We start from the raw sequence: 123,160 nt of genomic DNA, 5'->3' as shown, positions 1-123,160 counted from the left end.
AGAGTCTTCAGACCGGGAGGGTCTGGGGTCCTGGGGGACAGAGGCCTGGGTCTTGCTCCAGCCTCCGGGGTTGTCTTGGGTAGCACCTTCTTGCTTCTTGGGGCTGCCCTGCTCCCTCAGGGCCTGGGAAAAGCAAGTACTGTTCTGGGCACGGAAGACAAGGGACAGGAGCCATACCTCCCACTCCAGGGAGCCTAGGCGCTCTCTGGGTATGGCCCCGATGTTCCCCACTTCTGGAACTCCAGAAGTGTTGATGTTCAGCTCTAGGGGAGGGAACACAGACACCCCGTGACAGATGGATCACGGACATCCTGCGCCCTGAGAACTTGGGGCCTCTGGAGCAGGGTTGTGGGGCTAGTCTTAAGGGAGGGCAGGCTGTAACGGGAGACAAGAGGGTCATCTCTGGCAGCCAGAAGAGACAGGGCCTGCAGATGGGATAGAGGGGAGGGGCTAGGCCAGCTGAGCTAGAGGGGCTGGGGCTGGGGCGTGGGGCGGCTGGCGGAGGGCCTGGTGGAGGGCCTTAACTCCAGGGTGTTGGGCAGTTCTCTCCTGAGTCCTGAAGCTTCTAAGCTGCCAGAGAAAGATGAAGGGTGAGCAGAGAGCTCCAGGAAGGGCAGGGAGTCCAAGACCCTGAGAAGTAAGACTGGAGGGGAACTGCTTAGGAAAAGGGGCAGAGGCCCTGAGACCCCAACTTTAACCCCCTGCTGACAACCTGCTCAGCTAGCCCTGCTTGGTGGCATGCCTCTGTAAGCCCAGTACTTAGGAGACAGGAAAGGAGGATCAGATGTTCAAGGCCAGCCTCAGTAACTTGGCAAGGCCCTCTGCAATTTAATGAGATCCTATTTTAAAATAAAAACTAAAAAGGGCTAGGAGGTTAGCTCAAAGGTGGAATGCCCCTGGGTTCAATCTCAAGTCTCACACACACACACACACACACACACACACACACACACACACACCTGCTCACCTAGCTGTCCACACCCCTCCTGTGACCAGCAGGGAAACTGAGGCGTGAAGGGGGGTGGCACCCACATCTGACTCTCCTTGCCACCTCCTAAGTTACTCCCTTTCTCCCTGGCCCCACAGGCTTCGGGAGCCCAAATGGCTACAGATCAGGTAAAGGTGGCTGGGCAGGGCCCGAGGGCACAGCAACCAACTCCTGCCCACCCAGCCCAGACTCAGCTTCTCATTCCCCGCAGGCTATGGTGCCCCCGGCGGCCTGGGAGCAGGTAAGGACTGGCCAGTGTTCAGGAGGAGCATGACGTGGGGACAGATGCTTCTAGACTCTCCCCAACAAGGGGGCAGCCGCAGAGAATATGGGGGCCTGCAAGGAGTCACCCCCAAAACCCCTGTGGGTCAGGCACAGTGACCTGAGATCCTAGTGCTTGGGAGGCTGAGACAGGAGGACGGCCAGTTGGAGCAACCTCACCTTAGCAGTTTAGCAAGACCCTTGGCAAAACAAATTTTAAAAATGCCAAGTAAGCCGGGCGTGGTGGCGCACGTGTGGAATCCCCGCATTCCAAAGGGCGAGACCAGAGGTTCTCGGACAGCCTCAGCTACTTAGTGAGGCCCTCTGCAACTTAGTGAGGCCCTGTTTCAAACTAAAGAATAAAAAATAGGGCAGGGGGTGTAGCTTGGAGGTCAAATGCCCCCGGATTCCAACCCCAGACACGCAAAAAAAAAAAAAAAAAAAAAAAAAATTTTTTAAATGCCAAGCATGTTAGAGCCTACCTTAAAATCCCAATAGTTGGGAGGCTGAAACAGGAGGATCGAAGGTTCACGGCCAGCCTCAGCTACTTAGTGAGGTCCCCCTCAACCTAGTGAGAACTTGTTTCAAAGATAAAGAATAAGCCGGGCGTGGTGGCACACGCTTGTAATCCCAGCAGTTGGGAGGCTGAAACAGGAGGATCGTACAGGTTCGAAGCCAGCCTCAGCTACTTAGTGAGGCTCTCAGCAACTTTGTAAGCCCCTCTTTCAAAATAAAGAATAAAAAATGGGCTGGGAATGTAGCTCGGAGGTAGAATGCCCCTGGGTTCCATCTCCAGTACCTCAAAAAATGGAAGAGAGAGAGAGAGAAAGAAAGAAAGAAAGAAAGAAAGAAAGAAAGAAAGAAAGAAAGAAAGAAAGAATAAAGCTGGGTGTGGCAGCACATGTTTATAATCCCAGCATTTGGGAGGCTGAGACAGGAGGATCGCAGTTCATTACCAGCCTCAGCTACTTAGTAAGGCTCTCTGCAACTCAGTGAGACCCTGTTTCAAAATAATGAATAAAAACTAGGGCTGAGGGTGTAGCTCAGAGGTAGAATCTCCCTGGGTTCCATCCCCAGTACTAAGAAAGAAGAAGTAACGTGGAGACAGCTGAGCAGGTGCCCTGGGCTCACGGGTACCACTGGGAGAGGGAAGGGAGGCGGGAGGGAAGTGTGGCTCTAAGGCCTCTCCTGCACCCACGTCCTCCACCTTTCTCTGTGCCTGCTCAGCATGGCTGTGGGCCCAGTGTGCAGTCCTGGGGGGCTCCTGGGTCTGTCCCTCAGGATTTGGGTGGGGTGCTAAACCTCAGGAGCTAGGTGAGCACTGCCCCACCCAGCCCTCTCTGACCCCTGCCTTTCTCTCCCACCCCTCACTGAAATCTGTCTCCCCAGGATTCAGGAATGGGGACGGGCTGGGAGCCCAGCCAGGTGAGAGTGGGAGTCCAGGGCTTGCCATCGGGTGTCCTCTCCCACGTCCCCCCCCGGGCCTGGCCAGTGTGGGGGCGCAGGGAGCCTTCCACCTTTGCTGGTGTCTGGCTTGGCCCACGGGAGGGATCTGAAGGTCCTGGACCCCCACCTTGGCTGGACCCCCACACCTGCCTCCCCGGCTCACCTCGCCCACTCCCACAGGCCTGCCAGCCCAGAATGGCTACGGAGCAGCCAGCCGTGTGGGGGCGCGGAGCTGGGGTCCCGGGGTGTCCCTGGGATGGGGCCTCCTGAGACCCTCAGCTGGTCTTCCTCTCTCAGGCATTGGAGGGGGGGTGATGCCTCAGAAGCCAGGTGAATTCACTGGGACCCCACGGGTCCACCCACCTCTGTACCCCCTCATTCTTTCCCTTCTCCCCGGGGCGTGGGAGTAGAAACAGGCTGGGCACGGGGACCTGGGCCTGCAGCCCAGCCAGGGGAGAGGCCCGAGCCTGGCCTGGGGGATGCCACTGGGTCAACATTAGCAGGGTCCTGCCTTGGCTCCCCGGGCCCCAGGGAGGGTAGGACCAGCAGCTAGTGCAGGTGGGCAGGGGGAAGCTGATATCTCTAATATCTGGTAGGGGAAAATGAGGGTGCCCTGCCTCCCCCGACCTGTCTGGGCACCATACATCCCACCCTTGATTCAGAACGTGCTAGAGCAGGAGCCCAGGGGCCCCTCTGCCTGCCCATCTCGCCCTCCCCAGGCTTTGGTGGGGTTGAAGCCCCAGAAGCCAGGTGACAGCCATCTGCCCCTGTCTCCCCAAGAATCACGGGCTCCTCCTTATTCTTCCCTTTGCCCCTGTCTCCCCAGGACATGGAACAGGACTCGGGGGCCAGCCGGGTGAGGACCCCTGGGACCAGGGGGAGAGAGTCAGGCTTGAGGGAGTGGGGCTCAGCCTCTCTCCTGGGCCTGGGGGAGCCCGGTGCATGGAGACCCCTGCCCCCCAGATCTGCTCCCCAAGGCTCACTGTCCTCCCGGCTCCCCAGGTTTCGAGGTCGGGAACGGCTTGGGCCTTGGTGCTTTTCCGGTGGCTGGAGTCCTGCCAGGTAAGTGTGGCCGGCCAGGGGCTCAGGAGGAGGCCGGTGAGGCAGCGGCTCAGGGTCCACCCTCAGTCTTAGGGGACAGGTGCGGGGCCAGAGGCAACTTCCTCCTGGCTCTCCCGGGCTCCTGAAGGCAGGAGAGGGGGCTGCCCTTGCTCTGCTCTCATTTCTAGGTACTGTCTCTGCTACTGGTTTTCTTTCCTTTTGTTTTTTGGTACTGGGGATAGAACCTCTGCAGAGGCATTCTACTTCCAAGCTACACCCCCAGCCTGGTTTATATCTTATTTATATTTTATTTGGAAACAGGGTCTCACTAAGTTGCAGAGAGCCTCACTAAGTAGCTGAGGCTGGCCGCGAACTGCGATCCTCTGGTCTCAGCCTCCTCTGGTCTCAGCCTCACATCCAGCTTTCTGTCACTGTTAATGTTACCCGTTGCTTCAGACGTGGCCTGGGGCCTAGGGCGGGTCTCCAGGCTGGTCTCTGGGCATGCTCCCTGAGAGAGGGATGCTGGAGGCAGGGGTACAGCTGGAGGCAGTCCTGCCCACCCCTGGCCCACAGGGGCCTGGCTCCAGCCTCCACCTCTCTCCCCATAGCCTCTGGGCCTCAGAATGGCCATGGACCAGGTAAGATGGGTGGGAGTTGGGAGCATTTGGGGTACCGGGAGCTCTAGACTCTTTCATCTGCTCCCCCTCTCTTTCTCAGGCCTCGGAGGAGCCTCAAAGCCTCAAAAGCCAGGTGAGCCTTGCGCTGCGGCAGTGCAGTGGGCCTGCTCACTGTCCACACGCCTGGCCTGGCTCCTGCTCACTGTCCACACGCCTGGCCTGGCTCCTGCTCTGTCTCCAGGGTTTGGCAGTGGCAATGGGGTCGGAGCCCGGCCAGTGAGGCCACCTGGGCCAAGCTGGGGCCCTAGGAGGGAGGATCAGGGGCTGCCCAGGACTGCACAGGCAGGCGGTTGGTTTCTGGGGGAGGATAGTGAGTGGGTGGGTCTGTTCTGCCTGTCTGGTTCTTCTCCCAGACTTGGGAGGAGGCTTGAAGCCTCAGAAACCAGGTGAGTAGAGAGAGACCTGCTCTCCCTGTCCCCACCCCCGCCGTGGCCCTGGCCCACCCAGGTCCTCCCCAAGTTCACACCTTACATTCTGGGTTTTTTTCCTCTAGGATTTACCAATGGAAATGGCCTGGCGGCACAACCAGGTAAGAGCCCAGAGGGAGGCAGGACCCAGCCCTCACCCCAGGCCCAGCAGTTGGGCTCCCCCAGGTTCACCTGTTCAACAGTCCCGCCAAGCACACTCCTGAGCCAGGCCAGGCTGAGCCCTGTGGACACCACGCACGTCAAGCCAGGCAGGGCGGCCCAGGCCTGTAACCCCAGTTCTTGGGAGGCTGAGATAGGAGGATCGCAGGTTCAAAGCTAACCTCAGCAATGTGGCAAGATCCTTAGTGGCTGTTTAAAACTGGACCCTGTTTAAAATTAAAAAATAACCAGGCGTGGTGGCGCACCCTTGTAACCCCAGCATTCGGGAGGCTGAGACCTGAGGATCACGGTTCGCGGACAGCCTCAGCTACTTAGTGAAGCCCTCTGCAACTCAGTGAGACCCTGTTTCAAAATAAAGAATAAAGAATAAAGAACCCAGGTGTGGTGGCGCACACTTGTAATCCCAGCGCTTGGGAGGCTGAGACAGGAGGATCGCACAGGTTCGAAGCCAGCCTCAGCTACTTAGTGAGACCCTGTTTGCAAATAAAGTATAAAACAGGTCTGGGAGTATAGCCCGGAGGTAAAAGGCCCCCGGGTTCCACCCCTAGTACCACCAAAAAAAAAAAAAAAAAAAAAAAAATAGGGCTGGAGGTGTAGCTCAGAAGTAGAATGCCCCTAGGTTCCATCCCTAGTATTGCAAAAATAAATAAATAAATAAAATAAATAAATAAATAATAAAGTTGGGGCTGGGAGTATAACTTGGGGGTAGAATGTCTCTGGTTTCAACCTCCAGTACAAAAAAATAAAGAAAAGTAGAAAGAAAAAAAAAAGGGAGGAGGTGCTAGGGTTGGGATGTAGCTCAGAAAGGTAGAATGTCCCTGGGTTCAGCCCCAAAACCAGAAAAAAAAAGGTGTAGGGGATAGCCTCAAGCCGCAGTGCCACCCGCGCTCCCACTTTCTCAGCACCCTGCTGCCCCCTGGACCACAGCTGGCCTGGCGGGTGGGGGCCGGACGGCGGAGGTTGAGCGGCATCCTGTCGCTGGGGTTCTCGGAGCCTTTCTCTCTTTGACCAGGGCCTGTAGCTCAGAGTGGCTCTGGAGCAGGTGGGGGCCGGGCTGGGTTCTGGGGAGGGGAGAGATGGGGACCCGGAGGACTTTCACTGCTCCTGTCTCTCCTTCAGGCTTTGGAGGGAGTGTGAAGCCCCAGAAACCAGGTGAAGTCCACCCTAGCCTGTCTCTCCGCCTCCCTCAAGCCCTGAGCCCCCTCCTCATTCACACCCACCTCCACCTGTGACCCCAGTACTTGGAAACAGGAATGGGCTGAGAGCCCAGCCAGGTGCCAGCAAGGGGCCTGGGGGTGGGGTCTGCATGTACACAGCACGCCCCCCAGGCCTTGGAGCGCAAGGCTGCTAGGGTCTCCAGGATGCCTGGTTTCCGGCCAGGCTTTGAAGGGAGTGCCGTGGGCAGGCTGTCCTCCACACAGGCCTCCTGGCTCAGAATGGCCACAGAAAGCCAGGTGTGGTGGCACACACTTGTAATTCGAGTACTTGGGAGGCTGAGACAGGATCACAGGTTTGAGGACAGCCTCAGAAAGTAGTGAGACTCTCATCAATCTCGTGAGACCCTGTTTCCAAATAAATAAAATCAGGCTGGGGTGTAGCTCGAAGGTAGAATGCCTCTGGATTCAATCCCCAGCACCACCACCCCCTACACACAGCAGGGACTGAGGTGTTGGGAGAAGCTGGAACCCAGGTGCGCATCCCCCTAGGCCTCCACAGGGGCCTGAAATCTCTGAAGCCAGATGAGCCTTAGTCAAGCCTGTGTTTTTTGTTTGTTTGTTTTTTGTTTTTTGTACAGGTCTGAGGATGGAACCCAGGGGCATTCAACCTCTGAGCTACATCCCCTGCCCTATTTTTTATTCTTTTATTATTTTTTTTAATTTTTTTTTTTATTTTTTTGGTGGTACTGGGGTTCCTGGAAGCCCTTCTACCTCTGGGCTACACTCCCAGACCTACTTTTACATTTTTATTTGGAAACAGGGTCTCCTAAGCCAGCGCGCGCGGCTGGCTTCGAACCTGCGCGATCCTCCTGTCTCTGCCTCCCAAGCGCGGGGATTACAAGCGTGCGCCACCACGCCCGGCTATTCTTTTATTTTGAAACAGGATCTCACTGAGTTGCAGAGGGCCTCACTAGGTAGCTGAGGCTGTCTGCGAACCGCGATCCTCCAGGTCTCAGCCTCCCGAATGCTGGGATTATGAGCATGCACCACCATACCTGGCTGGGCCTGTTTTTTTTTTTTTCTTTTTTTTTTTCTTCTTTTTTTGTTTTTGTTTGTTTGTTTTGTTATTTTTATTTTTTGTTGTTTTTCAGCACTGGGGTTGGAACCCAGGGGCGTTCTACCTCCAAGCTACACCCCAAGGCCTATTTTTTTATTCTGTATTTTGAAACAAGTTCTCACTGAGTTGCAGAGGGCCTCACTAAGAACGGCGATCCTCCTGTATTAGCCTCCCAAATGCTGGGATTACAAGCGTGGGCCACCACGCCCAGCTCAGGCCTTAGTTTCTGTCTCCCCCAAAGTTCTGGGTCCCCTTCCCCCCCTCATCTCACCTCTATCCATCTGTCTCCAGGGTTCAGGAATGGGAAGATGCTGGGCGTCCAGCCAGGTGAGTGGTGGGCCACTCCTGGGGCTCCTTAGCCCCACCCCCAGGCCTTTGAAGGTCAGATCAATGGAAACTGAGGGGCTCTGGGAGGAAACCTCCAGGATTTCAGGCTCCTGGGTCTGTCCAAGGGGGGACCTTCACCTCCATTCCAGTGAATGAACCCCAGATCCCCCTTCCTCCCTGTACAGGCCTGGCAGCCCTGAATGCACTGGGAGCAGGTAGGGCCAGGGGCTGTGAGGGCCTGGGGAGCTCTGCGATGCAGCCAGAACCCTCACCTGCTGCCCCTGTCCCCACAGGCTTTGGAGGGGATGTGAAGCCCCACAAACCAGGTGAGGTTGGCCTTATTCTTCCTGCTGTCCATGTGCCCCGAAGCCATAAGCACCCTTTCAGGCCTCCTTCCCTCTCTCTGCAGGGCAAGGAGCCACCGGGCCAGCAGCCCCTGAGACAGGGGCGCAGCCAGGTGAGGCCCCTGGGCAGGGCCTCGTGGGCCAGTGCAGGCAGCAGGAGGGCAGAGGCCGCCTGAGTTAGGCAGGTGGGTGGCAGGCGTGTGTCCAGCCTGGTTCAGCTTCTCTGTCCTCCTTCAGGATACAGTCAAGGAAATGGCCTAGGAGCCGGGCCAGGTGAGGGCTGCGGGGCCTGGGGCCTGGGGTGGTATGGGGCAGGTGGGGTGAAGAGCTGAGAATAATGGGGACGCGAGGACGGAGGCTGGGGCCTGGGGGCCTGCGAGGACTGGCTGGAGTCACAGTAGCCTCCTGTGTCTCGCCAGGCCTCCAAGTGGGCTTGAGACCTCCGCAGCCAGGTGAGACGACAGCCACGTCCCTTGTCTCCAGCCCCACTGCCCCGGATTCGAGTGTACCGAGCTGGGTCTGCGCCTGTCTCTGGGGAGAGGCCAGTCCCTGCTTCCTGAGTGGGAGGAAGTTGGGGACCAAGAGTCCCCGGCCCAGCCATAGCACCGTCCTTCTCCACAGGCCCCGCAGTTCAGAATGGCTACAGACCAGGTAGGGGCAGCTGGGAAGGTCCTGGGGAGGCCAGAGATGGGACCCGGGGTCCCTCGCTGCTCCTGTCTCTCCTGCAGGCTTTGGAGGGGGTGTGAAGCCCCAGAAATCAGGTGAGCCCCACCTAGCCTGTCTCTCTGCTTTCCCCAAGCCCTGAGCCCCTCTATCACACATCCACTATGCGCTGCCGGGATTCAGGACTGGGCGGGGCTGGGTCAGCAGGTGAGGGGCTTGTGGCCGGGTGTCCTGCACAGTCCCTTCCCAGAGGTAGCTCAGGGGGTCACCAGGATCCCTGGTTTCTGGCTTGGCTCTGAAGGAGAGAACAGAAGCCCTCCTGCCCCCTCTTCAGCCAGGGGTATCCCAGCCCCCCCCCCGCGCTTATCCCCCCTCCCCCACAGGCCCCCCAGCTCAGAATGGCTACGGAGCAGGTACTGAGGGGCTGAGGGAGCTGGTCTGAGGGTCCTCCCTGGCTCCTCCAGATCTGGAGGGAGCCCAGCTGCACTCAGCCCGTCCCCCTCTTCACAGGACCAGTGGTGCCTGTCAGCTATGGACCAGGTAGGGGGTGCTGGGCCCCGGGGATGGGAGAATAGGCCCATAGTGGGCGTCTTGGGTCCTTCATCTCTATCTCTTTCTAGGCATTGGGGAGGGCATGATGCCCCAGAAGCCAAGTAAGCACCCGGTGGGGTCTCTGGACACCCCACTCTCTCTACTCCCAGCAAGGGCCTCCTGCCCCTCCCACCCCTTCCCCAAGGGGCACAGGAATGGGCCCAGAGCAGAAGTCTCTGGGGAAGGGGTCTGTCCACCCAGGGAGAGTGAAGGGATTCTAGGGGAGAGGGAAGGAGGAACAGGGTACTCTGGGGCAGAGGGGGTGCTGGGAAGGGGCGGGATCCACCTGTCAGTCATCCTCTGTCCCTCCCCAGGCCTCGGTGGGGGCATAAAACCTCCAAAACTCGGTGAGTCCTTGTCTGTCCCTCTTCCTCTCTCACCTGCTGTCTCCCCCAAGCCAGCCCCCACCCTCATGGCCAGCTCTCCCTGCAGGGCACCCACCTGGGGACGGGCTGGGGCCCCCGACCAGGTAAACACAGGGAAACACGGGGCGTGCTCCTAGCAAGGGGCCGCTGGGTCTGCTTCTCCTCAGCTCTCTCTCTCTCCAGGCCAGAGCGGGGTCACCACCTCCAGGCCAGGGGGGTGAGAGCCCCAGCCCTTTCCTGCCTCCTGCCCCACCCTGCCCTCACTCCTGGCTTTTCCTCCCCAGGATACAGCACTGGAAATGGGCTGCTGGCCCAGCCAGGTGAGGCCCCTGGGCTGGCGGCTTCCTCCCACCTGGCAGGCGGTCCCTGGGATCTGTGTCCCCCAGAGCCCCTCAGGCCAGTTTCCCCAGGGTGGAGCTGCCTGGAACTTACTCCCCTCCCCCTTTCTCTCCTATCTAGGACCCTGCAATGGGGGCATCTTCCCTTTGCTGCTCCCCAGACCTCCCGCTACAGGGGGCCCTTCAGATAAAGGGGACAGCTGGGGCCTGAAGGCCCCACCTGCTTCGCCAGTGCAGGACAGCAAGTTCCCAGGTCAGTGTGGAGGGGTCTGGGGCGTGGGGAAGGCACCCTGTCCTGGGAGGGGCCCAGCTTGGCCCCGTGGCCTGCTCTGTCCTGTGACGCCTTACACAGCCACTCAGCAGGGGCCCCAGGACCCCGGTGCCCGTGTGGCAGCCCCTCTCTCTTGCTGTGCCACAGGAGGCTACAGCCTTCCTGGCCAGAGCTAGGCTCACTCCTGCCCCAGCTTCCTTCCTAGCTCCCACCCCAGCCATCCAGTGGGGACTGAGACCCCAGAAAACAGGTACGAGCCCCAGATGTCAGAGGGACGAGCCCTCAGCTAGGTCTATGCCTGTCTGGAAGCCAAATCAGGGACCCTCTTCCATCACCCTGTTGGGCTGCTGCTCAGCTGTTCAGGCCACGGCTTCCCTCCCAGAGCCGCCCGCCTGCCGGCCTTTCTCCCTCCCTCCCTCCCTTCCTTTCTTCATTATTTTGTGGTACTTGGGATTAATTTTCTTTTTTTTTTTTCTTTTTATAAAATATGGAATGCTGCCGGGCGTGGTGGCGCACGCTTGTAATCCCCGCGCTTGGGAGGCAGAGACAGGAGGATCGCGCAGGTTCGAAGCCAGCCGCGCGCGCTGGCTTAGGAGACCCTGTTTCCAAATAAAAAAGTATAAAAAATAGGTCTGGGAGTGTAGCCCGGAGGTAGAAGGGCTTCCAGGAACCCCAGTACCACCAAAAAAAAAAAAAAAAATGGAATGCTTCACGAATTTGCGTGTCATCCTTGCGCAGGGGCCATGCTAATCTTCTCTGTATCGTTCCAGTTTTAGTACATGTGCTGCTGAAGCGAGCACGGTACTTGGGATTAATTCATGAGAATTCTACCTCTGCAGTACACCCCCGGCCCTTTTTTTTTTTTTTTTTTTTGTGGGTCTGGGGATGGAACCCAGGGGCATTTGACCTCCGAGCTACACCCCCTGCCCTATTTTTTACTCTTTGAGACAGGGTCTCACTGAGTTGCGGAGGTCCTCACTAAGTAGCTGAGGCTGTCCGCAAACCGCGATCCTCCGGTCTCAGCCTCCCGGATGCTTTATTCTTCATTTTGAAACACGGTTGTGCTAAGTTGCTGATGGGCTCGAGCCTGTGCTCCTCCTGTCTCGGCCTCCTGAGCACTGGGATGGCAGATGTGCTCCCCGACACCCTTAAACTCTCCCCTTTCCCTCTTGGGGTGGCGGTGCCCTCTTCCTCCCCGAGCCCTAGGTCCATACTCCTCTCCTGAGGAGTTAGGGAAAGTCTCAGCCCTGCTTCGCTGACCTCCATCCTCTTCACAGGCTACCAGCTTCCTGCAGGCTACAGAGCAGGAGCCGGGCTAGGTGAGGGGCCCTCCTGCCAGCCCTCTCTGCCAGCCCTCCCCTCCTCTCCTGCCTTCGCTTTGCCCAGGGAGAGGGTCCTCGCTGACCCACAGTTTCCTCCTCACAGGCTTTGGCGGGGGCCTCAAGCCGCAGGAAGTGGGTGAGCCCCCAGGCCCCGCCTCTCTCCCATGGAGTCCCTCTCTGGCCTCCTCCCTCTCCTTGTCCACCCTGCACACTTGCTGCCCACCTCGCCATAATGGTAGCTGGAACCAGTGCCATCCTGCCTCGGGGGGGGGGCAGTCTGAAGCCAGGTGGGGGGAGCAGGTTTGGGCGTTGCCGGGGAGGGAGGTCACGGAGGGCGCTGGGGTGCGCGGAGGGAGAGAGCCCGGCAGATGGAGCAGCAGGGGCGCCCTGGAGTCACCTCTGGGTTCTGAGCTGGTGACCGGGCCTTCCTGTGACAGGGTCCCCTCCCTTACCACTGCCTCCCCCCACCTCTCTCTGCAGGCCTTGGTTCCAGGAATGGAGCTCTGGGAGCTGGGGTGTTCCCGGGGGCCCTCCGGCAGCCAGGTGCCTGGACGACAGGGTGGGGGTGCAGGGGAGGTCGGGGTACCCCACCCCCTGACACTTCCTTTTCTCCCTCAGGGTTCCCTGGGGCCAATGACTTCAGGAGTGGTGAGTCCAACCTGGGGACCAGTTGCAGGGACTGAGGAAGGGCCATGCCCAGGGGCTGGGCTGGAGGAACGGGGTCATCGGCCAGGGCATGAGGGCAGGCTCTCCTGTACCCCAAAGCAGCAGCTGCAGCCCCTGAAGATGCAGTGAGAAACACCCAGCAAATGGTTGGGGCTCTGAGGCCCTGGGGGGCCGGGGACGCACAGGTGCCAGCTTAGAGGGGCAGGGTGCCCATGTCATCTCTCCTCCTGCAGGTCAGGCCAGGGCCCTGCAGGGGTCCCCCTGGTCTGCTCTCCAGCCCTGGGGAGCCGGCGTGAAGCCAGGATACAGATATGCCGGGGGAGATGCGGGGCTCTTGAGCCAGCCAGGTAACGGGGTGTGTGATGAAAGTGGGGGGTGGTTGGTGACCGTGGCCCTGCAGAGACAGAGATGGTGAGACGGGGGTGAAGCTAGAGGAGGGTGCTGGGGCTGGGATGGAGAGCAGGGCGGCCTCAGCTCTCCTCCTCTCCCTCTTCCCAGGGCCCTATGGGCTGCTCAGGCCAGAGCGGGGCCCAGGGCCCTTGGGTGAGTGGGGGTCTCCTCGAGCCTGGGGCGAAGCTGGGTGGGCAGAAGTACTCTGGTGACCCCAAGTGTCTGGGTCTGTCTGTCTGTCTCAGGGAGCCCTGAGGGGAAGCCAGGAAGCAGTGGCCGGCTGGGAAACCGTTACCCAGGTGAGGGGTGCCATGGTGACCCCCACGCCCTTCACTGCCTGGTCATCTCCCTGGGGGGCACCGCGGCCCTCCAAAGGAACGGCAGGGGGTGCTGAGTGATGACTTCAGAGCCCAGAGGCCCAGAGAGCCCTGCCCCTGCTTAGTCTCCATCCTGCCTCTTCCAGACCGCTGTCCTCTTGGGAAGTGCTGAGCGCCTGTCCCCAGGCTGTCCTCCGCACCACCGGAGCCCCACCCCAACCAGGAAGGCAGGACCCTGGGGCTTGGACTCCAGCGCTGCCTGGCTGGGTCGCGGGGCTGAGCGGTTAATAAACTCAACTTGGTGCGCTTCTTAGTTTGCCTGTGTGCCGCGGGGGTGCCGGGGCTGGCAGCCACTGCCCAGCACCGCAGTCATCCCGTCAGCAATGCCAGTGTGGAGGACGCGTGCAGACGCACTCCCACTTGTCCTTGGGGAGGGCGTGCCTGGGTCCCCGCCCAGTGAGGGGCCGTGGCCGAGTGGGGGATCGGGCCAGACAAGCTCTGCATCCCTATGTCTTACTTATTATCACTTTATTAAAGGTATTAGACAGTAAACAAAATATCATTTTTAAGCCTTACACTTGCTATTAGATGCCATTATAAGTGACTAATAAGCAGGGCATGGTGGATTTGGGAGGCTTGCAGGTTTGTGGCCACCCTCCACAACTCAGTGAGACCCTGTTTCAAAATAAAGAATAAAAAAATAGGGCTAGGGGTATAGCTCGGAGAAAGTATGCCCCTGGGCTTAATCCCCAGCACAGGGGGGAAAAAAAAAGAACTCATCAGACATTTATCCTATCAGATTGAACTCAAGGACGTTCTACCTCTGAGGTATACCCCCAGTCTAATTTTTATTTATTTATATATTTATTTATTTATTTATTTATTTATTTATTTTTGCGGTACTGGGGATGGAACTCGGGCATTGTACCTCTGAGCTACACTCCCAGCCCTAGTTTATATTACTATTTATTTATTTATTTATTTATTTATTTTGGTGGTACTGGAGGTGGAACCCAGAGGCTTTCTACCTCCGGGCTATACTCCCAGACCCATTTTATTATTTTATTTGGAAACAGGGTCTCACTAAGTTTCTGAGAGCCTCACTAAGTAGCTGAGGCTGGCTTCAAACCTGCGTGATCCTCCTGTCTCAGCCTCCCAAGCACAGGGATTACAAGCATGCGTCACCACACCCGGCTATATTCTTTATTTTTGAAATGGGTCTCATTGCATTGCAGAGGGCCTCACTAAGTAGCTGAGGCTGTCTGCTAACCACTATCCTCCGTCTCAGCCTCCCAAATGCTGGATTACAAGTGTGCACCACTACACCCAGCTCCTACTTTTCTTACTCTTTCTTCCTTCCTTCCTTTCTTTTCTTTTCTTTTCTTTTTTCTTTTTTTTTTTTGTGGTACTGAGGGTGGAACCCAGAGGCTTTCTATCTCTGGGATATACTCCTAGACCTATTTTATACTTTATTTGGAAACAGGGTCTCACTAAGTTGCTGAGAGCCTCACCAAGTAGCTGAGGCTGGCTTCGAACCTGTGCGATCCTCCTGTCTCAGCCTCCCAAGCGCGGGGATTACAAGCGTGCGCCACACGCCCAGCTTTCTTAATCTTTCTTAACATTCATGATTGCAAATGAGAAAGCATGTCCCTTTCCCAGGAAGGGTCTGGAATGGAGGTTGTGTTACTGGGAATTGGACCAAAATTCTAAACTGTGACTCAGAGCCCATACTGAGAGGTGTCCCCAACTCCTGGAAGACCAGATTTTAGCCACCGGGTTCTGAGCTGAGCCTTTCCAAACCCAGATCTTACCTTGCAGCTTCGGGGGTTTTGTTGTGTGTGTGTGTGTGTGTGTGTGTGTGTGTGTGTGTGTGTGTGTGTGTACGGGGGGTGAAACCCAGGGGCTACCCTCCAGGCTATACTCCCAGACCTATTTTCTATTTTATTTGGAAACAAGGTCTCACTCAGTGGCTGAGAGCCTCACCAAGTAGCTGAGGCTGGCTTCGAACCTCCTTGGGAGGTTTTTGTTTGCTTGCTTTTGTGGGGCTGATGACTGAACCTAGGACCGCCGGCATTCTGGGCATGCCTCTATCACTGAGCTATGCATAACCAGGGAGGTTTTAACTGCTAACCTCAAGCAAATGGAGCTGACGGGCTTTGGCATGTGTGAGGAACTCAGCTAGTCTTTTAATCGCCTAATTTACGATACTGGGGTTTGGTTAGAAACTGCAACTTTACCAAGGTTTTGGGCTAATGAACAGTTAGGAGATTCTGTGAACACTGTTGAGATTCCAGCCTGATTTCTCGAAGCCCACCTCTTGTCATTTACTCTATTTGAGAATCCTAGACTTACTTTGCATAGAATACATTTTGTAAAAATATTGAAATGCTGTCTTTGGCCCAAGGCATGGAAAAACCCACATTCCAAGGCTGCTTACTGAAGACTAGGATATTGGCCACCACCACCTGCCCAGTGGCCACCGAGCAGACTGTCTAGGTGAGGGCAGTGAGTGACCGCCAGCCCCCTGCTGGGATCCAGCCCCGGCCAGGCAAGGCGTCTGCCACCGAGCTACAGCCCAGCCCAGAGTGCCAATGCCACGTTCACTGAGTCTCTTAACATGTCAATCTACCCAAAACCTTGGGCATGCTGTGGTAAGGTTCTGTCTACACCCAAATGCCAGCATCCCAAATCAGAGCTGGGCTTGGTGGCACAAGCCTGTACTCCTAGCACTTGGGAGGCTGAGACAGGAGTATCACAGGTTCGAAGCCAGCCTCAGAAATATATAGAGATCCTGGGCGTGGTGACGCACACTTGTAACCCCGCGCTTGGGAGGCTGAGACAGGAGGATCCCGCAGGTTCGAAGCCAGCCTCAGCTACTTAGTGAGGCTCTCAGCAACTTAGTGAGACCCTGTTTCCAAATAAAATATAAAAAAAATAGGTCTGAGAATATAGTCCGGAGGTAGAAAGCCCCTGGGTCCACTCCCAATACCACACACACACACACAAAAAAAAAAAAAAAAAAAAAAAATAGGGCAGGGGATGTAGCTTGGAGGTCAAATGCCCCTGGGTTCCATCCCTAGACCCACCAAAAAAAAAAAAAAAAAAAAAAAAGAACAAATAAAGAAGCCGGGTGTCGTGGTGCACACTTGTAATCCCAGCATTTGGGAATAGGACAAGAGGCGAGCTGCAGGGCTCCCTCCAAATTGCTGTAGCCTACAAGTAGGCCGGACCCAGAAAGGCAGCCCAGAGATTGCAGTGGTTTAGCGGATCCTCGGGCCAGGTGGGGGCGCCCACTGCGCGTGTGCAGCGCCTGGGTCAGGAACGAGGGGCGGTGGCATCGCAGATAACGGTGATTGGCTGGGACCGAGGGTGGGCGGGCAGAAGAACTTGACTGCGTGCGCTAAGGTCTATTATTGGCTTCCAGGGATAGCTAGTGACTGGCGAAGGGAGAGTCCCGGAGGCTGCGAGCGCACCGGCCCCTGACTGGCTGGAGCGCGGCGGCAGGCGCCTCCGATTGGCTGCCGGGACTCCGCGCGGCCCCGGCGCGGGGACTAGGCTGAGGCGGGCGGCGCGCGCGGCGCTCTGGGTGGCCGCGGCGGCCAAGCTGGCGGCGCGACTGCCCCGCTCCCGCTCGCACCCGCGGCTCGCCCGCGCCCGCGTCCACCCGCGGCTGGGCCGGGCCCGCGCGTCGCTGCCGCCGACCCTGCCGCACCCGCCGCTGCCCGGCCTGCCGCCCGGCCTGAGCTGCGGGCCCGCGCCGCCCGCGGCGCTCGCGCTGGCCGAGCTGCCGCCGCTGCCCGCGCTGCCGCGGCGGCCCGAGCCGCTGGCGCCCTGGGGCCCCGGCGCCCACCTGGCGCTGCCCGCGCTGCCGCCCGAGGCCCGCGCCGCGCCGCCGCCCGCCGCCGCGCTCGCCCTGCAGCGCCTGCCGCGCCTGCCCGCGCCCGCGCCGCCGCCCGCGCACCTGCCGCTGCCGCCGCTGCCCGAGGCCGCCGCCGCCGCCGCGCCCCGGCCCGTGGGCCCGCGCGGCCGCCCGCCGCTGCCCGCCCAGCCGCCGCCGCCGCCGCTGCCGCCGCTGCCCGCGCGGCCCGCGCCCTGCGGCCTGCTGCCGCCGCCCGCGCCCCGCGCCGCCTGGCCGCTGCCCGCCTTCGCGCCGCCGCCGCCGCCGCTCCTCCTCCCGCCGCCCTGCTGACCCCAAGGTGCGGCCGGACCCCGGCCTGGGGGAGGTTCGGGCCGCCCGGCCGGGGCAGGCGTCGGCGCTCCGTGAAGCCCCAGGAGCCGCCGGGCGCGGGGCGCCGGCCCGGATCCCGTCCTCGGGAGGCTGAGGCTGGAGGATCGCGGCTTCCAGGACAGTCTCGGTAACTTAGTGCGACTCAGCAACCCAGGGAGACCCTGTTTCAAAGCCTTTCAGAGACCATCTCTCAGCCTCCATGATGTGAGAGCGCAGCCTCGTGCTCGCGTGCGCGCTCTTTACCACTACCACCTCACAGGGACTGAACCCCAAGGCATGAGCAAATAAATCTTCCTTCCCTTAAAAAAAAAAAAAAGAGCGGGGGTATAGCTTGAAGGTAGAATGCCCCTGGGTTCCATCTCCAGTATGACACACACCCGGGAGGGGGGAAAAAAGAGTAAGTCTATCTTCCACTGTCTCTCCTCTGCCGCCTCTTGCTAGGTTATTTGAGAATGTAACGCACCCCAGTGCAGATAAAATAGCTGGTGCTCAGGAGGCAGGCAGGTCCGCAGGACATGGAGAGGGAAACGGGGATTAAGTGTCCCAATCCGGGGTCAATATATCTCATTTCCCCATATTTATTATTGTTATTTGGGGAGTACTGGGGGTGGAACCCAGGGGCCTTCTACCTCCTGGCTACATTCCTAGACCTATTTTATATTTGATTTGGAAACAGGGTCTCACTAAGTTGCTGAGAGCCTCACTCAGTAGCTGAGGCTGGCTTCGAACCTGCGCGATCCTCCTGTCTCAGCCTCCCAAGTACTGGGATGTATACCACCACACCCAGCCTCGTTTCCCCTTATAAAGGGTCTGGATGTCATGGTACGGCCCTCTGTGGAAACTCAGGTCCTTCCTCCCGTCTCACCTGAGTCATACTTTGAACTGAAATAGACTCAGGGGTCCAGCTGGCCCATAGTGGTGTTGAGGAATCGATACTGGGCATGAGAGTCACATGCAAGGACTGTGAAGTCATCCCTTTGAGGCAGGAGAGGTCCGGGCTGATGCTGATGGGAAACTCCTGTTCCCTCCCCAGCCTTCCTGGCTTCCCGCCCCCTCCCTGCCAGTTTCTGTGGGGCAGCACAAGTCAATAGAGTTCTTTGTTCCACAGGTGGCCTGAGCTTGGATATCCATCCCGGCAGACAGCCCATCTCCACGGCTCTTCTACCGCAGCAGCTCAGGAGTGGTATCTGGAAACCAACCTTGACTGTGGGGAGCCCACCAGCAAGAAGGGCAGCTGCAGAACTGGATGTCCTAAGATTACAGAAATTTGCTCAGACTGAGTGTGGTGGTACACCTCTTGGGAGTACTTGGGAGGATGAGATAGAATGGCAGGTTCCAGGCCAGCCTCAGCAACTGAACAAGATCCTGTTTCAAAATTCAAAAGAGGAGCCAGGCATGGTGGCACATGATTGTAATCCCAGTACTTGGAAAGCTGAGACAGGAGGATCCAGGTTTGCAGCCAGCCTCAGCAATTTAGTGAGGCACTCTGCAATTTACTGAGACCCTGTTTCAAAATAAAGAAAAAAATAGGGCAGAGGGTGTAGCTCGGAATTCAAATGCCCCTGGGTTCCATCCCCAGACCCACAAAAATAAATAATTTTTTAAAAAAGAATAAAAAAAAATTGGGTTGAGGGTATAGCTTGCAGGTCGAATGTCCCGGGTTCGAACCACCCCCCACCCCCCAAAAAAAAGGAAGAAAAAGAAAAATGTGCTGGGGATGTAGCTCAGAGGTAGAATACTCCCAGATTCCATCTCCAGTACCAAAAAGAAAGAAATTTATTCTGAGCTCAGGCTCTAGGGAAGGCCCCTCCCAGCTTCAGCTGGCCCTGGGTCCTCCTTGGCTGTGCTGGTGGCACCCCAGCCTAGTCTCCTCTGTGCCCTGGCTCTCTCTCATAGGACGTCTGTCACCCTCACTCCTGGTTAATCTCATCTTGAGATCCTTCATCTAATTGCATCCCCAAAGACCCTTTTGTCAGATAAGGTGACATTCCCAGGTTCCACATGTCATTTGGATGTCACCAGTCAGTCACACTGCAGTGTCCTCTCCCCTGTGGGGCTAGCCTGCCTCCTGGCCTGCCTTCCTAGCCGCCCTCCACCTCCTTCGGTGCTGAGGATTGAGCCCTGAGGCATTCTACCTCCAAGCTACACAAAATTAAATCTTTAGTTTAAATTTTTTTTTAATAAAAAGATTTTAAAATAAAATCTTTTGTTTTAAAACAGGGTCTCCTTAGGTTGCTGAGTCTTGTCAAGTGGCTGAGGTTATCCTTAAGCCTGAGATCATCCTGTCTCAGCCTCCCAAGTACTGGGATTACAGGCATGCACCACCATTCCCAGGTTCTTCCCAGAACTTTTAGGTCTGGGCTTTCATTGACTCAGGGTGCTGGGTGCCCCTGAAGCCCTTGGGCAGAAACCAACGATACTAGGATCTTAATACAGTTCTTACTGACACAAGAAGAAAATAAAGGGACGGCCCCTTTCTCTGAATTATGGCCTAGTTCCACTCTGCTGGCTTGCTGCTCTCAACCTGCTTTTTTTTTTAAAGTAGCATTGATGATTGAACCTAAGGGCATTCATTCTACCTCTGAACTACACCCCCAGCCCTATTTTTTTTTAAATATTTATTTATTTACTTACTTATTACTTACTTTTGGCCTCACTAAGTTGCAGAGGGCCTCCCTAAATTCCTGGAACATGAAATTCTCCTGTCTTAGCCTCCCAAGTACTGGGATTATGAGTTTGCACCAACATGCCCAGCTCTGAATGCCTTTGTGTGTGTGTGGCCCCTGGGATGGACGGCAGGGGCATTCAACCACTACATTCCCAGCCCTATTTTATTCATTTATTTTGAAACAGGGTACCACTAAGTTGTGGAGGGCCTTATAAGTAGCTGAGGCTGGCCGAAAACTTGCAATTTTCGTGTCTCAGCCTCCCAAGTACTGGGATTACAAGTGTACTACCACGCCTGGTTTGAAAGCCTCTCTCTCTCTCTCTCTCTCTCTCTCTCTCTCTCTCTCTCTCTCTCTCTCTCTCTCTGGCAGCAATGGGGATGGAACCCAGGGGCTTTTACTTCCGAGCTGCACCCCTAGTCCTATTTTTTTATTCTTTATTTTGAAACAGGGTCTCACTGAGTTGCAAAGGGCCTCACTAAATAGCTGAGGCTGGCCATGAACCACGATCCTTGTTTTATCCTCCCAAATGCTGGGATTACAAAAGTGGGCCATCATGCCCGGCTGAAAGCCTCTTTTTAAAGATAGCGCCAGGTGGATGTGGTAGCTCATGCTTGTAATCATAGTATTTGGGAAGCTGAGACAGGAAGATGGAAGGTTCGAAGACTGGCTCAGCAATTTAGTGGGCCCTATTAATTAGTTATTTAAATAAAAAGGGCTGGGCATGGTAGTGCATGCCTGTAATCCCAGTACTTGGGAGCCTGAGACAGAGTCACAAGTTTCAGGCCAGCCTCAGCAATTTAGGGAGGCCCTCTACAATTTAGTGAGAGAGAAAGAGAGAGAGGGAGAGAGAGAGAGTGAGTGTGTGTGTGTGTGTGTGTGTGTGTGTGTGTGTATTTGAACCCAGAGGCATTCTATCTCTGAGCTACACCTCCACCCATTGTTTATTTTTTGTTTTGAAATAGGGTCTCACTAAGTTGTTCCAATACCAACACACACACACACACACACATCAAAATAGAATAGAATAGGGCTGGGGGTGAGTATAGCTCAGAGATAGAACACTCCTGGGTTCAATCTCTAATTAAATAAAAATTAGGAAGTGTTACCTACAATTGTTTGAATGCTGACAATCACAACTGATAATAAACGTTTCCTGTACAGTGTCTGTGTTTACTAATGAAACTGCCCTTGTGCTCTTAGCAAAATGCTCTTGTCTGAGTCCATCTCTACAGTGACCCCCAAAGTATGGAGCGTCATCTAGGAAAGTGCACGAGGCCCCCCGGCGCGGGCAGGCTCCCCTCTGCTCTGAGCTCCACAGTTGGGACTTGCCCCGGGGGCCTGGGTGGGGTGGGGCTGCCCCTCCTGGAGAGCGGAGGGCTCCTCCTGCACCAGAGGGGGGGGAGAGAGAGGGAACAGGGCCCGGCTGCTTTCCTGAACAACTGATACTGGTAAAGACCAATCTGAGTCAGGTGAGCTTGAATAGACAGGAAAAGCTTTGACCCGTAAAAGAAGGATGAAAGAAGTCCATCTCCAGGTGAAGGAGGCAGTCGGAACTGCCCCAGGACCAAAGAATGGCCCTCTATTGTGGAGTGGCTGGGGCAGGAAGGGCTGGTGTTTTTATAATTTCTTTAAACAGTGTCTTGAGGAAGGGACCTTTTTTCTCTTTTAAAGGTACTGAGGATTCTACCCAGGACCTCCCATATGTTAGGGAAGCCCTCTACCTCTGAGTGACACTAGCCCTTTTTATTTTTTATTTTTAAATAAGGTCTTGATAAATTTACCGCACACTGGCAAGTAAGTTAAACAGGGTCTCACTAAATTGTCCCTGGGATCAATTTTCAGTACCAACTACACACACACACACACACCAAGATAGGGTAGGATAAACCAGGCGTGGTGGTGCACGCTTGTAATCCCAGCATTCTGGCTGGGATGACCACCACGCTCGGCTCCAATTTTTTGTTTTGTTTTGTTTTGTTTCAAGCTCCCTACAGAGCATGGTGGCACAAGCTTGTAATCCCAGCATTTGGGAGGCTGAGATTGAAGGATCACAGGTTCGCGGCCAGCTTCAGCTACTTAGCCAGACCCTTTGCAACTCACTGAGACCATTTCAAAATAAAGAATAAAAAGCTAGGTGTGGTGGCGCATGCTTGTAATCCCAGCATTTGGGAAGCTGAGACCTGAGGATTGCGGTTTGCGCACAGCCTCAGCTACTTAGTGATGCTCTCTGCAACTCAGCGAGACCCTGTTTCAAAAAATAAAGAATAAAAAATTGGGCACGGGGTGTAGCTCGGAGGTCAAATGCCTCTGGGTTCCATTCCCAGATCTGCAAAAAAAAAAAAAAGAATAAAAAATAGGACTGGGGGTATAGCTTAGAAGTAAAAAGCCTCTGGGTTCCATCCCCAGTACCACAAATTAAATAAATAAATAAATAAATAAATAAATAAATAAATAAATGGAGCAGGCTAGCCTCAACCTCCCTCCCTCTCTCCCACCCAAGCTGAGCTCGGGTTCCTCTACTCCCCATCCCCCCCAACCTCCCAGAGTGAACAAAGTCCTCTGGTCATTCCAGGATGGGGTTGGGCTGCTGAGGGGAGGCTTCCTCCCAGGTGGTGCTCCTGCGGCGCTGCCCTCCCCCTCCCAGCCTGGGGGAGGGGTGGGGATCCCAGGGGACCAGTTAAAGTGCTATTGAGATGGTATCCACCTCTCCATATCAATGGCATTCCAGCCCCCGCCAGGCCCGGGCTGGGATCCCAACTTTAACCCTTCGGTTCCCAGAGTGCCGGGGGACCCATGGGAGGCCCTGAGGAATCTCGCCACCTCGACTCTCCCCAAACTTAGAGGAATGGCACTTTGTCTTATAGGGAGAGTGGGAGATGGGGAGGGAGGCAGCAAGGATTGATCCCTGCGAGGCCACACTCCTCGGCTTGCTTCAGTATAGTGCGTTTAGGGCTGCCTGCAACCAGGGGGCCACTGAGGCCGGCCCGAGTGTAAGGTGATCAGCTGTCCCGGGTATCCTAGAACGCAGGCTCAGTGTTCAAGCCTGGAGCCCACAGGCTCAGCTAGGATGGCATGGCACCTGCGACCTTAGGCCAGAGAAAAGCCCTGGGCTGGGGTGCCTAGGGTGACGTTGGTGGGCCCTTCCAAAGACCCAGCTTGTCGCTGCTGCCTGACACCTGCCCAAACCTGTGTGGCTGGATTCCTGGCAGCCCCTGGAAGGCCAGGACTGAGCCCAGACTAGCTCCTTTGTATAAATTCACCCACCCCGCCCTGTACTGGGGATTGAACCCAGGGAATCTGCCTCTGAGTTGTACCCCCAGCCTCATTTTATTTGGAAACAGGGTCTCCCTAAGTTGCTGAGTCTCCCTAAGTTGCCCTGGCGGCCTCCCACCTGTGATCCTCGTGTAAGTCTCCAACACTCTTCGGCTCTGGCTGGTTCTCCACACTCGGACCCCCAGAGATCAAGCCCCAAGGCCCGAAGAGCTGGACAAACCGGACCCACCTGGGGAAGGGGTTTGGACCCCATCTAAACAATGCTTCCCACCCCTCCTCGCCTGCCTGGGAGGATGAAAGGCATCTCCCCCCTCCAGTGGGGTCAGGGCCCTCCCCTCGGGCAGGAGGAGCCTCTCACTGAGGGGGACCCCACCTCCCAGACCAGCCGACTGGCTGGCCTAGTCTCCATTTTTTTTATGGAAGGAGGAAGTGTTTAACCTTTTGGGGGTCAAAGACCCCTTAGCCCAATCTGGCTTCCTCTTTCTTTCTTCTTTTTCTTTTGGTACTAGAGATGGATCCCAGGGGCATTCTACCTCCGAGCTACATCACCAGCTTTATTTTATTTATTATTTATTTATTTATTTGTGGTAACGGGGTTCCGGGAAAACCTTCTACATTTATTTACTTATTTTTTTGGTAGTAACGGGGTTCCGGGAAACCCTTCTCCGGGCTACACTCCCAGACCTATTTTTATATTTTTATTTGTAAACAGGGTCTCTTAACCCAGCAAGGTTGGCTTCAAACCTGCTGATCCTCCTGTCTCCATGGGGATTACAAGCGTACATGCCCTATCATTCCTGGCCCAGCTTTATTTTTTATTCTTTATTTTGAAAGTTTCTCACTAAGTTACAGAGGGCCTCAATAAGTAGCTGAGGCTGTCTGTGAACCGCAATCCTCCTGTCTCAGCCTCCCCAGTGCTGGGATTTCAAGTGTTTGCCACCACCCTCCCTCCCTCCTGCACTGGGGTGGAACCTAGGGCCCCTTTGGCCCTTGGCCTCACTCTGGCTCCCCCTGTTGGGTCACGATGGACTCCAGGACTCCCTCAGGGCCCCCCTGGAGAGCTGGCTGCCCTGGACGCCATGGGCCCTGTGGCTTTCCTGAGGGCCCGGGTGGGCGGCCAGGAGCCTCACACCACCGCACCAGAACTTTCCTCACTCTTCTGCTCTTGTGGGCTGAGTGGCCAGACATTTGCCTCCCACCCCAAGGCTCCCTCACAGGGCCCCTCAGCCATGGGCCTTCCCACCCACCCCTGAAGCGCTGGGGAGTGGCTCCTGTGCAGTGAGGACCCGCCTTGCTTCTTCTGTTTCTTGGCATCTCCTTCAAATGGGGCGAGGTCTCCCTCCCTGCACCCCTCTGGCCGGGGCTGTCTGCACCACCACCTCCTGGCCCACACTCCACAAGCCGAGCTCCGGCTGCCTGGCTCGGAAAGCTGGTGGTAATGACTTGACTCCAGGGATCCTCACGCTGGCTAAAGTCTTCCAGGGATATAGAGCACTGTCAGGTGCTGTGGTCAGCCATTCTCTTAGCTGTACTTAAACCTGCTCCACCATCCCTCACTGGGCGCTCTCGCTCGCCCGTGTGCGCGCTCGCTCTCTCTCTCTCTCTGTCTGTCTTTTGCGGTACTGGGGGTGCGCCACCACGCCCAACACTGGTCTCTCTTTTCTTTTCTTTCTTTCTTTTTTTTTTTGCCATAATGGGAATGGAACCCAGGGGCATTCTCCCTCCAAGCTACACCCAGCCCTATTTTTTTCTTTTTTTTGGTACTGGGGGTGGAACCCAGGGGCTTTCTACCTCCGGGCTATACTCCCAGACCTATTTTATACTTTTATTTGGAAGCAGGGTCTCACTAAGTTGCTGAGAGCCTCACTCAGCTGAGGCTGGCTTTGAACCTGTGTGATCCACCTGTCTCAGCCTCCCAAGTGCGGGGATTACAGGCGTGCGCCACCACACCCGGCTCTGGTCTCTTTTGTATGGCAGCTTCCTGCAGAGTTTTCCTTCCTTTTCCAGAGTGTTCTCCTAGGTTTTGCTTACAACCTTTTGTCTTCTTCAGAAAAGTTGGTTGTACACTGGATTTCTGTAAAGTTAATCACATTTTCCACATTGACTTTTTTTTTTTTTTTTTTTTTTTTGGTACTTGGGATTGGACCCAGAGGCATTCTGTGTTTTACCTCCAGCCCTATTTTGCTTTTTTAAAATTAATTATTTTATTTTATTTTATGCAGTACTGAAGATTGAACCCAGGGACATATTACCTCTGAGCTATATCTCTAGCCCTATTTTATCCTTTCTTTTGAAACAGGGTCTCACTAAGCTGTGGAGGGCCTCACTAAGTAGCTGAGGCTGTTCACAAACCTGCGATCCTCCTGTCTCCGCCTCCCAAGCACTGGGATTACAAGCATGCGCCACCACACCCGGCTAGCTAATTCATTTTAAAACAGGGTCTCACTAAGTTGCAGAGGACCTAAGTAGCTGAGGCTCTCTGCGAACCTGCCATCCTCTTGTCTCAGTCTTTCAGCCTTTCAAGTACTAGGATTACAAACTGTGCTACCACTACACCTGGCTTCAGATTGACTTTTTTTTTTTTTTTTTTTTTTAGTACTGGGGATGGAAACAGGGTCTCACTAAGTTGCTGAGAGCCTCACTAAGGAGCTGAGGCTGGCTTTGAACCTGTGTGATCCTCCTGTTTCAGCTTCCCAAGCGCGGGGATTACAAGTGTGCGCCACCACACCCGGCTCCAGCCCTATTTTTTATTCTTTATTTTGAAACAGGGTCTCACTGAGTTGCAAAGGGCCTCACTAAGAAGTAGCTGAGGCTGGCCCCAAACTGCGATCCTCCTGTCTCTCGGCCCCCAAAGTACTGGGATTAAACGCGTGTGTCACCACGCCCAGCTTCAGATTGTTTTTTTGTTGTTGTTGGTTTTTTTTTTTTTTTTTTTTCAGTACTAGGGCTAGAACTCAGGGGCATTCTACCTACGAGGGACACTCCCTGCCCTATTTTTTATTCTTTATTTTGAAACAGGGTCTCACTGAGTTGCAAAGGGCCTAAGTAGTAACTGAAGCTGCCCGCAAACTGCAATCCTCCTGTCTCAGCCTCCCAAATGCTGGGATAACAAGTGTGTGCCACCACGCCCAGTAACTGTTTTCTTCTTGATGATAAAAATATCTAAGAATTTCCCCATAAGAATTTTTTTTTGTATTGTTCTGCTCTGTGAACTCAGACAGTACCACGCTGATGTGACACCGAGGGTTGGCTGGAAAGTATGGCGCACACATGATGTAGTCCGGGGTCCGATGGGTCAGGCCTCAGAAGAGATGAATTTTGCTGTTTGCCGGCAGAGTCTGAAAATGAGCTTTACATCTGAATTTTGAACCCCGGCCACCTGTGTTCCTCCTGCCTCCTCTCTGCCTCCCCCCATGTCTTCTGTCCTACCTCAGGCGGGCACACCTGAGCCTAGGTAGAAGGGGGAGTAGTTTTCTAGGCCGTTGCCATAGTGATGCCACCTGAGCTGGGCGCCAGGCACCTGTTGCCGGGGGAACCGTGCAGGCGGGGCCCCTCCCTCGGGAGCCACTGGGGCCACTGGGCTGAGACAGATTAGATTCCGGACTCTCGGGAGGGGTGTGGGGGTGGGGGGACGGGGAGGGGTTTCGATACTGGGGGCCAGGAACACATTTGTGTTATGCAATGGGGCAGGGAGATGACAAAGGTGGCGAGGAGGGGGCCGGCTGGGGAGGGCAGGCTGGGACCCTCTCTGCTGGTTTCTCTGTCCCAAGCAGTTATGGTTTCCCCATTCTTTAGCTTGTCTGGGTTCCCCGGTTCCTGCCTGGTCCCCGTACAGGCCCCTCCTATTGACCCTGAGGCCTCCCCATCTCACCCCATCCCGCAGGCCAAGCTCCAGCTCCCCTCCTCCTCCATCCCTGTCGATGCTCCTCCCCTGCCTGGCTGGCTCTTAAACCCCGCCTGCCCAGGAGCAGGCAGATGCCCCGTGGCACCTCCCCGGGAAGCTGCACCAGCGGCACTTGGCACTTGGTGCTCCCCAGCCCCACCACAGCGCCTTTGATGGGTACAGGCCCCTAAGGAGACACAAGCCACTCAGCTGGACAGGACAGAGGTCGGTTTGTGCTCCGGAGGATCAGACGCCTGTACGAGGCCCACAGATGTGAGGAAAGTCCTGCGGTAAAGAAGACAGGCATCCCCCCCCCTTCCGCTGGGCAGCGAGACCGCCACTGGACTCTTCGACCTCCGCTCCACCAGGCTGCCAGGGACAAGGAGACCCGAGCAAGGGACAGATGGCTTCGACAGGCCTTGAGCTCCTGGGCATGACGCTGGCTGTGTTGGGGTGGCTGGGCACCCTGGTGTCCTGCGCCCTTCCCCTGTGGAAGGTGACCGCTTTCATCGGCAACAGCATTGTGGTGGCCCAGGTGGTGTGGGAGGGGCTGTGGATGTCGTGCGTGGTGCAGAGCACCGGCCAGATGCAGTGCAAGGTGTACGACTCGCTGCTGGCGCTGCCGCAGGACCTGCAGGCCGCGCGCGCCCTCTGCATCGTGGCCCTGCTGCTGGCCCTGCTCGGCCTGCTGGTGGCCATCACGGGCGCCCAGTGCACCACCTGTGTGGAGGACGAGGGTGCCAAGGCCCGCATCGTGCTCACCGCCGGGGTCCTCCTCCTCCTCGCCGGCATCCTGGTGCTCATCCCCGTCTGCTGGACGGCCCACGCCATCATCCAGGACTTCTACAACCCGCTGGTGGCCGAGGCGCTCAAGCGGGAGCTGGGGGCCTCCCTCTACCTGGGCTGGGCGGCCGCTGCGCTGCTCATGCTGGGCGGGGGGCTCCTCTGCTGCACCTGCCCCCCGCCCCAGTTTGAGAGGCCCCGAGGACCTAGGCTGGGCTACTCCATCCCCTCCCGCTCCGGAGCGTCGGGGCTGGACAAGAGGGACTACGTGTGAACGCAGAGGCTCCTGGGGTGCGGCGCCCTCAGCCTCTAGCCCTCCCCAGGGAGCCTACTGACAAACCCAACTCTGGGGATGGACTCCTCGGCTGGCCTCAACTGTCTTCAGTGGGACTGACTGGGACCGAGCTGTTGGGCCCCTGCTGTTCAGGACAGATCGGCCCTCCTCCTGTGAGCCTCCCTCCCCCAGGAAACTGGGCTTCACCCAAGAGGTAGTAGCCCCTTGCTCCTGGAACAAGGAGAGGCAGCTAAACAGATTTCCTCGGGCCCAGCCACCCCCACATCAGACTTCAACCTTCGGGTCCCCAAATCCCGCCTCAAATAAAAAGCGCACGTGCAGCTGGGCTTCCTTTGATCTCAGGGTGGCTGTGGGACCCAGGCCTGCTTCAGGTCCTGCCCAAAGGCCAACCTCGCTTGGGCCACGGGGCCAGTGGTCATCCACTTGCGCCCAAATCCTCCTCCAGCGCCGGGTTGGGCACTTAGTCCCAGCAACAGATCAAAGACATATTAACAAAACAGACTTTATTTGGTAAAAACCTCCCTTGTGAGTGTGCAGGGCAGATAATGGGCAGAATGTGCAGGGCTGGGGTGTGGCTGCGGGTCTGCAGCAGCGTGGTGGGCGGGGGAGGGGGCGGCATTGAGCGGGCTTGGTTGGAAGGTGTGGCGGGCAGTTCTTTGGTGACATATCAGGAACCCTCCCAGTGCTGAGAAGGTGCCTGACCAGGAAGGGGTGAGGCTGTCCCCGCACAGCTAGGGCACCTCACTAGCAGCAGGAACACTCCTCAAGACGCTGTCTTGGGGTCACGAAGGCCAGAGCAGCAAGCAGCCTTCACAGGAGACCTACAGCTCCAGCCTGGTTTCCAAGATGGGGATGATCGGCGTGAAGAAGGATCCAGAAACTGGAAGCATCTCTTTGGCTTCGTCATTCAAAGGTGAGAAACACATGCAGAGCCAGGTGGGAGTCTGGGACATCTTGGTTCACTTCTCAGATTTTTTTTTAATTGTGAAGGCTGGCCCAGAACTTGAAATCCTCCTGCCTTAGCCAGCCTCCCAAGTTGCTAGGATTACAACAGGTATGCGCCCCTGCGCCCAACTTATCAAATGAATCTAAAAGATACCTTCCGGTCCCCCATAAAAACAGCAAAAAGCAGAAAGACAAGACCTAATCCCAAAGCTGTCAGGCATCACCATTTCCTGACAAGTTCCCACTGGGGGACCACGGCTCCCTGGCGGGTGCAGCCCTCACACCACCAGCATCAGACATAATTCTTGGTGGGATACTCGGAGGGTCCCCGAGAGGGGGAATGTGGGGCAGACATCGAATAGCGGGCCAGGTAATGGGTAGAGCCCTGGGACTCTCCCGAGGGGCAGGTGCAGCACAGGAGCCCCCCGCCCAGAAGCAGAAGGCCTGATGCTGTCCAGCCCAGGTACAGGGAGGACCCCAGCTCTCGCTTTTGGGCATCGGCCACCAGTGGGTTGTAGAAGTCCTGGATGATGGCGTTGGCCGTCCAGCAGACCGGAATCAGGGTCAGGATCCCCGAGAGGAGGGTGATGGTCCCGGAGATGAGCACCAGGCGGGCCTTGGCATCTTTGTCTTCCACGCAGGTGGTGCACTTGGCCCCGGCCAGGTAGACCAGCAGGCCGAGCAGGGCCAGCAGCAGGGCGATGACGCAGAGGGCACGCGCGGCCTGCAGGTCCTGCGGCAGCGCCAGCATCGAGTCGTACACCTTGCACTGCATCTGGCCGGTGCTCTGCACCACGCACGACATCCACAGCCCCTCCCAAGTTATCTGGGCCACCACGATGCTGTTGCCTATGAAAGCGGACACCTTCCACATGGGCAGGGCGCAGCAAATCAAGGCTTTCACCCAGCCCATGAGCGCCAGGACAATCCCCAGGATCTGCAGAGCAGCGGAGGCCATGGTGAAGTTGAAGGCACTGTGCTGTGAGGACAGGAGCAGAGGAGTGTTAGGGTCCAGACCCCCTCACACCCCTACAGGTGGGCCACACCTGGGAGGTGGTCACCATGTCCTGCAAGGCGGGCAAGCTTCACTCCTTGAGCCTCAGCGACTCACAGGCAAAAAGAGCATCTAAGGCCCCCTGGTATGTGCCAGGCGCTGGCTTAGGGCAAGCAGTCCGTAGGCTGCGCGGTCACTGACAGGCCTTCTTCACACGCTGGGCGTGAGCGCCTGAGTGCATTCCCTGATAGCAAAAGCAGGATGAAAAGACCAGCGCGGGTTCCAAGTGGCCGGGCCCTAGTTTCAGGCTCAAAACTATTTCCAACCTTTAGAACTGAGATCCAGAGTCTCCTCCCACCAGCTCAGCTCAGTTGGGGGGGGCGGCGAGGATCCTGTGGTCCCAGCCCCCCCCCCCCCCGCCCACCATAAGCCGCCTCCCCCTCAGCAGGCTGGCCGCACACAGGCCCGCCCCTCCCCCAGCCCACCTCGGAGTGGGGAGGAAGCACCTGCTGACCCGCCCTCGCTAGGAGCGGGAGCCGGCCCCAAGGTTGGGGCAATTCTTGGGGTATCTGAGCCCAAAAGGCCACGCAGCCCGGGCCCTAAAGACCCAGCATCCCTAACAGGAGCGGAGGCGCCGGGCGTCTGTGCACGGAACTGGTTCTGCACCACCGACCAGCACCGCGGCCCTCCGGCCCCACTTGGTGTTGGAGGCGGTGCTGGAGGCCGTCGGGGGCCCCCGGAGGGGAGGCTCCACTCCTCGCTCGCCGTCGGGGCAGTAGAAACCCGGCTCTCGACCTCCTGGGAGGGGATCCCAGCCGCAGCCATCCAGGCCTCGCCCCCGCCCTCCACACCCCGAGGGCTCGGCTCAGTCCCAGGGCGCAATTGGCCACCCCCGAGGGGCTTAATGGCGGCGGCTCCGCAGGTGAGGGGGAGGGGAGCCCCGCCCCAGAGAGGCCGGCAGGTGGGGGAAGGGCGCCGGGGGTTTCGGCGCCTTTGTCCCCGCCGAGGGGGAGGGGCGTTTAACCCTTCAGGAGCTGAAGGACCCAGGCGGCCCCCAGCGCGGGCACTGGCCGACCCAGGGGGCCGCGGTCGGCGGCGCAGGCCGGCCCTCCACGCGCGCCCCCCCACGCCGCCGCGACCCCCGCGCGGGCTTCTCCCCCTCCCGACACACCGCCCAGCTCACCTGCGCCAAGGACCGCGAGGACGCGAGGCCGAGTGTGGAGACGGGGGCGGAGGCGGGGGTCTTAAAGAGGCGATGACGTCACTGGGCCACCTCCCCGGGGAGGGGCAGAGACCCCGACCCAGTCGGCCGCGGGGGCGCGCTTCCCAGCCTGGCCGGCGGGGGGCGCGCGACACCCGGGTGGCTGCACCTGCAGCGCGCTGGCCCGAGGGGCCCCGGGGTGACATCTCCGCTGCCACTCAGCGCCCGGCCCTGGGAGCTCACCCAGCTTTCCCGAGCCTCGGCTTCCTATGGAGACAAAAACCTGAATTGTATGCCGGGCGTGGTGGCCACGCTTGTAATCCCAGCACTTGGGAGGCTGAGACAGGAGGATCGCACAGGTTCAAAGCCAGCCTCAGCTACTTAGTGAGGCTCTCAGCAACTTAGTGAGACCCTGTTTCCAAATAAAGTATAAAATAGGTCTGGAGTATAGCCCCGAGGTAGAAAGGCCCTGGGTTCCATCCCCAGTAACACACACACACACACACACACACACACACACACACACACACACACAGAATAAAAGCTAAGGTTGAAAGTGTAGCTTGGAGTGTTTCCCCTGAGTTCAATCCCCAGCACTACAAAAATAAAATAAAATAAAAAATAGACCAGAAGCTGGGCTTGATGGCGCAGGCTTGTAATCCCAGCATTAGGGAGGCTGAGACAGGAGGATCACCGTTAGTGGACAGCCTCAGCTACTTAGTGAGGCTCTCCACAATTTAGTGAGACCCTGTTTCAAAATAAAGAATAAAAATAGGGCAGAGGATGTAGCTTGGAGGTCAAATGCTCGTTCCATCCTCAGACCCGCAAAAAAATAATAAAAAAAAATAAACCTGAATTTTAGTTTATAAGATCTAAACCGGGAGCACTTGCCTTATATTGTGACACTTGAGAGGCTGAGAAAGGAAGGTTGCAGGTTCAAGGCCAGCGTGCAGTAATTTACTTAGACCGTGGTGGCACTTGCCTATAATCCCATTATTTGGGAAGCTGAGATAGGAGGTTGGCAGGGCCGAGGCCAGCCTCAGCAATTTAGTGAGGCTCTCAGCAACCTAGGGAGACTCTATTTCCAAATGAAAGGAGATTGGAGCTGAGAGTGGTGGCGCACGCTTGTAAGCGCAGCATTCGGGAGGCTGAGTCAGGAGGATCGCAGTTCACCGACAGCCTCAGCTACTTAGTGAGGCCCTCTGAAACTCAGTGAGACCCTGTTTCAAAATAAAGAATAAAAAATAGGACTGGGGGTGTCGCTCAGAGGTAGAATGCCCTTGAGTTCCACCCCCAGTACTGCAAAAAATAAAAAATAAAAAAGAGAGAGAAAAGAAATAAAAGTGGTCTGGAGGTGTAGGTTGGAGGTAGAATGCCTCTGAGTTAAATTCTCAGCAACGCTAAATAAATAAATAAATAAATAAATAAATAAATAAATAAATAAATAAGCTGGGTTGTAGCTCAGGGGCAGAACACCCGGATCCAATCCTCAGTACCACCACTACCACCACCATAAAGAGGGAGAGGGAGAGAGAAGGAATGATGCAGAAAAGGCTGGGGGTGTAGTCAGTGACAGAGCGCCCTGGGGTATCCATCAGTCCCCAGTCACACACACTCACACACTCACACTCACACACACAGTCACACACACAATCACACTCAGACAAGTCACTCTCACTCACACACGGTCACTCTCACTCACTCACACACCCGGCACATTACTTTTGTGTCGGTTACTCCCCCTCCTCCCCACCTTAGCAGAGCAGCAGTTATTCGGTTTATTCTGTGTGGCTCTGATCTAATCCTCGGCCCCCGGGCAGGGCGGAGTCGGGGTCGGGCGGGTCCGGGAGGCCCGGGCTGTTTGTTGAGCGAATGCGGGACCGCGCTGGGCGGGGCGTCCCGAGCCCGCGGGGCGGGGGGCGGGGCGGGGGGCGGAGTCGAGGCCCGCCCCGGAAGGCGGGGGCGCTCGGGTGTCTGGCCGGCCGGCCGCGGGCGCAGACGGCGCTGGCCGCGGACGCGCGATGGCCCCCGGCTGCCCGCGCCCCGCGCCGCGGCTCCTGCTGCTGGGGCTCGGGCTGGCGCTGCTGCGCGCCGCGCGCGGGGAGCCGGCTGCAGGTAGGGGGGCTCGGCGGGGCGGGCGGGGGGCGCGGGGCCGGCGGACGCGGGGCCTGGAGCCAGGTGGTCCCCAGACACCGTGCTCCGCCGCTCCAGGCCCGCTCCAGGCGCCGTCTACAGCCCCAGCCTCAGTTTCCCCGCCTGTTCAGCTAGGGTGTGGGGCCTTTATCCCAGAGTCCGTGCCCAAAGTGGAGAAAGTAAGTTTAAGGCAGGATGTTTCGTTTGGTGCGGGGTCACGCCCCCAGGCGGGTCTCCACGGGGTCTGTCCAACCCCAGTGGTCAGGGAGCGGGGGTCGAGGGGTCGGGGGTCCGTGCCCTCTATACCATGTGGGTGCCCCCTTCCATCCGGTGACTTCAGTGCCCAGCTATGCGGGGGGAGGGGCCGGGGTCGGGCCGGGTGCCCAGGAGTGAGTCACCGCGGGCGGCGGGGGGTGTGGAGATCTGACCCCCGGGCCCGCGCCCCCCCCCCCGCACCGCCGCGTCCCGGGCCGGCCGTGCGGTCACCTGCGAGGAATGCGGGGGAGGGCGCCAGTGACTCACGTTATTCGAGCCGGCCGACCCTGACCTCAGCCCCCAGAATAGCCGCCCGCCCCGCCTCTGACCCGCGGCCCCCTCCCCAGGCGCCGCCCCCTGCTCGCGCGGCAGCGCCTGGAGCGCCGACCTGGACAAGTGCATGGACTGCGCGTCGTGCCCGGCAAGACCGCACAGCGACTTCTGCCCGGGCTGTGAGTGGGCGGGGCGGGGCGACCCCGTGGGGAGGGGCTCGGGCCGGGGGTTCGGGGGGGGGAGGCGGGCGTGGGGCTGCCGAGCGGGCGAAGTCTGACTCCCGGCCCCCCCAGGCGCCGCGGCGCCCCCCGCCCCCTTCCGGCTGCTCTGGCCCATCCTTGGGGGCGCCCTGAGCCTGGCCGCGGTGCTGGCGCTGCTTTCTGGCTTCCTGGTGTGGAGACGGTGCCGCCGGAGAGAGAAGTTTACCAGTGAGTGTGCCCTCCCGCCCGCCGCCCCCTCCCTCCCCACCCGCTCGGCTCCGGCTCACGGGGACCCCGCTTCTTGTCTTGCAGCCCCCATAGAGGAGACCGGCGGAGAGGGCTGTCCAGGGGTGGCGCTGATCCAGTGACTGCCCAGCCGGCGCCGCTCGTCATTCATTCATTCATTTTGGCACCAGCCCCGGCCTCCCAGACACCCCCAGCCGGGCTCTTCCAGCCACAGGGGCGGGGCGGTGAATCACCTCCGAGGCCGCGGGGTTCAGGGGCTGCCCTGTGGCTCCAGGACAGAGCCCCCGCCAGCTCACTCTAGGAAACTGCGGCACTTGCACAGGGGGTCTCCCCTTCTCCTGACACCCTGGGGGTCGGCTGACTTCAGGAGCCCACACTACACTAGGCCCCACCCAGGCGGCAGGACTGAAGTCCCACCGCTGGGGTCCTCCCCCGGGGGGCTAGGGACCTGTTCTTAACACTAGGGGGCTGGCCCTCTGGTTGGGCTGGCCCTAAGATGCAGCCCCCACAGGGGATAGGAGGTATTTATTTTGGGGATCGAGTTTGGAGGGGAGGGAAAATTTATTAATAAAAGAATCTTTAACTTTAAATGGTTTGGAGAGTGGCATGATCCCCAGCCCGACTCCCCAGGGCGGGAGGGAGGGAGTGAGTCAGTCGGCGGGGGCGGGGGCGAGGCTCTGACTCACGCATTCTCAATGCCTGGAGCCCAGCTTGCCAGGACCTGGCCAACCCTGACCGTTTTCCAGGGAAGATCTTGAGAAAACCCAGGACCCAGCACCCCACCCTCCCCGAAGGCCCCAGGTTCCAGACCAAAGCCTTCAATTGCTCAGCCATCTTTATTCACTTCTGGGGGGGGGGGGGCTCCCTTCTGTGGCTGCCCTTCCCATCCCTAGGCTCCACTGGGCTGGTGCCCTCTGCTGGGGAAGGTCCTGGTGCCTGTACACCTGGTCTGGAGGAACACAGACGGCCGTCATCCCTTCTGGGGGTTGGTGGTCTCTAATGGGGAAGGAGGTGGGGAGCCCTGGCCACTATGGCTCAGAGCTCCATTATATCCCCAGCTGGGGTTGCGGGGTACTCGGGGCCAGGTGTATCCCCCAGCCTCAGCAGCCGGAGGGCCTCGGGGATCAGACTTCCAGGGTAGCGCCAGAGAAGCAGCTCTGAGCAAGGGCTCCTGGAAGAGGAAATGACAGTCAAGGCTTGGCAATGAGACTGGCCTGGCAGAGCCACCTCCCACCAGACCCGGGTCCCCAGGAGCCAAGATGGGACACAGCTCATAAGTTGGTTACAAGCTAAAAATAGCACGATGAGGCAGAAGCAGTGGTGGAGGGGCTCTGAGGACTCGGGTGCAGTCCCCGAGGAGACCTAGTCCGCGGAGGGGCCTACCTGAGTGGGGGCAGGGCGGGGGGGAAAGCCACAGGGGGCGTGCAGTAGGGGTGGTCATTGTGTAGGCTGAGTCGGGAGAAGTGGGTGGCCATGTTCTCCTCAGACGGGAACTGCTTGCGCAAGGACTCCCTGGGGAGAGACGGGAAGAAGGCAGGCCAGGCTGAGAGGGGAGGCAGCCTAGTGGAGGCCAGAGGTGACATCTCGTTGGGGCCTCCCGCCCCCAAGCTCGCACTCCTGCAGGCTCCGCGTGGTGCTCAGGGGCACGGCTCCTCGGAGAGCTGAGCTGGGGACGAGAGGTGCAGGTGCCCCCCACCCCGGCCCTTTCCGAGGTCCTGCCCCCTGAGCCTGCAACAGCAGCCAGGACCCCGGGTCTCTGGATGACGCCTCAGCCGCTCCCGCTCCCGACCCCCGAGCAGCCACCTCGGGAGTCTGGGCCCCGAGCGCCCGGCCCCATCGCACCTCGCGTCAAGCTCGCCCCCCACCCCGTGCCGTCCCGTAAGCCAGCGTGGGCCCCCAAGGCCCCGGCGCCCGTCCGCAGGGCCGACCCAGCGCCCGCACACACCTGGCGTCCAGGCCCCGCGTCGCCCCCGGCGCGAGGCGCGGGTCGCGCAGGGCCCGGCCCGGGGGGCCTCGCTCCAGGGGCTGATGCAGGATCATGGGGCTCGGGTCCTGCGGCCGGAGGGGTGGGATCCGGCGCGGGGCGGGGCCTCCGGGGGCGTGACCCGGCGCGGGGCGGGGCCTGCGCGCGCCCAGGCCTTCTGCGCAGGCGCGGCGGGCGGCGGGCGGCGGCGTGGCCGGGGCGGCGGGCGGCTGGCGGGCGGGCCCGGGGCGGCGGGGGTCGGCGCGGCTCGGGGTCGGGGCTCCGCGGCGCTCTCCTCGGCTCTGGGGGCGCGGGGCGGCCGCCTCGGCGCCGGGCCGACCGGCAGCGCGAGGCCTGCGCCGCGGAGGGCGGGGAGGGCCGCGGCCCGGGCGCGTCCAGGGCGGGCGCCGCGCGGGGCACGCTGGGACCTGTGGTCCTGCGCATGGAGCGCGCCGCGCCGCCCGCGGGGCCGCTGGGCCAGGTGAGCGGGGCGCGGGCGCGGGAGGGCGCCCGGGGAGTGCGGGCCTTGTGGATCTCGGAGTCCAGGTGGGAGAGGGAGGAGAGGAACTCAGAGTAGGGAGTGGCTATCAGCGCCTTTTACTGTGCTGGAGTCATTAAGCTACTTATGTATTTATTTGTTATTTATTTATCATGGTGCTGGGGATTGAATCCAGGGGCATTCTACCTCCGAGCTACATCCTAAACTCTTTTTCCCTTTTTTATTTTTTTGTATTGGGGATTGAAGCCAGGGGCATTCTACCTCTGAGCTACACCCCCAGTCCTATTTTATTTTGAAACAGAGTCTCATTAGATTGCTGAGTCTTAAGTTGCTGAGGCTGTTCTAGAACCTGTGATCCTCATCCTCTTGTCTCAGCCTCCCAAGTGCCGGGATTACAGGTATGGGCCACCAAGCCTAGTGAGCCACATATTTTTAAAAGTCGAGACAATAACTAGAAGAAGAAAAATAGTAACTAAAAAAAAGTTTGCAGTGCTGAGGATTGAACCTAGGGCTTGTGCGTGCCAGGTATGCACTCTACTTCTGAGCCATACCTCCAGGCCCAAGAATCACATTTAACTTTATTTATTTTGGTGCGTGACACTGGGGATTGAACCCAGGAGAATTCTACCTCCAAGCCACATCTCAATCCTTTTTTATTTATTTATTTATTTATTTATTTATTTTTGCGGGTCTGGGGATGGAACCCAGGAGCATTCGACCTCCAAGCTACACCCCCTGCCCTATTTTTTATTCTTTATTTTGAAACCAGGTCTCACTGAGTTGCAGATGGCCTCACTAAGTAGCTGAGGCTGTCCGCGAACCGCGATCCTCCGGTTTCAGCCTCCCGAATGCTGGGATTACAAGCGTGTGCCACCACGCCTGGCTTATTTTTTGTTTTGAAATAGGGTCTCATAGCTGTGTGTGATGGTGCACACTTGTAATCAGTACTTCGGAGGCTGAGTTTTAGTTTGCCGGCTAACTTCAGCTACTTAGTGAGACCTGATTTCAAGGTAAATAATAGGGCTGGGAGTGTATCTCAGAGGTAGAATGCCCCTGAGTTCAATCCCCAGTACTTAAAAGAGAGAGAGGGAGAGAGAGAAATAGGGTCTCACTAGGTTGCTGAGAGCCTTGCTAAATTGCTGAGGCTGGTATAAGCCTTTGATCTTCCTGGCTCAGCTTCCCAAGTACTGGAATTGCAGGTATATGCCAGCACACCCAGGTAGAGCCATATTTTAAGCATTGCTATGTGACAGCATTTTTTTTTTTTTTTTTTTTTTTTTTTTTTTTTTTGGTATTGGGAATGAAACTCGGGCATTGCACCTCCAAGCTACAACCCCAGCCCTATTTTTTAACTTTATTTTGAAACAGAGTCTCACTAAGTAGCAGAGGTTGGCTGGGAACTGCAAGCCTTCTGCCTCAGCCTCCTGAATGCTGGGATTATGCCTGGCATTATGCCTGGTTGTTTATTTTGAAACAGTTGCAGAGGGCCTCACTAAGTAGCTGAGGCTGGCTGCCAACCCACTATCCTCCATCCCAGCCTCCCAAGTACTAGGATTAAAAGCCTGCGCCACCACTCGCAGCCTGTAAAGCTCTTTATACACATAGTTCATCTCACTGCAACAGAATGTCCTGTGAGTCCATCTGGCCATTGAGGAAACTGATAGGAGATGCTTGGGGGCTTGCCAGAGAGCCACTGGGCATCACGTCTCAGCTCTCCTCACCCTGTGCGTGGAGCCACCCCTGGGTCTGCGTGGGCAGGTGCCTTTCTAGTGGGCCACTCAGAAGAGAGCTGAGAAGTCTGTGGGGCTAGGCCCAGCAGGGGTGGCAGGAAGGGATCCACGGCTTGGGGACAGACCCCTCGGGCTGGCCTCATCCAGCTTCTCCCCTCAGGCAGAGGTGTTTCAGGCCCTGCAGCGTCTGCACATGACCATCTTCTCCCAGAGTGTCTCACCCTGTGGGAAGTTCCTGGCGGCTGGCAATAACTACGGGCAGATCGCCATCTTCAGGTACTCGGCCCCACCCCTACCATCTGTGAGCCCTGGCGTGTGCCCCTCCTGGGGCGGCTGATGGCCCCTGCTCTAACCCTGCCCCCACCTTCCTCGCTTCTCCCCATCAGCCTATCTGCTGCTTTGAGCTCAGAGGCCAAAGAGGAGAGCAGGAAGCCTGTGGTGACCTTCCAAGGTGGGTATGGCCACCAAGCCTGGCCCAGGACCCCGGGGGGCGGGGGGGGGGCGACGGTGCTGCTCACTGGTCTCTGCCTTTTCCTTTAGCCCACGATGGACCCGTCTACAGCATGCTCTCCACCGACAGACAGCTGCTCAGTGCCGGGGACGGGGAGGTGAAGGCCTGGCTCTGGGCAGAGATCGTCAAGAAGGTAAGGCGTCCATCTTGGGGAAGGGCTGGCCGCCCCACTGCGTGAGCCTTTGACATCACCTGGCATCTCCCCCTCAAAGGGCTGCAAGGAACTGTGGCGGCGGCAGCCCCCATACAGGTGAGCCAGGCCAGCAGGTAGAGGGCAGGTGGGGTGAGGGTACCTGCCGCCTCGCTAACCCCCCCTCCTCCCCAGGACCAGCCTGGAGGTGCCCGAGATCAACGCCCTGCTGCTGGTCCCCAAGGTCTGAACCCTTCACCACGGTTCTGCGGCCCTTCGGCTTCAGCCCCCGTCCTGCCTCCACACTGACTTCGGACGCCCTGCCTTCCTTTGCAGGAGAACTCCCTCATTCTGGCAGGGGGAGACTGCCAGCTACACACCATGGACCTGGAAACCGGGGCATTCACGGTGAGCGGGCCCTGGAGTTGGTCGGCCCGGAGGGCGGCACGATTCCACATGTCCTTCTGACGCCGCCCTGTCCCTGCAGCAGGCCTTCCGGGGCCACACAGACTACATCCATTGTCTGGCACTGAGGGAACGGAGCCCCGAGGTGCTCTCAGGCAGCGAGGACGGGTCTGTGCGCCTCTGGGGTAAGTGTGGCCGGTTGGAGGCGGGTAGCGGTGAGGGAGTTGGGAGCCAGTAGGCGAGTCGGGCTCCCGCTGGCTTTCTCCACAGACCTCCGAACCGCCAAAGAGGCCCAGACGATTGAGGTGTACAAACACGAGGTGAGAATGGAGCACGCCCCCGTCCTCCCGGCCCGGGCCCCGTCTTCATGTTTCCTTCTCCCTCCAGGAGTGCTCCAGGCCCCACAATGGGCGCTGGATTGGATGCCTGGCAACTGACTCAGACTGGATGGTGAGCTCCGCAGAGGGGGCACTGTGGGTGGGCCCAGCTCTGGCCCAGCTCACTGTGGCTGGCCCCTGCCTCTCCCCCAGGTCTGTGGAGGGGGCCCAGCCCTCACGCTCTGGCACCTCCGCTCCTCCACGCCCACCACCGTCTTCCCCATGCGGGCACCGCAGAAGCACGTCACCTTCTACCAGGATCTGGTGAGGCGCTGGCTCGCCCCTGCCCCACTCCCCGGCCCCTCCAGTCCTGACCCTGAGCCCGTCCCGTCCTCTGCAGATTCTGTCGGCTGGCCAGGGCCGCTGTGTCAACCAGTGGCAGCTGAGTGGGGAGCTCAAGGCCCAGGTGCCGGGCTCCTCCCCGGGGCTGCTCAGCCTCAGCCTCAACCAGCAGCCCGCAGCACCCGAGTGCAAGGTGAGTCTGGCAGGGGGCGGGGCGGGGCGGGGCGGGTGGCGGGCAGCTCGGTCACACACTCTCGCCCCCAGGTCCTGACAGCCGCAGGCAACAGCTGCCGGGTGGACGTCTTCACCAACTTGGGCTACCGGGCCTTTTCCCTGTCCTTCTGACAGGAAGAGGACACCACCCTCCATCACAAGGACCTAGAGTGTTTTTTTCTTTCTTTTTTATAATAAAGTTTCTGGCTTCTTTTTCTTTTTCCATGAACTTCCATCTCAAGAACAGAGGCCAAGTCCTTGTATTGGTTTATATATTACTCTGTCGGATCTTGATACATAAATACCCACCCTCTCCCCTGCCCAGGAGCTCCCAGAGCAGGAGCCTACTACTTAGAAATGATAGGCCTATACAGCCCAGAAAAATAGACGGCTCCGCCCCACCTGCCCCGCCACCCACCGGGGGCCCCCAGCCCCAAAGCTGGCCCTGCTCCCCAAGAGCCCCTGTCCAGCCCCTGGGGTGGGCGCACCAGCCCACTTGGAAGACATCCAGGCCGTCTCTCCCTCGGGGTTAGAGGAAAGTGCACCCCAGAACGGCCAAGGGTGATTCTCGCCACCTGCTCTCAGGTCCTTCGAAAGAGACTGCTGAGGAAGCCGCCCGCTGGCCCGGGCAGCGGGAAGCGGGGCGGGGCGCGGCGTGGGGCCGCGGCGGCGGCGCTCAGCTCCCTCTGGCGCTGGGCACGCAGCTGCTCCCGGATCACCACCTGCATGTCGTCCTGCGGGAGCCCGGCAGGTCAGCCCGCCGGCTTCGCCAGGCCCCGCCCCTCAGCCGGGCCCCGCCCCTCACCTGCCAGGCCCCGCCCCTCACCTGCCAGGCCTCCAGCTCCTGCGTCAGCGCCACCTTCTGGCGGATGGTGCGCAGCAGCTCCCGAGACAGGGAGTCCCGCTCCAGAGTGACGCGGCTGAGCTCCTGGGACAGCTCCAGGGCCCTACGGGCAGAAAGCGTGTCCGACGTCGCTGAAGGCTCAGAGCCTGGCTGGCGTCCGGCTCCTGGGCCTCGACCGGAGGATCCAAGGCCAGATTGGGGGATCAGGAGCCCAGAGACGGGGGGAGGAGAGTGGCTCACGTGTTCACGGCTCTGTCCCGGTCTGAGAGCGCGCCGCTCAGGGCCTCTTCGGGGTCGGCCTGCGCCCGAAGCTCCTTCTGCCTTTGAAGCTCCTCCCTCAGGGCCTGCAGCTCCGCCTGCTGCAGCAAGACCTGTGACAAGGGGCAGGGGGGCGGTGGGCCCAGGGCCTTCGAGGCAGCCCGGCGCTGGTCCCCCCTGCCTGCCGGGGGCCGCAGGTGAGGCCCGCGGGCTGGTGAGGGCGGCGGCATGGGACAGGACAGGGCTCTGCGTGCAGCACTGTGCCCCCTCCGCACCGCACCTCGTCCTGCAGCCTGGCCACTGCCGCCTCCTTCTCCAGTGTCTCTGCTGGGCTCGGAGGCGCTCGCTTCTTAGGGGGCTCCAAGCTCTCGTCTTGGGGCGAAGGCTGGGGGCTGGCCGCTTCCTGCGTGTCGGGGTACCGAGTAGTCTGTGGGCAAAGGAATCGGCAGAGGGAGGAGGAGGAGGATGGCGTGGCACCGGTGGGGGCTGGAGGGCCGCCGGGCTGAGGCTGGCCTCAAACCTGTGTCTGGAGTGTCTGGCTGTCTCCACATGCATCGGCATCCTGGGTCTTGTCGCCGTTGAGGCTGTGGGCCAGCTCTGACTGCAGCGAGGCGCTGGACACGTCGGCGTCCTGGAGGCGCGACTCTTCCTCCAGCTCTGAGACCCTGCGCTGCAGCCGCCGCAAAGCGCTCAGCGCCTCCCTGGCCTCGAAGCGGGCGCGCTCCAGCTGCGAGGGGCCAACAGGCAGTGTGGGCGGTCAGCCCCCAGGGGGCGCCAGAGGCCCGCACCCGCGCGGCCGCACCCTGGCTCCCTTCCCTGGATCCAGAGCAGCCTTAGGCCGTGCACTTCGTGCGCGGACAGCAATTTCCTCGCCTATAAAGCGGGGCGTGCCAGGAGTCATCCTCGCTGGCCCCTCCCAGCAAGTCACCCACAGAGCGTCCTCTGCCCTGCTGGGCCACCTTCTAACTCTCACTAATAGCTTTGATCAGCGTTTACTGATCCTTCTGAGCCTTCTACCCACACCACAGTCCTGTGAGATGGCCTCACAGATGGGGCCTCTGAGGCTGTGCACCTAGAATAGTCAGAAAGGGGCATTAGGGTGAGAAGTCAGGTGCTTTAACCCCAGAGCACAAACTCCTGAGCTGGCAAAACATCAGATCTCCACTGCCCCTAACAGGGCTCAGCCTCCGCCTCCTCCCTGGCTCCATTTAAAAAATGTACTTCCCCTGCTCAACAGCCCACTGTGGCTCCCACTTGCCCTTAGGCTAATGCCCATGGTTTTGTGGCTCAGCTGTTGAGCTCCCAGGGATCCATCTTTGGGCACATCTTCCAGAAAGCCTCGAGGCTGTTGCGGAGGCCCAGCTGCTTGCCCCACACACCCCAGCCCCAGGCAGTCACCTCCAGACCGTGCTCCCTCCGCTCCCTTCGCAGCAGCAGCAGCTCCTCATGGGTGGCCTGCAGCCTGCCCTGGCCCTTGTCCACCTCCTCGCGCAGGCCGCGGATCTGGGCCTCCAGGTCCTGCCGGCGGCTCTGCAGCATCTGGTTCTAGGGAGAGGCCTCAGGTGCTGGGCCAGCCCCAGGGCCCCCTGCCCGCCTGCCCGCCTGCCCGCACCTACCTCCCCCTGCAGGCTCTCCAGCCTGGCCCTCAGCTCCACTCCTGCCAGGGCCTGGGCCTGGCTCTGCTCCCGGAGGTCATCCAGTTCTCTCTGCAGCTCCTGCTCCGTGTGGGAGGCCTGGAGCAGGGAGTGTGTGAGCCCTGAGCTGGGCCACCCCGGACCCACCCGCCCAGGGGCCAGGGACCCGCCGTCCCACCTGGGCCAGCTGCTGGCTCAGCCGGAGGTTCTGCTCGCTGAGCTCTCCCAGGGCCCGCGCCCGCTCGCGCCCGCTGTCCCGGTGTTCTGAGCGCTGCTCGCCCAGCTGGGCCCGCAGGGCCTCCACGTCCCCCTCCAGCTCCACGGCCCGGGCCTCCCACTCGGCGCCGCGGGCAGCCAGGCCCCGGCGGAGTTCATGGTTCTCCTGCTGGAGACGCTGTGGTTCCAGGCAGAGGGTCAGAGACAGAGAGAAAAGATTAGGACAACTGGGGGGGGGGCAGGGGGATAGACGGACAGACAGGAAAGCAAGAGAGAGGAGAGAGAATCAAGCCAGACGTGGTGGCGCACACTAAAGTCGCAGCACTTGGGAGGCTGAGACCGGAGGATCGCAGTTTGCAGACAGCCTCAGCTACTTAGTGAGGCCCTCTGCAACTCAGTGAGACCCGGTTTCAAATAAAAAATAGGGCAGGAGGTATAGCTCGGAGGTCGAATGCCCCTGGGTTCCATCCCCAGACCCGCAAAAAAGAAACAGGCCTGGGGACATAGTTTGGAGGTAGAATGCCCTTGGGTTCCATCCTCAGTACCAAGAGAGAGAGAGAGCGAGGAGCCAATGAGAAGCCAAGATGGCCACAGAGGACAGGCAGGAGAGAAGCATCGGGGCCAGGCAGGAGGCTGGCCATGGGTGGGGCCCCCTGACACCCGCTCACCTCCGGCTGCCGCCTGAGTTTCTCGACACGAGGTCGCAAGCGCCGTCTTTGGCGCCTGAGCCTGGTGGAATCTAAGCCCCGGCCCATGGCCTCGCACACACGCCGAGGTGTCCCGGGGGCTCTGCAAGCCCAGGCCCTGTCCAGCCCCTCTCCCCCAGCTCTGGCTCCCTCTAATTAACCCTGCTCAGCCCCACCCCGGCCCCACGCCTCTGCCTGCCTCCCCAAAACCTGTCTGACCAGCGGGGGGACGCGCTTGGCACACTCAGGTGCCCAGCTCCGGGAGGCGGACACTGACACATCGGGGGGCCACTCTCTCTAGGTTCTCAATGTATGGAGGCCTGGAGCCGGGCAGGTGGTGCATGCTTATAATCCCTGGGTTAGGGAGGCTGAGACAGAAGGGTCACAGGTTCAAGGACAGCCTGAGCAACATGGTGAGACTCTGAGCAACCCAGAGAGACCCTATTTCAAACAAAATTTAAAAATAATAAAAGAGGTGGGCGTGGGGACACGTGCCTGTAGTTTCAGTACTTGGGAGGTTTCAGGCAGGAGGACCGCAGGTTAGAGGACAGCCTCAACAAAAGGGATGGAGGCCCGGAAGGGGAGGTGGTAACCGCTGCTGCTGTGATTATTAGCAGGTGTTTCTGCCAGAGGCTCTTGGAGCATTGTACCTTCATTTCATTTACTCCACTAGAGGGAGAAATGTCAATGCCCTCAGATGAGGAAGCCGACTCAGAGAGGCCAAACGCCTTGCCTGAGGACACACAGTGAGTTAGTGGGGCAAGGATGTTACCCAGACAGCCAAACTCTCCACCGAATACTGTGGGGACGGCCAGGTGTGGTGCACGCATGTAACTCTGGTACTTGGGAGGCTAAGCCAGAAGGGTCACAGGTTCAAAGACAGCCTCAGCAACATAGCAAGAATCTGAGTGACCCAGTGAGACCCTGTTTCAAACAAAATTAAAAATTTAAAAAAGGGCCAGGCATGGTGGCGCATACTTGTAATCCCAGCATTTGAGAGGCTGAGACAGGAGGATCATAGTTTGAGGACAGCCTCAGCTACTACTTAGTGAGACCCTGTTTCAAAATAAAGAATAAAAAATAGGGCTGGGGCCAGGCATGGTGGCACATACATGTAATCCCAGCATTTGGGAGGCTGAGACAGGAGGATCGCAGTTCAAGGACAGCCTCAGCTACTTAGTGAGGCCCTTTGAGGTTGTTACTTTAGAGGTAGAATGCCCTTGAAGTTCATCTCCAGTACCAAACAAGAAACAAAAACAACCCAGGAGCTGATGGAGAGTGAGGAGTGGGGCGACTTTGCGGCTTGGATTCACTCCTGCGGCCAATCAGAGGGTTGTGCTAGGGAAGATCAAGTGTGAAGGCTGGACAGCCGGCTTGAGTCATTCTGGGAACCGAAAGCCCCGCAGAGGAGGGGAGGGAAGCGGCGCAGGGAAGCGCTCGGGCCCGGCTCCCCCGGGGGCTCCTAGGCTCTGGCCATGAGGAGTGTCAGTTCCACCCTGTGTGATGGGAGCTGTGGGGAGACTCTGGCCAGGAGTGATCTGCTTTACAGTGCTTGAAATCCACGGCCGAACCCTGAGGCTCCAGGAGGCGCAGGGGGCCTGGGCAGAGGGACGCCCAGGGCTGCCACCAGCGTGGAGCTGGCCGACTCGGAGCTCGGCGCAGAAGGTGCGCACCGGGAACCAAGTGTCACGTCACCGGGGCTGAGCCCTTGGGTGGCGGCCGACAGTGCAGCTAAGGAGGGTGTCTGGGGTCCAGGTGTGAGCTCCGGGGTGAGGGTGGGCCGCAGCATCCGGGCACAGGGAAACGCCGTTCCTAATTCGCAGGGCAGGGTAAAAGTGAACTGTGCGCCTAGCCGGGGCGGCCAGGGGTGGGTCTCAGTGCCTCCTGGCTGGAGCACGACCGCTCGGAAGGCAGCCTCAGATCTGGGGGGCGGCGGCTTGCCCAGAGCTGAAGAGCAGGAGTCTGAACCTAGTCAGTCCTCAGAATTCTCGCTCCCTCTCTTCTACTTTTTTTTTTTTCAGTACTGAGGATGGAAGCCAGGGGCAGTCTACCTCTGAGCTAAACCCCCAGCCCTATTTTTTATTCTTTGAAACAGGGTCTCACTGAGTTGCAAAGGGCCTAAGTACTGGCTGAGACTGTCTGCAAACCGTGATCCTCCTGCCTCAGCGTCCCATATGCTAGGATTACAAATGTGCGCCACCACGCCGGCTTCTCTTACCTTTATTTCTTTCAATGCTGGGGATGGAATCCAAGATCTCACACAAACTAGGCAAGCGCTTTGCCACTGAACTATAACCCCAGCTCAGAAGTCTTATTTGTGTGTGTGTGTGTGTGTGTGTGTGTTACTGGGGATTGAGCCCAGGGGCGTTCTACCTTTCCTTTGAGCTACACTCCCAGCTCTTTTTATTTTTTCTTTTGAAACTGGGTCTCACTAGGTTGCTGAGTGTCTCTTACTTGCTGAGGCTGGCCTCAAACCTGTGATCCTCTTCCCAAGTATTCAGCCTCCAAAGTACTAGTATTATAGGTATGTGCCACCATGCCTAGTTTTTTTTTTTTTTTTTTTTTTGTATTGGGGATTGAATTCAGGGGCATTCTACCTCTAAGCGATACCCCCATCACTATTTTTTATTCTTTATCTTGAAACAGGGTCTCACTGAGTTGCAAAGGGCCTCAGTGAGGTTGGAAGCTGGCTGCGAAGCCGGATCCTCCTGCCTCAACCTCCCAAATGCTGGGATTTTTTTTTTCCCCCGGTACTGGGGTTCCTGGAAGTCCTTCTACCTCCGGGCTACACTCCCAGACCTATTTTATATTATATTTTTGTTTGGAAACAGGGCCTCTTAAGCCAGCAGGGCTGGCTCCGAACCAGAGCGATCCTCCCGTCTCCGCCTCCCAAGCGCAGGGATTACAAGCGTGCCCGGCGCAAATGCTGGGATTATAAACCTGTGCCACCAGCCCCGCTCCAGCTAGAATCCTTGTTCTTAACCACTGGGCCACACTGCCGGGCAACTGGACAGATCCCTGCCCTGCTCCCGAGGCATCTCCTCTCTCCTCTCCCGGCCTGAGCCCCCCTGGTGGCCAGGCCCTGCGCCCACCTCCTCGCGCTCTGCGTGCTGGGCGCTCAGCGTCTCCAGCTGCCTCCGCAGCTCCTCGTTGCGCTCCAGAAGCATCTTGCCGAGCTCTGCGGCCAGGAGCAGGTCTTTCTCCTTCTGCTGCAGCTGCAGTGCCAGGTCCTCCGGCTCCTCGGGCCCCGGGCCCCCTCCCAGGAAGGAGTCCCGGCGCTCCAGGACGAACGGGAAGAAGCCCTCATCGCCGCTGGGGGAGGTGCCCCCGGAGAGCAGCCCCGCGGGAAAGCTCGGGCCTTCTGGGGAGCTCATGGCATCCACGGCAGCATCTGCGGGGACAGGTCACTGCAGCCAACACCTGGCCGGCCCAGTCCTGCAGCCGCCGTCCTGGGGCAACCAGGGGTTAATAATGTGTTCCGGCCACCCCGGCTCCGTTAGTGTCCCCAGGGTGGACTGAAGCAGGGAAGAGAAAGGAGTGAGCTGCCTGGCCTTTGCTTCTGTCCCAAGAAACCTCATTCTAGTGCTCTAGGACCGCCGGCCACCCTACACACACACACACACACACACACACACACACACACACACACACACTCACACACTCCTGTCCCCTTCCACAACACAGCTGTTTGACTCCCAGGCTCTGGCCATGTGATTCCCAGACACCGGGTTGATGTGGACTCAGCACCCAGGACGAATCCAGCTCCTTCTCCAGGGACGTGGGACCGGCACCCTCGGGACTTAGGTGCCCTGACCACTCTGCCCCAGGAATCCAGCCCTGCCCCTCCAGAAGCCCAGGTCCCCTGCCTAGGGCCTCCCACTGCCCGGCCGGTTTCTCCTGTCTTCTCAGGACCCAGGTGTTTGGACTCGGGTGTTCTGGACTTGAAGATCTCCACCTCCCGGGATTCCTCCCCCGGGCTTCCAGGGTTTGCAAGACCTTGGCATCACCCCTGCCCCTAGCCCCCGGACTCGGGGACCCTCACCCCGGACCCTCAGCTTCCCAGGGCCCTGGCGTCGGGCCCAGGCCAGGGCGAGGTAACAGGTTGTGCCGGCGCCGCCGCTCCGGTTTCTGTTTACCTCCCCGCCCGCCCCTGGGGAGGGGAGCCGGGCTCCCTTAGGCGCCCAGGCCCGGGGTCCGGGGCTCAGGGGAGCGCGGGCGCCGCCGGCTCCGAGGGTCTCCGCCCCCTACACACACCTGTGCGCCCCTCGGTCCGGCGTCCGGGCGCACCGGCGGCGCGGAGAACCGGCCCCGCCGCCGCGGCCGCGTCGGGGTCCCCGGGACCCCAGCCCAGGCGCCCGCAGCCCGGTCACCGCCCCCTTCCCGCTGGGCCCCGGCGCCCCGGCCCCCCGCCCCCCGCCCGGCCGCAGCCCGAAGCCGCCTGCGCGGGTCTCACCGGCGCCGCTGCCTCCGAGGTCCCGCGCCCGCGCCTCTTCCGGAGGCGGCGCCAGGTGCGGCCGCACAGGTGAGGGCGGGGCCCGGGGCGCCCCCCGGCGGCCGCTCGGATCCTGGCCCTTGAGGACCACGGGAGCGTCAGCTGAGCACCTACTGTGTGCAGAGCCTGGCTGGGCGTAGAGGTCACGACGGCGCGGGACAGGGACCACCTCTCTAATTCAACCAGCAGTCTAGCATGTGAAGCCCCGCTAAGCAGGCTCCTTGGCCGGTAGCTCTTGTTCAGCGCCCTGGTTAGTTTCCACGAACCCGATGGAGCAGTAATGACGACTATCTCCGTGTCACAGATGAGCAGGCTGAGAGCCAGGGGGGTCACCTACCCGGCCTGGGGTCCGGTGGACAGAGCGTGGCCGTGGGCAGCAGCAGGGGGCCCTGGGCCGATGCTCTTTGCTGATTCCCACGCTGTACACGGGGCCTGCAGCCACACGGCTAAGGAAACTTGCCTGTGGACACACCCAAGGCCTCTGGCTCCGAACTTGGGGTCTCGGTTCCTGCGCTGTGCACAGCGGGCCCCCCGGCTTTGGTGGAGGACAGAGACCTTGGAGTGGAGGGGAAGGGTTTTCCACAGGAGACTGGGGTCCAGCCTGGGTGCGTCTTGGGTATGCCACAGTGCCCAGCGAGGGACTGGAGCCAGAGCATCCATGTACGCCGTGTAAGTGACCTACCGCTGAGCTGCCTCTCCAGCCCCTGGTCAGCTTTGGCCAGTATCCTCTCGGCCCGCACCCCTGGCTGGACCTGGGACTTCTTTGTGTGTGTGTGTGTGTGTGTGTGTGTGTGTGTGTGTGGTACTGGGGTTCCTGGAAGCCCTTCTACCTCCGGGCTACACTCCCAGACCTGTTTTTTTTATATTTTTATTTGGAAACAGGGTCTCTTAAACCAGTGCGGCTGGCTTCGAACCTGCACGATCCCCGTCTCCACCTCCCAAGTGCGGGGATTACAAGTGTGCCCACCACGCCCTGCTTGGGCCTGGGACTTCTGAGTTCTGAGGAACTAGAAAAATAGAAGACAGCGGGCGTGGTGGCTCACGCTTGTAATCCCAGTACTTGGGAGGCTGAGACAGGAGGACCCAGGTTTGCGGCCAGCCTCAGCTACTTAGTGAGGCCCTCCACAACTCAGTGAGACCTTGTTTCAAAAATAAAGAATAAAAGCCTGGCGTGGTGGTGCCCTCTTGTAATCCCAGCATTCGGGAGGCCGAGACAGGAGGGTCGCAGTTCGCAGACAGCCTCAGCTACTTAGTGAGGCCCTCTGCAACTCAGTGAGGCCCTGTTTCAAAATAAAGAATAAAAAGTAGGGCAGGGGGCCAGATGTGGTGGCACACGCTTTTAATTCCAGCATTCGGGAGGCTGAAACCGGAAGATTGCGGTTCGGACAGCCTCAGCTACTTAGTGAGGCCCTCTGTAACTTAGTAAGACCCTGTTTCAAAATAAAGAATAAAAATAGGGCAGGGGGTGTAGTTCGGAGGTCAAATGCCTCTGGGTTCCATTCTTAGACCCGCAAAAAAAAATAAGGTTGGACATGGTGGGCGCCCCTACCAGGCCGGGACTGAGCTCACCTGGAGATGAGTGGCCCAGCCCTCCCCAGGTGGCTCACAGTTCTCCCAGGATGTGGGAAGGGGCGTAGACCTGCAAACCAGAAAGGGACCAATAAAACCATAGAGCAAAGGAGCCTGACTTACAGCGGTGACATCATTCGGCTTCAGTCCAGGGCCCTGCCTGGCTGCTTGCCAGAGGTGTGAGCCTGTGCCCAGCTGGCCCATCTCTTTTGCCTTGTTTCCTCATCTGCAAAATGGGGGTGGTTAAAGCCGGGCGTGGTGGCACACCCTTGTAATCCCAGCATTTTTGAGACTGAGACAAGAGGATCCCGGTTCAAAGACAGCCTCAGCTACTTAGTAAGGCTTACTCAGTAAGACCCTGTTTCAAAAGAAAGAGTAAAAGGAAGCCGGGCGTGGTGGCATACACCTGTAATCCCAGCACTTGCGAGGCTCAGACAGGAGGATCGCACAGGTTCGAAGCCAGCCTCAGCTATTTAGTGAGGCTCTCAGCAACCTGTTTCCAAATAAAGTATGAAATAGGTCTGGGAGTATAGCCAGAAGGTAGAAAAGCCCCTGGGTTCCACCCCCAGTACTACACACACAAAAAAAATAAAGAGTAAAAAACAGGGCTGGGGGTATAGCTTGGAGGTAGAATGTCCCTGGGTTCCATCCCCAGTACAAATAAATAAATAAATAAATAAATAAATAAATAAATAAAGATAACTAACCTTTTCTAGCTTATAGGAGTAAGGCATTAGACGCAGGTGAAGCAGGGCCCTTTGTCCTGGCTGGTGACCCTCTGCAGGGCATGGAGTCACCTGGATGTTCCATTGTTTTCTGCTCCGGGGCCACCCTGTGAGGTCCTGGAGCCACAGAGGAGGAACCAGCCGCGAGCTTTGCCTGTGGTGCCTGCAGACCCTGCACCCCAGCTTCCTGGCCCTCGCCCCAGGCACCCTTTGGACATCTATCGCCAGCCTCCTCTGGAGTCCTGGCCTCCCAGTCAACCTTGGTCATAGCCACGCTGCTATCAGAGCTTCCCAAACCTGTCCTGCTTCCCCTCTGCCAGCCTCCCTGCTGACCAGGAGGAAGATGGACCGGAGCCACACAGGAGCCGGAAGCCCGGAAGAGGCTGGGATAGGAAGCCAGGATGATCACCAGCCGCACCTGCTGTTCAGCCCCAGGGGGCCCCTGCAAGCCAGCTTCCCAGAGACTCCTGCCTGGCGCAGGCCCTCCCTCATCTGGGGAGCCCCTAGCCAGATCCAAGCAGGGCTGGGGCGGGGGGGAGGTGTTTCCTCCGGGCTCAGGTCTGCACTGCACGGACACCCAAGCCCGCGCTGAGCTTCTGAACCGGTGACCCAGCAGGAGTTGGCTTGGCGCCAGACCCTGGCTTCCAGGAAGTCAGGACACGTGCAGTGGATGAACAAGAGGAGCATTATCTGGAGCATTTGAGACCTTCACAGAAGGTAGTTCACACTGAGTATGTTGTCCAGGTATTTGCTTATTTACTTATATGCTTATTTTTGCAGTACAGGGGTATTAAACCAAGAGCATTTGACCTCCGAGCTACACCCTAACACCCTTTTTTATTTATTTGATTATTTATTTATTTATTTATTTATTTATTTTGCGGGTCTGAGGATGGAACTCAGGGGCATTTGACCTCCGAGCTACACCCTAGCACCCTTTTTAATCTATTTATTTATTTGATTATTTATTTATCTATTTTGCGGGTCTGAGGATGGAACCCAGGGGCATTTGACCTCCGAGCTATATCCCCTGCCCCATTTTTTATTCTTTATTTTGAAACCGGGTCTCACTAAATTTCGGAGGGCCTCACTAAGTAGCTGAGGCTGTCCGCGAACCGCGATCCTCCTGTCTCAGTCTCCCGAATGCTGGGATTACAAGCATGCGCCACCTCGCCCGGCCTGACTCCATTTTTGATGTCTGACTAGTGACAGCTTCAAAGCCCCTGCTTCTTCCTCTCCCTTTGCCTACTTCTGGGAAGTGAGAAGGCCATGATGGTCTCTTCCTCACAGTGGAAAGAAAGTGAAATTTGGAAAGCCCAGGCCAATTCAGAGGGACCCAGCCCCAGCCTCATCCCCTATTCCCATTAAAGGTCTCTCCTGGGCCATGTTAGGACCTGTGGGGGAGCCTGCCCTGCCCCTGAGAAACCCCTCTCCTGAGCAATCAAACTCTCTGATCTCTTGGTGCCAGCACGTTATCAACCTCCAATCCGAACCAGATTTTGTGGGGAGGATCAATCCTATCACAGGCGGTCACAAAACACGCCCCCCGCAGTAGAGCGAGATTTCCATTGGGCCCGCCTAGCCCATACCTGGCACCACAGACTTTTTTTTTTTTTTTGCTGGTCTGGGGAGGGAACCCAGGGGCATTTCACCTCCAAGCTACACCCCCTGCCCTATTTTTTATTCTTTATTTTGAAACAGGGTTTCACTAAGTTACAGAGGGCCTCACTAAGTAGCTGAGGCTGTCAGCAAACCTGTGATCCTCCTGTCTCAGCCTCCCGAATGCTGGGATACAAGTGTACGCCACCACGCCCGACCGCAGACTTTTGAACTTTTGCCAATCTGATGGCCAATGTGGAGCCTGCTTTCTTTGTTTTTTCTTTCTTTTTTTTTCTTTCTTTCTTTCTTTTTTTTTTTTTTTTTTTTTTTTTTTTTTTTTGGTGGTACTGGGGTTCCTGGAAGCCCTTCTATCTCCGGACTACACTCCCAGACCTATTTTTACATTTTTATTTGGAAACAGGGTCTCCTAAGCCAGCACGCGCGGCTGGCTTCAAACCTGCGCGATCCTCCTGTCTCTGCCTCCCAAGCGCGGGGATTACAAGCGTGCGCCACCACGCCCGGCTTTTTTTTTCTTTCTTTCTTCCTTCCTTTGTGGTACTGGGGATTGAACCCAGGGATATTTTGCCTTTGATCTAATCCTGCAGCCCTATTTTTTATTTTGAAAGAGTTGCACTAAGCTGCAGGGGCCTCACTAGTATCTGAGGCTGTCGAGAACCTGCCATTCTCCTGTTTCAGCCTCCCAAGGACTGGAATTACAGGCATGAACCACCACTCATGGCTTAATTTTTATTTGTTTGTTTGTTTGCTTTGCAGCACTAGGGGTGGGACCCAGGGGCATTCTACCTTCCACCTACACGCCCAGCCCTATTTTTTTATTCTTAATTTGAAACAGGGTCTCAGTGAGTTGCAAAGGACCTCACTCAGTAGCTGAGGCTGGCCGCGAACCTCGATTCAGCGAACCTCGATTCACCTGTCTCAGCTTCTCAAATGCTGGGGTTACAAGTGCACACAACAATGCCTGGCCTTAATTTTGATTTTGAAGCAGGGTCTCACTAGGCTGATAATAGTCTCATGATATGCTGAGGCTGTCCTTGAACCTGTGATCCTTCTGTCTTAGCCTCCCACATACTGGGATTGTAAGAGTAAACCACCATGCCTGAATTCAGTCCTTTTTATTTTTATTTTTCCCATGTGCGCCACACACACACACACACACCCTAAATAAATAAATAAAACGAGGCTTTTATAATTGTCCTTATAAGAAGAGGAAGACTCAGCCAGGCGTGGTGGCGCACACTTGTAATCCCAGTACTTGGGAGGCTGAGACAGGAGGATCGCAGGTTCAAAGCCAGCCTCAGCTACTTAGTGAGGCTTTCAGCAACTTAGTGAGTTTTTGTTTCCAAATAAAATATAAAATATCTGGGAGTGTAGTCTGGTGGTAGAAAGCCTCTGGGTTCCATCCCTAGTAACACACACACACACACACACACACACACACACACACACACACACACATATCAGGCTGGGTGTAGAGCTCAGAGGTAAATGCCTCTGGGTTCCATCCCCAAAACCGGGGGAAAGAAAAAAGAGAGGAAGACTCAGGAGGGGTGTGCCTGCAGAGGGGCAGGAACAGGTGTATCTCTGCAAGCCCAGGAGAAAGGTTTCAGAAGAAAACAACCTGCTGGCCACTTGATGTGGGCCTTCGAATTTCCAGAACTGTAAAAAAAAAAGCGTGTGTGTGTGTGTGTGTGTGTGTGTGTGTGTGTGTGTGTGTGTGAGAGAGAGGAGAGAGAGAGAGAGAGAGAGAGAGAGGAGAGAGAGAGAGGAGAGAGAGGAGAGAGAGAGAGAGAGAGAGAGAGAGAGAGAGAGAGAGAGAGAGAGAGAGAGAGGAGAGAGAGGAGAGAGAGGAGAGAGAGAGAGGAGAGAGAGAGCGCGCGAGAGCGCCCCCGCAGCAGCGGGGTACAGGATGCCGATGTTTTCCTTGGCGTCTGCGGCTCGCTCACCTGCTCGCTATTTATTTTGTCTAAGATGCAGAAGGATCCCCTGCGACTCCCCCTCCTGGCCGCTCCCGGGCCAAGCTGTCAAATCACTCTGGGGACCCGCCGCGGCCGGAAGTCCCCGCGCCCGACGCTCCGCACCCCCGCCCGCCCGGCTCCACCCCCCGCCCGGCGCCCCGCCCCGCCCAGCTCCCCCCCGCCCACCCGGCCCCCCTCCCCCGCCCGCCCGGCTCCACCCCCCGCCCGGCGCCCCGCCCCGCCCAGCTCCCCCCCCCGCCCACCCGGCCCCCCTCCCCCGCCCGCCCGGCTCCACCCCCCGCCCGGCGCCCCGCCCCGCCCAGCTCCCCCCCCGCCCACCCGGCCCCCCTCCCCCGCCCGCCCGGCTCCACCCCCCGCCCGGCGCCCCGCCCCGCCCACCCGCCCCCCCCCCGCCCGCCCGAGCCCCCTTGCCCCCCCTGCCCGCCCGGCCCCTGCCCCCCTGGCCCTCCCTGCCAGCCTGCCCCCCGCCCGCCCTGCCCCGCGCTCGGGTGGGTGGACGCCCCCGCCGGCCGCCGCCTCCGTGCTGCCCGCCGCTGCTGGCCCGGGGCAGGGCGCGGGCAGGGGGCGCGGCCCGGCCATCCCACCGGGGCGCGGCCGGCCGGGGCGAGGGGCGTCCTTCCCAGCCCCGGGAGACCTGCGCCGGCCGGAGGGTCCCGCCCGCCCCTGCCCGCCGCCGCCGTCGGAAGAGCGCGCCGGCCCGCCCGCGGCCGGGGAAAGTGGACCCCGCAGCGCGGACCTCGGAGGGAAGTGGACCCCGCAGGCGCGGACCCCGGGGGGAAGTGGACATCGCAGCGCGGACCCGGGGGGAAGTGGACCCCGCAGGCGCGGACCCCGGGGGGAAGTGGACATCGCAGGCGCGGACCTCGGAGGGAAGTGGACATCGCAGGCGCGGACCCGGGGGGAAGTGGACCCCGCAGCGCGGACCTCGGAGGGAAGTGGACCCCGCAGGCGCGGACCCGGGGGGAAGTGGACCCCGCAGCGCGGACCTCGGAGGGAAGTGGACCCCGCAGGCGCGGACCCGGGGGGAAGTGGACCCCGCAGGCGCGGACCCGGGGGGAAGTGGACCCCGCAGGCGCGGACCCCGGGGGGAAGTGGACATCGCAGGCGCGGACCCGGGGGGAAGTGGACCCCGCAGCGCGGACCTCGGAGGGAAGTGGACCCCGCAGGCGCGGACCCGGGGGGAAGTGGACCCCGCAGCGCGGACCTCGGAGGGAAGTGGACCCCGCAGGCGCGGACCCGGGGGGAAGTGGACCCCGCAGGCGCGGACCCGGGGGGAAGTGGACCCCGCAGGCGCGGACCCCGGGGGGAAGTGGACATCGCAGGCGCGGACCCGGGGGGAAGTGGACCCCGCAGCGCGGACCTCGGAGGGAAGTGGACCCCGCAGGCGCGGACCCGGGGGGAAGTGGACCCCGCAGGCGCGGACCCGGGGGGAAGTGGACATCGCAGCGCGGACCCCGCCGCCCGCCGCCATGCGGCCGCCCGCACTCCTGCTGGCGCTGCGCGCGCTGCTCCTGCCCCTGTCCCCGGCGCCCGCGCGCGCCCCCCGGCCCGCGGCGCAGGACGTGAGCCTGGGCGTGGTGAGCCCAAGGCCCCGGGCGGGGCGCGAGGGGCCGCCGGGGATGTGGGCGGGTGGGGTGGGCCGGGGGCGACTCGGCCGGGACGACGGGACTGGGCTCGGGAGGGGCGGCCGCCTGCGGGGCGGGGGCGCGGGGCGGGGACGGGCGCCGTGCCCCTCGGCCCCCCAGACTGAGCTGGACCCCCCCCCCCAGGACTGGCTGACCCGCTACGGCTACCTGCCGCCGCCTCACCCCGCCCAGGCGCAGCTGCAGAGCCCCGAGAAGCTGCGGGACGCCCTCAAGGTCATGCAGAGATTCGCGGGGCTGCCTGAGACGGGCGTCATGGGTACGCGCCCCCTCTCCTGCCCGCCCCTCCCGGGACGCGAGCCGGGCCCAGCCGCAGCCCCGGCGGCGCTCCACGAGCCAGCGCTCCATTATTATTACTATTATTCCGGTACTGGGGATGGGATCCAGAGGTATTCTACCACCTAGCTACACCCCAGTCTCTCTCTCTCTCTCTCTCTCTCTCTCTCTCTCTCTCTCTCTCTCTCTCTCTCTCTCTCTCTCTCTCTGTACTGGGGATGGAACCCAGGGACATTCTACCTCCAAGCTGTTTTATTATTATTATATCATTATTATTAATTATTATTTTACTTTGAAGCAGGCTCTAACTAAGTTACGGAGGGCCTCACTAAGTAGCTGAAGCTGGCCATGAACCCATATCCTCCTGTCTCAGCCTCCCAAGTACTGGGATTACAAGTGTGCACCACCACGCCCGACTCCTTATTTTGAGGCAAGATCTTGCTAAATTTTCCACCTGGAGCTTAACTTTCTCAGTCCTCTTGCCTCAGCCTCCCCAGCAGCCACACCACCATGCCGGCCAGGCTGCTCAGAGGAGTTGAGGCCATCAAGAGGAGGAACCAGCCCTAGGAGGCTAAAGGAGAAGTCGCCCCAGCAGGTGCCCTGTGGCAGCCACAAGTTTGTGTGCCTGGAATGAGGCCGAAGGGCCTTGAAAGGAGTTTGCTTTTGATGCCGGAGATCAGGGCAGGACTGAAAGTTTGGGGTTTGACTTCAAGGGTGATAAGAGACCAGGGGAGCGTGAGGAGGGTTCACTTGATCTGATTTGCTGTTTGAGGCTTCCTCTGGTTGCCCGTGGCGAGGGAGCTCAGGAAAGGAGGGGTGTGTGCAGCAAGGGACGCTGCAGCAGGAGGGTGTGTGGTGAAGGTGGGGGCCAAGGACTCCCCTGCGTGGGCAAATGGAAAGCAGGGGTCCCTGGAGGATCTCGCCCAGCTGCGAGGGGAGGTTCCTTCCTGCCTTGTCCACTCATGGAGCAGTCTAGAACAGTCTCTGGCATCTCTGTTCTCAGTTACTGTTTCTCACTGCAACCAGCGAGGTGTGGTTTGACCTTAATGTGCAAATGAGGGGTCTGATCCTCAGCCCTGCCAAACCCAAAAAAATAAAAAGCTGGGTGTGGTGGTGCACGCCTGTAATCCCATACTTGAGAGGCTGAGACAGGAGGATCACACAGATTGGAGGCCAGCCTCAGCAATTTAGCAGGACCCTGATCAATTCAGTGAGACCCTGTTTTGTTTTGTTTTGGGTACTGGGGAATGAACCCAGAGGCATTCTACCTCAAAGCTATACCCCCAGCCTGATTTTATTTTTTTATTTGGAAAAAGGGTTTCACTAGGCTGCTGAGAGCTTCGCTATGTTGCTGAGGCTGGTTTGACCCTGTAATCCTCCTTTCTGAGCCTCCTCAGTCTGGGATAGCAGGTGTGTGTCACCACACCCAACTGAGAAACCCTGTTTTGAAACAATTTAAAAAAAAAGGCTAGCCGGGCGTGGCGGCGCATGCCTGTAATCCCAGCATTCGGGAGGCTGAAACCTGGAGGATCGCGGTTCGCGGACAGCCTCAGCTACTTAGTGAGGCCCTCTGCAACTCAGTGAGACCCGGTTTCAAAATAAAGAATAAAAAATAGGGTAGGGGGTGTAGCTCGGAGGTCAAATGCCCCTGGGGTTCCATCCCCAGACCCGCAAAAAAAAAAAAAAAAAAAAAAAAAAAAGGCTAGGGGTGTAGCTCAGAAGTAAAGGCCCCTGGGTTCCATCCTTAGTACGAAAGAAGGAAAGGAAGATCTGATGATGTAGTGGCCACTAGGAACAGGGCTGAGCTGGAAAAGGGGCTTCCAGGTAGACCTCGCCTGGAGGGGTGGCTGGCCACGGCCCTGGGGACGCCTGCTAGCCTGGGGACTCGGAAGCCGACGGTGACACGCGGTGGCTTCCCAGGGAGACTCCCCGAGCCTCAGTTTCCCCATGCAGAAAGCTTGCTGGTGCCAGGACTAGCCAGGCTGCCCCGCCGCTCACCAGTCCCTCACTGTCTCCCGCAGACCCTGTGACCATGGCCACCATGCGCAAACCCCGCTGCTCGCTGCCCGACGTGCTGGGGGCTGCGGGGCTGGTGCGGCGGCGGCGGCGCTATGCGCTGGGCGGCAGCGTGTGGAAGAAGCGGGCCCTGACGTGGAGGTAGGTCCTGCCCAGCCTGCCCTGCCCTCCCCCGGCCTCTGCCCGCACAGCCATCCGCCTTCCTCTCTCCCCAGGGTCCAGTCCTTCCCCCGCAACTCCCTGCTGGGGCGGGAGGTCGTGCGCACCCTCATGAGCTACGCCCTGACGGTGTGGGGCCTGGAGTCCAACCTCACCTTCCAGGAAGTGGGCTCCCAGCACCAGGAGGCCGACATCCTCATCGGCTTCGCCCAGTCCTACCACCAGGACAGTTACCCCTTCGACGGGCCGGGCGGCACCCTGGCCCACGCCTTCTTCCCTGGCGAGCACCCCATCTCCGGGGACACCCACTTCGATGACGAGGAGACCTGGACTTATGGGTCAAGAGGTAACATCTGCCATGGTCCTGAAGAACGGGTTTAGCCAGGCCCCGGTGGTGCACACCTGTAATCCCATTGTGGGGAGGAGGAGACAGGAGGATTGCAGGTCCAAGGCAAAAAAGGTTTAAAGGAATTGATGGGTGGAGACTTTATTAGTTGGGGGGGGCTTCAGAGAACCCATGGTGTGTGTGTGTGTGTGTGTGTGTGTGTGTGTGTGTGTGTGTGTAAACAGATTTATTGTAAGGAACTGGTTCTCAGGGATTACTGGGTCAGGCAAAGTCAAATTCTCAGGGCAGGCGGGAGCTCAGGCAGGATATTTGTTAACAGTGGTGGGGGTCCCTTGTGGAACCCTCAGTTTTTGCCTTTGGGGCTTGGACTGATGGGGGGTCCACCCACATGACAGTGACTTGCTTTCTTGTTAATAAATGTCAGCCCTCTCTCCAAAGTACCTTCACAGCAACATCTGGACAGGGGTTTGACTGCTGCTGGGCACCGTGGCATGGCCACATTGGCAGGGAAGCTCGCCACCACAGGGGCGCAGCCTGGGCCTGGGCCCCAGCCCGGCTGACTTCCAGCAGCTGAGGCGGAAGAGTAGCAGGCAGTTGCTCCACAGGGTGATACGGGTGCCTGGAATCACAGCAGAGGAAGTGCTCCAGCCCACAGTGCTCAGGGAGGAAGTGCTCCAGGCCGCAGTGCTGGGGGGGGAGGACTTCAGGCAGCGGTGATCGTTTACCCACTACGCGCTCACACACATACGCGTGGACACCACAGAGCATGGGCTGGACAGGCGAGGCCCCCCAGCACAGGTGCCAAGCAGTGGGCTAGCAGGGCCCCTGAGGGGTGGGGCATCCCAGGCTAGAAGGTGCGCGCAGCGCTGGGTGCCTGTTGTGGAACAGGGCAGCTCCCGCTCATAAAGGGTCTCTCCAAGCCAGTAGAAGACTCTGGACAGCAGGGTTCTGAGGAACTGGGGAGCCATCAAAGGTTCTCAGTCTAGAAATGTCTAGAAATGGCAGGTTGGAGGAGGGAGACAGACAGGGAGGTGGGTCGCTGCAGCAGGGTGCCGGTGGAGATGGTGCAGCCAAGGGAGGCCGGTCAGGACACCAAGACTAGGACTGGGGGGGCGGAGGACGGCTGCTCTTAGCGGCCTGGGAAGAGGAGCAGCGGGCTGGCTGGAGGTGGGTTTGGATGACGTCAGCCGTGCGGGGGCCGTCCATGCAGTGGCCCAGGCAGGGAGTCTCACTGCAGAACCGGGCTCCTGTGTCCTCGGTCAGCTTCCCCAGAAGAGGAGCCCCAAATGGAAACTTTTTTTTTTTTGGTGGTACTGGGGATTGAACCCAGAGGTGTTCTACTTTCAAGCTGGGTCCCCAGCCCCAGCGCTGGGAGCAGCCCTTCCGCCCCCATGCGCCGGTCATTGGCTGTGGGCTGCTGGGGAGGCTGAGTGCACAGGTGGCCGCTGGCAGGGATTGATAGTCATAGACTACAGCCATTCCAGCCACGCTGGCCTGCAGCTTTAAGTAAATGGGCTTTAAAAGGTGCGTGTAAGCCAAGTGTGGTGGCACACACTTGTAATCCCAGCATCTGGGAGGCTGAGACAGGAGGACTGCGGTTCACCAACAGCCTCAGCTACTTAGTGAGGCCCTCTGCAACTCAGTGAGACCCTGTTTCAAAATAAAGAACAAAAAATAGGGCTGTGAGTATAGCTTGGAAGTAGAATGCCCCTGGGTTCCATTCTACCTCCAAGTGATCCCCCCAGTCCTATTTATTTATTTATTTATTTATTTATTTATTTATGGTACTAGGGGTGGAACCCAGGGGCTTTCTACCTCCCGGCTACACTCCCAGACCTATTTTATATTTTATTTGGAAACAGGGTCTCACTAAGTTGCTGAGAGCCTCACTAAGGAGCTGAGGCTGGCTTCGAACCTGCGCGATCCTCCTGTCTCAGCCTCCCAAGTACTAGGATTACAAGCTATTACAAGCGTGCGCCACCACGCCTGACTTTATTTTTAGATCTTATTTATTGATTGATTGATGCTGGGGATTGAACCCAGGGACATTTTACATCTGCGCTACACTGCCAGCCCTACTTTATCTTTTGTTTTGAAACAGGGTCTCACTAAGTTGTGGAAGGCCTTGTTAATTGGCTGAGGCTGGCTGTGAACCTTCAATCCTCCTGTCTCCACCTCCCAAGTACTAGGATTATAGGCATGTGCCACCATGCCTATGTATTTTTAAAAATTTTTCTGTGGCACTGAGGATTGAACCCAGGGACATTCTACCTCTGAGCTATACCCCAGCCTTATTTTGTTCTTTTATTTTGAAATGGTCTCACTAAATTACAGAGGGCCTAAATTGCTGAGACTGGCCACAAACCTTCAATCCTCCTGCCTCAGCCTCCCATGTGCTGGGATTACAGGCATGTGCCACTATGCTAGGTGTTTGTTTTGTTTTTTAGTTGTTTATTTGTTTCTTGTGCTGGCATGGAAACCAGGACCTCAGTTACGCAAGCCAAGCGCTTTACCACTAAGCCACACCCCCATCCAAGGGGTGGGCTTTGCAGCTGAGTCAGGGTTCCCATGCTTACGGTTGCTCAACCTCCTTGCGGCTTCCTCCACTGTGAGTGGGGTGAGGACAGCACCTGCGGGCAGTGTGCGTGCGTGGCCGATGAGCTGCGTGATTCACTAGAGCCCTTGGCTGGCGCCCGAGCTCCGCACTGCCAACTCTTAGCCGAGCTGGGCCAGGGCGGGTTTTAGAGTCAGTGTCTACCGGGGTTGGTAAGGTCACCAGAAAGACAGGGTGGAACGTGCAGCTAGGTACAGAGATGTGGAAAGTCCCACAGCTGAGAGGTGGGAGGCCGGGGAAGAGGAATTAGGATGGAGAAAGGCCAGAGGTAAAGAACCGGAGCGAAGGGGAAGTGGTCAGTGGTGGTGAGGGCAGCACCCACGTCCAGTAAGTGACATGGCTGGATTTGGTCATCAGGGACCGAGTGACCTTTCCGGTGCCCACAGGCTCCACGGGCAGGGGAGGAATCTCAGGCTGCAGTGGGCTGGGGAATGAGAGGAGCTGAGGAAGACCACTGCCTGAGGGAGCTGGCCGGGAGCCCGCAGACCGCAGTGCATCTGAGGGCTAGGGAGCCGGTCCGCGGCGTGGGGGGTCTTAGGATGGAGGGCCATGAGCACCAGGGGCCGATGAGCCAATAGGAAGAAAGACAGGAAGCCAGGCACAGTGGCGCACCCCTGTAACTCCAATACTTGGGAGGCTGAGACAGGAGGATCACAGGTTCAAGGCCAGATTTAGTAACGTAGTGAGACCTTATTTCTTTTTCCTCCTCCTCCTCCTCCTCCTCCTCCTCCTCCTCCTCCTCCTCCTCCTCCTCCTTCTTCTTCTTCTTCTTCTTCTTCTTCTTCTTCTTGTGTGTGTGTGTGTGTGTGTGTGTGTGTGTGTGTGTGTGTGTTACTGCGGGTGGAACCCAGAGGCATTCTACCTCTGAGCTACATCCTTAGCTCTAATATACTAGGGATGGAACCCAGGGGCATTCTATCTCTGAGTGACAACCCCCAGCCCCATTTTTCTTCATTATTTTGAAACAGGGTCTCACTGAGTTGCAAAGGGCCTCCCTCCCTAAGTAGCTGAGGCTGTCAGCAAACTGCTATACTCCTATCTCAGCCTCCCAAATGCAGGAATAGTATATTCTTTTATTTTGAAACAAGGTCTCAATAAGTTGAGGTTGCAAACCTGGCATTCTCCTGTCTCAGCCTCCCAAGTACTGGGATTACAAACTGGCCACCACATCTGACTCATGTGAAAGCCTGTTTCAAAGTAAAAAATAAGCCGGGTGTGGTGGCTCAGGCTTGTAATCCCCGCTTGGGAGGCAGAGACAGGAGGACCGTACAGGTTCGAAGCCAGCAGCTGGTTTAAGAGACCCTGTATCCACATAAAAAAGTACAAAAATAGGTCTGGGAGTGTACACCCGTGGGAGTGTAGCCGGAGGTAGAAGGGCTTCCAGGAACCCCAGTACCACCAAAACAAAAACAAAAACAAACAAACAAAAAACAAAGTAAAAAATAAAATAGGGCTGGGGGTGAAGCCCAGAGGTAGAATGCCCCTTGCTCCTGGGTTCAATCCCCAAACAAGAGAGGGGGGTATGGATGAAGAGGAGGGACATGGTTGATTGAGGGGTGGACTTTGTCCTGGTCCTGGACTTGCCCAGTGAGGCAGGGGCCTCGCACAGAGCCCAGCAGGAAGCTGAGGTGGGCGTGGGGGAAGGGATGCTGCCCGGAGCACCATTACCCCGGCTGCCGGTCTTGATGGAAGAGGAAGCCGATCTGCCAGCATCTCAAGCAGAGATTGAGCTGGGCCGCAGCTTTGGGGGCCTGTGGGTCTGGAGGGGAGCCTGGGGGAGTCAGCGAGGGAGCTGCCGGCTGGGAGGGAGGGCAGGGCTGGGGGTGGGGCCAGGCCCCGGGGCGGAGCGCGCCGTCCTGCAGTTCGCGGAGCTGTATGGCGTGAGAAGGCTGCAGGAAGGGTCCCGCTTGGAAGCCCCGTGTGGTCAGGAGAGGTGAGACAGGGAAGGGGCGCGAGAGAACTCACAGTGACGTGGTGGAGACACCGAACTTCCCCCGACTTCTCAGAAAAAGGCTTCCGAGCAGTAAGCCCTGCCGTTGAAATGAAAACCCGTACCACACGCGCAGCCTGCCTGCCCAAGGGCAGGACGCAGAGCCGGGCCCTGGGCCTCAGCCCCAGCCCTGCCTGCCACCGTGAACGCTCCGTGCCTCGGTTTCCCCCTCTGTAAAGGAGGCTAGGAGGTAGAGGTTTGAGAGGTAGACGAAGCCCAGCGTCTGTCTGCTAGTCCTTGGACCCGCCCAGTTGTTTCAGTCTGAGACCCAGCTGCAGCCCTGGGGTGGGGGCGGTGCGCAGGGAAACTTGCTTTTCAGACCCACAGGTGACTTCCAGTAATTCTGTTCTCAGTGTGGCCAACCCGGCTGGGGGACCCACATCTGCGGAACCCGGCTCGCAGGGAGGCTGCCTGCCCTGGCCCGGCTCCGGCTCTTGGGTGGGGCGTGCACTGGCGGATCGATGAGGAGCCAGGCTCAGCCCGAGCCGGCGAGAAGAGGCGCCGTCCGGTGCCAGGGCTGGACCCCTGGGGAGGGGGCTGCGCCGTGGGAGGGGGCTGGAAGCGAGGCCGGCGCCTGTGGTCGGGCTGTGGTCTGAGAGTGCCCGTGGCAGCGAGCGCGGCGGTGTTCCGCGGTGGGGATGCGCCCAGGGGGTGCGGGCGAGGACCGGGAAGCCAGGAGGGACCTGGGCGGGGGCGGGGGCAGGGTGGAGCCCCTGACCCGGGCTGGAGCCCAGGGGACTGAGGGCCGGCTGCTCTCAGGGCTGGAGTCCTTGCCCCTCCCAAGTTTCTTTCCGCAGGCTTCCCTTTCCAAGGGAGGGGGCTCCGCCAGCAAAAGGCCCCCGTTCCTCTCTCCATCCTGCGGGCCTCTTCAGCCCTGTGCCTTAGGGTCAGCACTGCCCAAGAGAAATAGAGCAACCCGACAATATTTGCCGCAGGCATGACGGCCCACTCCTGTAATCCCAGGACTTGGGAGACACAAGTATCACAGGTTCACAGCCAGGCTCGGCAATTTAGGGAGACCCTGTTTCCAAATATAAATAAAATGGGTTGAGGGGGGCGGGTATGGTGGCGCCTGCTTGCAATCCCAGCATTTGGGAGGCTGAGACAGGAGGATTGCAGCTTGCAGCCAGCCTCAGCAACTTAGCAGCCCTTCGCAACTCAGTGAGACCCTGATTCAAAATAAATAATAAGAAATAGGGCTGGGGGTGTAGCTCAGAGATAGAATGTTCCTGGGTTCCATCCCTAGTTCTTCAGGAAAAAAAAAAGGGGGGGACTGAGGAGATAGCTCCAAGGTAGAATGTCTACTAGTTTCAGGCTCCAGCAACACACACACACATGCACACACACAATTTTTTTTTTTTTTTTTTTTTTTTTTTTGCGGGTCTGGGGATGGAACCCAGGGGCATTTGACCTCCGGGCTACACCCCCTGCCCTATTTTTTATTCTTTTTATTTTGAAACCGGGTCTCACTGAGTTGCAGAGGGCCTCACTAAGTAGCTGAGGCTGTCCGCGAACCGCGATCCTCCAGGTCTCAGCCTCCCAAATGCTGGGATTACAAGCGTGCGCCACCACGCCCGGCCACACACACAATTTGCTGATTGTTAGGGGTGGTGGTGCACACCTATAATTCTAGCACTTTGGAGGCTGAGACACAAGAATCACGGGTTCAAGGCCAGCCTCAGCAATTCAGTGAGACCCTGTTTCCAAGTTAAAAAAAAAATAGGTCAAGGGGGGTAGTTCAAAAGTAAAATGCTAAGCCGGGTATGGTGGCACACCCTTGTAATCCCCACGACTGGGAGGCTGAGACAGGAGGATCGCACAGGTTCAAAGGCAGCCTCAGCTACTTAGTGAGGCTCTCAGCAACTTAGTGAGACCCTGTTTCCAAATAAAATATAAAATAGGTCTGGGACTATAGCCTGGAGGTAGAAAGCCTCTGGGTTCCACCCCCAGTATCACCAAAAAAAAAAAAAAAAAAAAGTAAAATGCTCCTGGTTTCAATCCCTGGTACAAAAAAAAAAATTGCTGAGTGTGTGAAGGACACAGGTCTGATGACATGGTTCAAGAGGAGGGGTCAGGGCAGAAGAAGCTGGGGTCCACTCCCAAAGGGCACCCAGCTCCGGCCTCCCCTCCTTCCTCACTCTGCAGATGGAGAGGGGACAGACCTGTTCGCGGTGGCTGTTCACGAGTTTGGTCATGCCCTGGGCCTGGCCCACTCCTCTGCGCCCAACTCCATTATGAGGCCCTTCTACCAGGGCCCAGTGGGCGACCCTAACAAGTACCGGCTGTCCCCAGATGACCGGGAAGGCCTGCAGCAGCTGTATGGTATGGCCGCTAGGGGGCAGCCCTGAGTCGGCCGCTTGTGGCTGGGGGTGGGGGCTCTGCTGCAGGCCGGGGGCCCATACTTGTCTGCCTCCCGCAGGGAAGGCGACACACACACCCCAGGATGACCAGCCCACGAAGAAACCCCTGGGCCCTCCTCCGCAGCCCTCGGCCCTGCCCCCGGACAGGTGAGCCCTCCACCAATTGTGTGACCTTGGGTGACCAGAGAGATGGGGTGGTGAGAGGCCTTCCTCAAGGTTCAGGGACAGAGGAGCCTCAGCCGCTGCCCGCCCGCCTTGCCTCCGCAGCCCCTCCACACCCATGCCCGATCGATGCGAGGGCCATTTTGACGCCATTGCCAACATCCGCGGAGAAATTTTCTTCTTCAAAGGTGAGTCTGTCTGCTGGTTGTGGTAGAGCACACCTGTGGTCCCAGTACAAAATAAAAATAAAATAGGGCTGGGTCAGACTGCCTTTGGGTTCAATCCCAGTATCACAATAAATTAATGAAAATTTTAATCATAATTAATAATATGCCGGGCGTGGTGGCGCACGCTTGTAATCCCAGCATTCGGGAGGCTGAGACCAGAGGATCGCAGTTCAAGGACAGCCTCGGCTACTTAGTGAGGCCCTCTGCAACTCAGTGAGACCCAGTTTCAAAATAAAGAATAAAAAAATAGGGCAGGGGGTGTAGCTCGGAGGTCGAATGCCCCGGGGTTCCATCACCAGACCCGCAAATAATTAATAATAATAATAATAATAATAATAATAATAATAATGCTGGGGGTGTAGCTCAGAAGTAGAATGCCCCTGAGCTCCGTCCTCACTACCACTAAACAAAGGCGAATTGCTTTGAATGGGCCCTGACGCCCCCACACCTGACTCCCTACCTATTTGGGGTGCCCTCCACCCCAGGCTTCAAGGTTCCCTGGGAAGGATGACTTTCAGTGCTAAAATAGGGGAAGCCCTGGCCACCGCCGAGAAGCCGGTCCCGCCGGATCCGGCGCCCCTTGCTCCAGGTGGACCCCAGGCGCCCTGCAGGCGGGGACCGTCCTCCGCCCGGGCCGGGGTCCGGCCGTCCGGCCCACGCGCCCCCCCCTCCCGCAGGGCCCTGGTTCTGGCGCCTGCAGCCCTCGGGGCAGCTGGTGTCTCCGCGGCCCGCCCGGCTGCACCGCTTCTGGGAGGGGCTGCCGGCGCACGTGCGGGGGGTGCAGGCGGCCTACGCCCGGCGCCGCGACGGCCGGATCCTGCTCTTCAGCGGTGAGCGGGCGGGGCCGGGCGGGGGGAGGGGGATGGTGAGCGGGCGGGGACCGGGCGGGGGGAGGGGGATGGGGTGGCGGGGGAGGGGGAGGGGGGATGGTGAGCGGGCGGGGGCCGGGCGGGGGGGTGGGGGAGGGGCCGGGCGGGGGAGGGGGGATGGGGGATGGTGAGTGGGGCGGCGGGGGTGGGGGGGGCGGGCCCTGACGGCGCCCACCCCCAGGCCCGCACTTCTGGGTGTTCCGCGACCGGCAGCTGGAGGGCGCGGCGCGGCCGCTGTGGGAGCTGGGGCTGCCGCGGGGCGCCGAGGTGGACGCCGTGTTCTCGTGGCCGGCCAACGGGAGGACCTACCTGGTCCGCGGCCAGCAGTACTGGCGCTACGACGAGGAGGCGCAGCGGCCGGACCCCGACTACCCGCGCCCGCTGAGCCTGTGGGAAGGGGCGCCCCCTGCCCCCGACGACGTCGCGGTGGGCAATGCAGGTGGGGCGGGGCCGCGAGGGCCGGCGGGCGGGGCGGGCGGGGCGCGGACGGAGCCTGAGAGCCCCCTCCCCACAGGTGACACCTACTTCTTCAAGGGCGCCCACTACTGGCGCTTTCCCAAAGGCAGCGTGCAGGCCGAGCCCGGCTCCCCCCAGCTCATCGGGCCCAAGTGGCTGGACTGCCCCGCCCCCAGGCCCCCCCGGACGACCCCCAAGCCCAGGACCTGCGATTGCCAGTGCGAGATTAACCAGGCCGCGGGACGGCTGCCCGCGTCCCTCCTGCTGGCCCTCCTGCCCCTGCTGGCGGGGGGCGTCGCCTCCTGCTGAGGGCGACGTCCCCAACCACGCTCTGTCCCCACCGCTGGACCAGGCGAGGGGCTGTGAGTAGCTGCGGAGCCCGGCGTCTGCTCCCAGGGCGAGAACAGCTGCTCGACAGTCATCTCCGGCCGACTGCAGCCAGGACTCTGTCCTCCGCACTTCTCCGCCCTTTGCCCCGCGCCCGTGGACACCAGCAGACGAAGCCCGCCGCCAGGGGGCGCCCGCGGCCAGCAGTACGTCGGGGTCAGAGTCCCTGGACACTGGACCAGCTCTGCTGCCCCTGGCTTGTCACAGGGAGTGTGCCAGGCCCCAGTCACATACTGCGCTAAGAACTTTTCCCAAAACAGCTGTTTTCTCCCAGAGCAGCTCCTGGACTCTCCAACCCCCATTTAGAAAACAGATCAGCTGGGTCTGGTGGCGCAGGCTTGTAATCCCAGCATTCAGGAGCCTAAGACTGGAGGATCACGGTTCTTAGACAGCCTCAGCTACTTAGTGAGGCCCTCTGCAACTCAGTGAGACCCGGTTTCAAAATAAAGAATAAAAAATAGGGCAGGGGGTGTAGCTCGGAGGTCGAATGCCCCTGGGTTTCATCCCCAGGCCTGCAAAAAAAAAAAAAAAGAAAAAAGAAAAAGAAAAAAAAGAAAACAAATCAGGCCAGGACCTTGAACCCTGATCTCACCACACCTTCACACACCCACCGCTGTCCTGAGTTCCCCCAATCTTCTCACCCTGGCCAGTGCCCAGGACGTCTAGCTGTGTCCAACCCCACACAGTGAAGCCCCGGCCAAGCCTGGAGAGCTCCCCTTAGGATCCAGGCCCTGGGTGACATCAGCGGCCATGTGGATGGCCCGCCACACCTTTGGCCCCATTGATTTCCTTTCAGTCACCCCTATCCCAGATCACAGAGCCACCTAAACCAGCACTGCACCCATCAGACAGCCTACTTCCCACCAGCACCTGCTCCCTGCACTCCTGGGCTGACCATAGCTTCTCCCCGGAACAGCTTCACTCCACACCAGGAGACACAGGTGGACACCTCCTTGGCGCTCTGGGGAGCCCTAGTCCTGGGCTGAGAAGAACACAGAGCCTGGGGTGCCTGGTGGGCTCTGATGGGCCAGGGGATTGGGCTGGCCAGCTCATGGCATTGTGTCTTCAAGTCCTGCCCAGGGCTCATTCCCTGCCTGCACTCTCTGTAGAGCCAGGCTGGTGGCCTTGATGGAAGGTCTGTTCCCTGTGGGTGGGGTTACTTCCTGGGCCCCTCTAAGATGTCATCCAGCTTCTGAGGTCCCCAGTGCTTCCCAGAGCCCAGGTTGTGAACGGCACCTCCAGTAACCAGGGGCAGCTGCCCCGAGGTGTCCCTGACACCCAGCCAGCCTGAGGGAAGGAGCTGGCATTGACCGGTCCCTGACCTGGCAATTCTAGGCAGGTAGCCATCTGCCTCCATTTCCTTTCCAAGTAGGAGGAGAGGAAAACAAGCCCACCCAGGAGCAGAATAAAAAAGATTGGAGAGGAAGCCCTTCCTTTGTCCTGAGCACTGATGGACAGGGTGGAGTTTGGTGGCCGGCATGGTCACTGTTTTATAGAAGTTGGAATCCAGGGTTGATGGGGAAATAGGGGCACTGGAGTAGGAAGAATGGGAGGAGGACGCAGAGACAAGTACCCAAATCTTGGTTGAGGGGAGACCAGAGGAAGGATGGCCCCATGAGGCTGAGGTGTTTACAGGGCTGCGTGGAAGCTCAGCAGAACTGCTGCATGGTGTCGACTACACACAGGTGTCACAGCAAAGTGATTATTTTTAGTCCGGCATGGTGGTGCATGATTGTTATCCCAGTACTTGGGAGGCTGAGACAGGACTATCGCAGGTTTGCAGCCAGCCTCAGCTACTTAGTGAGACTCTGTTTCAGGAAGAAGAAAAAAAAAAACTGGAGGTGTAGCTCAGAGATGGAAAGCCCCTGTTCAATTCCCAGTACCAAAAAAAAAAAAAAAATTACTTTCATTTTTAAAATGGTACAGTAAAAAACTGGGTGTGGTGGCATATGCTTGTAATCCCAGCATTTCAGAGCGTGACCTGGACAGCCTCAGCTACTTAGTGCAACTCAGTGAGACTCTGTTTCAAAATAAAGAATAATATAGCTGGAAGTGTAGCTCGGAGGCAGTACCACACACACTCAGAAAAGGTAGTAAAAAAAAAAAAAAAGATGCCGGGCGTGGTGGCGCACACTTGTCATCCCAGCCCTTGGGAGGCTGAGACAGGAGGATCGCACAGGTTCAAAGCCAGCCTCAGCTCCTTAGTGAGGCTCTCAGCAACTTAGTGAGGCCCTATTTCCAAAACAAAATATAAAATAGGTCTGGGAATGTAGCCCAGAGGTAGAAGGTCCCTGGGTTCCATCCCCAGTACCATAAAAAAAAAAATTAACATCTTTTGTGCTTCAAAGAATCTCATCAAGAACTTGAAGTCAAGGGAGGCTGAGATGAGCACCATAGTTCACGGCCAAACTCAGCGGTTTACAGTTTAGGCCTTCAGCAAGTCACAGACCCTATCAGCTGGGCACTGTGCTGCAAGTTTGTAATCCCAGGACTTGGGAGGCTAAGACAGGAGGGTCCGGGTTCACGGCCAGCCTCAGCTACTTAGTGAGACCCTGTTTCAAAATAGAGAATAAAAAATAGGGCTGTGGTGTAGCTCAGAGGTAGAATGCCCCTGGGTTCCATCCCAGCACCACACACACACACACACAAAAAAAAAAAAAAAAAAAAAAGAACGGGAGCTGGATATGGTGGTACAGGCCTGTAATTCTAGATATTCCAGAAGCTTAAGCAGAAAGATTGAAAGTTCAAGGCCAGTCTGGGAAATTCAGGAGAACTTTGACCCAAAATGAAATCAAAGAGGGGCTGGGAAGGCAGCTCAGTGGCAGAGTGCTTTCCCTTGAGTGCCAGGGCCCTGGGTTCAATCCCCAGCCTAACATCAATAATAAGACTGTGAGGATGGTGATAATGGGGAGCCCAGACAGGTGTGGGGGTGCACACCTGCAATCTAGTACTTGGGAGGCTAGGACAGGAGGGTCACAAGTTCAATGCCAGCCTCTGCAACTTAGTGAGCCTCTGTTTCTCCTCCCTTCCTTTCTTTTTTTTTTTTTTTTCGGGGGTTGGGGTTGGGGATGAAACCTAGGGGCATTTGACCCCCAAGCTATACCCCCTGCCCTATTTTTTATTCTTTATTTTGAAACAGAGTCTCACTAAGGTGCAGAGGGCCTCACTAAGTAGCTGAGGCTGTCCGTGAACTGTGATCCTCCTGTCTCAGCCTCCCGAATGCTGGGATTACAAGTGTGCGCCACCACACCCAGCTCTTTCTTTTTCTCTTGTGCCGCACATGTGTGTTTGTGTGTGTGTGTGTGTGTGTGTGTGTGTGTGTGTGTGTGGTACTGGAGACTGAGCTGGGGCATTCTACCTCTAACCTATACCCCAGCCCTATTTTATTTTGTATTATTTATTTATTTACAATAACAAGGATGGCACCCAGGGGCATCCTACCTCCAAACTATACCCCCTGCCCTATTTTTTTATTCCTTATTTTATTTTATTTATTTATTTATTTTTTTTTTTTTTTTTTTGCGGGTTTGGGGATGGAACCCAGGGGCATTTGACCTCCGAGCTATACCCACTGCCCTACTTTTTATTCTTTATTTTGAAACCGGGTCTCAGTGAGTTGCAGAGGGCCTCACTAAGTAGCTGAGGCTGTCCGCGAACCGCGATCCTCCAGGTCTCACCCTCCCGAATGCTGGGATTACAAGCGTGCGCCACCACACCTGGCCTTCCTTTATTCCTTATTTTAAAACAGAGTCTTGCTAAGTTGCAAAGGGCCTCAATAAGTAGCTGAAGCTGTCTGGGAACTGAGATCCTCCTGTCTCAGCCTCCCAAATGCTGGGATTACAAGAGTGCTCCACACACGGATGCTCTATTTATTTTTCAATTTAAAACACTAAGTTTCTAGCCGGGCGTGGTAGTGCACGCTTGTAATCCCTGCGCTTGGGAGGCTGAGACAGGAGGATCGCACAGGTTTGAAGCCAGGCTCAGCTACTGAGTGAGGCTCTCGGCAACTTAGACCCTGTTTCCAAATAAAATATAAAATACGTCTGGGAGTGTAGCCCGGAGGTAGAAAGCCTCTGGGTTCCATCCCCAGTACGACTAAAAAATAAATAAATAAATAAATAAATAAATAAATAAATAAATAAATAAATTATTAAATAAAACACTAAGTTTCTGAGGCTGGCCGTGAATCTGCAATCCTCCTGTCTCAGCCTCCAAAATCCTGGGATTACAGGTGTGCACCATCATGCCTGGCTGAGCCCCTGTTTCAAAAAAATTAAAGTAAAAAGGGCTGGGAGTGAACCTTGGGGGGAGAATGACCTTGGGGCTCCATAAGTTGTTGAGGCTGGCCTAGAACCTATGACCCTCCTGTCTCAGCCTCCCAAGTGCTGCGGTTAGAGACATGAGCCACCAGGCCCAGCGCCCGGCCCTTTTTTTTTTTTTTTTTTTTGGTGGTACTAGGGATGGAACCTAGGAGCATCCTACCTCTGAGCTCCACCTCCAGCCCGGCTGGCTGGCTGGCTTGCTTTCTTCCTTCCTTCCTTCCTTCCTTTCTTCCGCCTTCCTTCCTTCCTTTATTTGGTGGTACTGGGGGTGGAACCCAGAAGTTCTCTACCTCCAGGCTATACTCACAGACCTATTTTATATTTTATTTGGAACCAGGGTCTCACTAAGTAGCTGAGGCTGGTTTCGAACCTGTGTGCTCCTCATGTCTCAGCCTCCCAATTGCTGGGATCACAAGCCTGCGCCACCACGCCAGGCTTTTGTCCAGAACCTCAGGTTCTGAAACCTTGGAAACCACCTCAGACTCAAAGTGCTGACCTCGGCTTGGCCCTGGCCACCACAGAGACAGCTGCCTCCCTGCTGGGAAGTCACGTGATTTCTAGAGCTCCCCACCCCCAGGTCAGAGTTCACACTCCTGCTGTTTCTTTGGTTGGCATATTTTCAAGAATCTACCCCAACTTAACACAGACACACACACACACACACACACACGCGTGCGCGCACACACACAGCCATATATGGCACAGGTGGCTTAGGGGCGGACCCTGCAGGAGAATAAATCCCAGGGTGAGCCTCCTGGACTCACACAAGCTTTCAGTCGCCTCTGGCCACTGTCCCCTAAGCCTGGCAGTGGACACGCGGGGTGAGTGGGGACCAGCGCGCCAGCACACGGGGCTGGGTGACAGAGGGCACCTCGGCCGCTGGCCCTGGTCCCCCTGGTGGCTGGGGGATGGGGGACCAACAATTACAGAGGGGCCCACCAAGAAGGCTGCTCTAGTTTGGGGTGAGAAAGGCAATCCTGAAGGTGGCCGTGGTGCTGCGCGCCTGTAGTCTCAGTCTCCGGACTTGGGAGGCTGAGGTAAGAGGACCGCAGGTTCAAGGCCAGCCTCAGCAACTTCAGCCTTGTCTCAAAGAGGAAACGCCGAGGGAGGGCTGGGGTGCAGCTTGGAGGTACACTACCCCCTCCATCCCCAGCACTGGAAAACAGCTGCTGGGGCCCGAGGCCAGGACACTGGGGCTCCAGATGCTTCTCTGAGGCTGTTTCCCTCCCACCCCTTCCTTCCTGAAGGTCGCAGAAGCCTGAGCCACCATGTGCTACCCCCGGGTGAGTGGAGCCCGCCTCTCTCCCACTCTGCCATGCTCCTGGGGCCTGTGGGGAGGGCAGCAGGGGGGATGGCTCGGGGGAGATGGACCCCAGTCAGCTCTGTGGCCTCAGCCATCCGGGTCCCTTCCCGCTGGCCCGCGGGTCCTTCAGTGACACAGCAGGCTGTGGGAGGCCCTGGCCTGACAGGTACCTGGGTCCGCGGCCTGTCAGGGAGAGGCAGGCGGGCGGCAGGGGGACAGGAAGGCGGCCAGGGCTGAGCTGGGATGTTGCCAGCAGCCTCAGGCCCCGTTGGACAGTGGTTCTGTGTGCTGGTGTCACTCAAGAGCAGGGCAGGGGCTGTGCCCTGTGCCCCCAGCCCCAACAAGCTCCTCCAGGGCCAGAGCGCCCGAGCCACGTGGGGTGCTGGAGACGGGGTAAACCTAGCAGGGGCTTTTTTTTTTTTTGTAGTAGTGGAAATGGACCCCAGGGGCATTCTACCTCTGAGTACACCCCAGCCCTATTTTTTAATTCTTTTTGTGTGTGTGTGCGTGTGGTACTGGGGATGAAACCCTTCTACCTAAGGGCTACACTCCCAGACCTATTTTATATTTTATTTGGAAACAGGGTCTCTTAAACCAGAAAGGCTGGCTTAGAACCTGCACGATCCTCCTGTTTCCGCCTCCCAAGCTCGGGGATTACTAGTGTGAGCCACCACGCCTGGCCCTTAGCCCTATTTTCTATACTTTTTATTTTTATTTTTTTGCGGGTCTGGGGATGGAACCCAGGCATTCGACCTCCGAGCTACACCCCCGCCCTATTTTTTATTCTTTATTTTGAAACTGGGTCTCACTGAGTTGCAGAGGGCCTCACTCAGTAGCTGAGGCTGTCTGCAAACTGCGATCCTCCAGTCTCAGCCTCCCGAATGCTGGGATTATAAGCGTGCACCACCACGCCCGGCTTATACTTTATTTTGAAACAGGTTTCACTGAGTTGAAAAGGGCCTCACTGAGTAGCTGAGGTTGGCCATGAAACCCGGATCCTCTTGTCTCAGCCTTCAAAATGCTGGGATCACAAGTGTGCCCCACCACGCCCGGCACTTTCAACCATATTTTATTTTTTATTTGGAAATGGGGTCTTGTGAGGTTGTTGAGAGGCTTGCTAAATTACTGAGGTTGGCCTTGAACCTGCAATTCTCCCCTCTCACCCTCACGATTCCTGCGACTCCAGGTGCGCGCCACCACACCTGCCTCTGCAGTGGTGTATTTTGGGACGGTCTCACTAAGTTGTGTAGGCTGGCCTCAACCTGAGATCCTCCTGCCTCTGCCTCCCAATCCTTGGGATCCCAGGCATGTGCTTTCCTGACTGTGGAACCTAGAACACTCTGGTGCAGTTCCCTTGGCGTGTTTCTGTGTGCAGTGAGTGTGGGAGAGTGCGCGTGTTGTCATGTGGGGTAGGGTCAGCAGAAGTCACCGAGGGCCTGAGTGTCACTGTTCCTTCCACAGTTCAGAGATGACCCTAAGGAGTTTGTGAGAGCCGCTTTGGTAAGGCTGCTCCCCTGAGCGCTCTGGGGTGCGGGTGGGGGCGGGTCCCCAGCCCGTGGTGCTGAGGCCGTTCCCACCCCCTGAGGCCCAGGAGGACAGGGCCAGTCCTGTGACCCCCACTCGCGTCTCTTCCCAGCACGATGTGGTAGATGAACTTATTGATGGCACCCCATCCCAGTGTGGAATGAAAGAAGAGGTGGGTCGGTTTGCCCTCGGCTCCAGGGCCCGCCCACCTCAGCCTGTCCCCAGGAGGGTGGGTGGCCTCCCCAGGAAAACGACCAGTTGCTTCCTCAGGCTCGCCCCGTGCCACGCCCCAGCAGCCCACTGGCAGCTCAGTCGGCCCTGGTGGAGGGGCGGGGTCGCCTGTGTGGGCACAGGGAGGCCCTGGGTGGCGCGAGGGCCGCCTGTGCCTGCAGCCTGGACTGGAGGCCGCGTTGGACCAGCTGGGGCGCTGGGCTGAGAATGGCTGGGGGACCAGTGGAGGCCCAGGGGCCTGGCAGCTTCAACACACGGATTCCCCTAACAGGTCGAGTCAGGAACCCCAGAGTCCGTGGTGAGTTTTGTCCCCATTCCTCCTCAAAGTATTCAGAGTCCCCGGGCTCCGGGTGCTGGGCCCTGGCTCCCTTGTGACCCCTGAACCCACGGGGGCCCCATGCAGGTAGGGGTCTCTGCAGCCCAGCACCCTGCTCTCCCTAGTTGAAGTCAAGGAGGGCCTGGTGGCAGTTGCTGAGGTTATCAGGGAACAGTGAGGGAGTTGCAGGCACCTGGCCAGCCCTCCTCACCTGCCCTCCTGTCCTGGTCTGGGTGCCAGCCCCAGAGCTAGGGTGGAGGGCCTGAGGGCAGCTGCCTTCCTGGTCCCCTTGCCCGGGCTCCCCCAGGTCTCAGGGCCGGCGCTGAGCTCACAGCCCAGGAGAGCAGACTCCAGCCACGGGGTCTGTGCCGTGAGGGGAGCGGAGGGCGGGCGGAGGCCTGGGTGGGTCCCTAGAGTCTGTGGACTGTTGGCAGCTGTGTGCTGAGGCCCTGAGCACCAGCCCCTGAACAGCCTCCGTCCCCACAGGACCCCCTCCTCATTCCTCCTGAGATGAAGGAGGAATTCCAGAGCATGCTACAGAGTTTCTCCGGCGGCTCAGTCCTGGAAGATGGGAGTCCAGGGGAGCAGGAAGCCGAGCGGAGCTCCCAGGTCAAGGTGTGGAGATCCTGCAAGACTGCAGACCTGAGGGCCCTCCCTGCCCTGCCCAGGGCGGCCCGGGCCTCCCTCTGCCACCTGTGCCTGGGCCCAGAGGGTGGTGTAAGGGGGTTGGCTGACCGCGGGGCTCGAGGACCAGAGAAGGGGGGAGGCCGGGTCCTGAACTCTGCATTCTCTCTAGCCTGGGCCGTGCTGCCAGGACGACGCCAAGGGGCAGCCTGGAGCGGAGGAGAGCTTCAGTGAGCAGCTTAAGATATTCTTTAGAAAACTGCTTGACAGCTTCAAGGAAATAACAAGTCGCATCGTGGAGACAGTCTGGGGCTGGATCAAAAGTTTCCTGAAGTTCTTGTTCGGGGCCTAGTGAGTTCAACTAAGCTGCTCCGAAGCGCGGGGCGCCTAGACCCCTTCCTCACCTCTTGCAGTGAAAGTTCTGGAGCCGCCTCCCTCTGCCCTCCTGCTCGGCTCCTTGCCACCCACCCTGACTCTGGCCCCCTTCCCGGGCTGTGGCTCTCCAATAAAAGTGATTTTCACAGAATGGAGTCTTTATCATGAGCCTTGAGCCTTCTCTGACAGCTCTACAATTCCTTTTTCTTTTTTGAACCAGGGTCTCACTGAGTTGCAGAGGGCCTCACTAAGTAGCTGAGGCTGTCTGCAAACCGCGATCCTCCTGTCTCAGCCTCCCGAATGCTGCGATTACAAGCGTGCACCACCACGCCTGGCTTTCTATTTTTTTTTTTTTAATTTTTAAAATTTTACTTTATTATTATTTGTTTTTTGGTGGTACTGGGGTTGGAACCCAGAGGCTTTCTACCTCCGGGCTACACTCCCAGACCTATTTTATTTTGAAACAGGGTCTCACTAAGTTGCTGAAACCCTCACTAAGTAGCTGAGGCTGGCTTCAAACCTGTGCGATCCTCCTGTCTCCGCCTCCCAAGCGCGGGGATTACAAGCATGCGCCACCACACACAGCTTGGCCTCCTAAGTTTCTAAGTCTGGTCTTAAACCTGTGATCCTGTCTCAGCTTCCCGAGTATTAGAATTACAAGTGTGCATCATACCTGGCTTATTACTTTTTGTGTGTATTATGGGATGGAACCTAGGGCTTTCTACCTTTGGGGTATACTCCCAGACCTTTTTAAATTTTTGTGGGTCTGGAGATGGAACCGAGGGGCACTGACCTCTGAGCTACACCTCCTGCCCTATTTTTTTATTCTTTTATTTTGAAAAAGGTTTCACTAAGTTACGGAGGGCCTAAGTAGCTGAAGCTGGCCACGAACCTCACTCCTCTGGTCTCAGCCTCCCTACAAGAAAGAGCCACCACACCCGGCTCCTAGACCTATTTTATATTTTACTTGGAAACAGGGTCTCACTGAGTTGCTGAAAGCCTCACTAAATTGCTGAGGCTGGCCTTGAACCTGCGTGATCCTCATCTCAGGCTCCCTAGTACTGGGATTACCCACGTAGGCCAGCAGAGGGCCCCACTTAGCTTCCGTCCTACAAAACCCTTGCAGTGTGCTAAGGATCGTGGGGTCACGGCGAGGTCACCATGATCACTGCAATCCCAGACAAGGGTCAAGGCTTCTGGGCTGGTCTCTGGCTCAGCCGCTTTCAAGCAGCTTTCTTCAATAGCCAAGGTACATTTTATTGGTAGAAACAAAAACATCTAAGCCAGGCATAATGGTGCACACCTGGAATCCCAGTACTTGGCTGAGTCAGGGGGATCACAGGTTCGACACCAGCCTTAGAAACTTAGTCTGGGCCTCTCAGCAACTTAGCGAGATCGTTTCCAAAAAGATAAAATAGGAGCTGGCAGTGGTGGCGCACGCTTGTAATCCCAGTACTTGGGAAGCTGAGACAGTTGGATTACAGGCTCAAAACCAGCCTCAACAATTTAGTGAGGCTCTGCAACTTAGCAAGACCCTGTTTCCAAATGAAAGACAACTAATGCAGGTTTAGGGGTGTAGCTTGGAGGTAGAAGGCCTCTGGGATCCACCCCCAGTACCACCAAAAAAAAAAAAAATAGGTTGGAGGTATACCTGAATAGAAGGCGCCTGGGTTCCATCCCCAATAACACACACAGAAATAAGGTATCCATAAGTTGAGGAGGGCCTCACTCAATTCCTAAGACTGACCTTGAACCTATGATCTTCCCATCTCGGCTTCCCAAGTAGAGAGGTCACAAATGTGGGCCACACTTTGCTATTATTCTTGAAAATCCTCCAACTAAAGGAACAGGAAGGCTGTGTTGAGTCTGGCGGGGTAGGATTTCCTCTTATTGAATGCTCAGAAGGGGACGCCCAGCCTCGTGGCTGGCTGGGGAGGCGGCACAGGCAGGTCCAGGCCGGCACTGGCTCCGCTAGGCAGCTTCTGTTCACCTGCCATATTCAGTCTGAAGCAGTCACCGCAGTTTTAGAATACATTTCCCCACAACAATCCAAAACCTGGGCTTTAGCAGTTTATTCCACTCATTTTTGATTGAAAATAAGTGATTTTTGACTTAGGATTGAACTCAGGGATAGTCTACCTTCAAGCAACACCATATCCTTATTTTTCTTTTTATGTACAGCAGATTGAGCCCAGGGGCATTCTACCTCTGAGCTACACCCCTAGGCCTATTTTATTTCATTTATTTTTACGGTACTGAGCCTGGAACCCAGGGGCTTTCTACCTCGGAGCTATACCCTGAGCCCTATTTTTTAGTCTTTTATTTTGAAACAGGGTCTCACTGAGGTGCAAAGGGCCTAAGTAGCTGAGGGTGTCCATGAACCGCAGTCCTCCGGTCTCAGCCTCCCAAATACTGGGATTATAAGTGTAAACCGGCCCACAGCCAATTTTGATAAATCACATAGAGGGTGTGGTGCTGCAGGTTTGTAAATCTACTGCTTGTGAGCCTGAGACAGGAGGGTTGCAGGTCCACAGCCAGCTTCAGAAATTTAGGGAGGCCCTCTGCAACTTGCTTAGACCTGATTAAAAAAAAAAACAAAACAGAACCCAATGGGGCTGGCTGGACTTGATAGTGCATCTAAAATCCCAGTACTTGGGACAGTAGACAGGTGGATGGCCATTTCCAGGCAGCTTGAGCGACTTTGCACAATCCTCTTTCAAAATAAAGGTCTGGGAGCTGGGTGTGGTGGCACATGCTTGTAATCCCAGCATCTGGGAGGCTGAGGATTGTGGTTCAAGGCCAGCCTCAGCTACTTAGGCCCTTTGCAACAGTGTGAAAGACCCTGTTTCAAAATAAATAATAAAATCATAGGGGCGGGGGGGGGTGTATCTTGGAGGTAGGCAGCCCCTGGGTTCCATCCCCATTACCTCAATAAATAAATAAAGGTCTGGGCCAGGTGTGACGGTGCAGGCTTGCAAACCTACTACTTTGGAGGTTGAGACATGAGGATCACGCAGGTTCGAAGCCAGCCTCAGCTATTTAAGTGAGGCACTCAGCAGCTTAGTAAGACCCTGTTTCCAAATAAAATATAAAATAGGTCTGGTAGTGTAGCCTGGGGGCGAAAAGCCCCTGGGCTCCATCTCCAGTACCACAAAATAAAATAAAATGAAGATTTAAAAAAATAGTGCCAAGGGTTTAGATAAGAGGTAGAATGTTCTTGAGTCCAATCCCCAGTACCACAAGAGAAAAAAAAAAAGAAAAGAAAGAAAAGAAAAGCGTGGGGATGTAACTTGGAGGTAACTTTGGGTTCAACTCCAGGCAGGAGGAGGAGGAGGAGGAGGAGGAGGAGGAGGAGGAGGGCGGCGGCACAGCGCTGGGTTTGTAGCTCCGGGGTAGAACTCCCTCGGGTTCGGCCCTGGGCACCTCCCATCCGCCTCCCCAGGGGCCCTCGGCACCTCCCATCCGCCTCCCCAGGCCCGCTAGTAGAGCGCCTCCCGCGCGTGGGTGCGCAGGTGGCGCAGCAGGTGCGAGTTGCGGCTGAAGCCGCGGCCGCACTGCGCGCAGGAGTAGGGCCGCACGCCGCTGTGCACCAGCAGGTGGCGCAGCAGGTTGCAGCTGCGGCTGAAGACCTTGTCGCACTCGGGGCACTTCTGCGGCGGCTCGGCGTCGGGCGCGGCGCCCGAGTGCGTGACCAGGTGGCGCTGCAGGTGCGCGTTGCGGCGGAAGCGGCGGCCGCAGGTGGGGCAGGCGTAGGGCCGCTCGCCCGTGTGGCTGCGGCGGTGGCGCGCCAGGTTGGAGCTGTTGCGGAAGCGGTGGCCGCACGTGTCGCAGGCGTGCGGCTTCTCGCCGGTGTGGATGCGCTGGTGGCGCGCCAGGTGCGCCGTCTGGCTGAAGCCCTCGCCGCACTCGCTGCAGCGGCAGGGCTTCTCGCCCGTGTGGCTGCGCAGGTGGCGCGCCAGGTCCTGCGTCTGGCTGAAGCTCTTGCCGCACTGCGGGCAGCGGTGCGGCCGCGGGCCGCCGTGGGTGAGCAGGTGGCGGGCCAGGCCGGCGCGCCGCTGGAAGCGCTTGCCGCACTGCGGGCAGGCGTGCGGCTTCTCGCCCGTGTGCACCTGCTGGTGGCTGACCAGCTGCGAGCTCTGGGTGAAGCTGCGGCCGCACGCCTGGCACGAGAAGGGCCGCTCGCCGGTGTGCACGCGGCGGTGGGTCACCAGGTGCTCGCTGCGCCGGAACGCCTTGCCGCAGTCGCCGCACTTGTAGGGCCGGCCCTTGCGGCCGGGGCTCGGGCCCGCGGCGTCGGGGGAGCCCGCGGGGGCCTCGCCGTGCAGCCGCAGGTGCCGCCTCAGGCTGGATCGGCGCTGGAACGTGTGCCCGCAGTGGGGGCACACGAACAGGGTGACCTCGGGCACCGGGGCGTCGGGCGCGGGCGCCGGGGCCGGGGCGTGCGTCAGCAGGTGCTGCACCAGGCTGGAGCGCCGCTGGAAGCCCTGGCCGCACTCGGCGCACAGGTAGGCCGGCCCGGAGGAGTGCGTGAGCAGGTGCTTGGCCAGGTGCGAGCTCTGGCGGAAGCGGCGGCCGCACAGGTGGCAGGCGTGCGGCCGCTCGTCGGTGTGCGTGCGCAGGTGCAGCTTGAGGATGGAGCTGCGGCCGAAGGTCTTCCCGCAGCTGCGGCACAGGAAGGAGCGCGCGCCCGGGTGCGCGTGCAGCTGGTGCGCCTTGAGGCGCGAGAGCTGGCGGAAGGTCGCGCCGCACTCCTTGCACGGGAAGGGCGCCGGTGCCTCCGGGCTGGGCCTGTCTCCGTCCACTATGACCTCCAGAATTTCGCTGCTGGCAGGAGGGGTGCCTGCTCCACTAGCGCCCTGCCCCTGCGTCTGGGCAGAAGGCTCTCTGGCCGTCGCGGGGGTGTCTGCCTGGGGCTCCTCTTTGGGCTCCTCCGGTCTCAATCCCTCTTTATCCAGGGTTGTGCTCCCAAATCCTGGGAATGAAGACAGGGATGTCAGGCCTCTTCCAAGGGGTTCCTGAGAATTTCTAGAACCCGACAGGCCTGGCAGGGGAACGAAACCCAGGACCCTGCAAACTGGAAGGCCCCGGGGAGAGGGTGAGGGTCAAATGGGAATGTCCTTTATCTATACCATCACCTAGGAAAAAAAAAGTTAGTAGCCAGTCGTGCATATCTGTAACCCCAGTACCTGGGAGGCTGAACAGGAGGATTTCAGGTTCGCAGCCAGCCTCAGCAATCTAATGAGGCCCTCTGCGACTTAGTGAGACCCTGTTTCAAAATAAAGAATAAAAAATAGGAAGCTGGGTGTGGTGGTGCACACTTGTAATCCCAGCATTTGGGAGGCGGAGACAGGAGGATTGCAGGTTTGCGGCCAGCCTCAGCTACTTGATGGGGCCCTTTGCAACTCAGTGAGACCCTGTTTCAAAATAAATAAGAAATAAGGCTGTGAGTGTAGCTCGGAGGTCAAATGCCCCCGTGTTCCATCCCCAGTGCTGCAAAAATAAATAAATAAAGATTAAGAGCCAGGCATGGCGGTGCATGCTTGTAATCCCAGCATTCAGAAGGCTGAGCCAGGAGGATCTCAATTCTCGGACAGCCTCAGCTACTTAGTGAGACCCTCCACAACTTAGTGAGACCTTGTTTCAAAAAAATAAAGAATAAAAAATAGGGCAGGGAGTGTAGCTTGAAAGTAGAATGCCCCTGGGTTCCACCCATAGTACTGGGGGAAAAAAAAAAGAATAAAAAATAGGGTTGGGGGTGTTAGCTCAGAGGTAGAATGCTCTGGGTTTCATCCTCAGTACTGCCAAACAAACAAACAAACACAAAAACCACAGTGTTGTCCAACCATCAGCATCTCCAAATATAGCCGGACGTGGTGGGCATGCTTGTAATCCCAGCATTCGGGAGGCTGAGACCTGGAGGATCGCGGTTCGCGGACAGCCTCAGCTACTTAGTGAGGCCCTCTGCAACTCAGTGAGACCCGGTTTCAAAATAAAGAATAAAAAATAGGGCAGGGGGTGTAGCCCGGAGGTCAAATGCCCCTGGGTTCCATCCCCAGACCCGCAAAAAAACAAAACAAAACAAAAAAAAACAACAAATATAAGCTTTATGCCTATTAGCAACCATCACTGCCGCTTTTATTTGGTGGTGGGGATTGAACCCTGGAGCATTCTACCTACAAGCTACATAGCCAGACTGACTTTTTATCCTTTATTTTATTTATTTATTATTATTATTTTTATTTTTTGGTGGTACTGGGGTTCCTGGAAGCCCTTCTATCTCCAGGCTACACTCCCAGACCTATTTTTTACATTTTTTTATTTGGAAACAGGGTCTCCTAAGCCAGCGCACACAGCTAGCTTCGAACCTGCGCGATCCTCCTGTCTCTGCCTCCCAAGCGCGGGGATTACAAGCGTGCGCCCCCACGCCCGGCTTTTATCCTTTATTTTGAAACAAAGTCCCACTCAGTTACAGAGGGCCTCACTAAATAGCTGTCTCAGCCTCCCAAGTACTAGGATTACAAGCCTGATTCACCATACCTGACTCTTTTTATTATTATTATTATTTTATTATTTATTTATTTTGGTAGTGCTGGGGATGAAATTCAGGGCCTTCTACCCCTGGGCTACACTCCCAGACCTATTTTATGTTTGATTTGGAAACAGGGTCTCACTAAGTTGCTGAGGCTGCCTTCAAACCTGCGTGATGCTCCTGTCTCAGCCTCCCAGGCGCTGGGATTACAAGCGTGACCAATCATGCCAAACTGACATGTATTTTAAAAGCTCAAAATTAAGCTGGGCGTAGTGGCACATGTTTGTAATCCCAGCATTTGGGAGAATGACACTGAAGGATCACAGTTTGCAGACAGCCTCAACTACTTAGACCCTTTTGGAACTCAGTGAGACCCTGTTTCAAATTAAGAATAAAAAATAGGGCTGGAGATTTCTCTCAGAGGTAGAATGCCCCTGGGTTCCATTCCCAGTACTGCAAAACAAATAAAAAGCTCAAAATTAAGCCAGGCATGGTGGCATCTGTTTAAAGGCCGTGGATATGTCTGTGGTAGAGTAATCCTGAGTTCACCACTCACATAAAAGACCTCACCAACAAAGCCCATCAGAGAACCCCAAAAGTCAGGTCGGGCCCGGAGCTGCAGGCAAAGAAATCACCGAAGGTGGTTAGACCACAGGGGCGGCTGCTTACCCCCGGGGAGCACAGGACAGGCCTCCTTCGGTGGGACATCCTCAAAGGTCAGCGACTCCTGTAACAGGAGAAAAGACACCTGGTGAAGGGACCCCGGCGAGCAAGGAACAGAACCTGAGTGAACAAAGCATTTTCCAGAAGGAAGCTGAGGAAGCCGCGGGGGACAGCTATCACGACCGGGGCTGGAGAGGGCCCCGGAGCGAGGGTCAGCCAGCTCACCAGCACAGCCACCAGCTCCTGATCTCCGGAATTCTCCTCCAACCACAGCAAGGGACCCTGGGGGGCTGAGAGCACAGGAAAAGAAAGAAACGTCAGGAGGCGGCGCTGGACACCCAGAGGCTGCAGGGACACACCCTCTCCACCTGCGCCCCAGGAGCCAGCCGGTCCCCGCCGCCCATCGAGGGGACACCGGTGCTCACCGCTGTCCTGCAGCTCCTGGAGCGTCAGGACCTGGGGCGCGGGGCTCAGGAGCTGCTTAGGATTTGGGGCCGATGTCCACTCTTTGGATTCAGCTGGCATCGTGGGCCCCGGCTGGACTGGGGGCGATTCATTTGGTGGCTGCAGGGCTGGCTGCCCATCCGAGGACTCTTCCTTTTTGGGGCTGTGACCCGGGGCCTGGAAAGGGGCCTCCTGTTTATCCAAGGTGTTGTCTACTTGGAGACAACTCTTGCTGGCACTGAAGCTAAAATCCTGCGGGAAAACACATCCAGGTCAGGAGGCAGCCAGCAGCCAGCCGCCGCCTATCAAGCCCACGGGCTGGGGCTGGGGCGGAGGAGAGGGCAGCCACCCCTCTCCCGGCCCTGCCCACGGCCTCGCACCAGCGGCCCCGAATAGCTGACGTCCACAGGCACGCCCTCCAGCAGCAGCACCACCTCCTCGCCGGAGCGGAGCTGCTGGCCCTGCAGGCGGCCCAGCAGGTAGGGCGGCAGCACACTCAGGAACTGCTCCAGCACCAGCAGCTCCAGGATCTGCTTCTTGGAGTGGAGGGCCGGCTGCAGCCAGTGGTGGCACAGCTCGCGCAGGCGGTTCAGGGACGCGCGGGGCCCCATGTCCTCCTGGTACTGGAAGCACCTGAACAGCTGGTGGGCCACCTCTGGCCGCGGCCTGATCTTCGCCCAGCCTGCATCCTCCTGGCCGGCCAGCTCCTCCTCCTCCAGCTTGACCGCGCCCTGCGGCTCCGGCTCCAGGCCTGGTTCGGCCAGCATCCTCGCGGCCGCCGCCTCCCGCACCTGTGGCGCTCAAGAGCCTGAGTTAGGACCTGCTGCGGGGCGGTGCCCCACCTGGCCCCCGGCGTCCCCAGATGTGGCCAAGCATGGGGGCGCACGTGGTAATCCCAGTACTTTGGAGGCTGAGATGGGAGGATCGCGGCTAGCCTCAGCTACTTAGTGTGGCCCTCCGCAACCCAGTGAGACCCAGTTTCAAAATAAAGAATACAAAAAATAGGGCAGGGGGTGTAGCTCCGAGATCAAATGTCCCTGGGTTCCATTCCCAGACCCTTAAAAAAGGGCTGGGGGGTTAGCTGGGAGGAGAATACCCCTAGGTTCAATCTCTTGTACCCCCCCCCAAAAAAAAAGAGAATGAATGAACTTGTCCTGCAAAGCTTACGCCTTCTGGGTAGCGCTGAAGGAGACAACGGAGCAGGACCAAACCCAGTCCCCTGTGCAGGGGCTGGAGTTGCGAGGCAGCCCCCCAGCTTAGCTCTGGGCTGCCCAAAAGAGGGAGTAGCTTGGACTGGGAGGTGGAAGAGGCGGCTGGTCCTGTGGAACCAGCGCCCCCTGGTGGCTGTTGAGAGACACGGGGGTGGGATGGGTACCAGCCCTCCTTGGGGGTGATGGTTGCTGACCCGCCAGGGAGACAGTCAGGTTTGGTGGTGCTCACTCGTAATCCCAGTACTTAGGAGGCTGAGACAGATTAGCGTTCCCAACCAGCCTCTGTAACTTAGTGAGACCCTCTTTCAAAATGAAGAATAACCCAGGCGTGGTGGCGCACGCTTGTAATCCCAGCATTTGGGAGGTTGAGACCGGAGGATCGCGGTTCGCGGACAGCCTCAGCTACTTAGTGAGGCCCTCCGCAACTCAGTGAGACCCTGTTTCCAAATAAAGAATAAAAAACAGGGCAGAGGGTATAGCTTGGAGGTCGAATGCCCCTGAGTTCCATCCCCAGACCCGCAAAAAAATAAATAAATAAAAGTTAGAGGCTGGCTAGGAAACTCTAATCCTGTCTCAGCCTCCTTAAGTACTGGGGTTATAAGCGTGTGCCATCACACCTGGCTCTCTTGCCCTTTTAATTTTCCTTTTTTTTTTTTAAGTACCTGGGGTTAAACCCAGGGTTATTTTACCTCTGAGCTACACCCCCAGCCCTATTTTATTTTTATTTTGAAACAGTCTCACTAGGTTGATGAGCCTCACTACTGGCTGAAGCTGTCTGTGAACCTGCGATCCTGTCTCAGCCTCCCAAGTAATGGGATTCCAAGTATGCACCACCATGTTCGGTTCTATTTTTTTATTTTTTATTTTTTATTTTTTATTTTTATTTTATTTTATTTTTTTTTTTTTGTGGTACTGGGGTTCCTGGAAGCCCTTCTACCTCCGGGCTACACTCCCAGACCTATTTTTACATTTTTATTTGGAAACAGGGTCTCCTAAGCCAGCGCGCGCGGCTGGTTTAGAACCTGCGCGATCCTCCTGTCTCTGCCTCCCAAGCGCGGGGATTACAAGCGTGCGCCACCACGCCCAGCATCGGTTCTATTTTTTTAATTTTCAAACGAGGTCTCACTAGGTTGAGAGTCTCACTACTTGCAGAGGCTGTCCTCAAACCTGTAGTCCTCTAGTCTTAGCCTCCCAAGTACTGGGATCACAGGCTTGTGCTACAGTCCCCGGCTGTGACCGTCAATTTCTGAGATGAGTCCAGTCTTGTGAATGTAGGCAATGAATGTCTCTTATTAGGAGATGCTAGGAGCTTTGGACTTAGGGGCTAATTCAGCCATGTTTATCGACTGCTGATATATATATAAAATGAAGTTTTGTCAACCCAATCTTTCAACTTCTCTGGGTGTTTGAGGACTTTCAAAGTAAATAGTTGGAGAAAAAAGCCGGGTGTGGTGGTGCACACTTGTGATCCCAATACTTGGGAGGCTGAGACAGGAGGAGCGCACAGGTTCGAAGCCAGCCTCAGCTACTGAGTGAGGCTCTCAGCAACTTAGTGAGACCCTGTTTCCAAATAAAATATAAAATAGGTCTGGGAGTATAGCCTGGAGGTAGAAAGCCCCTGGGTTCTACCCCCAGTACCACAAAAATAAATAAATAAATAAATAAATAAAAGAAAATAGGTCTGGGAGTATAGCCCAGAGGTAGAAGGCCCCTGGGTTCCATCCCAGCAGCACCACCACCACAACAAAAAGAGCTGGAGGAAAGTTTATGCCTGTATCATCCCTTTGATCAGGCCTCCAGGCTCTCGCTTTAGGGCTCTGGATTCTGATTCTTCACTTTCCCACTTTCCACAGGTCAGCCCCAGAGACTAAGACCAGCATAAGCGGCAGGGGTGAGGGGCAGCCCCCTGCGGCTGAGAAATTGGACTGGGCCGGAGAGAGGCTGGAGCAGCAGGCTCCTGGATCCAGGTGTTTGGGCAGGATGAGATGATCGATGAGGTGACCTCAAAGGGGTTACCAGTCGCCAGCATGCCAGGAAGTAGTGAGACTGTCACCAACCTAACGAGACCCTTGTTTCATAATTAAAAATAAAAGCCGAGCGTGGTGGCGCACCCTTGTAATCCCAGCATTTGGGAGGCTGAGACAGGAGGATCATGGTTCACCGGCAGCCTCAGCTACTTAGGCCCTTTGCGACTCAGTGAGACTCTACTTCAAAATAAATAATAAAAAATAGAGCTGAGGGTGTAGCTCAGAGGTAGAGTGCCCCTGGGTTCCATCCCCAGTACTGCAAAAAATTAAAAATAAAATAGAACTGAGGGTGTAGCTCGGAGGTAGAATGTCCCTGGGTTCAATTCCCAGCACCAATAAAAAGGGGAAGGGGAAGTCCTGGAGAGGTCAGGGAAACAGGTCTGGCCTGGGCTGACGTTCTGCACAGAGGACTTTCAGCTTTGTGCAGGAAGATGGTCATGCCTGGCCCAAGAGCTCTTAGCGGACAGGCCTGGGGAGTCAGAGCATAGATGTGCAAGGCAGCCTTTCACCTTCCTCTCTTCCTTCCCTGCCAAATTCTAGACTTTCCTCTATATAGTCCATATCCCCTCTAGGGAACAGGTACCCCTCCCACCCCAGCCCTGAGGCTGAGAGCAACGCAGGCAGTGCCTATCAAAGCCACCAGGGGGCGCCGGTGCTGCAGGGCCAACCACCTCTTCACCTCCCAGTCCAAGTCCCCGGGGCCACTCCTCCCTCTTCTGGGCAGCCCAGAGCTAAACTGGGGGGCTGCCTAGCAACTTCAGCCCTCTGCACAGGGGGCTGGGTCTGGTCCTGTTCCACTCACTCCTTCAGCACGGCTCAGGAGGTATAAGCTTTGCAGGACAAGTCTCTCTCTCTCTCTCTCTCTCTCTTTGGTACGAAGATTGAACTCAGGGGCATTCTACCTCCTAGCTACACCCCCAGCCCTACTTTATTTCTTATTTTGAGACAGGGTCTCACTAAGTTGCTGAGGCTAGCCACAAACCTGCCATCTTTGTCTCAGCCTCCCAGGTACTTTCATCACCTCCAAAACCCTTCCCATCTCCCACCCGGAGCGTTGGCTTCCATCCCCTAAACCGCACAGAGAGTGTGTGCCAGCAACGGCGCACGTGGTGGGCTGCGTCAGCGAAAGCTGGCGCTCTACTCATTACAAACCAGCAAGGCAGTGTTTATAGCTGAGGCCCTCAAGGCTCCAGGCAAGGGATATGTCCAACCTGGGCTCTTTCAGGGCATTGGCGTTTAGCCCCCTGGGGGCTTTTCCCGGTGCAGCCCCAGGCACTCCCAGGCACCATGGCTCCCTCTGGGACCCCAGGACACATCACCTGTGGGCGGCTGCTCAGCGATGAGGGTGGACTGCAAGCCTTCCTCTGGCCTGCAAATCGGCAGTCTGCTTCCGGAAGGGTTCACTCAGCACTCAAGTGACTTCAATGACTGTCAGTAGATGTAACAAAAATACAAAGATAAGGACCAAGGACCAGACAACACATGTAACAATGTCCAGGGCCGGAAAGGTCCTTGATAAATATTGGAGAAAACAGGGTTTGTTAGAAGCAAAAGCAAAATACTGATGAGAGCCAGGCACGGTGGCCCACACTGTAATCCCCCTGCTCAGGAGGCTGAGACAGGAGGATCGTGGTTTGAGGAGAGCTTCAATTACTTAAACAGGCCCTCTGCAACTTACACCTTGTTTCAAAATAAACAATAAAAGTCGGGTGTGGTGGCACATGCTTGTAATCCCAGCATTTGGGAGGCTGAGACAGGAGGATCTGGGTTCGCAGCCAGCCTCTGCTACTTAGTGAGGCCCTCTGCAACTCCGTGAGACCCTGTTTCAAATTAAAAAAAAAAAAAATAGGGCTGGGGGTGCAGCTCAGAGATCGAATGCCCCTGAGTCCCATCCCCAGTAATACTAAATAAATAAATAAATGATAGGACTGGGGGTGTAGCTCAGAGATCGAATGCCCCTGGGTTCCATCCACAGTACTGCAAAAATGTAGCTCAGGTAGAATAGCCCGGGTTCAACTCCCCAGTTCCGAAAGAAAAACCAAAAACCAAAACCCTAGACAAACTGTTCACGAACAGCAGGAACCAGCACTTACCTATCCAGGTGCTGTGCTAAGACGCTGCGTCCAGCTGTAGCCTGTGCACTAAATCATAATTTCTTTCTTTCTTTTTTTTTTTTTTTGTACTAGAGATTGAACCCGGGGGGCATTCTACCTTTGAGCTACACCCCAGCCCTATTTCTTTCTTTCTTCCTTTCTTTCTTTTTTTCTTTTTTGCAGCACTGGAGATTGAACCCATGGACATTCTACCTCCAATCAACATCCCCAACCCTATTTTTTTCTTTTCTTTGTGGTACTGGGGGTGGAACCCAGGGGCTTTCTACCTCTGGGCTATACTCCCAGACCTATTTTCTATTTTATTTGGAAACAGGGACTCACTAAGTTGCTGAGAGCCTCACTAAGTACCTGAGGCTGGCTTCGAACCTGTGCGATCCTCCTGTCTCAGCCTCCCAAGCGCAGGGATTACAAGCGTGCGCCACCACGCCCGGCCTCCAACCCTATTTTTTATTCTTTATTTTGAAACAGGATCTCGCTAACTTGAAGTTGCAGAGGGCCTCACTAATTAGCTGAGGCTGGCTTCGAACCTGTGATGCTCCTGTTTTAGTCTCCCAAGTACTAGGATCACAGGGGTGCGCTACCACGCCAGATTTTATTCTTTATTTTGAAACAGAGTCTCACTAAGTTGCAAAGGGCCTCACCAAGTTGCTGAGGCTGGCTGAGAACCAGTGATTCTCCGGTCTCAGTCTACCGGGTATGGGATTGTAGGCGTGCACCGCCACACCCGGCCACAATTTCTTTTAACTGGTTAGTACAAAGTCCAAAGGTGACAGGCGCACGGTCACAACACCTCCACTGAGGAGGGCGGAGGGCGGTTCTAGGGCCCTCAGACCTCTGAACCGAAGGGCCTGCTTTTCCTCCGGTCCCATGTGATTTTCCTAGTATTTGCCAGGATATCAGAGCAAGAATCCCAAATCGGAGGATGGCAGGTCTTTGGCCTAAGACCTGGGCACACAAGGTGGCGGGAATCTCTAGAAGTCAGGCCTCAAAGTTTCCCAGGGGTGGAATTCAGCCAGGCGCTGAGGCTGGAGAGCCGCTCCCTCCCCCCAGGTCTCCAGGACAAAAGCCCTACTAATATGCACGTCTGCAGGGGGTCAGCCGGCTGGGGGAGGGAGCTCCTCGGCCCCCATCAGGTACCTAACCAGCTTCATCTAGAAGCCGGAGAGGGGTGGGGTGGGCGCCGGCCTGGGGTGGAGGTACTGCGGCCCAGAACCCCGAGAGGCAAGGACCGGAGCCTGGGCCGGGACGTCCCTTTCTCCCCACATACAGTTACAGGTGCCTGACGCGCCTCCACGGCCGGGCTCCTCGCCTGGGCTGGGCCTAGGGAGTGAGGCCGGTCAGCTCGCCGCGGGACACGTGGCGCCAGCTTCCTCTCCAATGTCACAAGTCGGTCCCTGGGCCCTCCATGATGAGCCCATGACCACGGGGCCCTTGAGGTCGCTACCACTGGGCTGCCCTGCACAGACCACCCATCCTCCCAAGCCTCTGCTCCTGCCCCAAGGCTTGTAGCGCCCCACCCACCCCGGCTCCCGGCGCCTGCACCCCAGGCCTCAGACTCACCACGCGGGATGCCCACCACCGAGCCAGGGATGCTCGGGGTCTTCAGAGGGGTCCAGAACACAGCCACCCTCCACAGCCTGGGGAAGAACTCTGGGAAAATGGAACAGGAAGTGAACGCCCAGCCCCAAGCCTATTCAGGTGTTGAAGGGGCTTCCTAGAGTTAACCCTTCACCTCCCAGCTAGGGATCTGGGTGGGGAGGGGGCGGGGCCGGAGAAATAAAGACCAAAGAGATGAATTCAGATTCTAGTCCTGCGGGGCTGATGTGTGAGCGCCTTTCCCCCTCCACGCCAGACCTCTCCCCTCAAAATTGGGGCTGGCCTGTGCCCCTGGGGGTCCGCCACTCTGAACCTTCTTTGGGGCAAGAAGTGCAGTTTCTTGGCTGGTCTTTTCATTCAAGTGACTGGTCTTTGGCGGGGTGCAGTTTGTCCGAAGACGGAGAGATACAGGGAAGACTAGGCCCGGCCCTTGGGGCCGACAGTCCCCGGCTCAGAGCAAGCGGAACCCGGTCAAATGGACCGGGAGCCAGGTGGCACGACTCGTGACTTCGGCTGCTTGGGAGGCCAGGCAGGAGATGGAAAGGTCAAGGCCAGCCGAGGCAATTTACTGAGGCCCTGGGTCGAAATTAGGAAACAAAAAGCTGGGCGCGGTGGCCCATGCTTGTAATGCCAGCATCCGGGAGGCTGAGGCAGGAGGATCCGACAGCTTAGGCTATTACTTAGGCCCTTTGCAACTCAGTGAGACCCTGTTTCAAAATAAGGAGTAAAAATAAAACAGGTCTGGGGGCGTAGCTCAGAGGCAGACTGCCCTTGGGTTACATCCCCAGTATTGCAAAAATAAACTAAAAAATAAAAAAGGGCTAGGGGCCGGGCATGGTGGCGCACGCTTGTCATCCCAGCATTTGGGAGGCTGAGAAGGAGGATCGAGGTTCGCGTCAGCCTCATCTACTTAGTGAGGCCCTCTGCCACTCAGTGAGACCCTGTTTCAAAATAAAGAATAAAAAATAGGGCAGGGGGTGTGGTTTGGAGGTTGAACGCTCCTGGGTTCCGACTGGCAAGAAAGAAAAAAAGAAAAAAAAAAAAGAATAAAAAATAGGGCCGGGTGCGGTGGCGCACCCTTGTAATCCCAGCATTCAGGAGGCTGGTTCAAGGACAGCCTCAGCTACTTAGTAAGGCCCTCTGCAACTCAGTGAGACCTTGTTTCAAAATAAAGAATAAAAAATTGGGCGGGGGTGTAGCTTGGAGGTCAAATGTCTCTGAGTTCCGTCCCCAGACCCGCAAAAAAAATAATAAAATAAAATAAAAAATAGGGTTGGGGGTGTAGCTCAGGGGTAGAGTGCCCCTGGGTTCCACTCCCAGTACTGCCAAAAAAAAAAGTCTGGGGTGTAGCTTAGTGGGAGAACGCCCCTGGGTCTAAGAAAGGAAAGAAAGAGAGAGAAAAGTAGAGGAGAAGGCGTGGGGGAGGGGCTGGGCCACATCTCCTCCCAAGCCGGCTTGGGCTTCGGCGCCCTCCACCCACCTCGCGCACCGCGGGGGCTCGGGAGCGAAGGCACCTCCCTAAAGGCCTTGGAGCCGCTCGGCGTCCAGCCCTCCCAGGGCCCTGCCTTGTGTTCCTGGCGGCCCCGAGTCCCGGTGCCTTCCAGTGGGGCCCGAGCCTGGGGGTCGCCTTCCCCCTCCGCCCCGGCCTCCAGGGGAGCCAGGACCGCTGGTTGGCTCAGCCCAGGCCTCATGGTTGGCTGGGGCCAGGCCCTGCCCTGCTCTGACTCCTCTGCTGGGTCTCGGTTACCCCCCACGCCAGCATCCAGCTTATCTTGAGTTGAATTTCTGAGTTATTTATTAGTTTGTTGTTGTTTTTTTGGTGCTAGGGATTGAACCTGGGGGCATCCTATCTCCAACCTACACCCCCAGCCCTACTTTATTTCTTATTTTGAAACAGGGTCTCTCTTAAATTGCTGAGGGCCTCAAAAGTAGCTGAGGCTGGCTGTGTACCTGAGATCCTCCTGTCTCAGCCTCCTAAATACCGGGATTGCAGATATAAGGCACTGCCCCCAGCTAAAACTTGTGTGTGTGTGTGTGTGTGTGTGTGTGTGTGTGTGCGCGCGCGCGCGCAATCTACCTATGAACTACACCTCCAGCCCTAATTTCTTTTTATTTATTTATTTATTTATTTATTTATTTATTTATTTATTTATGTTGTGGTGCTGGGGATGGAACCCCAGTACCCTCTCACTCTGAGCCATACCCCTGGCCCTATTTTTTTTTTCTTCTCAGTATTTGGGGATTGAACTCAGTGGCATTCGAACTCTAAGCTACACCTCCTGACCTATTTTTTATTCTTTATTTTGAAACTAGGTCTCACTAAATTGCGGAGGGCCTCACTAAGTAGCTGTTCTCACTAAGAGGCTGGCTGTGAACCACGATCTTCCGGTCTCAGCCTCCAGAATGCTGGGGTTATAAGCATGCGCCACCATGCCTAGCTGCTGGTCCTATTTTTTTTTGTCTTTTTATTTTTTATTTTTTTCAGTACTGGGATGGAACCCAGGGGCATTCTACCTTGAGCTATACCCCCAGCCCTATTTTTGAAAAAGAGTCTCACTGTGTTGCAAAGTGCCTGCTAAGTAGCTGAGGCTGTCCTGGAACTGCAATTCTCTGGTCCCTGCCTCCTGAATGCTGGGATTACAGGAGTGTGCCACCATGCCCAGCATTGACCCTATTTTAATTAATTAATTTTTTATTTTTATTTTGTACTTTTTGCAGTACTGGGGATTGAACCCAAGGGCATTCTACGTCCAAGCTACAGACCCAGCCCTAGTATTACTTATTTTGAAACAGGGTCTCACTAGGTTGCAGAGGGCCTCATTAAGTAGTTGAGTCTGGCTGTGTACCTGACATCTTCCTGTCTCAGCCTCCCAAGTGTGGGGATTACAAGAGTGTGCCACCACACCCATTTCTTTTTATTTTTAAACAGCACCTCACTAGGTTGATGAGTATCTTTCTAAGTTGCTGAGGCTGTCCTCCAACCTGTGACCCACCTGTCTCAGCCTCCCAAGTACTGGAATTACAGGCCTGCACCACCAGCCCAGGCACTATATTTCTCTTAAGAATGCTGCTCTAAAGCTCCCTGTAGCACACACTTGTAATCCCAGCATTTGGGAGGCTGAGACAGGAGGATCACGGTTCGGGACAGCCTCAGCTACTGAGTGAGGCCTGCTGCAACTCAGTGAGACCCTATTTCAATGTAAAGAATAAAAAATAGCCGGGCGTGGTGGCGCACGCTTGTAATACCCGCGCTTGGGAGGCATAGACAGGAGGATCGCGCAGGTTCGAAGCCAGTGGCCCTGTTTCCAAATAAAATATAAAAAAAAAATAGGTCTGGGAGTGTAGCCCGGAGGTAGAAGGGCTTCCAGGAACCCCAGTACCACCAAAAAAAAATAAAATAAAACAAAGCCGGGTGTGGTAGTGCACGCTTTTAATCCCAGCATTGGGGAGGCTGAGACCGGAGGATCATGGTTCGTGGACAGCCTCAGCTATTTAGTGAGGCCCTCTGCAACTTAGTGACTCTGTCTCAAAATAAAGAATTAAAGCCGGGCGTGGTGGTGCACGCTTGTAATACCCGCGCTTGGGAGGCGGAGACAGGAGGATCGCGCAGGTTCGAAGCCAGCCGCACGCACTGGCTTAGGAGACCCTGTTTCCAAAAATGAAAATGTAAAAATAGGTCTGGGAGTGTAGCCCGGAGGTAGAAGGGCTTCCAGGAACCCCAGTACCACAAAAAAAAAAAAAAAAAAGAATTAAAAATAGGGCTGGGAATGTAGCTCGGAGGTAGAATGCCCCTGGGTTCCATCCCCAACCCCCCCCCCCCACACACACACACACAAAGAATAAAAAATAGAGCTGGGAGTGGTGGCGCATACTTGTAATTCCAGCATTCCGGAGGCTGAGACTGGAGGTTCACAGACAGCCTCAGCTACTCATTGAGGCCCTTTGCAAGTCAGTGAGACCCTGTTTCCAAATAAAGAATAAAATAGGACTGGGGGTGCAGCTCAGAGGTAGAAGGCCCCTGGGTTCCATCCCCAGTACTGGGAAGAAAAAAAAAGGAGGGCTGGGGGTGTAACTTGGAAGCAGATGCCTCTGGGTTCTGTCCCCAGAACTGCAAAAAGGGGGAGCTGGGTGCATATCTGGGGATACAATGGCTCTGGGTTTGACCCCAGTGCCACACAAAAAATCTGTGTGCAAGGGAGACCCTGTGATCTACAGACATATAGATGCTGCCAGGGGGCTGGGGGGAGAGGGCAGACAGACACCTTAGCAAAGGACAGGACAAGGACTCCTGCTGGAAGGACCCTGCGGTGGCTGCTGGGCCTCCGCGGAGCTCCTCTGGCTCTCAGGCCTTCCCGCGGGCCTCAGTCCTGTCCACACCAGCTTCAGGACCGAGAGTGTGTGTGGGAACTAGTGCAGTCACCCAGAGAGACAATGTTCAGGGTGGTCGCTTGGGGTTTCTTTCGTTTCCTTTCCTTCCTTCCTTTCTTTCTTTCTTTCTGTATAAACAACCAAGTTATTTTTTATTTATTTATTTTTGCAGTACTGGGGATGGAACCCAGGGGCATTCTACCTCCTAGCTACAGCCCTAACTCAGTGAGATCCTCTTAAGCTACAGGGTTTCACTGAGTTGCAAAGAGCCTCACTAAGTAGTAGCTGAGGCTGGCCGTGAACTCGGATCCTCCTGTCTCAGCCTCCCGAATGCTGAGATTACAAGCGTGTGCCACCACGCCTGGCTCGCTTGGGGTTTCTTGGACTGGAAGTTTATCCCGGTTGAGACTGAAGCTGCCAATCTCCACAATCGGAGAGGAGTTTGGTGTTGCTGCCTAGAAGGCTCTGCCTGTCTTCCTGGGGCCTGCCAAGGGCAGGGACAAGCCACCTCTGCCCACTGCGATGGGCAGGTGCCATGCCAGCACCACCAGTGAGATTGGCAGCTGGGTGTGGGCCAGGAGCAGGGGCTGGGGGGCTCCTCCAGCTTCCTGGGGGAAGCCTCCCCTCTTCCTGCATCCTGCAGCCGGCTGTCTTGCTCCCTCACTGTCAGGAGCAAAGGCTCCCTGGCAGTAGCTGCCTGGGCAGCCCGTGGTTGTATGCAAGGGCTTGGAGACCTGGTGGCGAGTTGGGACCTGGCTAAGGTGGCTTAGTGTATCCACACAGCAGAACGTGGCCTAGGTGTTTGGGGTTTTTTTTTTTGGGGGGGGTTGTTTTTTGGTACTGGAGATGGAACTCAGAGTCACTCTACCCCCAAGCTACAACCCCAGCCCTATTTTTTTTTATTATTTTATTTATTTATTTATTCATTTTTGCGGTACTAAGGGTGGAACCCAGGGGCATTCTACCTCCGAGCTATACCCCTAGCCCTATTTTTTTTATTTTTATTATTCTTTATTTTGAAGCAGGGTCTCACTGAGTTGTAAAGGGCCTCACTAAGTAGTAGCTAAGGATATCGGCAAACCGCGATCCTCCTGTCTCAGCCTCCCAAATGCTGGGATTACAAGGGTGTGCCACCACGCCCAGCCTAATGTACATATGTATGTATGTATGTATGTATGTATGTATGTATCTTTTTTTAAAATAAAAAGGCACGCCAAATAGGTGAGCGTGGGGTGGAGGCTGGTCCTGGAGGCTGGACTGGGCGCTGAGACCTCGGCTCTCTTATTAAGGTTGCAGGCACTGAGGCTCGGGCTGGCAGCCTCAGCGTCTCCGCGGGTGGAAGCCGAGTCAAGGACCGGGGTGCGCTCGCCCGGTGGTCCTCAGCAGGTGGGTGGACGCGAGAGAGCGGGTCAAACCGGAAGTTGCCACGGGACAGCCGGACAGGAAACGCGGGGACACCAGGCTGGGCCGCCGGGCACCGGGTGGCCCTTCACTCCGAGCGGCTCTGCTCATCGGGGGCGCGCTGCTGAGGCCAGCTGGGCGGTGCCCGGAGGGTAGGGCGGGGCGGAGGGCGGGGCCTCCAGGACGCCAGCCAATCACCGCGTCTTCCGCGGCGCGTGGGCGGGGCGGAGCGGCATGGTTGCCTGGGCGACACGCTCTCCGCGTCAGTGTCCGGGTGGCTGCGGAGCGGGGCACACTGGCGCACGCGGAGTTTCTGGGCTTCTCGAGAGGTAGAATGCCCCGAGTTCCATCCTCCGTACCGTAAAAAAAAAAAAAAAAAAAAGCCTTGTGAGCCCGCAGCACACCTGTGAGTTGGTGCAGGGGCAGTAGTACTGGTCTTGCTGGGTAGCGGCAGGTCTTGGAGATGACCTAAAGGGTGCAGGCACAGGATCATCCCCTGAAAGAACCTTCCTGGAAGCAGACTCAAGGACTGGTGCCCCACTCCCCTTTTATTGTGATACTGGGGACTGAATCCGGGGTATTCTACCTCTCAGCTACACCCCCAGCCCTATTTTTTTTTAATTTTTTGTGGTACTGGGGATTCAACCCAGGGACACTCTACCTCCAAGCTATACCCCTAGCCCCAACCTCCCTGCCTTTTATTGAAACAGGGTCTTGCTAAGTTGCTTAGTTTCACTAAGTTGCTGAGGTTGGCTTCGAACCTGCGATCCTCCTGTCTCAGCCGTCCAAGTATTGGATTCCAGGTACACACCACCACAACCAGATTGATTGATTGATTGGGTCTGGGGATGGAGCCCAGGGGTATTTGACCTCCGAGCTACACCGCCTGCCCTGTTTTTTTTTTTTTTAAATTATTATTCTTTATTTTGAAACAGGGTCTCACTAAGTTGCAGACAGCCTCACTAAGTAGCTGAGGCTGTCTGTGGACCCCGATCCTCCGGTCTCAGCTTCCGGAATGCTGGATTACAAGCGTGAGCCACCACGCCCCGCTATTTTGTTTTTTAAATAGGGCCTCACTAAATTGCTGAGGCTGGCTTCAAACCTGGGATCTTCCAGTCGCAGCCTTTCAGTACTGGGATTGCAGGTGTTCCCCACCATGCCTGGCTCACCTGCACTCCTTTTCTGACCCTCTGTGCTGTGCCTAGGAGAAATGGTTTCTCACCTCAGAAGGTAAAGCAAAATCACTATCCCAAGCTGAGCAGATCAGGAGAATCAGATCTGTCCCAGACTTTCCTCTGTGTAGTGTATCAGGACAGGCTAGAGGGTGGCTCCCTAGCCCGTTTCCTTACTTCACACTTAGAAGGAATTCTGTGCCAGTCTTGGGGAACCCCCTGGTCTGGAGAGTCTGAAGTGAATCCCGGACCCTCAGAGAAAGAGCTCATGACCAGTGTCCTGCCTCTCTGCTCAGCAAGCTGCCACTCCTTCAAGGACGGCCGCGATGCTCTCACTGAAGCACAGGACGTCAGAATCTTCCCACAAATGCATCATTCCGTTTTTCTGCCTTTCCGTTTGGTGCCCTGGATTCGCGACCATCACAAATACGTGCTGGGCAGAGTCTTGTCACAGCAGGGATTGTGGATCTGGGAGTCGCGGTCCAGCCGCAAGCAGGTGCAGCAGGGGCTCCGGACCCCAGACCCGGAACCCTTGAAGCTGGGAACCCTGTAGGGCTGTAGCTGTGTGGGGAACCGGATCTGGAAGGGACTTCCTGTTGTCCCTAATCCCAGTCTCCACCCGGCTCCCCCACCCGCCCAGCACTGGCTGCAGACTCCCTTCCCCGGGGAGTGGCCCCGCCGGGCCCAGGTGTCCCCTCCGCCTCCACCTCGGTGAGAAGGGAGTGGTGGGGAGGGCACCTGGATCGGCACGGTGCCAGCTTGTAGGAGGGGGCAGGGTCAAAGGGGGAAGGTTCGGGCTGAGAGGAGAGAAGGGGGCTCGGGTCAGGTTTAGGAAGGAAGACATTGTCCACTGGGGCCATGGACAGGATGGGCTCCTGGAGGCAGGCTGTGGCAGCTCGGGACCTGCTGAGAGTGGGCAGGCTGATTTCAGGCTCCCGGGCGGAGGCAGGACACAGTGAGCCTGGATTCTCTGGCTGTGACAGGCGGGGAGCTACCAGCACTTGTTTCCTAGGACGTCTGCAGAACTTTCTGGTATTAATGATGGGAAATACCAACTCCAATTCAATCTCAGCTTTCCAACTGAGCCAGTTTTATTGAGATGTGGGGCTCTTGACTCAGCAACAATGGGGACACTGCACAGTAGTGTTCGTTTGGAAGGAAGAACAAGAAAAATCATACAAAGTGGGCCCACTGGATAGGATCTGGTGGGCTGTGTTTCCAGTTGGGACCAGGGAGTGCTGGTCCAGCATGGAGACTTCCAGAACTCTGCAGAGGTGTCCAAGAAATGTGAGCTGATTTCTTCTGCTCTTCCAGGCTCATAGCCAGAAGCTGGAGGAGGCTTGGCCAGAAGAGGAGAATCATCTCGCTGTCGTTCTTAGCTCTCAAATACAAAATGTCTGTAGAAGGCAGGAGGACCCAGGCTGCAGAGAAGGAGGAGCACACCCGGGAGGTATGATGGGCTCCTGGATGGGCGAGGCCTGTCCAGAAGGAACTGGTGCGGGGGCTTTACAGAGCAGCGTGGGGAGAGGCAGGCTCACTGGGGGAGCAGGGCAGGTCAGTGGGGCGCCGGGTGGGGGTGTTGGAGAGAAGGTGTCATGATGGGAAATACCCTCCTTTGGTATTTCCAGTGTAACTGGCTTTGCCAGGTGAATTCTGTAGTCACTGGGCTCAAGAAATAGAAGGGGTGACCTGTGGGGTCCTCCAGTGAGATTTTCTCTGACAGGTGTCAGAGCACACAGGGAAGCCTTCCTCTCCTCTCCCTCTTCCTCCTCCCTCTTTCTTTCTTTCTTTCTTTCTTTCTTTCTTTCTTTCTTTCTTTCTTTCTTTCTTTCTTTCTTTCTTTCTTTTACTGGGATTCTACCTCTAAGCTACACTTCCAGCCCTTTTTCTCTCATTTTGAGACAAAGCCTGGAACCTGTCTTAGCCTACTACTGGGATTACCTGTGCGCGCCATCATGCTTGGCTCTCGGCTCTTTGCCTCCCTTCTACCTGAGATACAGCTTCTCATCTTGCTGGGTCTGAGCTTGTAGCCCTGCCTGTCCCTGCAGAGAGAGAGAGAGAGAGAGAGAGAGTGAGTGAGTTAGTTCACCATCTGTGGGGACCAGGATCTCTGACTCTTAGCCAGCTGCAGGCCAGTGTGTGACCTCAGCCGTCTCCTGGGCTGTGGGAACCCAGCGTGCTTCCTGTAAAATGTAGACCCTGTGCCTGCCGTTCCTAGCAGGTCCCTGCAAGGCTTGCGGAGCCGATGGGCACGGGAGTCCTCTGTAGACAGTCTGTCGGCCCATAACTGATTATTACTGTGAAATAGGGAACACCCAAGTCAGAGAAACCCGTGTCCCACGCCTGGTGGGACCAGTGGGTAGAGGCGGAGGCGCGCATCAAGCATCGGTGCTGTCCTCGTGGTGAGGTTAAAGTTCAGGGGACTGCGACCACTGTTCAGCGCCCCTCCCACCGTGGCTTATGTGTGCCTCGAGCCCCCAACAAACCCGCCTGTGAACAGACATTCTCAGTCGATGTCGGAGTGAGTAGGAGTGGTAATTACCCACCTTGCTGTGTGTCTATCCAGATCCTTCTGGAGTGGGCTGCTCTCTCTGTTATCCGTGTGCCTGTCATGACCACGCTGCAGGTGGTGGGTGGGGCAGCCAGGCTGTTGTTGGGTCTTGCACCCACAAAATCTGACAGCTGGCTTGAGGGTCTTTTCCTTTGAGACCTGAACTCACACAGGTGGAGGGTGAGAAGGAATGGGTGCAGGTTCTCTGCAGAAAGCCAGCTGGTCCCATGCTGTGGGGCAGCCAGGAGGACTCCCCAGGTCCCGCCAGTGAGAGAAAGCGAGCCCACAGCTCCTGAGCGCTCCACCTGCGGCCATTAACTGGTGGCCCAAGGCAACAAGGACTTACTCCGCAGAATCCTGAGGCCCTCGTGTCAGCAGCCTGTCGTCCACAGGCTCTCGGCCTGGGCCCGTCCTGCCTCGTCCAGCTGCCTGTGGCTCCAGGTCCTTGGTCGCACATCATTCCACCCATTTCCTACTCCACGCCTCTGTGTTTTATTACTACTTTTATGTCTGCGTGTGGTACAGGGATTGAACCCAGGGATGTACTACCACCGAGCTATACCCCGAGCCCTTTTTATTTTATTTGGAAACAGGGTTTTGCTCAGTTGCCGAGAACCTTGCTGCCTTGCTCAGGTTTGCTTTGAATCTACAATCCTCCTGTCTTAGCCTCCCAGGCACTGGGATTACAGCTGTGCACCACCACGCCCGGCTCGTGTCTTCTGTTCTCAGGCCCCAAGTCATCCGATTTAGGGTCCATCCTAAATCCAGAATGATTTCAACTTATCCAAATTCTTTATTTATCTATTGTGGGTCTGGGGATGGAACCCAGGGGCATTCGACCTCCAAGCTATACCCCTTGCCCTATTTATAACTCTTTATTTTGAATCAGGGTTAGACTGAGTTGCAGAGGGCCCCATTAAATAGCTGAGGCTGTTCATGCACCGCGATCCTCCAGTCTCAGCCTCCCGAATGCTGGGATTACAAGCGTGCGCCACCACGCCCCACATTTATTTATTTATTTATTTATTTATTTATTTTCTGTGGTTCCAGGGGCCCGCTATCTCCGTGCTATACCCCCAGACCTATTTTATTTTTTAATTTGGAAACGGTCTTGCTAAGTTGCTAAGAGCCTCACTAAGTAGCTAAGGCTGGCTTTGAACCTGAGATCCTTCTATCTCAGCCTCCCAAGTACTGGGATTTCAAGTTGAGATTTTTGATTACTCCTGTAAAGACCCTTTTCCCAAACAAGGTCATGTTCTGAGGTTCAGGGTGAACCTGGATTGGGGGGGACAACATTGAACTCATTACACTTGGTTATCCATACATGATAAAATGCTGCCAGGCATGGTGGTACACGCCTGTAATCCCAGCTATTCAGGAGGCTGAGGCACAAGGTTTCTAAGTTTGAGCCCAGCTTGGTTAACCTAACGGGACCATAAATAAAAAGGCCGGGGGTATAGCTCAGTGGTAAAGTACCCCTGGGTTCAGTCTCCAGAACAAAAAAAAAAAGGATTCTGCAGTGCCGTGGGCAGCCTGAGGCGGGGATGCCTGCGGGGTCCCTTGTCCACCGGACCGCGGAGTGGCTTGCTGCCCGTCCTTGCTGGGGTGGGCTGCAGAAAGCGAGGCCAGTGCTTTGCGAGTCGTCTTGCGCTTGGGTGTGTATCCTGCCCGCGGGCCATCTCTCCCGCTCTCCAGCCAGGTGCTGATGGGGGTCCTTCCTAGGTTCTAGGTCATGGGCATTGCTGTCAAGAAACGCCCTCTGGGTTGGAAAAGACAGTGCCTCTGGGAGCTGCTCAGGAGTCACCGCACATTAAGACGGAGCCAGACGAGCCACGCCCTGAGGGGACGTCTCAGGAGGACAGGCCTCCCGACGCTCTAGGCTGGGCGTCCCTGGACCCTGGCTCCAAGGAGAAGGCGCTCTTCCTGCCTGGTGGAGGTAGGTGGGATATGCATCAGCTGCTGTGCTGTGGGGCAGAGGCTGGCCGGGGCAGGTTGAGGGGACCCCCAGAGGGCTGCCTGCCGTCTTCTTGGGTTGGGTCCGGGAGGAGTTTGAGGTGGCTGGGGGCTGCCCTGAGGACCCCTCTCCTCCCGCAGCCCTCGCTCCTCCCTGGATCCCAGTGCTTTCCCGAGAGGGGAGGACCAGAGACCGGCAGATGGCTGCAGCGCTCCTCACTGCCTGGTCCCAGGTGAGTGTCCCGGCGGCAGGGCCTTTCCCCAGCCCGGCGTGGCCCGCAGCCTTCCTGCCTCGCTGGCTCCTTGTGCGAAGGAAGCCAGGACCTCGCTGACCTTCCCGCCTGGAGCCGGAACCTGCTGCCCAGGACTCTCACCGAAGCGTGCTGACGTGGCCACCCGAGCCCCTCGTGCAGGCTTGGAACCTGCAGGAGGACACGCCGACAGAAGTGGAGAGAGCGTCCTGCTCTGGGATTGTCCCTGGGGTCTACTGAGGGTGGGGCCGTGTGGAGATCCTGACTTTGGCCGTGGGCCCTGACAGGACTGTTTCCAACCTCACCAACCCTCAGAAGGTCGTACTGGGGGCTCCCACGTGGCAGGCCTCACTGGAGCCGGCGGTGGGAGGCTGGGGTCCGGCCATTTGTCTGGGCACCGCCGGGCACTCTACCGTGTCCCAGCGTGCCCTGCACGGTGGGTGCTTCCTGCTTCCAGATGCCCGTGACCTTCGAGGATGTGGCTCTGTACCTCTCCCGGGAGGAGTGGGGACGGCTGGACCACGCTCAGCAGAACTTCTACAGGGATGTGCTACAGAAGAGAAACGGGCTGGCCTTAGGTAAGGGCTCGCCTGCTCATCCAGCTTCCTGGGGCCCCGCAGGGTCAGGAGGGGTGTCCCCCCAACTCTGGCTCGCCCCTCCCCTCTCCTCCCACAGGGCTGTTCTGTAGAACCTTCTGGAGAAATGGAAATATCCTGCACCTGTGCTAGCAGAGTGGAACAGTAGAACTGTAGCCAGCGCTGGGCATGACGGTGCATGCCTGTAATACCAGTGCTTGGGAGGCTCAGGAAGATCATAGGTTCAAGGACAGCCTCAGCAACATAGCAAGACCAGCAACCCAGCCAGACCCGGTTTCAAAATTAGAAGTAGCCAGGCGTGGTGGGCACGCTTGTCATCCCAGCATTTGAGAGGCTAAGACAGGAGGATTGCAGTTCACAGACGGCCTCAACTACTTAGTAAGGCCCTTTGCAACTCAGTGAGACCCTGCTTCAAAATAAAGAATTAAAAAAATGGGGCTGGGGGGGTGTATCTTGGAGGTCAAATGCCCCTGGGTTCCATCCCCAGTACTGCAAAAAAAAAAAAAAAAAAAAAAAAAAAAATCCAACTTCAATAAGCCCAGCTTTGAGCCGGAGCCGCCATGGCTAGTGACTGCAGCCCTGGACAGCGCTGATCTGGGATTCTGCTTTCCTTCCATTATCCCAACAATTGTCTTCCTTCACAAAGCGCCAGCTTTGGCGGCGACTGCAGAGAGCTTGGTTCCAGAGTCTGGTGGCCTTGGCTAACTCCAGGCTGTGGCTCCTGAGGTGGGTCTGTCTCGCGGAGACCCGGAGCATGGGCTCCTCGCTCCTCAGAGGGGCCTGGTTTGGTTTCTCTGATGGCAGGTATTTAGTTCCAGGCTTCTGACACCTCAGTGTCACACTAGTCTTTTTGCCAGAATTAGATGAGGTCTTTACTGAACACAGAGCCAAGACATACCTGCTAGTACAGGTGGCACCTGGGCAGTCCTGTCCTGTGACTTCCTTGGTGGTCCTGAGACCCCCTGCCACCCAGTCTGTAATCATCTCAGGCTGGCTCACCACCCGTTGTTAGCATTCCCCAGGGCCCGATGGGCAGGTGCTGGCAAGTCCTGGGAGCTTAGAGGGAACTCAGGACCTGTTCGCAGCCTCAGGTGCAGGCTCACAATGGTCATGAAAGCCATGGCCTCTCTGCTGTCACAGGGCCTCTCGCTAGGGACTCCGCAGATGGGCCCCTGGATCCCTGACTGGTGGCCCTCATGTCCTGGCCTCTTGCCCCAGGCCTCCCTCAGATGCAGGTGCGGGAGTGGGCGGTCCTCTGGTTGGTAGGCTCTTGGAGGGCGTGGCTGCGGGAGTGGGCCGTCCTCTGGTTGGTAGGCTCTTGGAGGGCGTGGCTGCGGGAGTGGGCGGTCCTCTGGTTGGTAGGCTCTTGGAGGGCGTGGCTGCGGGAGTGGGCGGTCCTCTGGTTGGTAGGCTCTTGGAGGGCGTGGCTGCTCTTGCTGGTCCCACGGGGCTCCTCCCCTCAAATTCTGTTGCTTTGTTCAGAGAATCCCACAGGGAAGACTATAGCTGGCTGCTTCCTTGAAAGAGGGGTGCTTACCCAAAGGGACTTTTTTTTAACCCGGGACATCTCACCTCACATACTAGGCAAGTGCTCTACCACTGAGCTACACCTCTTTTTTTTTTCTCTCTTTCTTTTTTTTCTTGTGATACCAGGGATGGAACCCAGGGGCATTCTACCTCTGAGCTACACCCCAGCCCGATTTTACCTGCGGTCCTCCTGTCCCAGCCTCCCAAGTACTAGGATTACAAGCGCGTCACCACCCCAGGCTTAAAAGGGTTTTTGAGTGCGCTTAATTTGGTCTTGTTTCCTGTGCCTCTATTCCCACTCGTCCCGTCACTTTTTGGGGAGGAATGATGCCTCTGCTGGGCAGCCCCAGAAGTCCTATGCCGAGCACAGCCTTTCTTTCTGGACAGGGTTTCCCTTCAGCAGGCCTTTCTGGGCCCCGCAAGTGCAGGGGAAGGGCGAAGCCCCGAGCGCCAGCCGCCAGACAGGAGGGAAGGAGGAGACGCGAGGCTCTGGTTCAGGTGAGGCTCTCGGTGGTGCCTCGGCCTGGGGAAGGGCGGTGGCTGCCGCCCCCTGGGCTCCCTGTGGGTCCAAGGCCCTCCTCCCTGGCCTCCAGGCCTCCCCTGGGCCCTCCCTGTCCTTTGCCGTCTCTCGGGATCCAGCCCCCTGGGTCTTGAGCTCTGACCCCCCGCCCAGGGCTCTTCCAGAAGCCTGTCTATCGCTGGAAACCCTCTCTCTCTCCAGGAGCCCCGGAGGTGGGGAAGGAGGTGGCGACCCCTTGGTCCATGGCAGCCGTCGGGGATCTGAAGCCCTTCCGAGCCAGGGCGGGGTGGGCCCTGGGGGGTGACCCGCAGTGCGGGCAGCCGGCCAGAAACGCCGGGCCGGAGCCAGCCCCGCCGGACGCCGGGCCCCCAAGGGCCCCGGAGGGCGCAGAGGGAGCCGGCGGGGAGGAGGGCGCGCCGGGGGGCGGCGGGGAGGGCCCGGGCCCCGACGGCGGCGGCGACGCGGCCAAGAAGGCCTACCAGTGCGAGCAGTGCGGCAAGGCCTTCAGCTGGCACTCGCACCTGGTGACGCACCGGCGCACGCACACCGGCGAGAAGCCCTACGCCTGCACCGACTGCGGCAAGCGCTTCGGCCGCAGCTCGCACCTCATCCAGCACCAGATCATCCACACGGGCGAGAAGCCCTACACCTGCCCCTCGTGCTGGAAGAGCTTCAGCCACCACTCGACGCTCATCCAGCACCAGCGCATCCACTCGGGCGAGAAGCCCTACGAGTGCGACCGCTGCGCCAAGCGCTTCACGCGCCGCTCGGACCTGGTCACGCACCAGGGCACGCACACGGGCGCCAAGCCGCACAAGTGCCCGGTGTGCGCCAAGCGCTTCACGCAGAGCTCGGCCCTGGTCACGCACCAGCGCACGCACACGGGCGTCAAGCCCTACGCCTGCCCCGAGTGCGGCAAGTGCTTCAGCCAGCGCTCCAACCTCATCGCGCACAACCGCACGCACACGGGCGAGAAGCCCTACCACTGCCCGGACTGCGGCAAGAGCTTCGGCCACAGCTCGCACCTCACGGCGCACCAGCGCACGCACCGCGGCGTGCGGCCCTACGCCTGCCCGCTGTGCGCGCGGAGCTTCAGCCGGCGCTCCAACCTGCACCGCCACCAGAAGGTCCACGGCGGCGGGCCGGCGCTGGCCATGCTGGTGCTGGGCGCCGCGCCCGCGCCCACCTAGGCGGGAGGGGAAGGGCTGGCTCCCCTCGCTGCTGGCCCTGGGCGCGCAGGGTGGGCGGGCAGCGGGGCGGGAAGGTGGGCGCTGTCTAGCTGTGAATTAAAGGCCTGGGATCCAGGATGGCCTGTGGCTGGCTCTGTCTCCTGGGCGTCGTGCGTCCACCTCCGGCCTGGGGCCCCTCATGCAGCCGTGGCTGAGTCGCCCCCTTGCTTGGGCACTCCCCTCCCCAGCCAGAGCCTCCTTTAGAACATCAGGACCATCAGTCTAGAGGCGGCCCGGCGTGGTGGCGCACAGTAATCCCCGCGCTTGGGGGGTGGAGACAGGAATATGGCGCAGGTTCCAAGTCAGCCTTGCTGGCTTAAGAGACCCTGTTTCCAAATAAGAAATAATATAAAATAGGTCTGGGAGTGTAGCTCAGAAGTAGAAGGGTTTCCGGGAACCCCAGTATCACCAAAATAAATACATAAAAGTCTAGAGGCAAAGACTTCTGAGTGCAGACCATTTTCCAGTCCTGGAGCCCGGCGGTCATTTCTGCATGGGGCTCTCTGCAGCCCCCATCGGGGCCCCAGGGTGTTCACTGCCCTCCACCCTGGGGCCCTCCTTTGCCCCTCTCCTCCAGAGCTGGGAGCACCGAGCCCCCTGAGTGTGTGACCCGGCTCACCAGGAGAGTGTCTGCCTCAGAGAACCTGTTCCATGGCTCATGGGGGCGCCAGGGCAGCTGCACCGTGGTGACTCCCAGCTCCTAAGGGGTGGACTCTTGAGCAGCAGGCTGACAGAATAGTAACTGTTGCTCTGTACCTGCCAGCTGTTGAGTAGCTGTTCCACCAGGTGCAGGCCCAGCCCTGTACCACCTCTACTCTCAGCTGAGAGCTTTGTGTATGCGGCACCTTCTACCCCAGCAACACCCCCAGCCCTGTTTTTTATTCTTTATTTTGAAACAGGGTCTCACTGAGTAGCTGAGGCTGGCTGTGAACCTGCGATCCTCCTGTCTCAGCCTCCTGAATGCTGAGATTACAAGTGTGCATCATCAAGCCTGGCTCTGAGAGAGCTGTATTATCTGTTTACAAATGAACAAGCTGAAGCCAGATGTGTTGGCATACCCCTGTAATCCCAGTAATTCTGGTACCTGGGAGGCTGAGCCAGGAGATCTCAGGCTCAAGGCCAGTGCAGTAATTTAGCAGGACCCCATTTCAAAATAAAATAGGGCTGGGGTGTAGCTCAGAGGTAGAATGTCCCTAGGTTCAGTCCCCAGTACCACATACACACAAAGGGCCCTCTTTCCTTCTTTCTTTCTTTCTTTCTTTCTTTCTTTCTTTCTTTCTTTCTTTCTTTCCTCCTCCTCCTCCTCCTCCTCCTCCTCCTCCTTCTTCTTCTTCTTCCTTCTCCTCCTCCTCCTCCTCCTCTTCCTCCTCCTCTTCCATGGCACTGAGGATTGAACCCAGGGGTGTTCTACCTCTGAGCTCAGCCCTATTATCTTGTTAACAGGGTCTCACTACTTGCTGAGACTGTCCTCAAACCTGCCATCCTTGTGTCTCAGCCTCCTTTGTGTGTGGGTGTGTGTGGGTGTGTCACAGGGGGTTGAACCCAGGGCCATTCTACCTCTGAGCTACACCCCCAACCCCAGCTCTATTATTTTAAAATAGGGTCTCACTAATTTGTGGAGGGCCTCATGAAGTTGCTAAGACTGGCTGTGAACCTGTGATCCTTCTGCCTCAGCCTCCCAAGTACTGGGATTACAGGAATGCACCCCTGGCCCTGCAAGAGCTTCTTTTCTAGTAAAGGAGAGAGGCAGGTGGGAAGGAGGTTTATTAAAAAAAAAAACCAAAAAAACAAAAAAAACCACCGTGGCCGGGCATGTTGATGCAGGCTCGTAATCCCAGCACTTGGGAGGCTGAGAGAGGCTTGCAGGTTCGCAGCCAGCCTCAGCAACTTAGCAAGACTTTATTTTTTCCTTCTTTTTTTTTTTTCTTTCTTTTTTGCGGGTCTGGGGATGGAACCCAGGGACATTAGACCTCTGAGCTATACCCCCTGCCCTATTTTTTATTCTTTATTTTGAAACAGGGTCTCACTAAGTTGCAGAGGGCCTAAGTAGCTGAGGCTGTCCTCGAACTGTAACCCTCCAGTTTCAGCCCCCTGAATGCTGGGATTACAAGGGTGCTCCACCATGCCCGGCTTCTTTTTCTTTTTCTTTTTTGGCAGTGCCCGGGTCTGTTAGGACTTTTATTCCTCTTTCCTTGTCCTGAAAGCTTCTTCCTCCAAAACTTTTCAAATGGTTCTTTTCATCTTCAAGTCTTGGCTTAAATGTCCCTTCCATCCACTACTGCTTCTCCTAGATCCTTCCCAGTACTTGCCAGTACTCACAATGCATGTTCCTATCTTTTCTTTCTGTTTATTGGTTTCCTCTATCCACTTAGACAAGAACCAAGGGCGAGGGAGGCCTCTTGCTTGGCTTCCCCCCCCCCCCCGATACTGGGAACCCAGGGGCATTCTACCTCCGAGTGAAACCCCCAGCCCTATTTTTAATTCTTTATTTGGAAATAGGATCTCACCGAGTTGCAGAGGGCCTCACTAAGTAGCTGAGGCTGTCCTTGAACCTTGATCCTCCTGTCTCAGCCTCCCAAATGTTGGGCTTATAAGTGTGTGCCACCACGCCTGGCTTCCTTGGCTTTTTTATGGCTTACTCTGAAGCCTTGAATGAAACCCTGGAATGCAACCATCCATTTTGTGTTTAAAAACTGAGTGAAGGCCACAGAGCCCCGTTTGTTAACAATTCCTAACCCTCTCCCCTAACGCTGGCCCAGAGCCCCTCCTTTCACAGCCAGCCTGTTTACCCAGCTCCCCAAGAGGCCCACCGCCTTCTAGGCTGCGCTCCTGGCTGCCCCCCACCCCCCGCCTCCCTCTTCACAGTCGGGAGCTGGGACTATGCTTGAGATGCCAGGTCCCATGTCTTGCCACCGCCATAGGCCCACAGGACCCAAGTCCTGGCCAGAAGTGACCCTCGACCCCCGCTGACCACCGCCCTTCTCAAGTCTGCGGGTGGTGAAGCCCGTGAGGGTCGAGGCTCAGTGGGTGCTAGGTACCCAAGTCTCTGGTTCCCTCGGTAACACAGGCCCAGAGAAGAGGAAGCCTGACTTCCACACGTGTGCTTCCTGCTCACCTGGGGCTTTTGGTAACCTCCACATTGCCTGGGGCACAGAGCCAGTGTATCCCAACGTCTACCGCTCAAACCAGGGCCTCCACACCCTCTGGGCGCTATCCAGTGTGCTGAGGCAAAGACCCATGCTATTTATTTATTTATTTATTTATACTGGAGATGAAGCCCAGGGGCATTCTGACTCGGAGCTATACCCCAGCCCTATTTTATTATTTTACCTTAAAACAAGGGTCTCATTAAGTTGCGGAGGGCTTCACTAAGTCCTAAGGCTGGCTGCGAAGCTTAGTCCTCTCAGTCTCCCAAGTACACGCCTGGCTATGCTGCTACCTTACAATGCTGTCCTGGGGGAAGATATTGGGAAGGGTGATTAGACTCGTTCTGCACCTTTGGTTTGTTTATCTATTTATTTATTTGGGAGTACTGGGTACTGGGGATGGAAGCCAGGGGCGTTTTACCTCTGAGCTACGCAGTTCTGCAAATTCTTGAACAGAAATTTGATGGGCAGGAATGCTAGCCCGCTTGATGTTAGTCTTTGCCAGCAGAGGGCGCCGGAAGAACGCAGTAAGGCCAGAGCTGCGGAAAGGGACTGCGTCTTTCCGCAGCAGTTCTTCAGGAAGCTGGCAGGGGGCAGAGGAGGGCGTTCTACCTCCAAGCTACACCCCCAGGCCTGTCTTATTTTTAAATTATCTATCTATCTATCTATCTATCTATCATCTATCTATCATCTATCGATCGATCTATCTATCTATCGATCGATCTATCGATCTATCATTTTTGCGGTACTAGGGATTGAGCCCAGGGGCATTCTACCTCTCAGCTACACCCCCAAGCCCTATGTTTTATTCTTTATTTTGAAACAGGGTCTAAGCTGATGAGTCTCACTACTTGCTGAGGCTGTCATCAAATCTGCAATTCGCCTGTCTCAGCCTGCAAAGTACTAAGACTACAGGTGTGTGCCACCACACTCGGCCTCTTTATTATTTATTTATTTATTTATTTATTTATTTTTTGCGGTTCTGGAGATGGAACCCAGGGGCAGTCTACCTCTGAGCTACATCCCCATGCCCTATTTTTATTTTATTTTATTTTTTTTTTTTGGAAACAGGGTTTTAGTGAGTTGCAAAGGGCCTAAGAAGTTGAGGCTAAGAACCACGATCCTCCTGTCTCAGCCTCCCAAATGCTGGAATCACAAACGTGCACCACCACGCTCAGCTCTTCTTTTTTCATTTTGAAAGAAGATCTAAGTTATTGAACCTGATGGCTTTGAACCTGAGATCCTGTCTTAGCCTCCCAAGTACTGGGGCAAATGGCATGTGCCACCGCGCCTGCCCAGCAGAATTTTTTTTAACCTTCATTCATTCAACAAGTGTTTACTGAACACCTACCATGTAACAGGTACAACTCTAGGAGATAGGGATCGGGCAGTAAAAAGTATTCACACTCATGTTGCAACTTACAGAAAAAGACAAACATTCAAATACCTGTCAGGGAGTGACACACGTTAGAAAGAAAAGGCAGGGCAAAGGCTGCCTACAGGGGCCAGGGAAGGCTTCTTTGAACGGGTGACATTTTAGCTGAGCCACTGACCTATCCTTGTGAATACTAAGAAAAAGAGAGACGGTAGCCGGGCATGGTGGCTGCACGCTTGTAATCCCTGTACTTGGAGGATCTCAGGTTCACAGCCAGCCGCAGCTACTTAGGCCCTCTGCAACCTAGTGCGACTCTGTTTCCAAATAAAGAATATAATAAATCGGGCTGGGAGTGGAGCTCAGAGGTAGAATGCCCCTGGGGGTGGGTGGGGGGAGAGAGAAAGAGAAACGTTTGTAATTTTTCCAATCTTAATTTTCTTTTCGACATCAAACATGCAACAGGTGCATGATCAAAACAAGGAAGCTCTTCCCATTTCAGAAAAAGATATGGACTCTGAAGCCGGGCGTGGTGGCGCACGCTTGTAATCCCAGCGTTCGGGAGGCTGAGACTGGAGGATCGTGGTTTGCGGATAGCCTCAGCTACTTAGTGAGGCCCTCCGTAACTTAGTGAGACCCGGTTTCAAAATAAAGAATAAAAAATAGGGTGTAGCTCGGAGGTCGAATGTCCCTGGGTTCCATCCCCAGGCCCCCCCTCCCCCCCCCCAAAAAAAAAAAAGTAGGGCTGAGGGTGTAGCTCGGAGGTAGACTGCTCCTGGGTTCCATCCCCAGTACTGGGGAAAAGAAAACAAGGACTCTGAAAACTCAGGGTCGAGGCGAGCAGGTCCAAGAGTAAGGAGAACCTCGGCATTTCTGGATGCGGCTCACAGGCTTGGGACCCTTCAGGGCCTCAACACTGCGCAGAAACAGCTGCTGGCAGGAGTGCGCGGGACTCCGCCCGGGTCATCACCGACCCGGGAATCGCCCTAGGAGGCTCCACAACCCGCTAGGGTCAAGTAAAGACTTGGGAGAAACGGGACGCAAGGGCCTGGAAACGAGTCTCCCGAGCCGAGCTCCAGTTCCTGGGGAGAGGCCGCTCCGCCCTCGCCCACCCGCTGAAACGCGGAGGGTCGGGGTGGGGGGAGCCGTCCCAGCGCGTCCCTCGGGGCGCTCCACTGGGGTCTGGGACTGGTGCGGTCTCCGCTATTTAAACCAACTCTGCCTCCTTTTCCGCCGGCTCAGGGGCCAGAGGAGCAGGAAAATATGAAAGGAAAGCGGGGACGTAGTAGGGCGGAGCGGATCAAGACCCAGATCCACGCCCTGCATCCCAGCATCGCGAGTACCGACGCGCACCGTCGCTGTCCTCTGATTGGCTAGCCCTGGAAATTCTCCCCGCTCATTGGCTGTCCCTTGGACGAATGGTGTTCTGGGTGACAAAATTGCAGACGCTGGCCCAGGCGCATGCGCCCAGCGCTTTCCCGGCGAGCCTCGCGCGGGCTTCCGGCCCCGGGAGCTGGCGGCGGCGCTGGGGACCCCGGGACCGCTGTGGGCGGTGCGTGCCGGGGCGGGCGCCGCACGGGCCTCGGGGCTCCAGGGCGGGGCGCGGCACCCCGAGGCGGAGGCCGGCGGGGCGCGCGGCGTGGCCGGCCCCGAGCGCGCCGGTCCCTGGGCGGACCCCCCGGCGGGCCCAGCTCCGCGCAGGCGAGCCGCCGGGCACAGCGCGGGCTCCGGCCGGCTCGGCGTCCCGCCAAGCGTCCCTGGTGAGTGCTGACCCTCTCCGAGGAGACTTCCTCGGGCGCTGGAGGACGAGTGGCGCGTGTACTTATCAGGAGTCTTGTGAAGAGCAGAAGAGTAAAGTGCCCAGTGTGTGATAGAGATGAAGTGGAAACACCCGAATGCATCGCTCGGGTGCTGGTTAAACTGGAGCACATTCCCCCCCTAAACCGTGAAGTCCCATGGTGCCATTAATGAAGAAACCTAGGTTTCTTCTGGGTGGAAAAAGCAAAATAAAGCCGGTCGTGGTGGCGCACGCTAGTAATCCCAGCATTCGGGAGGCTGAGACTGGAGGATCGTGGTTCGTGGACAGCCTCAGCTACGTAGTGAGGCTCTCCGCAACTCAGTGAGACCCTGTTTCAAAATAAAGAATAAAAATAGGGGAGGGGGTGTAGCTCGGAGGTCAAATGCCTCTGGGTTCCATCCCAGACCCGCAAAAAAAAAAGCAAAATAAATACAATGTAGTGTGCGAAATAAGATCTTTATATATGTCAACACATCAAGCACTTTTTCCATTTGTTTTGATAGCATTTTCATTAACAGCACAGGAAGGCGTAGCGGAGCACACCTGTCATCCCAGGACTTGGGAGGCTGAGACAGAAGGATCTCGGGAGGACAAGCTTAGCAAGTAGTGAGACTCATCAACTAGTGAGACCCTGTTCTCAAATAAGAAACAAAATTGGGCCTCGGGTGTAGGTTGAAGGTAGAATGCTTTTGGGTTCCATTCCCAGTATCACAAAATAAATAAATAATAAATGAATAAAAACTAAAAAATAGGGCTGGGGGTATAGTTTGGAGATAGAATTCCCCTGGGTTCAGTCTCTACTACAGTAAGTAAATAGCACAGGAAAAGGCCTGGAACTTCATATGTCAGACTCTCAGTGAAGGGAAGTTGCAGCTGCATTCAGGAAGGTATATTCTCTTAAGTGTTTTTTTTAAAAGATTGAAAAAAATATTTTATTGGTGCAGTATATAGTCATACATCTCAATGGGGTACAAGATGGTAGAGGCACACATACACATCACTCATTTAGTCCTCTGCACTTCCACCCCATTCTCTCCCTCCTCTTATGTTTTTCTATATTGTTTAGCTCCCCCTTTTTTAGTGTTTATCATTGAAACAAAACAATAAAAAATCAAAATGTACTTAATCAGAAATATTTTGAAGATTAACCACATAAAAGTATAAATATTTGTCATACATTGATGTGTAATTGTCCACAAAAGAGCTGGGCACAGTGGCACATGCCCGTAATCCCAGTACTTAGGAGGCTGAGACAGGAGGATCAGCAACTAGTGAGACTCTGATCAACCTAGTTGAGACCCTGTTTCAAAATAAAAATTAGGCTGGGTGTGGTGGCACATGCTTATAATTCTAGTATTTGAAAGGTTGAGACAGGAGAATCGCAGATCTGAGGCCAATCTTAGCTACCTAGTGAGACCCTGTTTCAAAATAAAGAATAAAAAATAAGGTTGAAGATGTAGCTCAACGGTACAATGCCCCTAGGTTCAATCCCCAGTACTGCAAGTAAACAAATAGGCTGGAGATGTAGTTCAGAGGTAGAATGTTCTGGGTTCAATTTCCAGTAACACACACACACACACACACACACAAATTGAGGTCAACCTTCATAACGAGACTATCAAAATTAAAAAGAAGAAGAAGAAGCTGGGCATGGTGGAGCATGCCTGTAATCCCAGTACTTGGGAGGCTGAGACAGGAGGATTGCAGGTTTAGACAGTCTTGGCAATTTTGGAGACTCTCAGTAACCTAACAAGACTCTGTTCCCAAGCAAAACATGTTAAAGGAGGGCTGGGGGTGTAACTTGGAGGTGGAATGTTCCTAGATTCCATTACCAGTACCAAAAATAAAAAGAGGTAGGATCTGGGCATTGTGGTGCATGCCGATAATCCCAGTATTTGGGAAGCTGAGACAGAACAATCGCAGGTTTGAAGCTAACTCAGCAACTTAGGCTCTCAGCAACTTAGACCCTTTTTCCAAATAAAACATTAAAAAATAGGTCTGGAGGTAGAGGGCCCTTGGATTCCATCCCCAGTACTACCAAATTAAATAACTAAAAATAAAATAGTGTAGTTCAGTGGTAGAACACCCCAGGCTCAAATCCCAGGACCACACACACGGCACAGGAGTAAAATGCCTCTGGGTTCAATTCCCAGTAACACAAGACAAGTCATAACACTAAAACCAAAAGGGCTTCAGGACCACAAAAAGGCGGGTGCTAGAATCCCTGGATGTCCTTTCGGCCCCCTGTCTGTGTATTCCACTGTTCTCCAAATCCTGCTGTCTTTTTCTTTCCCCAGGACTGCCTTCCAGATGCCAGCCTGGCTACCCCAGGAGCTCCCCCTGGGAGACTGAAGGCCAGCTCCAGAGTCCAGGCTGAGGCTGAGCAGCCCTGAGCCTCAGGCCAGGGGAATGGCATCCCCCCAGGAGCACCAGGACCAGGCTTCTGGGGAGGGTGAAGGGCTTCTGATTGTGAAGGTGGAGGATTCCTCCTGGGAGCAGGAACCTGACCAGCCGCAGGACATCAGGGATGCCGAGGCCTGCCGCCAGCGCTTCCGTCAATTCCGTTATGGCCACGTGGGCGGGCCCCATGAGGCCTTCAGCCAGCTCTGGGAGCTCTGCTGCCGCTGGCTACGGCCGGAGCTGTGTACCAAGGAGCAGATCCTGGAGCTGCTGGTGCTGGAGCAGTTCCTGACTGTGCTGCCGGAGGAGCTCCAGGCCCGGGTGCGGGCGCAGCACCCAGGGAGTGGCGAGGAGGCTGTTGCCTTGGTGGAGGACCTACAGAAGCAGCCAGCGAAAGCCTGGCTGCAGGTGAGGGGTCTTCTCTCATCCAGGGCCACCTGGATGGTGCTTGAGCTGAGCACAACTGGCTGTCTCAAGCCAGTTGTGGTGGTGCACTCTTATAATCCCAGCATTTGGGAGGCTGAGACAGGAGGATTGTGGTTCCAGGACAGCCTCAGCTACTTACTGAGGCCTTAGGCAATTTAGTGAGACACTGTTACAAAATAAAGAATAAAAAATAGGGCTGGGATTGTCACTTGGAGGTAGAATGCCCCCTAGGCTCTATCCCCAGTACAGCAAAAAAAAAAAAAAGAAGTGGCCATCTTCATGAAAACAAGTCTCCAGGAGGCTCACAGGGCTCAGGGATGCCAAGGGAGCTTCATTAAAGCACAGTGCAGCCGGGTGTGACAGTACACTCTTGTAATCCCAATATTTGGGAGGCTGAGACAGGAGGATTGCAGATTTGCAGCAAGGCTCAGAGGCCTTCTGCAGTTTAGTGAGACCTTGTTTGAAAATGGTGGCACACGCTTGTAATCACAAGCTTGAGAGGCTGAGACAGGAGGATTGCACAGGTTCAAAGCCAGCCTCAGCTACTTAGTGATGCTCTTAGGAACTTAGTGAGACCCTGTTTCCAAATATAAAATAGGGCTGGAGGTGTAGCCCGGAGGTAGAAAGCCCCTGGGTCCCCCCCCACCCCCATACCACACACACAAAAAAGAATAAAAAATAGGGCTGGGGGTGTAGCCCAGAGGTAGAATGCCCCTGAGTTGCAATTAAAAAAAAGTGTGACCTGGTGCCTTTCTGAAAGATGGGCCAAAGTAAATACGCTTCTCTTGGGTAGTTTTGTTGGGCAACGTGGGCATGTTCCAGAAAGGCGGTTTTAGCTCCACACTAAAGGTTGTGCCGTGGGCCAGGCAGGCCCTGGGGACACTGTCATGTGTGTGGGAACGCCAGAGAGGCCTGAGAAGGCAGAGCTGTCGTGGGCGCCCTGCTGTCTGTGTGTTGATCCTTGCCACAGGAGCATTTCGGAGGTGCTCATGAGCGTGGGGTGTTACCATGGCAGGAGGCCCCACTCCCCCTTGCCCGGTGACTGACGCTGGCCCACTGGGGAGCGTGCACCGCCCAGTGTCACAGTCCCTGGCTTTTCTGGGGCTCCATTCTGATCTTCGTCCCGACACCCCGCCTCCTGAGGGCCGTGCCCTGTGTCTCCTTCCCAGGGATTAAGCTCTGTCTCCCCGGTCTGGTCTCCGTGCTGACGAGCATGTGTGGTTCCTGCACAGGACGTGCCCTCAGAGGAGGCGGAGCCTGAGGCTGCAGTCCGGAGATCCCAGGCCAAGGGGTCTCCCCTGGTGGCGGGGGCACGGAGCTGGGGGCCCCGGGAGCAGCACAGCCACAGGGGTAAGCCTCAGTCCTTGCAGGAGCATGGCGGCCCCGCAGGCCCAGCTCCTTCCCAGCACTGCACTGAGGGGAGCAGGCTCCTTGTGTTCAGTGATGCCCGCGTGTGTGCTCGTGTGCGTGTGTACAGGGGAGACTAAGGCTCCGCCAGGCGAGTGGCCTTCCTGAGGCTCCATGCTTTCCCTTCAGCCCAGCTGCCTGCGCTTCTTAAAGAGGGGAGAACAAGACAGACGGCGGATGCAAGCTTTGCCTCTGGGGTCCACGTGAGTTGCCAGTCCTCTGGGAGGCCCTTTCACCTGAACCGCCCTGGCCCTGCCTGTGGCCCTGAGCCCTTCCTCTCACTCCAGGGACCTGTGGCATTGGAAGACATCCCCTTCTATTTCTCGAAGGAAGAATGGGGCTCCCTGGCCCCGGCTCAGAGGGACCTCTTCTGGAGCATAAAGCAGAAGAACTCCCAGCATGCGGCCCTGGGTAAGTGGGGTTGCTGCAGGCCTGTCTTCTCTCCGGCTGCAGCAGGCTGCCCACTCTCCCCGAGAGCCCTGTCACCCCTTTCTTGTGCTCACGGCCAGTTCTCTGAGTGCTTGTAAGGGCGTGTTGACCTCATCCTGGTGCGTGGCAGATCATCCTCCTAGTGGCCACTGACGGACCGAGCTGAGAAGGCTAGTTGTGAGGCCACCTTGGGCCACAGCCAGTGTCCAGCTGCTATGGAGGGCCCCTCCTCCCCCGTTTGAAGCCTCAGGCCCGGGGCCCCTCCAAGCCAGAAGCTCCTCAGGATTCGGCACCACACTCCCCAGTGGGCCTGATGGTCTGCTCCGAGTTTGGAGAGGTGCAGCAGTGGGGTGGGGTCGCACCTGTGCGCCTTCTGGCGCCTGGTTTCCACAGTGCAGGTGCGGCGGCCAGCCTTGGGTGGAGCGCAGCCCTGGCTGGGGGCCGAGGCTCAGGCGCACGCAGAGCCGCGCTCCTCTGGCGTTTGGTCATCATCCTATTCGGTAGCTGAGCCGGGGTCTGAACCTTAAAGCCAGGAAGCTAGCTTTCCCTGAGCCCCTTTCCTCCTCCCGCCCAGAACCCAGCGGGACTGAAGAGGCCGCCCCTTCCCTTGCAGGGCTGGGGCGCCATAGCCAGAGCGAGAAGGCTCCGCCGGAGGAGGCAGGGCAGGCGCGGCCGGGCCCCGCGGGCGGCGAGGTGGCCGCGGCCTGGGGCCCCGAGGAGGCCTGGGGGGCCACGGGCCGGCCTGCGGGGGCGCGGCGGGGCCGGCCGCCCTCGCGCCGGCGCCAGTTCCGGGACCTGGCGGCCGAGAAGCCGCACGGCTGCGCGCAGTGCGGGAAGCGCTTCCGCTGGGGCTCGGACCTGGCGCGGCACCAGCGCACGCACACGGGCGAGAAGCCGCACAAGTGCCCGGAGTGCGACAAGCGCTTCCGCAGCTCCTCGGACCTGGCGCGCCACCAGGGCGTGCACACGGGCGAGAAGCCCTTCTCCTGCGCGCAGTGCGGCAAGAGCTTCAGCCGCAGCGCCTACCTGGCGGACCACCAGCGCATCCACACCGGCGAGAAGCCCTTCGGCTGCGGCGACTGCGGCAAGAGCTTCTCGCTGCGCTCCTACCTGCTGGACCACCGGCGCGTGCACACCGGCGAGCGGCCCTTCGGCTGCGGCGAGTGCGACAAGAGCTTCAAGCAGCGCGCGCACCTCATCGCCCACCAGAGCCTGCACGCCAAGATGGCCCAGCCGGTGGGGTGAGGGGCAGGCCCGCCGCCCGCACTCCTCCCCATCCAGGCTCGCCGGCGGACTGCCCGGGCACCCAGCCCAGAACTGGCCTGCGGCACTCGCGGAATGGGAATCCCGCCCGCCTTCTTTCGGGTCCAGAGCCCGCGCTCTCCAGGCCGGCCGCAGGTGACGGAGGTCTTTCCAAGACCCCTCGGCCTCCCTGGCCAGTGGCTCTTCGTTTCCTGCCTTCTCAGGGCCCCTGGCCAGATTCCTGAGCCCTGCCGGCCTGTGCCTTCCAGTGGAGTGGACTGGGCAGCAGGGCTTTGGGAGGGTCGGTGGGCCACACCTGTGAGAACCCAGGTCCTGGGGTGCAACCGCAGGGCCTTTTCTGGCCGTCTTCCCCACTCGCTTCCAGGCCATGGCCTCTTGGCCTGCTGTGGGGGAGTTCCTGCCTCTGCTCTGCGCAGACCCCGGCCGCTGTGAGCCAAGCCATCACCTGCCAGTGTGGAGGGAGGCCGTGGAGAGCGGGGCAGTCCAGAGGCCTGGCCCGGCTGTGCTTAGCACTAGCACTCTGCAGCACTGTTGAGAACTCTCAAGCACTGTGTTCCCTTCGTCTGTCTGAGCTCTGCGGGTTTTTATTAACAGCTGCACACAGCCCGGCAGGCTTCCGAGTGAGGGGCTTGAATAAACATGGAAACCTCCCTTCAGCCTTCTTCTTCTGCACTGCTGGGAACTAAACCCAGACTGGTCAGATTGGTGGCTCCTGGTGCTCTGGTCCTGCAGCGGCAGCCTGTGCCAGCCCTGTCCTGGCAGGAGAGGCGAGGCAAGAAGGACGTGGCTCTTGGGCAGACCTCTCCTGCGGGCAGGTGAAGTAAGTGAGGGCTGACCTGGCCTGCGCTGTGCAGCCTGGCGGGCTGCCGTTCCCAATGACACCTGCCCTTGCTCCCCGCCACGGACCCTGCCCAGCCCGGCCGCTGTGCTGCGGCTCCACTGTGCAGGTCCTCCTGTGCACCTGGGGGCCTCGGCCGCCTGGCCTACGAAGCGAGGGGGGGTCCTTCTCTCTCTTACTAACTGGCCTGCCCTACCTAGCGCATCAACCTGTGCCCAGAGCAGTCCTCATCCCCAGAGGAAGCCGCAGACAGGGCTGATCCATCCCAGTCCGGTTCTACCTCTGGGCTCCCTGCTGTCCTGTGTGTGTGGAGATGTGTGTGTGTGTGTGTGTGTGCCTGGATTGGTAGATGAGTGCCTGTGGGAAGGAGTGGTGGAATGAGGAATGAGGCTTTTTTTTTTTTGGGGGGGGTGATTCTGAAGATTGAACCCAGGGACTTTTTTTTTTTTTTTTTGCAGGTTTGGGGATGGAACCTAGGGACATTCTACCTCCAAGCTATAACCCCTGCCCTATTTTTTTTTTTTTTTTTTTTTTTTGGTGGTGGTACTGGGATTCCTGGAAGCCCTTCTACCTCCGGGCTACACTCCCAGACCTATTTTATATTTTTGAAACAGGGTCTCTTAAGCCAGCGCGGCTGGCTTCAAACCAGTGCAATCCTTCTGGCTCCGCCTCCCAAAGCGCGGAGATTACAAGCTTGTGCCACCACGCCTGGCCAACCCCTGCCCTATTTTTTAAACATTTTTTTTTTGTGTGTGTGGTCTTAGGGGTGGAACCCAGTGGCCTTCTACCTCTGGGCTACACTCCCAGACCTATTTTGTATTTTGTTTGGAAACAGGGTCTCACAGAGTTGCTGAGACCCTCACTAAGTAGCTAAAGCTGGCTTTGAACCTGTGCAATCCTCCTGTTTTAGCCTCCCAAGAGCTGGAATTATAAGCGTGTGCCACCATGCCCAGCTCCTATTTTTTGTTCTTTATTTTGAAACAGGGTCTCACTGAGTTGCAAAGGGCCTCACTAAGTAGCTGAGGCTGTCCACAAACTAAACCATGATCCTTTGGTCTCAGCCTCCTGAATACTGGGACCACAAGCTTGCGCCACCACTCCTGACCCCAGGGGCTTTCTACACCTCCAGCCGTGTGTGTGTGTGTGTGTGTGTGTGTGTGTGTGTGTGTGTGTGTGTGGCATTGGCTATTGAATTTAGAGGCATTCTACCTCTGAGCCAAACCCCCAGCCTGATTTTATTCTTATTTGGAAGCAGTGTCTCACTAAGTTGCAGTGGGCCTTGCTAAATTGTCTAGGCTGGCTTTGAAGATTCTCCCGTCTCAGCCTCCCAAGTACTGGGATTACAAGCATGCACCAAAATACTCCCAGACATATTTTATATTTTCTTTGGAAACAGGGTCTCACTAAGTTGCTGAGTCTCACTCAGTAGCTGAGGCTGGCTTCGAACCTGTGCGATCCTCCTGTCTCAGCCTTCCAAGCACGGGGATTACGAGCATGTGCCACCACGCCTGGCTTATTTTTATTTTTTATTTTTTGCAGAACTAGGGTTTGAGTGCCGCAGCATCCAGCACAGCCCTGGGAGGGTCATCTGAGGGGGAGAGGAGGGGATGGGAAGGAAAGACGACATAGAAAAGCGGGCTTGGGAGGACCCCCAGGGATAAGAACCCGAGAGAGCAAGTTTCTTCTCTCACTGCTCAGTTGTATGCAATAGCAGGAGGAAGTTTTAGCTGGGAACGCCACATGCATAGATGCCCGCGCCCGCCGGCCCCACTGAGCTATGAATTAACTCACCGCAGAGTTTGCACAAATCCAGAAGACAATCAGTGGTGCAGACCAGCAAGGAATATCTGGAAATGTAGAGTGTTGTCCTGGGTCCCTGACCCCGCTCAGCCCTAGCAGACAGGCTTTCGGGAGAAGCCACACTTCTTGAGCTTAGGCTTCAGCCCCTGGCTCCCGCAACTCCCCGTTGACCCAGCTCAGCCCTAGCAAATGGGGGCTTTGGGAGAAAGGCTGTGGTTCCTTGAACTTGCCCCAGGGCAACGGACTTGCTGGTAGCCTCTAGCTCCCCACGTTTAACCCAGGGCCATTCTACCTCAGAGCTCCACCGGGTAGTCCTATATTTTATTCTTTTTTTTTTTTTTTTTTTGTGGTACTGGGGGTGGAACCCAGGCTTTCTACCTCTGGGCTATACTCCCAGACCTATTTTATACTTTATTTGGAAACAGGGTCTCACTCAGTAGCTAAGAGCCTCACTTAGTAGTTGAGACTGGCTTCAAACCTGTGCGATCCTCCTGTCTCAGCCTCCCAAGCGCAGGGATTACAAGTGTGCGCCACCATGCCCAGCCTTTTATTCTTTATTTTGTTTGTTTGTTTGTTTGTTTTTGTGGTCCTGGGGATGGAACCCAGGGGCTTTCTAACTGCAGGCTACACCCCAGACCTATTTTATATTTTATATTTGGAAACAGGGTCTCACTAAGTTGCTGAGAGCCTCACTCAGTAGCTGAGGCTGGCTTCAAACCTGCGCGATCCTCCTGTCTCAGCCTCCCAAGGGCGGGGATTACAAGCGTGCGCCACCACGCCCGGCTCTTATTGAAACAGGGTCTCACTAAGTAGCCGGGGCTGGCTGCGAACTTGCAATCCTGGTAGTACATATGTACAGCACCATGCCTGGCTCTAGAATGAGAATATCTCTAGTGTGGGTGGCTCCGCCCAAGGTAGACACTCAGGTGTAACAAGATCAGATAGAAGTGTGGGCCAAGAGCTAAGAATAGGATCGGGCCAGGCTCCTGGCTCAGGTACGGGTACATGAATGTCAGCCAAAAAGTCACCCACTGGAGCCAGAGAGCAGTCAGGCTGGGGGAGCGGAGCCCGGGGTTCAGGGGAGGGGGCAGAGTCCAGCTCAGGTCATAAACAGCTGATAGGAGGTAGCTGAGAGCGGCGTGTAGGGCCCAGGGTATCGGAGCTGCTTAGAGAAAGCCGCACTTGGCCCTCATGGCCTTCCTGGTGGCGGGGACCCTGCAGGTGGCCACGCAGTTGGCAGATGCTCTAGACAGCCTGGGGAGAAAGGTAATGGGAGGCTGCCCCTGACCCCACCTGCTTCCGACACCCTGCGGAGCCCCAGCCCAGCCTGACCCAGCCCTGCCTCCCCAGGGGAAGTACAGCGTGCAGGGCCCCAGGGTGGCCCTGACGCTCAGCAGCCCCGGGGTGTCCACCACATTGGTTGCTGCCCTGGACCCTGTGCTCCAGGCCCTGGGCTTTGAAAACTGCAGGAAGAAGACCTCTGCCCAGGTGAGCCCTGCCCAGGCGAGCCCTCTGCATGCACCCTCGCTCCCCGGCACCCAGGCCTGACCTTG

General features: G+C 57.1%; 9 protein-coding genes across 11 annotated transcripts; 6 read left to right on the top strand and 3 right to left on the bottom strand.

Moving 5' to 3' along the window:
- Positions 1–27,324: 27,324 nt before the first annotated feature.
- Positions 27,325–27,978, top strand: CLDN9 (claudin 9; the record flags this gene model as incomplete). The annotated part of the gene is made up of 1 exon (XM_080702138.1): positions 27,325–27,978. The coding sequence occupies one exon, from the start codon at positions 27,325–27,327 to the stop codon at positions 27,976–27,978; it is 654 nt and encodes a 217-aa protein (XP_080558264.1).
- Positions 27,979–29,236: 1,258 nt separating this feature from the next.
- On the bottom strand, positions 29,237–29,902 carry CLDN6 (claudin 6; the record flags this gene model as incomplete). The annotated part of the gene is made up of 1 exon (XM_080704740.1): positions 29,237–29,902. One exon carries the CDS (start codon positions 29,900–29,902, stop codon positions 29,237–29,239), a length of 666 nt encoding a protein of 221 aa, XP_080560866.1.
- Positions 29,903–33,160: 3,258 nt separating this feature from the next.
- TNFRSF12A (TNF receptor superfamily member 12A) lies at positions 33,161–34,368 on the top strand (the record flags this gene model as incomplete). Its single annotated transcript, XM_080704469.1, has 4 exons — positions 33,161–33,254; positions 33,875–33,979; positions 34,094–34,228; positions 34,313–34,368. 4 exons carry the CDS (start codon positions 33,161–33,163, stop codon positions 34,366–34,368), a joined length of 390 nt encoding a protein of 129 aa, XP_080560595.1.
- A 747-nt stretch (positions 34,369–35,115) lies between these two features.
- On the bottom strand, positions 35,116–36,286 carry HCFC1R1 (host cell factor C1 regulator 1; the record flags this gene model as incomplete). The annotated part of the gene is made up of 3 exons (XM_080704330.1): positions 35,116–35,417; positions 35,630–35,758; positions 36,192–36,286. 3 exons carry the CDS (start codon positions 36,284–36,286, stop codon positions 35,282–35,284), a joined length of 360 nt encoding a protein of 119 aa, XP_080560456.1. The 3' UTR covers positions 35,116–35,281.
- Positions 36,287–36,651: 365 nt separating this feature from the next.
- On the top strand, positions 36,652–40,488 carry THOC6 (THO complex subunit 6; the record flags this gene model as incomplete). 2 transcript variants are annotated; one of them, XM_080704096.1, is made up of 13 exons in its annotated part: positions 36,652–36,690; positions 38,599–38,714; positions 38,825–38,889; positions 38,979–39,082; positions 39,162–39,199; positions 39,275–39,323; positions 39,416–39,487; positions 39,567–39,669; positions 39,755–39,804; positions 39,872–39,934; positions 40,015–40,125; positions 40,202–40,336; positions 40,408–40,488. In XM_080704096.1, the coding sequence occupies 13 exons, from the start codon at positions 36,652–36,654 to the stop codon at positions 40,486–40,488; spliced, it is 1,026 nt and encodes a 341-aa protein (XP_080560222.1). The 2 variants fall into 2 exon arrangements, with proteins under 2 accessions (XP_080560222.1, XP_080560223.1); XM_080704097.1 differs by lacking the exon at positions 40,202–40,336.
- A 449-nt stretch (positions 40,489–40,937) lies between these two features.
- On the bottom strand, positions 40,938–47,368 carry BICDL2 (BICD family like cargo adaptor 2; the record flags this gene model as incomplete). Of its 2 annotated transcripts, none has more annotated exons than XM_080703023.1 (9): positions 40,938–41,090; positions 41,183–41,303; positions 41,441–41,571; positions 41,739–41,885; positions 41,979–42,185; positions 42,857–43,003; positions 43,075–43,191; positions 43,271–43,486; positions 47,087–47,368. In XM_080703023.1, the coding sequence occupies 9 exons, from the start codon at positions 47,366–47,368 to the stop codon at positions 40,938–40,940; spliced, it is 1,521 nt and encodes a 506-aa protein (XP_080559149.1). The 2 variants fall into 2 exon arrangements, with proteins under 2 accessions (XP_080559149.1, XP_080559150.1); XM_080703024.1 differs by having other exon boundaries at positions 41,739–41,861.
- A 3,813-nt stretch (positions 47,369–51,181) lies between these two features.
- Positions 51,182–67,803, top strand: MMP25 (matrix metallopeptidase 25; the record flags this gene model as incomplete). Its single annotated transcript, XM_080703982.1, has 11 exons — positions 51,182–51,338; positions 54,833–55,953; positions 56,146–56,278; positions 58,317–58,452; positions 58,527–58,816; positions 65,566–65,742; positions 65,840–65,927; positions 66,048–66,130; positions 66,847–66,999; positions 67,220–67,477; positions 67,553–67,803. The coding sequence occupies 11 exons, from the start codon at positions 51,182–51,184 to the stop codon at positions 67,801–67,803; spliced, it is 2,847 nt and encodes a 948-aa protein (XP_080560108.1).
- Positions 67,804–73,471: 5,668 nt separating this feature from the next.
- Positions 73,472–76,553, top strand: LOC308268878 (uncharacterized protein; the record flags this gene model as incomplete). The annotated part of the gene is made up of 7 exons (XM_080703981.1): positions 73,472–73,486; positions 73,810–73,899; positions 74,968–75,006; positions 75,143–75,202; positions 75,533–75,559; positions 76,064–76,192; positions 76,374–76,553. 7 exons carry the CDS (start codon positions 73,472–73,474, stop codon positions 76,551–76,553), a joined length of 540 nt encoding a protein of 179 aa, XP_080560107.1.
- Positions 76,554–115,453: 38,900 nt separating this feature from the next.
- Positions 115,454–118,951, top strand: ZNF213 (zinc finger protein 213; the record flags this gene model as incomplete). Its single annotated transcript, XM_080703305.1, has 5 exons — positions 115,454–115,852; positions 117,103–117,220; positions 117,407–117,480; positions 117,565–117,688; positions 118,320–118,951. The coding sequence occupies 5 exons, from the start codon at positions 115,454–115,456 to the stop codon at positions 118,949–118,951; spliced, it is 1,347 nt and encodes a 448-aa protein (XP_080559431.1).
- Positions 118,952–123,160: the final 4,209 nt, after the last annotated feature.

Source organism: Muscardinus avellanarius (genome assembly GCF_963383645.1).
Source record: "Muscardinus avellanarius genome assembly, chromosome: 10".
In the NCBI taxonomy this organism is placed as follows: Eukaryota; Metazoa; Chordata; class Mammalia; order Rodentia; family Gliridae; genus Muscardinus; species Muscardinus avellanarius.
This window is presented reverse-complemented; position numbering and strand designations above follow the sequence as displayed.